At 36.9% G+C, this 128,196-nt stretch overlaps 1 protein-coding gene and 2 pseudogenes across 4 annotated transcripts; all 3 read right to left on the bottom strand.

Moving 5' to 3' along the window:
* Positions 1-7,246: 7,246 nt before the first annotated feature.
* Positions 7,247-11,571, bottom strand: LOC119512077 (annotated as a pseudogene).
* An 8,104-nt stretch (positions 11,572-19,675) lies between these two features.
* XPO1 (exportin 1) lies at positions 19,676-57,147 on the bottom strand. 4 transcript variants are annotated; one of them, XM_037806809.1, is made up of 25 exons: positions 56,999-57,147; positions 53,486-53,617; positions 48,635-48,736; positions 45,072-45,144; positions 35,627-35,688; positions 35,337-35,381; positions 34,028-34,209; positions 33,071-33,119; positions 32,868-32,987; positions 31,592-31,720; positions 30,558-30,716; positions 29,129-29,326; positions 28,578-28,716; positions 28,200-28,381; positions 27,964-28,120; positions 27,007-27,170; positions 26,616-26,750; positions 26,105-26,288; positions 25,669-25,775; positions 23,913-24,107; positions 22,933-23,101; positions 22,136-22,270; positions 21,894-22,053; positions 21,715-21,811; positions 19,676-20,724 (listed from the first exon to the last, which is right to left on the bottom strand). In XM_037806809.1, exons 2-25 carry the CDS (start codon positions 53,609-53,611, stop codon positions 20,578-20,580), a joined length of 3,216 nt encoding a protein of 1,071 aa, XP_037662737.1. In that variant the 5' UTR covers positions 53,612-53,617; positions 56,999-57,147; the 3' UTR covers positions 19,676-20,577. The 4 variants fall into 4 exon arrangements, with proteins under 4 accessions (XP_037662737.1, XP_037662738.1, XP_037662739.1 ...); XM_037806811.1 differs by lacking the exons at positions 53,486-53,617; positions 56,999-57,147 and adding an exon at positions 47,469-47,532 and having other exon boundaries at positions 19,681-20,724; positions 48,635-48,728; XM_037806812.1 differs by lacking the exons at positions 48,635-48,736; positions 53,486-53,617; positions 56,999-57,147 and adding exons at positions 47,469-47,532; positions 47,690-48,524 and having other exon boundaries at positions 19,681-20,724.
* Positions 57,148-70,598: 13,451 nt separating this feature from the next.
* On the bottom strand, positions 70,599-117,757 carry LOC119512076 (annotated as a pseudogene).
* Between the last annotated feature and the right edge of the window lie 10,439 nt (positions 117,758-128,196).

Below are 128,196 nucleotides of genomic sequence, written 5' to 3'. Positions count from 1 at the left end.
TGTAAGTGATCTGCATCCAGTCTTGAGATTTTAAATACCACCTCAAAACTACCAAATTCATCTCTCCAACCTAGCTTCTCCTCTGAACCAAATCGTTGACCTGAAATGTCCACTCATCTAGTGACTATCTAAAATTCAACAGGTCTAACATTGAACTTTTGATTATTTCTGCCAAACTTTCTCCATTCCAGGTGTCCCCCATTTCAGTAAATAGCAGATTCATTTAACCAGTTGCTGAGGCCAGTGATCTTGACTTCCTTCCACACTCCAAGTACAATGCAAATGCTGTTGGCTCTGCTTTCAAAATATATCCAGAATCTGACCACTTCTCACCACTTCCTAGTGCAAGCCACAATCATTTCACACCTGGATTATAAATTGGATAATGTCATTTCTCTGCTCAAAACATCCAGTGGCTTCTGTTCTCATTCAGAATAAAATGCATAGTCCTTGACCCTTCACTATCTCTCTGAGCTTAGTTCTCCACCACTTCCTCCTCACTCATTCCAACCCTAGCCCCACTAAACCCTTAATGTTCCTCTAACTCAGTGGCTTTCAGCCAGAGGCATTTTATCCCCAGGAGACATTTATCAATGTCTGAAGACATTTTTGATTGTCACAACTGGGAAGATCTGGGGAAGTGGGAAAGGAAGAGGTTGCTGCTGTGTTCTAGGGGTAGAGCCCAGGGATGCTGCTAAACATCTTATAATGCACAGGACAGCCCTACCCCCACCCTCCGCAAGGAATTTTCTGGCCCAATATGTCAGTAGTGCTGAGGTTGAGAAACCCTACTTGAACACAACAAGGATATTCATCTTGGGGCCTTTACACTCACTGTGCTTGAATGTCTTTTCTCCAGATAATCACATGGCTTGCTTCCAAACTTGCTGCGCAAATGTCGCCTTATCGGACAAGCCTTCCCTGGCCACCTTATGTAAAATATCACCCCTACAATCACTCTGATATACCTATGTTATGACTATGATATATTTGTTTATTGTCTGTCTTCCCCCACGCCAACTAGAAAATAAGCTCCACGAGAGCCAGACCTTTGTTTTATTCATTGCTGTATCCTGACACATAGTAAGCACTTACTAAATATTTGTTGAATTAATGAGTGCATTAAGATTGTATCATTTTATACTCCTGAGAGCAGCAGATTAGAGATCCCATATCCTTATATCTTGACTATACTGGATGTATCTTCTTTGTCATCGTCTTTTTTTAAACCAAGCTGATGGGTAAAAAATGGAGTTTTGCTTACACAAGTTGAACATAGTCTTATTCACCCTATCTGGCAAGAACTGTTTTCTAGTCCTGAGTGTGTCATCCAAATTATTGTCCTCACAGCTTCCTTTCAAATACTCTTGATCATCTGATGATGGAATAATATTTGGGATTACTGTGAAATAAAAAGTTTTATGCCAAATTTCTAACTGGGAAAAATGAACCTGAAATTATAAACCAAGCAATGAACTTTCAGTGTAAGTTATGTCATAACAAGTGGTTTAAAACTCAAAGTATCACACACGCACAAAAAAGTTACAGTGCTATTGCTAGAAATAACTACTTACCTTCTATTGGAAATCTTTGGGCTGTCTTAAAATTTCAATTTTTCTCACAATAATTATACCAGAATGCCAGAGCAGCAAGTTAGATTGTAAACTCCAGCACTGCAAGACAAAAATACAATCTAGAAATATCTTAAATTTGAAATATAAAATCTTGTGGAACCTAGCCAATACTATTCCTCTCCTAAGATCTTATGGTACCAATACACCATCAAAAGAACCCATGTCAAATTAATTTTTTAGTAGTGGTAAAAAGTGTTTCCTCATTTTAAATTGCAAGCTAATGACACAGTAATGTGTTACTTCCTTTGAGAAACCTGTATCTCCAGTAGAGTTCATTGTGGTTCCCATAATATTTAATTCATATATAGTACTGCATATTATATTATCTTAATATATCTGCCTTCCTCATTGGACTGAGAGTTTGTCAACTGCAGGAAGTGTGTCTTGTTTAACTTGTATCCCAGGCATGTGTCACATAGTAGACACATAATAGTATATTGGAAAAACAGTTTGCTAAATGAGCAAACTTATCAGCATATTGGTATTGATAAATTGTATTATTGTTCCCAGTTTTTCACTGACCTCCCTGTAAAGAATTATTCCTCCCTGCCCTTTTTCCCTGTCACTTGCACTGCATGGATCTGGAGGAATATAACCCCCTCCCTGTTGATGGCAACATTCGAATATGACTTGCTGTGGCTAATAGAATGTGAGCAGAAGTGACTATACCATGTCTGAGCAGGAGCCTTAGGAGCCATTGCATGGGTCTGCCATTGCTCTTTACATTCTGCCATGAGACTGATGGGCTAGTCCCTCAGCCTGTATTACAGAATGGCCAAGGCACATGGAGTAGGGCTGTACCTGATCTGACTTGTTATATGAGCAAGAGATATATTATAAACCATTGAGACTTGGGGTTGTTTATTATCACAGAAAAACTGCATGAAAGTTCCTCAAATGCACTGCTCTAATCTGATAAAATTTAAGAGCAATATATTTAATGGTACATTGCCCTTACTGGGGTACAGTCTAATCAAGCACCTTAATCACAATATAATATTTGCCAAGGCCAGACCAAATTGTATTCTTCACACTTCTTTAGCTGTCTAATAGATACAGTTAACAACAATACAGTTTCTTCTAATACTACATACTAATTAATCACTATACACAGTAGAACACAGAGAAACCAAATTCCTATATTTTCCAGGTTGTTTCTTTGTCCCCTTGTGTTTTACCCTTGGACTCTTATTAATCTCTTCTATCTTCTTCCATGTTCCTCTCCTCCACCTTCTTATGTTTCTGTTTCCTGCTTTTCTCCAGTCCCTATATTGAATGCTGAAAGTCTTGAAGTTGGGTCAAGGAAGACTCAGGCCGAAAAGAAGAACCCAATAAGAATGGCCCTCTAAATACTTTTAGAACCATCGAACATGAAGTATTTCTTGAAAACACTCTTACTGTATTTCATTCAGAATCATAGAAGGATCTTAAAAATGTTTGTCCCAGGAATCTCATCGGTTTGAAGTACTCCAGTGATCCAAGATCACCACCTACCCCTGCGTTACACAGTGCCAACAGGCTAATGCATTGTCTATGCGATATGGTAGCCAGATGACCATTTGGCTGGAATGTCCCAAAAGGGAGGTTGAGGTAGATGACCACTTAGGTGCTTTCCTTAAAGTCTGTGATTCAAAATTATGAAGAATTTTCCAATATAAATATGTTCTGAACTAATTGCTTTATTTTAGTATTTCCTACAAATTGCCTGCGTTTATATATCATAAAGCAGAGCTATCTTTTGGTAGCTTAAATTCGGAATAAGGCACAATATAAAATTAAAATGTGCTACCCTTTTCACTGAGGTGAAATTCAAATAATATAAAATTAGCCATTTGTAAGTGAACAATTGAATAGGATTTAGTGTTTTCACAACACTGTAGCCACCACTTCTATCTAGCTCCAAAATATTTTCATTACCATAAAAAGAAACCCCACACCAATAAAGCAGTTGCTCCCCTTCCCCTCTACCCTCAGCCCCTGACAACCACCAATCTGTTTCTGCCTCCATGGATTTACCTATTCTGAATATTTCATATAAATGGATTTTACAATATGTGATTGTTTGCTAAAGCTGCTGAAATGCAAAATACCGGAAAAGGACTGGCTTTTACAATTTGGGCTTATTAGTTCACAAACATTACAGTTCTAAGGCCATTAAAATGTCCAAATTAAGGCATCAAGAGGTCAATACCTTCTCTGAGGAAAGGCTGATGGTGTCCAGGATTCCTCTGTCACTTGGAAAGGTACATGGGTAGCTCTGCTGAACCTTCTTTCCCAGGTTTAGCTTCTGGTTTCAGTGGCTTTCTCCAAAATGTCTGTGGGCTTCTGTCTCAGCTCCTGTAGGTCCTTGCTTGCTTCTCCAGGGGGCAAACTCTGGATTACATATCTTAGGTTCTCTGCAAAATGTCTTTCTTGTCTTCTCTCTGGCTCTCTGCTTGTTTCTCCTGGGGCATTTCTAAGCATCTCTCTTAACTTCTCTCGGCTTTCTCTTTAAGCATCTGTGGGTTCTCACTTAGCTTCTCTGGGGCAAACTCTGGGCTCCATCTCTTAGCTTTGCTTCTCCAAACATCTTTCTATCTGCATCTCCAAGTGTCTGGATCCGTCAGTTCTGAGCTGTCCGTGTTGGCTCTCTTCAAAATGTCTCTCCCTGAGCTTTCTTAAGGACTTCAGTAAACTGATTTAAGACCCACCTTGAATGAGCGGGGTCACATCTCCATGGAAACAACCTAATCAAAAGGTCCCACCCATAATAGGTCTGCCCCCACAAGAGTGGATCAAAAGAACATAGTCTTTTTATGGGGTACATAACAGATTCAAACCAGCACAAGTGTTAAGAACTTTTTCTTTTCTGAGCCAATCATTATGTTTTGACAGAAGCATATGACTACTCAATATTAATCTGAGCTTAAGGCCAAAATACATTTTTAACATAAATGTTCACTTTTATTGGTGATTTGTATAGAATTGTCTGTGTAATTTTTCAAAGGAAGATAATGTCTAAGCACTCATTAGGAACTCCCCTCTAGTATACTCTATTTTTAACAGCAAACAAATTAATATTGGAACATATGGACAATACTGTAAGAATTCCATATAGCTCCACCATACACCATCTGTATAATTTGGAACAAGTTACTTAATTTGTTTCAGTGTCCTTATCTGTAATACGGGGATAATTACAGAATCCATCTCATAGAAGGGCCATGAGAATTAAATGAGATAATACATGTAAAATATTTAGCAGGCTATTTGGCACCTTGTAAGTGCTCAAAAAATATTTGCTGTTAGGCACATTAGAAAATAATGAATATGTGCACAAATATAAATCATGATTATACAGGAGATTTCACTGCATAACCATTCGATACATGGGCTTCTGCATTTAGGTCAATAGGGCACTGATATAATCCCATTTGTGTATGTAAGGAATGGTGCTTCAGAGATCATCTATTTTTCTTTTTATACTGCAATCCATCAATTTACATCAAGACCTAGAACCTGGGTAACCATTAATTTATTGTCGTAAAATAGGGCATGTTTTTAGACTGAAAGGGAGCAATACTGAAATATCCTCAGATAACAGGCATAAACTAGAACTTTCCTAGACAAACCAGAACATGTGGTTACCCTACCTTCTCCAAACATTTTACATACACATATAAATACATAATGGACATAATAATTGAAACAAAAGTTTCACGAAATATTTATCCTTACTATGGCAATGCAGCTGATAGCTTATATTTTATTTTTAAATTAGTCATTAAAAAGTACTAATTGATTTCACAACCCTCTAGTGGGTTGCAGACTAATATTTGAAAACACTGATAAGCCAACACCCTCATTTTACAGATAAACTGCCAATTTTCTAGTTTTTCAAAATTAAAAAAAAATTTTCAAACAGAAGAATACAGAGAACAACACAAATACCATTTTATCAACCACTCTGCTCTATTCAAACCTTTATTCCTGTTTTCTTTATTTTTCTCAAAGAAATAAAACCTGTCTACCTCCTTTTTCCATCTACCTTTCCACTCAAGAACTCATAATCTCTAAATATGGCATTTTTCCACACCCACACATCTTTACAATAATACATAAGATTGTATTAATTAAAAACATATGCATAATGGCATTTTCAAACTTTAAGTGGATAGTATACTTTACATATTTTTGTTTTTTCAGTCAACATGTTTTTAAAATTTATCCTTATTGATCAATGTAACAGCCCATTCATTTTGTTTGTTTGTTTTATTAGAGCAGTTGTAGGTTTACAGAGAAATCATGCAAAAAGCACAGAGTTCCCATATTCCACCCCCATTAGCCTATTCATTTTAACTCCTTCATGGAATCCCAATATGTGAATATACTACAATTTGTCCATTCTCCTATTGGACATTCAGTTTTTTCCCATTTAGTTTATTTCCAGTTTTTGCTATTAGGAACAAAAAGTAAACATGTGTACATGTCTCCTTGGATATGTGTGCAAAACAATCTCAGGAATATATTCCTAGAATTAGAATTGCTGCATTGATGGCATGTACTCTTCAACTTTTCTAAATATTACTAAATTGCTCTCCAAAGTAGATGTGCAAGTTTATACTCTCAGCACAGGCATGAGATTTCCTGTTTCTTCACATCTTCACCAAACTTGATGTTATCAGACCTTTTTAATCTTTGTATGAAATGCTATCTCATTGTTTTGAATTGCATTTCCAAGATTATTACTGAAATTGAGCAACAGCTCATTGTTAAAAAACCCTAATGCCATTAATTTTAGACAGAATTCTCCCTCTCCCTCTGACATCAAAGCACTATTGTAATAATGTATTTGTATTTGTTAGATACTTAAACCTCCCTCTCCTCCTCAACTGGACTCTGTTTCAGTTTGCTAAGCTGCCAGAATGCAATACACCAGAAATGGATTGGCTTTTATAAAGGGGAGTCATTAGGTTATAAATTTACAGCCATAAAAGTGTTCAAACTAAGGCATCAACAAAAGGATACCTTCACCAAAGAAAGGCCAGAATGGTGTCGGGAACACCTCTGTCAGCTGCGAAGGCACATGGCTAGGTTGCATCGCTTTCAGCTTCTGATTGCAGTGGCTTTCTCCTTAAGCATCTGTGGGTTCTCATTTAGCTTCTCTGGAGCAAACTCTGGGCTTCATCTCTTAGCTTACCATCTCCAAATGTCTTTCTGTCTGCATCTCCAAGCGTCTGGGTCTGTGTTGGCCCTGGGCTCGCTCTCTGAGTTCTCTTAAGGACTCTGGTAAACTAATTAAGACCCACATTAGGTCTGCTCCTACAAGAGTGGATTAAAAGAACATAGTCTTTTATGAAGTACATAACAGATTCAAACCAGCACAGACTGCATTATGCTTACCTAACGATGGTGGAAGGAACATATGGGATCAGAAGACCTGGATTTACGTTCTACCTGCTCAGTGACTCCTGAATTCTGTGACCATGGGCAAGTGAACACCACATCTGCCCAGATGCCTTCATAGGTAAAACAGGGATGACAGCATCTCACCAGGTTCTTTTTATTTTTATTATTTTTGTCAAGTTTCAGATATTAATCATTGTAAACCCCAACACAATATACCAACATGATTTCCTGCATTTAGAGGGGAAATATTTCCAGATTAGGTGGAAAATTGTGCAGATGGCTTATGGAAGACCTTCGTTTTAAGCAGCTTTAAAGGGAATCATTTCATTTAAAAGGCTGGGCCTTCTTTCTTCAGTTCGCTGTAATCCACAGTCACAGAGTAAAACTTCTTTTGCTCATTAGGACCCAGGTTGTTCCAGGGTTTGAGTTATTCTTTCTGTCCCAACTGACATCTGGATTGAACATTGCCAGTCCCAATAAATATGAAGAGGGAGATCAAGCTTGAGTGCTTCTTGACATGACTAAGGATTTGTTGGAGCACGTTTGCAGTAGAGGCTTTGGGTCCAGAAAGAACAAAGAATGAAGTTGCAAGACCCAAGTTATATAATAGTTGATGCACCAAGGCTGTGTGGGCATCCAAAGCCCATCAGTTTCTTGAGAGAATTAAGTGTTGTATCAAGTTATTGTTAGTCAGCTTTGTATCCCTAACAACTACCCACCTCAATCTCTTTACTTCTATATTCCATGAAAAAATAATGCTGTTCTGTGCTCTGGGGCATTTGCTCTTCCTGTTTTCTATGCCTTTTTTACCCTTCCTGCCTTCTTCACTAGGCTAACTCCTTGGTTCTTTAAGACTGTCAAAATTGTGTTCCCTGCCTTCCCCAATACCCCCAGTTAATTCTAGGTTAGGTGCCTGTGCTGGTTTGAATGTATTATGTCCCCCAGAAAAAGCTGTATTCTTTGATGCAATCTTGTGGGGCAGACATATTAGTGGGGATTAAGTTGGAAAGTTTGGATTAGGTTGTTTGCATGGAAATGCACCCCACCCAAATGTAGGTGATAACTCTGATTAGATAATTTCCATGGAGGTGTGGCCCCACCCATTCAGGGTGGGCCTTGATCAGTGGAGCCATATAAATGAGCTGACAAACAGAAGGAACTCAGTGCAGCTGTGAGTGATGTTTTGAAGAGGAGGTACAGCCAAGAGGGACACTTTGAAGAAAGCACAGGAGCTGCAGATGAGAGACAGTTTGAAGACAGCTGTTGAAAGCAGACTCTTGCTACAGAGAAGCTGAGAGAGGACAAATACCCCAAGTGCAACTAAGAGGAACATTTTTGAGGAACTGCAGCCTAGAGGGGAACATCCTGGGAGAAAGCCATTTTGAAACCAGAACTTTGGAGCAGATGCCAGTCACGTGCCTTCCCAGCTAACAGAGGTTTTCCGGACACCATTGGCCATCCTCCAGTGAAGGTACCTGATTGCTGATGTGTTACCTTGGACACTTTATGGCCTTAAGACTGTAACTGTGTAACCAAATAAACCCCCTTTATAAAAGCCAATCCATCTCTGGTGTTTTGCATTCTGGCAGCATTAGCAAACTAGAACACCCCACAAAATCTCTGAACAAACAGCAAAAACTGACAGAGCCATCTTCCTGAGAGCTCTGGGAAACAAAGGGTTGCAGTAACTGAGCAAGCACTAAATCAAAAAAAAGGCAACTTAAAAATGGTAGGAAAAGCTCATGGTGCTCTTGCTGGTCCCTCCTCCACCTGTACTTGGCACAGTGTGTAGCCAGGCTATGCTCTCAGTGTGTGTCCCTGGTCCCATTTCACATGGAGAAGAGTAAAACCTATGCTCATACTGGGGTGCATGTATGTATGTATCAATCTAGCTGGTGGCAGCCTGAAGGACTGAATCAGGACATGCATCTCTGGTCACCATCCCAGAACATGCCCTGCACACAGAAGGGGTTTGTGGACAGCTAAACCAGTGCAAAAAATAATCAAATCACAGCAGCCCTGGGCAAAGAATTACCTGCTGGGTCATATGGCCTAAGTGGTAGAGAAACTTGCATGGCAGCTTGGATCTTTTGCAGAGCCTCCTCTTGTTCTAGTCCCTACTCAAAACTAGCAGCTTTTTTGGGACCCAGTGAATGCTCCAGACTAGCACACCCAAACGAGAAATATGTTCCGCCAAAATCCAAAGATGCCAACTAGGTGTTCTGCCTCTTTTTGGTTGTAGGAGGGGCCTGATGCAATAGCTTACCCCTCACCTTAGGAGGAATATCTCAACATGCCCCCAAACCATTGGATGCCTAGAAATTTCACTGAGGTAGAAGATCCCTGAATTTTTGTTGAATTTATCTCCCATCCTCTGACACACAAATGCCTTACTAATAAGTCTAGAGTAGTTGCTAATTCTTCCTCACTGGGTCTAATCAGCATAATGTCCTCAATATAATGGATTAGTGGAAGGGAAGTTCCACAATCAAGTTCCCTGCAGACTAGATTATACATATGACTAGAGAGTTCATATACTCCCCAGGTAGGACTGTGAAGATGTATTGCTGGCTTTGCCAACTGAAAGCAAACTGTTTCTCATGATCTTCACTAACAAGTATTGAGAATAAAGCATTTGCCAAATCAGGTACCAGAGGATGTTTTCATTTGCTCAAGCAATTATAGAACATCTAGAACAGCAGCTACAATTGGAGCCATACCTAGTTAAATTTACAATAATCCAGTATCTATCCATTTTCTGTGAAATAAGAGAGTTGAATGGGGATGTGGTGGGAATTACCACCCCTGCATCCTTCAAGTCCTTGAGAGTGGCACTAATCTCTGCAGTTCTTCCAGGAATGGAGTATTACTTTTGGTTTACTATTTTGCTAGGTAGAGGCAGTTTTAGTGGTTTCCATTTGGCCTTTCCTACCATAATAGCCCTTACTCCATAGGTCAGGGAACCAGCATAGGGATTCTACCAGTTACAAAGTATGTTTATTCCAATTATGTATTACTGAACTAGAGAAATAATCAAAGAATGGGTTTAGTGACCTAGTGGGCCCACTGTGAGATATACCTAAACTAAAACCCCATTGATCCCATGACTTCCATAAGCCCCTAGTCTGACTGCTGGACCACAATGACATGTTGGGACTCCTGGAATTAATGTCTGTTCGGAGTCAGTAATCCCCAAAATATCTTATCATTTCATTTTCCCCAATACCCAGTCACTCTAATGAAAGGCAGAAGGTCTTTTTGGGGAAGGCTGGGAGAAAGATAAGCAATATAAACTTTGGCATTGTAGTAGGGTCCTTCCCCAAGGGGATCCAGCTTTCCCTTCATTCAAAGGATTTGGGTCTGTAAACTGTCTCAAGTCTAGAAATTGATTGGGGGTCCATGACTCTCTGTTTTTGTGACCCAAGTCAGACTTTTGTTCACTTAACCTAAAAGTCTTCTTCTTATACAGATCAAGTAAAGACTTAGTAGACCACATATATCTTACTTCTAGGTACCCCAGGATCAACTAGCCAACACCAAAGTTATCTATGAGTAAGACTATTCTGATTAATGCTTTGAATCTGCTATCCATGACAGCAGTCACACCCACTTTGTCCATAGCTATTAAGTGCCATCACTTGGCTTCTGCCAATCCAAGATTCAATCATCTCAATTGTTTACTGGCAGCAGTTCCAACAGCAATATCTGACCTACAGAGAAGAATGACCACAAAGCTGTTTATGGTAGATGGAAATGCTCTAAGAAATTTATTTCTCAAAGTCCAGTGAAAGGTGTGTCCTCTAGAAATTACAAGGGTGGGAGAATAAAGCTTACATGATAAATCTACTCTTATATTCCAGCCTCTCTAAGATTTTAAGTTCCTTCACCTACATTAAACCAGGGCAGTACTGGCAGGTTTCAGCCTCATTTAATGAAGCCCATCTTTTGGTCCATGTTTCAGCCAACGAATTGAACAATGGTTAGAGCCCTTTCTAACTCCTCAAACTAAAATATTGAATTCAGAATCTCCTTTTTGTGGACCTGATCCAAATATATGTTCTATCCACCATTATCCCACACCCTTAATATCCATTCCGACACATATTCTTCTGATTTCCATCTGTATAAATTGGGAAAAAAATGTACTTTTTTGGAGTGTAATATACCTTCTTGTGTCACACTTTGTACCTCAACTTTTAGGACCTGTTGGAAGCTCAGCCCAGTTATAGGTCTGGGAGAAAAGAGGGGTGATGGGAATGGGTTATGAGAGGAATGAGCAGTGTCTTGCAAGTCAACTGTCTAAAGGCATTCAATACAGTTTCATCTAGTGAAACAGGACTAATCTCTTCAGACAAGCGTAAGGTCTCAGAGAAGCAATTACAGGTTTATCTGTCAAAGCAGCATTAATTTCTTCAAACAGGGTTAGGATGGCTGATTCCTCGGGGCAGACAGGAGGTGGGATGACTAATTCCTCCAGGCATACATTTACAGCTTTATCTGGCAAAGGAGACTCAGCAGAATTTATTAGCCCATGTCTCCATTCTAACATTCAAGATCCCTTTCCTCCCCAATCAGTGCCACTTTAACAGAAGATACACTGCAAGGTTGGGAATTCAATTTGCACTGTAATGCAGCTACTCAGCTGATGAGATTCTGCATTTGGTTGCAGAAATCTCACGTCTGTCACTACAAGAAATAAGAGTGTCTTTCAGGGCACATTCAGAAACTTTCTTGTCTTTCATGCGGCACTTCAGATGGAATTTGAAGCACTGAGCTCATCCTTTTCTTTAACAAAGTAATCCAGCATATTTAGGAACTAGCCAACATCATTAGACTTTTTAATTTCATGAAACTCTGCTAAGATATCAAATACACTGTCACCGGAGCCTTGTCTATTGTAAGTATTTGAGAAGTATATAATAGTGATATTTTGCATATCTCTATTGCCAATTCATGCCATGGACTATCAGTGCCCTCTTGATCATTTGAAACAGAATCATCAGTGCATTTTAATATAATCAGGTTAGAAATCAAATTCCAAAAGCCATAGAACCAATGCAGAAATTTCATCTTTAAGATTCTGTAAGATTCCCCTTGATACCAAAAATCTGTAGTGTGTGTGTGTGGAGAGAGGGAGGGAGGGAGGGGGGGAGAGAGAGAGAGAGAGAGAGAAATTGAGATTTGTTGTATGAATTGGCTCATGCAACCTTGGAGATAGGCAAGTCTGAATTCTGCAAGGCAGTCCATAGTTTGAAATTCAATGAAGGTGAAGTTGAATTCCTTAGAAGAAACTGCAAGTTGGACACTCCAATGAAGGTAGAAGCTGGCTGGCTGAAGTAGAGATAGCAACTCTTAATTTCTGACTGTTGAAATCCTCAGTTCTTGCTTTAAGGTCTCCAGCCAATTAGATGTGGAGACTCCTTTCATTGCTGAAGCAATCGCCTTTGTTAATTGTAGATATAAACAGTTATAGATGCTATCAACTGACTAGTGACCTAAATCCATCTATGAAATACCCTCACAATAACAAGCAGATCAGTCCATGCTTGACTGAAGAACTGAACACCATAACCAAGACAAATTGACACATGAAATTAACCATCATAGAGGCAAATAACAAAAATAAAGAATGAAAGAAAGGACATTACTGCTTACCTTATAGAAACGAAAAGGATTATAAGAGGATATTATGAACTATAGTATACCAGCAAATTAGACAACCCATATGAGATGGACAAATTCATAAAAACACACAAATTACCTAAATGGACTTAAACAGAAATAGAAGACCTCAGCAGACTCATCAAAAACCTCCATGAAGAAAAGTCCAAGACCAGTTGGCTTCACTGGTGAGTTTTACCAAACATTCCAAGAATTAACACCAATTCTGCCCAAACTCTCCCAAAAAATCAAAGAGAAAGAACCACTTCCTATCTCATTCTATGAGGCCAGCATCACCCTATTACCAAAGCCAAATAAAGACATCACAAGGAAAGAAAATAACAGACCAATACCCCTTACGAATTTAGATGCAAAATCCTTAACAAAATACTAGTGAACAAACACAGAGCACACTGAAAGGATAATAACACAACAAACAAGTGAGATTTATCATGGGAATGCAAAATCAGTCAATGTAATATACCACATTAATAGAATGAAGAGGAAAAAAACACACATTACCTTCTTAATTGATGCAGAAAAGGCATTTGACAAAATTCAGCTCCCTTCTTGATAAAAACACTCAAAAAATTAAGAGAAGGAAACTTTCTCAACAGATATTTGTACATCAATATTCCTAACAGCATTATTCACACTTGCTCAAAATGGAAGCAACCCATGTAGTCATCAACAGATGAATGAGTAACAAAATATGGTATTGTTGCATTTAGCTAATGCTGCCATTATGCAAAATAACAGAAATGGATTGGCTTTTATAAAGGGGGTTTATTTGGTTACAAAGTTACAGTCTGAAGGTCACAAAAATGTCAAAATGAAGGCATCAACACAAATATACCTTCACCAAAGGAAGGGCAATAGCATCCAGAAAACCTGTTAGCTGGGAAGGCACGAGGCTGGCATCTTCTGATCCCAGATTGTGTTCCAGCTCCACTCTCAGCTCCTGTGCATTCTTCAAAGTGTCTCTCTTGGCTGCAGCTAGCATCTGGTCCTGTGTGGCTCTTTTTAAAGTACTCCAGAGATTTAATTAAGACCCATGCTGAATGGGCAGGGGCACACTTCCATGGAAATAATCTAATCAAAGTTATTACCCACAGTTAGGTGGGTCACATCTCCATAGAAACAACCTAATCCAAAGATTCCAACCTAATCAACAAAATACTTCTGCCCCCACAAGACTGCATCAAAGAACATGGCATTTTGGGGGACATAATATATCCAAACTGGCACGGTGATCTAAAAGAGCTGGTCAAAAGCATTGACCAGCAGTTAGACCACAGCCCCTAACACATGAAATTGGGAGGACTAGGTCCTCATAGTCCACCCTGGTATCAGCAAGCTGCTCCAGGAGCCCAGGCTGCAGCTCCCACTGTCCCCTGCCATGTGGTTAGGGTATGGAGTAGTAGCTGCTGCATGGATATTTACCAGGGATGCAAACTAGCTATTTCAGATGGTTCCTGTAAGTTCAATAGTTGTTTTGGTGTAAGGACTGATACTTGGTGTTTCTTACTCCCTTACTCCACCATCTTCCTGCGATCCTCTCCTGAAATGATTTTTATATTTTATATATACATATATATATATATATATATATAATTTTTTTAATTATCCTAAAATTAAAAACAATCACTTTAAATGCAAAGCATGAAGCTAAAGTAGATTCTCATCTGGAAAAATAGATGCATGAAACACATTCTCAGGACAATGGGGACATCTAAAGATGGACTAGATTTATTATCAAATTACTGCTAATTTTAACTTTTCCAGGATTTATCCCAGAGTCAGAGACGGAAATTCTATAATAGAGAAATTTTATAATAGTACTTAAATTACTAAAAAGTACTATTTACAGATGGCATATAGATAAATCATTTTTATGTATTTCTTTATAATCCAAAGACACTTTGACATTTAAAATTTTGGGCTTTTAATCATGGCACCAAAATAAGTTAAGTCTTAAGTGCTTGATATTTATATGCACCTGTTATCAACAAAGGCTTAGGTTTTCCCATCATTATAGAATGAAATCAGCTGTTAATTTTTTTGGATGAAAATCCATTATAGTACACCACCAAATTAGACCAAGTACTTCATCTCAATAATTTACACTGTGTTTTTCAATCGCAGTTGTTGCCTACAAACCACCAAATGTCTGCAACCTAGCAGACCAGTTCCACAAAAAAATTAGACTCACAATGGGGGAAGACTAAGCCCATGAAGAGTAAGGTCACATTTGAGTTACTTTTTTTCAACAAATCTAAGATGATATTGACTAAAAGATGTATCATTATTTTATGTACCAGTAAGAGTGAGTAAACACTGCAAACCGTGACACAATTATCTTTATGATAGTCATGCAAAATGTATGAATTTGTTAAAGATGACTCTTTCACAAATTTCTTCGATTTCTGTTCAGCCATATTTAGCAGTTTCTTCTGAATAAAATCGAATACCTTTGCATTTGGAAGACAATTCTTTTGCATATGGTTTGTGGCATCTTCCTTGCTAAGGCCCCATGAAAATTTTGGTTGCTGCTTTGCAAGAAAATACAGACTTGTGATTATCCTTCCAACAATGAATATTTGCTTCCTTAATTATCGAATTAATGTCCTACTATTTTTGTATGCCTTTTTAAATAAACAGTAACATTTTATTTTGATGCCAATTATCTTTTTTAGAATTTTTGGCATACTTTCTTTACTGCATGATACAGAAGAGGCAAGAGATTATGTTAAAGCAAATAAATAGAACTTATCAAATGGACTGTATGCAATTATAATGATTATCAAATGATTTTCATGTAGGAAAATATGGGGTCTGGAAAGAGAAAAGTCAAATTGGACATACTTCACAATTCCTACGAAATGGAAAAAATTTGAAATTGATTTTTTTATATCATTGTAAGCTATCTTTTTTTTTTAGACAATTTAAATAGCATCTCAGAATGGACATAAATAAATAACTATAACCAAGTTCACACACAGACAGGCAAGGACAAATGTCATGAGTATTGCCTAACTACCAGCAATTTTAAGATGCCAAGGGTTATTATAATAAATACCCCAATTTCAGAGATGTTAAAATGTGAAGAAAAAACCATCATAGTGATATATGGTAAATCAGGCATAGCTGCAAAGGTTTCTATCTAATACTCATTAATCTAAAATAACTCCCTGGATGTATTTTGTACATCTCCTAATTCCAGGTTATTAATAAAGCTGTCCTCCAGTGTTTTAGTTTCCCAGCTGCTAAATCGAATACCATAAAATGGGATGGTTTAACAGGAATTTATTGGCTCATAGTTGCAAAGGCTAGAGGGCTTGCTTCCTCCCATGGTTGGTTTCTTCGACTGGCCAGCAATCTTGGGGGTTCCTTGGCTTTTCCACCACATGGCAACACACATGGCAGTTTTCTTCAAGTTCTGTTGACTTCCAGCTTCTGGCTACTCTCCATGGCTTCTCCCTGATGTCCAGTCTCCTTTGCTTTAAGCACTTCAGCCATATTGGATTAAGGCCCACCCTCATTCAGTTTGGGCACATGTGAACTACCATCTTCAAAGGTCCTACTTACAAATGGGTTCACACACACAGGACAGGATTGTCACCTAAAAATATCTTTTAAGGCGGACATGACTCAACCCCTGACAATCTGCCCTCTGGATCCCAAAAAGACTGCTCTTCCTACATTCAAAATACATCAATTCCTTCACAATATCCCCAAACCCTTAATTCATTTTCAAATGCTAAGTACTAAGTCAGCAAAATCTGCTATGGGCTTGGTTCACCCTAGGGCAAAATTACTGTCTGATGGACCTGTGAAACTTAGAAAACAAGTTATCTGCTTCCAATACACCATGATGGTACAGGCATAGCAGACACTCCCAATCCAGAAGAAAGAAATTGGAAGGCAAACAGGGTTCATGGGTCCCAACAGGGCATACTCCATTAAATTTCAAGGAGTGAGAGTCAACTGTGGATCGATGTTTTATCCTCTGGGTCTAATGCAGCAGCAGCAGTAGCCTCAACCATTCCAAGCACTTCCACGAAGGCCATGGTCTCCCCAAATACTGGTGTGAAAGCCCCATCCTCTTGTATGGGAATCACTTTGTCAGGTTATCCTCAAATGCTAGGGCATAGGCCCCACCATTGGGGTGGCTGTACTCTACCCAAACAAGTCACAAGGCCCAACCCCTCCAAGTGCAGAGGAGGAACTGCCCTTTCCACACATGAATGGGCCTACTCTTCTCGCTTGAGATCTTTTCAGTTCAGACCTTTGCTTCCATGGCCCTGCCCTTGAAGTTATTTTTCCAATTTGTCCCTTTTCTGTCCTTTTCAGTCTAGGCTGTCAGTGGTTCTCCTCATACACATTTTGTAAAAACCTTATTGGCTTTGTTTGCAGTTCAAGCAGGTCCAAACACTCTCAGAAAAAGAGAGCTTTCTACAGTTCCTTTCTGGATAACTCGATTTCCAACCTTGATGACCACCGACTAGAATGGCTGATTGGATACACGTTCACTCTTCTTTAGCAAAGGGGTGTTCAGTTAAGCCCTCACATAGAACCCTGTCCTCTGGGTACTCAAATCCTGAAATCTCAGGGGTCCTTGATTGAGCCACTTCTGGTCCTCATCTCAGTGAATGCAACCTTGCTAAGAATCTTCAAAATCTACTGACTTCTGGTTTCTTTGTGCTTAAGAGTTCTCAGCTTATCCCCTTGCTCTCACATTTTACTATAAAATGCAAACAGCAGGCAGGATGCATCATCCACACTTAGTTTAGAAATCCCCTCAGCTAAATATCCAAGTTCATTTCTTACGAGTTCCACTTCAATACGCCATCAGAACACATTTTTGCAAAGTTCTCTGCCATTTTATAGCAAGGATTGCCTTTCTTCCAATTTCCAACTAACACATTCTTCATTTCCTTCTAAGGCCTCATTTGATGTCTTTCAAGTCCGTATTTCTAAGTCTCTTCAAAAACAATCTGGATTTCTTCCATTGAGCACCTCACAATTCTTCCAGCCTCTACTCTTTACCCAATTCCAAAGCTGTTTCACACTTTTAGGTATTTGTCATAGCAGCATCCAGCTTTCCATTGCCGAAAACTGTCATAGTTCCCCTGCTTCTAAAACAAGTTACCATATAATTGGATGGTTTAACAACAGGAAATTTACTGGCTCAGAGGAGAGAAAGGCTTGATTCCTCCAGTGATCACTATCTTGCTTGACTGGCAACCTTTGGGGTTATTTGTTTATTCCATTACATGGCAGCGCCTGCTCCTTTCTACGCTGGGTTCCAGAGTTCCAGCTTCTGAATGCTCCCCATGGCTTTTTTGTGTCCAATTTCCTTTGTGTATATGGATTTCAGCCATAGCAGATAAAGGTCCACCCTCATTCAGTTTAGGCACATCTTAAAAACACCATAGCTCCTATTAACACATTATGTCACACCCACAGGATAAGGAATTAGGACCTGAACATGCCTTTTGTGCTGAAATGATTCACTTGGATTCCATTTTTAAGATAAGACTAAGTTCAATATAACTTGCCCAGAATTCCCTACTCCCCGCCTTTTCCAAAAATAACTAATTAAATCACACTACGGCAAATAGCAAAGTCAGTGTACTTTGCTGCCATTTATCTGGAGGCTGACCCAAATGTGAGAACTTATACAGAAATTTCCACCCCAGATTTAATTTGATATCACTATTGTTTCCTCTAGTTTTAGTCAAATCTGTCTTTCCTCAGTAAACCACAAAATAATTTTCTTAAGAGGGATTAAATATGGAAGTTTACCTCTGATGAGACCCATAAAGAATATTCTCATGTTTGTTAATCTACTTATTTTTTCCTCAGGTACTAAATTTGTTTTGGAAATGATTCTTTTGGCTATATCATTAATTACCCTAAATAATAGAGGTGAAAACTTACTTTTCACAATTGAGTCCCAAGTTGCCAATCATCTCTAATTCACAGTGGACTACATCCTGGGTCCCAAGCCAAAGCCTGGTTTCATCCAAGATTCAAATATTTCAAGAGCCCTAAGCAGGGATAATAATACTATACATTGGAAATCATGACAGTTATTCTTGGCTAACAATTTGGACTTTATGGCTGATTCAGAATTCCTGGACCTAAACTCCTGGCTAAATTTATTATGGGAAAAATCCAAGGAAATCTCTTTAAATGATTGTGTTAGGCAGAGACCAATAATAAACTAACAAGCTCAAATCTGATCTGAAATTGTAAAAATATTAGTTGTTTGGCCAAGGCCTCTGAGAAGCAAAGACGATTTCCAATACTTCTCTTTGAAAACATTTAAATTGTCACCATTTGTTACTCTAGAAAAAAGTATTTTAGGTAGAATTACATTCTATAATAACAATGGCATTTTTGCTAAAGACATAAAGCCAGGAACACAAGCAATTCTACAAAGTTGTAGATTCCCATGCATTTGAGGCACCTCATCAGATGTTTAGCCGAGGTTTAAGAGGCGGCTAGTTTAATCCTCTATAAATATCATCTTGATTTCCCTTTCCCCACTCCCTCAGTTGTATTGCCTTTCATATTTTCCAGGACGGCCACACATTTCCCCCCTCCAATCTACTCCTAAAGGGTTCAGGAATTTCAGTGGTTACATTTTACAAAAATACAATCAATCAAGAATATTTGCTGGGGTTTCTTTTATCCCTGATCTCAATCTAAGGCTAAATCACAATCTTTTTAACACCTATCTTAGACACTAAGTGATCTCCAATTCCAAATCAAGGTAAAAGTGTCCACAAAAGGCATTTGTTTCTTGGGAGAAGGTATCTCAGAAGCATATTCATTTTACACAACTCCTGCCTTTTCTATTCCTCAATAAGCTTAGAAATCTTATTTGTAAATCAACAGATATCAAACTTGATTTCAAAATGTTAACTGATGGTTTAAACACAAATAACCACATTCATGTACGAATAACTGTGAGCCAATAAAGGGAAAATAAATGTAAACCAAGTTTATTTTGCTTAAGTAGTGTTCTTAAAGCACTACAGCTTGGTAAACAATGTAAATTAGTATAAGTCATCTCAAAAGCCAGAGTTTTGTTTTGTTTTGTTTGTTTTTTTTAATGAGTTGTTAAAAAGATGCAGCCTATTCTAACAGGATAAATATTTTTAACCATTTCACTTCGAGTTAATGAAGGCTCACAAATGAGCAACACTCCTCATTGAGGAAAACAAAAAGCTGTTGTCGACAAGCGACAGCACACACACACAAAAACAAAAAGAACTGTGTAAAAATAACTAACTGTGTTCCCATATTTTTTGAAGTTGCTTTACAATGGGATGATATGCACATGATCTTGCTGCAAACCTGCCATACAGACTTGTAATACATGTAATCTAGACAAACGATTCAGTCCAAGAGGTGCTAACCTCAGACGATGCAGCACTATAATCCTTTTAACAACGCAATTTGTTTTACTCATTACCTTTTCTTTTAGACTGATGTACAGGCTAGAAAGAAAATGTTCCCTAATTAAAAATTGGTACTGTTTACATGAAAAAATTGTATAATTTTGCAATACAATTTACAAGTATATGTTCAAATTCAATTTGTCTCTTCCCCCCATCCCAGCCACAAAATGGGCATGAAGTAAAGTTTTAAAAAATGCCTTAATTTTCAACTTCATGCAAACTAAAGATGACCCAAACAAAAGCTTAAACAATGGAAGGATAATTTCACAGAAAATTTCTTATACAAAAAACACATAAGAAAAAGGGCCACTAGGTGACATTTTAATTTACAAATTGGCATCATTTTGGTCGACAAATATCCATATGCTGTTTTCTTCTGCCACAAGAATTGTACAGAGAAAAAAACAGCATGACTTCTGATTTTAATCACACATTTCTTCTGGAATTTCATGTGGATTAAGGATGCCAGGGACAGACATTTGAAGTTTATGTTTCTCTTCCTGAGCCTGTCGAAGGGCTGTTTCTCGTTCTTCCAAAAACAAATCAGATGTATCTTCACCTGCAAACTCCTGTGAAAACAAATAGTTAAAACATCAACATAATCAACTTCAACTTGGGAAAACAACTTGTCTTTGAAAAAAAATAGGAAAGCAAGTCTCCATTACAAGGAAAATACATTTCAATCAATTGGTTGGGTTTTAAATGATAGTATATTGGTATAATACAATGTAGTTTAAGTAATCGCCAGAGTTGTTGGTGTAAAGAAAAAACAAGTCACAAAAGAGGCATAGGCTGAGTGTGGTCCCATATATAAAATATACTTCATAAATGAAGATACTTAATAAAGATCTAGTTAAATCACATACAGCTTTTTCATCATCTTCATAGATGGATTTTCATAATCTTTGCATTCTCTGAGTCTCTAATTCATTTTTATACTCTTAATGTTTTCATAGCAAAAAAACTGTTTTTTGGAAGAAAGAATATCAAAAGTTTAGATTCCCAAGATGTAACGTGATCAACTTTTACTCAATAGTGATAGTTAGTATCATTCACAAACTACTCATACATAGGTTTATAGTACTTGTGAATATCTTTAAAATAAGATGGTTTCTTTAAAACAAATCAAAGATTCTTCTTCCTAAAAATCTGACTAAAGGAAGTATTATACAACAGCCATAAAATAAATTTATGGCTCCCTCCAATGGATTCCTTTCTTAAGGAAAGTATCACTTTCTTAAACAAAACGGGCATAAAATCCCAAAGGAACTACCCATTTGTTTCTTTACCTTCATTACATTTTTTTAATAGACACTTGATGATTTAAAGTAAATTATATTAACAATAATGTTTCCAAAATCAACATTGCAAAGCTAACCTCGTCTTTGGCCCTGATTTAATTTTTCATTCTGTAATTATTCTCAGATTCCTTGGGTAGTGAGACTGTACATTATAAAAATCCCACTCATTTTGCGTTATAAATCAAGTGATTAATTCTATGGTGCAACAATTAAGTGATCACATTTAATGCTAATATTTCTGTAATTACAAATACATACCTTTATCTGTACTAAGAAATCTCTAAGATGTTCCTTGAAAGCAGGAATATCTTGATTTAGGCTGAAAAGCCCTGTCACAAAGAGTTTAACTTGAGCACTGCAAATCAAAATACAATGATTTAATAATCTTATTAAAAAAAAAAAAAACTGAAGAAAACATGATTAAAAAATATATTTACTCTTGTAGATGAGGGAACGCAGACTTAAGAAGATTAGCCACATATTCCTGAATAAACATTTGGTTGTTAACTGGATTTCCAGGATTTAATGGTGTACTGATTTTTCCTTCTTCTACCAAATTAAACATATATGCAAGAATTGATGCATGCATTGTTAAACCTGTTGATAAAGGAAAATTATTAACTACAAGATGAAATAACAACTGAAACACTTAACATTTTTATGGCTTTAAAATTCTAACCAGCAGTATGTGAGGTGTCTGTCACAACAGAGAAGATGTGCTGAAGAATGTCACAAAAATACGTTTGATAGAAACTCTGAGCTGCAGCTTCTTCTTGGGCAACATTTTGTAAGAGTGTAAAAAGTATCTGTAAGCCTAAAAAACATAGAACATCAGTATATAGTTATTATAGACTGTTAACATTCATATAGTATTTTAGCTCATAAACTAACAATTGCCTAAGGAATGTTAAATTAGTAAAATAAGAGTTCAACTAGAAACAATGCCCTACTTGCAGATCTATAATGTAATCAACAACCATTACCACCTTCCCACTATTTCTGAAGGTTTAGCAGTTTCCCTTCCAAAACAGGATAACACAACTAAGTAGATCTATTACATTAGCCAATTATTACTTAAAAACAAAACAAAAATCCCTCTGCCAGGTATGTTCTCTTTTATTCTTATCCGTGGTTAACCCTTACTGTTACAGAGGAAAAGCATTTGGAAAAAGAGAACACTTCTAATTACTAGTGAGGATGCAAAACCAATGTCTCCTAAGTGATATTATCCCTAGCTTAAATTTTGGCTGTATTCCCATAGCTCAATCCAGACAGTGGATGCAGTTGTTGATTTAAGTGCTCTGAGACTTATTCTGTATCTGTATATGCTATTTAGGCACTCAAAATTCTGAAAACAAGCAAAGTGATAGCTAGCAATCTACAACTATACATCTATCTATATCTGTGTTTGTAGATTCAGTTTTGGAGTGGCAAACCTATGAATAAAAGGACAACGTTTCCATGTATCCACATTACCTGTATCTGCAACGTTCCTCATAGTATGTTTGAAAGCCCAAATAATGGAATCCAAAACAAGTTTGAACTGTGCAGGTGGAATAGCCAAGAATGCTGGGAAACAATGAGAATTGACAGCCTGAAGTAGTAAGAAAAAGTTTGTTCTGTGTTCAGGATATTCTTCAAAGTCCTAGAAGGAAGTGGTGGGAACAAAATAGTTTCAATGCCAGAACACTGTCAGACGGCAGATAAATGTTTGGGATTGTAAAGGGAACTTTCATTGAAATGCAAACACAAAGCAAATTGAATTCACCTCTCACAGGAGATGAAACTACCAACTACTACACATATGAATCACCAAACTGAAGGTCAAGGTCACCTAATACTAAAGAATGTGATCTGGCATACATAAATTAAATGTGACAATAAGATCAAGACGTACTTTTTTCCATGACAAATTTAATCAAATCTTTTAGTCAAGAACTCATAAAACCTCACCCAGGAAGGGCTTCCAATTGTTTAGTACTATGAGACTATTATTTGTAGTGTGAAACTAATAAAGACTGGAAAAAAAATTAACCACAATATCAACCATTGTGTATCGTACATTTCACACCTGCATTTTTTCTTTTTCTTGTTTGATTTGCTCTTGGTTTCTTATGTGCATTCACAACCACAAAAAACATAGAGGTAACTATTTATTTATTTAAACACTAGAACCAAGTCTTAGAATGCTCAACAAGCAGCAAGTTTTCAATAAATGCTAGCTGCTCTCTGAATAAACGTTACAACCCTTCCTCCAAATAAATAGTTTTCGCTGTGAGGATTTTTATTAGTAAATTATTTAAAAACAAAATAAGAATGTCCCCTATCAAAAAGCTCAAATATTTAACTCCAGGGAATAAAGCAATGTTACATTTATAAATATCATCTATGCTTCAAGAAGATATAAAGATACACTGCAGAATTCCTATTATATAACTGAAACATAAACCACAGACCTTATTTATCATATTTAATGTGCATTCAAAAACAGCATCAAATATTTGAGGTATTTCAGCTGTTATATGTCCTCCTAACTTGTTGACAATAATAGCCATAGTACTAAGCACTTCTGGTTCTCTAGCAGCTGGAACATTTCTCTGATAATCAATGAGAACTGCATCCAACAGAGGAGGAACAAAATTTTCAGCTACCTGTTGGAGGAAAAGAAAAAAAAAAAAAATCAAGTTTTAAGCTAATTAACTTGTTTATTGTTATAAGCAACTAGGTCCCTGTTGCCTATATGATTTATGTTGTTCATCTGCAGAAACAGGAAAAATCCTGTACTTTGATTAGGTTTTCCTACATTAAAAATGCTTTTAATAAAACTGCACAGAAGAAACTAGAAATCATACAGCAGGTTGGAAAGGGCTATGAACTTCAAATCTAGTCTTACAAAAAGGAATAAAGTAAATGTTGGATGAATAATCTAAAAGCAAAGAAATGCCTTTCTAACCATGGATTATATGGATAATGGATAATATCAATAGGAATCCACAAATAGCAATTAGTAAAAATATTAGTAAGTAGAAATAATAACAATCATCTACTCCATAAAAGGGACTGTAGCTGTGCCAGAAAGACTATGAGTTTCCAAGATCTTAAAAATATTTAATAGACCTTAGAGTATTCAAATTTTCTCTTAAGACTTACAAAACATAGATAAATTATGTTTCATGTGACTTACAATTACTAGCATCACTAGTAGCCTACTAAACAAAAAAAACTTATGAAGATTTGAATGGTAAGTAAAAATTAGAACAGATTCTCATTTCTACTCTTAACACTACTCAACTGAAATCATTCTTTCCCTACATACTGGACCTCTCAGGTTATTTTGAATTTGCTGTGCTAACCTCCATGTAAATCTTAATTTGTAAAAACATGATAACCTTGGCATGATTCCCACTGATGTTCCTGAAACTTGCCCAAGCCACTGTAAATTAGTATCTCCACAATTTTTTCAATTCATCCCACTTGGTACTTTCAAATATAAGTACAGCCCTGAATACACAATATACAAGTTCAAAATCTTTCAATTTTGGGGACAGCTACCTTAAGAATTGTACTCTGAACAAGTTTCCTCAAATATATTTCCTTATCTAGGGAATACTGGAAATTCAAAATAATGAAAGTGAACAGCACATTTGTCAATCACTGTTCCAAACAACAATGGTAACAATATGTTATTTTTTTATAGCATAAAAAGCCTCAAGTTCGTAAGAATTCAGTAATACCAAACATCAATACCTAAAACCAATTCAAAAGTCAAGTCATAGGATGCTGGTTTTAATTTCTGAAAATTATTTCTAGAAATCACTGAAGACAAAAAAAAAAAAGCTAAACAGATTTTCAAACCTTCAATCTGTAAAGAGCAATCTCTTATTGAAGAGACAAGCTAATTACAGCTTTGTAAGGAGCCCTCGAAATCATGAGGAACACAAAAATTGCACCAAAAACTATACAAAAATAAAAATGACCTATTTTCTTAGCCATATCTCCCCGCACCTCCTATTAGGGATTAAAAAGCAATTTCTCTGGAAGATAGTATATGATAATTGGTATTTTCAAGTACTCTATGACCCCCATAAATTAAATGTTATAAAATAATCTCAGATGAAAGCAAAATATCTTTAAAATTAGCGACAGAGAAAGCATATTCCAGAGAATTCAACATCAACTTAAAAAACAAAAAGTCAGAAATTTTTTACTTACCATCTGTGGATCATTGGATCGACTAACCCAACCGGATATTAACTTTAAAGTTTCCCTTTTTACTGTTCGCATACTTCTTATTAGTGGTTGCTTTGTAACCATCTCACCTGAGAAACAGAATCAAGTGGAATCTAATTGGACATCTAAAATTCTATAGTGGTTGGTATGTGTGCTTTAGATGCTGCTAGTACCCTTTTATCATCAGAAACCTTAAAGCCAAGGGTATACAGATGAATTTATTTGGAAAACAAACTTTAAGGCTAATTTTAAAAGATAAAGGGGCAAGACTTTTTTTTTTTAAATGTTTAGGATCACCTGGGATAGGGGAAGAAGAGTCAATATGAATATTTGAGAAATACTGAATGCTTGAACTTAGGCAATGAGGGTTGAATGGATTTGCTATCCACATCTTTGATAAGAATTCAGAACAACTTACCATTAGCTTGAATAGCTGCCGAAATGTTTTCACTGAGGCACTTGTATACATTAAGCATATCTAAATAAATTCTTCCAAGTTGAATTACAAAGGGGTGTCCAACAGCTTTGCAAGCTCTCACATTTGTTTTCAATATGCTACCAAGTTGCTTGACTGTTTCAGGATCTTTAAGTATATCCACATTCTACAAAGAAGAAAACAAATTCCAGTTAAGAAAAGAGAATTGTCCATATAATTGCTAACACAAAAAACACTACCTCTCTTGCACAATGCTTCCATCATGTTTATAAACCTAAAGGGAAAACAAGTTTTTATTACTTATGCCTACCCTAACAGAATGAATTATTTTCAACGTACCATCTAAACAGAATATAAATACACTACATACAATTTTTTATATGTAAAAGCACTTTACCAGGTAGATATATTGAATACTGAATTCACTCCTTTAGTAAATAACCCCATTGTTGTCTTCAATCCCATTAGAACTTTAAAGATTAATAAAATTTACCTTGGTAGCCTGCTGGATTATGCTGTCCCACACTTGATTAGGAAGTAGCATGTACTTTTCTATCAAATGTTCTTGTACTGTTTGGTCTGTTTGTGCACCAATCATGTACCCCACAGCTTCATAAAAAGTATGAACCTATTTAAAAAGCAGATGTTTTACTCTTACTTTTCATCTTAGTAACAATTTAAAAAAGAAATCACAAACTAATTTACATGGGTTGAAAGTGATTTTTTATTTTAGGAGTAATTTATACTTGGTAGGACAACAACCCAAAAAATTCCTGGTTAAGTTTCTTTGGCTGAATCTAGTAGTGACATTATTTATATTCCCACCAAGAATTCTAATTAATTCACTGGTTACTTTCTAAGAGGAGGCTTAGTGTTTTACATACCTGCTGAGGCTGAAGATCACAAATTATAGTGTTAATGTTGTTCAAAATCTCATCAATAAAAGGCATTACTTCTCCAACCTGAACCTGAACGAAATGTCTGCGGCATTTTTGAGCTATTTTAATGAAAGTATCGCAAGCCATATCCTGGACTCCATCATGGGTCTCTAGCAAAACAAAAATATTCATCTATTTTGTTCAACAAAACCATTATCAAAATAAAATATATCAAAAACCTTAAAGAATACCCAGATCCCTATCTGGGACTCTATAAAAAGTTTCTTTCACTAAGTTTATTCTTGAGAGACTTAAATCTTTAAGTGTTCCTATGCCAGCTAAGTCCCAAAACCCAGAGGCAACAGCCTCTTCAAGAACATCTAGATGTGTCTTTTTTCATAAAGTTGACGCCTCTTTTTTACATGAACAACATAGGGTGGTCACCGCCTAGACATCCCCAAATATCGGGAAAGTGATTAAACTAGAGCAAAGGGTAGCAACAGACAAGATGGAATTTAACAAAGGATTAAGAATACTGAATCTTTATATAATTCTCAGTTGCTAGGGTACCAGAATAGCTAGAAGGAAAGAATTGAAATGGTAGAACTGTAACACATAGCATCCTTTGAAATTTGTTCTATAGTTACTTGTTAAATTGTAATATGAAAGCTATACCTTTTTGTATATGTTACTTTTCACAATAAGGAAATAACTGAAGCTATGGTACTGTAACTCATAACAACTTTGGAAATTTCCTATATATCTACTTGTTAAATCATACTTTGAAAGATATTGCTTTTTTGTATACATATTTCAGAATAAGGAAATAACAGAAATGGTGGAACTGTAACCTATAATAGAATTTTTGAAATTTGCTCTCTGTTTAATTGTACTTGGAAAAGTGATAGAAGTGATGTATGTTACATTCAACCATAAAAAAAAATATTAAGTATAGAAACTTACCATGCATGAATTCAAATAGCTTGTTAACTACAGTCTTCAAAAATTTCCAGTGAGCTCTCAAAAATCTTGGATATTGACCAACTATATACATGATATTTGATGCAATAATGGCTTTATTATCTTTGCCTCTTTTCTGTTCACATAATCCTAATAGATCCTGAAAGGCAGACAAGTATAGTTGATTTACAGTAACAAGATAAATTTAAAGGTTCTGGTTAGATATACACCAGGCATACCTTTATAACAGTAACAAGAAATCTTTTTTCATCCTCTTCATGCATTGCTCCACTAATGGAACCTATTGCCCAACACAATGTATTCAAATTTTTCCATGACCACTCTGTACCATTCACTTGATTGTGAAGCTTCTCAGTCATTATTCTTTCTGTATCTACATAATCCAGATGAGTAAGATAAACTACAAAGGAGGAAAAAAAAAGTCCTGTATGTTTCAGGTGCAAAACTTGATAAGGAAAAAAGGTTTTTGCCAAGACATTACAGCACATTAATAAAGACGGCTATTCAGAGAGTCAGAAATGAGGTATATCACTTTTCCTAAAACATTATTTACCATCCCAGAAAACTAACGGTTAATAGTATTATGTATTACTTACCTAATGTTTCTCTCATATTCTTATACAAATTTATGGAATCTGTATCCTTCATGAATTCTCTCACAACTTCTCCCTGATCATTTTCTACAACCAATACTTCCTCTGGTTTTGCCATACGACTAACCATCAATAAACGGACCTATTCAACAATAAACCGATCAAGGAACACGTTAGAACTCTGACACCAACCATTTCACATCTAGAAATGTGAACAAAACGTCAAAAATAAAATATTTTTAAAATGTATTTAAAAAGTAACTCTAACACAAATAGTTCTTCAACTTTATTTAACATGACTAAGAATCAGGTAGAAAGCTTATCAAAACAATTTCATAGGTCTGGCTGCTAGAACAAGGACCATACTTTCTGAACCACTGCTCTTAAAACCTTTCGTATTCTAGTTTTCAACCTTCATACTGAAGTTGTTGGAATCTTTTTAACTCACAAATTCTAACAAATTAGTAAAAAAAATAAAAGTATTTGCATTCAGCCTACAAAAAAGGACACAGCAAGCAACAGAAAGAGCACGCAACCATTCACTGTAACATTACCTTGGATAACACAGGCAAATAGAGCTGTCTCCTGGGAGGAACATCAAAATGTTGACTTCCAGACAGCAATGGAGAAGCAGATGTAGAGAATGGGCTCTCTCTATAGAGTTCAGCTGCCAAATGATTCCAGTACTCAAGACAAATTTTAAAGATTTCAGTTTCTTCCACTTCTGATACCAACAACATGTAGTGAAGGGCCTATATACACAATACCAAAACTATTATGAAAATCCTCAGACATTATTAGCCAATCTCAATCCCCCTTTCACTTGCCATTTTAATGTTTTATTATAATGTTTTATTTATTTATCCAATAGACTGTAAATTCTCTGGGAGTAAATTGTGCATTCCTTTAACCTGTCCTAGAACACCTAAAAACCTACTTCATAGCTGTTGACCAATACATGTTTTTAATCAAGTCTCTTACAAAGATATGGAGTTTAAAAGGCCTTTTGTCACAGTAGCCAAAGGATGAAATCTACCCCAAGTGTCCCGTCAGAGGAATAGATAAAAAAAAAATGTGGTATATCCATAAAATGGGATATTTTTCAACCATAAAAAGGAATGAAGTTCTAATACATGCTATAATGGGGATGAAAACATTCGACTAAGTGAACTAAGCCTGATACAAAAGGTCACATAGGGTAGGATTCCAATCATATGAAATATCCAGAATAGGTAAATCCAGAGACATAAAGCAAATTAGTGTTGCCAGGGAATAGGAGGAGGGCTGAATGAAAGGGTATGTGGTATAAAGGGTATAAGGTCAGCTTATGAGGTAATGAAAATGTTTTGGAACTAGACAGAATTGATAGTTGCACAACACTGCAACTACACTAAATGCCACTGAATTAGACACTTCAAAATGGGTAATTTTACATTATATAAATTATACCTAAATTAAAAAAAAAGGTCTTTGGACTTTTCATCTTGGAGATGACATGTATTGTATGTGAGGGGGAAAAATTGTGTGATTTTTGAGTCACATCCTATTTTAGACTGCTGAAAAATAATCTATCACTATAATCACACAATCGCACTATGTAAAACAGTGTTCCATTTAAGGAAGTGGTATACACGGGTTCTGAAACAAAACCGCCTCCAATGTGCCAGTTCCATTTTAGCAAAGATGCTTCATATCACAGCATAAAGAGTCAAGACAAATCTTTTAATGTAACATGGGTTGCTTTAGATTCCTATAAATGTCCCTTAGAAAATTTCAATATTGACTATGAATTATTGGCCCTGAAATTAGGTAAAACACAGAATCAGGGAATTCTTCTTGTAGCTATTATTCAGTATTAACAACATATATTTATAATGCACACAAGGTAAGAAGAAATTTCAAAAAAGAAGAAGAAACACTTTTTAGGAGTAGTTTTTATTACATAGAAAACAATTTAAGAAGTCAAACTTCCACAAAGTCTACCTCCATCAGTGTCTCCCTGAGATTTAATCTTTTTTCTATAAGTTGACCATGTTCCTTAAGAAAAGTGCAGAGAAACAAACTGAGATTTTGAATAAAGTTCTGTTCATCATCTTTTCCATTTGAGTATGCAAGACGAATATTGGTATTTAAAGGAAGCATCTGCAAGTTAAAAAAAAATAGACCATTAGCCTGCCATTTTATAAAAATAACAACAAAAGATATTATTAAGTCCTAAAAGTCCATTGTCCCTTTACTAATATTAAACCGTATACAGTACCTACAGCTTATTCTTCACTAAAACTCCTTGGTCTGCTACACACCTTACACCTTTTCTTGTATCTTTGTGACCTAATATTTTTTTTAACTTTCAAAAAAATAAGTCACAGATGGTAAGGTAACATTTTCTGCCTCTATTATATCCTTTGAACTTTTCCCTGTATCAGACTTCCCTAACCAAACTATGTCACTGATAGGAAGCAGTTTGGTATAATTTAGAGACAAGTCATTAAAACTCCAGGCCTCAATTTCTCAGTTTCCTCAAAGTAAATCAAAGCAGTCCCAAAGGTGTCTCTCTTCTAAGGAGCTTTTCACATCAATATGGTTTCGTCAAAAGGATTAGAACGAACGGCATGACCTTTGACAGTTTTTATTCAATGGCATGTGTCCACCAATGTGTTTGAAATAAATGGTACTGGTTTTAGAGAACAAAACTAGTATATTAGGGCTGGAAACAATTCCGTCATTTCACAGACAAAGTCAATAACAGAGTTAATCGTTAGGTACCAGGTGTCTCGTTGTTTTGTCAGGTTACAAAAAGACCAAGCTTTTAAATTCTGTAGAAATAACACTAGGTACTCTCAAGAAATTATTTCAGAAAGCTCATAAATTTCTAACTTACTGTTGAGTTTATGAAATAAAACATACAATTACATTATGGCTGATCTACCATAACTTGTGCTGATAGTTCAACTGTAACCCAACATTTTCTAAGGCACTAAATTGTTCAGTTAATTTTCAAGATATTGTTGTATTACCTGTTTTAGCTGCATCATTGTAAGTGTAAATAGCGTTACAAATTGTTCCTCATATTGGCTTACACTCACACCAGCAATCTCAGTGAGGCACTTCAGAGAGACATTTCGAAACATTGGAACATTCAGAAACTATTTAAAAAAAAAAAAAGGGCAGCATATAATTCAATGACCTAAAATACACTTTAAAATTAACTATTAAAAAAATAAGAATGGATTCAATAATTGGGAACACATGCATATGAGATAAGAGCAGATAAATGGCTACATATATTTTATTTTGTAGATATCTTTTGACGAACTCTCATTAGGCAGTAAATGCTTTCAGAGCAAATTATGCTTTCTTCCTCACACACTTAAAAAACATGAAATTGTTTAGTAACTTTCCAAAGACATATATTATATGATGTTTAGGGACATCATGTTTCTGTGTGGTCTAAAGAGGATCCAAAATTTATGATTGCTCAGAATTTTCAGTAATGGGCAATACAATTTGGATTAATAAGGGTTGGGAAAAATTGGCTCTTTCAGTTTTCTGTTCTTAAAAGATATAAAAATGGCGTAACCATTTGTGGATGACAATTTGGACATATCTATTGATATGACCTGATGACTGCATGTATAATTTTGGTAAAATTTTTACAAAGGAAGTATTTGGGTAAGAGCAGAAATATCCTATGTATAAGAATATTCCCTACAGTACTGTTGACTTAATTGTCTTAATAAAATGATGGCTCTAATATTCTAAATCCCTATTAAAATGTTATCAACATACGAAGTCCAACACAGGAGTTTACAGTACAGTCTACTTCTATAAAGTCCCAATTAACTACATAATTTATCCATTAAATCTGTCAAGAAAACATCTAGAAGGATTATACAACCTATTAGCAATAGTAGTTATCATGGAAGGAACAAATATAGGGCTTTATAAAGGAGATACATGCTGCTGCTTTAAAATTACCAGGGAATTTTGCGTGAACATCATTCACTCACCACACTATGACCTACATACGTAACCAAAATATGGCAATATTAACAATACAAGTGTTCACTAAATTTGTTAAATTACACAAACTAGGAAAATCAGAGGATTCTGAGACCCATTTCCTAGCTGTAACTATGGAAAAGTGCTTAACTCTTCTGAGCAGTTTCCTCATTTTAGAGACAATGATGGTTATGATTATGAATGAGGAAAGATTTTTCTGTAAGAGATTACCAAATGGAAAGAAAATGGGTCTATCCAGTTGCAAATATAACTGAAATATATTCACTTTACCTTATAAATTAATGTACTGATTAACTTGGTTTCAAAAATATATCCCAGTGGAATCCAGTTAAGAAATCTGAGCAATGTTTCCAAGGTTGCATGCACAAGTGGAGCATTTTGGGAATTTTCCTGCAACGAAAACATACCTGCAAGTATTTATCTTCCTATAATTAGTTGTTACTTTTTAAAATGAAATTTAAAAAATCACTTACCATCACAAACTGACACAGTTGAAATATTTGCGAAAACTCATTGCACATGCTATTAAAAAAAGTGATCACATTTAGAAGACAGAAATAAGTATCACAATTATTTATATACTAATAAAAATGATAAAATTTTTTAGCAAAGTTGTTTTTAAAGACATGAATTAACTCTATTTAAATAAAATTATATTATCAATTTCATCAAAAGCTACAAACTCATTAAAATTACATTTCTTATCACCAATAAACACTGCAACAGAGTCTATAATTTCCTTTCTAGGGGATTTGGTTTTTGTTATCCTTTTTTATTTCAGTAATTTCAATCAAGCTAGTGTTTTTAATCAACACACTTGAAACAAACTCTCCAAAATAAGGAAAATAGCATTAAAACCACATATCCCAAATCCTAAAATATGTTTATATACCAAACCAAAGGGGAAATTGTATTTTGTTCCTAATGACTATAGCGAATTCCTATTATGAAGTGGAAGAAATAATTAAGTGGAAAAAGTACCTAATAGCTAATCTTGGTGTTTATTCCAAAGACAAGTCTGGCCTGTTTCTAGTGATATCTACAGGGGAACTAATAAGCAAAGCTAGTAAGAATCCAACAGACAAAGTCGGTTCCTTTGAAACTATAATTCGTCACTGTATTATGAAACAGTTCCTGAAGGTTTCTGGGAACTCCTGAAATGTATTTCTTTGGCATGAGATCTACGAGATATATTTGCTATGATTATGGAAAAAAATATAGTATCTTTTCCCTAATCCCCCAAATAACTAGTCCCTTCCAGATTTACTATATTAGGCCAACTTTGAGACTACTTAATTTGTACTCCAAAACCACTACAAGAAATTTACTGATCACAGTTGCTAAAACATTTACAACTCACCCCCAAATTACCTGAAATTGTTTGAGAAATGTCTTAAAAACTCAAAGAAAAAAAAAATTAAGTTACTTGCCTGTCCTTTAAGTGTTTGGCTTTCACTTGGGTTATCTGTCCACTAGAGAAATCAAATACTTCTTCGCTTAAGAGTTTAAGAATCACCATATTATTCTGACAGAGACTTTCACTGGTCCTACTTGCTCCTACAATGTCACTGATAAAAGTCGGCCAGTGTTTGGGCCATTCTTGTTTCAGTATCTAAAATAAGATACAAACGTTAATTTCATTTGCTATGTCAAAGGCAAATAAAACAACCTTCAAACAAACTGAAATAACAGCAGGCACTAATATCATCCACTTTTCATTTTCTCCCCTTAATTATAAGTAATGGGCCACCCTTCTTATCATACACTGGGTAGAAAATACGGCATAGAAAATCCAAAACTCAAAACCCCTCTTAATTATTCTAACTAATTGTCCAATATAGCTCTAACGTGTATGCCTATTAATATTTGCCTGATAGGTAAGTACAAATTATCCTCAAAGACTCAAATATCTAACTCTTAAAAAAGCTAGAAATTTAGGGTACTTGATGGGGGGAAAAGAAGAGAGTATTTTCTGTATACGTATATTTTTTAAAAACAGTAAAGGCAAAGATGACAGATTTCCTTTGGCTGGAGTCTGGGCCATGAAATATAGCAGGATTTGGACATATAAATTAGGAAGAAAGGAGTCACTGTAATCGGGGGTAGAATCATCCTTGACAAAGGGCCTAATGGACAGAGAGATTTATATGCAATAGATTTACACTGTGGTCTATTTATTTTGTACACTAGAGATTTCCCAAACATTTATCTATAATAGGAACTGTTAATAAGAGTTGCTACCTCTTACATATACTTTTTCTTCCCCATTCAGATATATGCTTATAGAAGTTCTCAATTACAAAAGCCAGTTTAACTTGGTGAAAACACAGTTGTTTTGGAAATGTTCCCAAAACTTAAATATGAAAATCGGTTTTCACCTTAAATACCTATTAATATTCTCTGAAAAAATTTTCAGACACACTGCTATACAAAAATATATATATATAAAAATTCTAATATTGGAATATATAGCAAGTTTAAGGAACAGATCGACTTAGGACTGAGAAATACTGCAAGGAAAGGGCACAGGAATCCAATATAGAATCTCAGTGATGAGCTTACAGTAACTGATGTTTCCTACAACACTGCAAATTAATTATTTCAAATGCTAACAGTAGATCAACTTTTATAATTATTACTAGTTTAGTTACTCAATAACAAAGAAGTTAAGTTTTGACATTTTGTTTGAGTAATAAGCCTAAATGAAGTATTTAATATCTGGATCAAGATAAGACTTACCTGAACAAGAATCATATTTAATTTCCCGATATACACTTTCTCCTTCTAAGGAAAGAAAAATTAAGTTTAGAATAAACAAAGGCCTAATGTAGGTATGATAAAATAAAAATATAAGCATAGGCAGTCTCCAAAAGAGAAAAATTGCAGTTCTCTTGTAAAAGACTGTGTTTATTCTCATGTATGTGTTTTATTCTCGTGTATGTTTGTCTATATTGCTGTAAGATCCAGTCAAAGACTCAATATTTAATTAATATTACAATCTCCCAATAATCTCCAAAGAAACCTCTTACCTCTACGCAAGTTGGGTCAGATGACGTCTTGATAATGAGGCCAACAACGTATTTTTTTATTCCTATTAAAAAGAAAATTGCACATAAAGGATAAAAAAAATTGCTCAGCACCTTATAGCATACCAAATCTTCAGGTCCAATGAGAGGGGAGCAAAGTAAAGTCAGAGACTAGATGTCCCATCCCTCTTACCAGTGTCAACTCTTTTTTTTAAAATAACAATTTCAGAGTAATAGTCCTACTTCAAAATTTTTCACTTTATTAATTTTGAACAAAACACAGAACAATTACAAAAAAACTTTAGCGAACTATTACCCTCTAAGATATTCTTTAACTCTATACCAGTCAAGTACATCAACCAATTTATCAAATGCCTTATCTGAATACCTGTGATTTTTAAATCAAAAATGTGATTAAGGACAAATATGTGTCATTTATTTAAATAAACATATACATCAATTCTTATGTGCTAAAACATCAAAAGGCAGGAAAGCATTAAAATTTAGAAGTTTATGTAATATATTAAGTTATAAATCAAGGTCAGATATTATATCACATTAAGCTAATACCACGGATATAATTTTAACTTTGAGGGCATAGCTTTTGTTTCCAATATCCTTTACTTACTACTTTTTAATAGTACAACTTATTTCTTTAAGGACTTAAAGTTGTTGATTTTAATTTGCATCACTCAGAATTTGGTGAGCATCTAGTATAGATCTCATTAAACCTCTTGGAGTCAAATGTTTCAGAATTTTAAATTTTGAGCAATTCTTTTAAAAAAAGTAATGTGGTGCACCTACATTAACTCCCCTAATGGGTCTGGGAAAGCACTCCTAATTGAACAAGTTCATAATTCCCACTTAGTGGAATAAATATTTGGTGGAATAAAGTACTCTCATACTGTTCGATTTAGGCTTTGCCAACAAACAAGTTATGAAGACTTTACAGTTTTCATAGGTTTCTGACTGGAAATTGAGGGTTTGTGGCACTGTGTGCTTCAAGGCTTATCTAACAAACCTAGAATTCTGGACTCAAGTTTTCAATGAGAAGCAACTTGCAGAGATTTACCCATTAAGAAATATTAAGAAACACAGCCAACTTGAAGACAACACAATGCTTACATGATTGTAAAACTACCTTAATACAGTAATCTTCATTAGTTGATGTGTTAAAATTCAATCTTTTAAACTATGGTTCTCCTTTCATTCATATTTGAAAATAGTTTGAGAAAAAATACATTATCGGCATAGTTTCAAATGATCTCCCCAAGGTATTTATCAATTACAAAGGGTAAAATAGTAATTTTGTTAAGAGAAAACCAACAGTTACCACCATAATCAACAGATCAAGGATAATAATAAATGAGCATTAAAACATTCTGACATCCGGAGGAGAGGAGGCTCAAAGGGACACAGATGGGACACAAGAGGAAAAAAAAAAAAAAAAAAAAAAAGGAAATAATGTAAGCTTTATATCAATGTTGAATTTCTTGAACTTCTTAGCTGCATTTAATGAGATTGCATAAAATAATGTTCTTGTCCATGGGAAAGGTATATGTGAATTATATTGTTTGTTCAAAGGTATGTGCAGCTTGCTCTCATATGTTCAGAGGACAGAGCAATAGATGATGGGTGTTAGGGAGGGAGGGAGGGAAAGAGACAGTGGTGTGACAGGATCTTAAAGGTGATGGATCGGGGTATCAGGGGAGGGGGGTCGGGGTATGACGGAGTTCTATGTATGGGGTTTGTACTGTTTTTGGAACTGTTCTTGTAAGATTGAACTTATTTCAAAATAAAATTTATTTTACATATATATAAAAAAACATTCTGACATCATATACCTCTTGATATCATGGACTGAAGTTACAAGATCCTTTGTGTGGTATACTTGGGAAAAAAAAAAAAAAAAACAGTGGAATCTCAATCTAATCACAAGAAAACAAGACAGACCAAAACTGAAACACAAAATAACCGAACAGAACTCATAAAAAAATGTTAAGGACAATAGAAGACAGGAGTTAAGAACCATCAGATTAGAGAATAAGGACAACCAAATGTGATATAAGGATGATTCTGAAACAGAAAAAGGACATTAGGGAAAAAACTTGTGAGATTTGAGTAAAGTCTGCAGTTCAGTTAATAGTACTGAACCAATGTTAATTTACTGGTTTTGATAATCATACTATGCTTCGTTAAGCAGTTAAAATTAGGAGAAACTGTTCGAAAGGTATATGTGAACTCTGTATTCTTTTTTGAAACTTTTCTGTAAGTAAAAAATTATTTCAAAATAACAGGAAGATTTTTTGTACAGATACAAATTCAGATCCAGTTTTAATAAGGAGATTCTTAAAACAATTAAGGAAATCAAATTTATTTAAGAATGAGCACTGAGTTAAACCAATTACTTATGGAAATCACACTTCACTTTTACAACAATACTTTACTAAAAATTACTTTTCATGTGTCCTTAATGTCCATCAGAATTAATCAAAATTAATTCTGGTAGTATTAACCCTTTTGTTTTTTTTAATAGGTAAATTACTATCATTTAGAGGGGAAAAAAGAATGATTCTAAAAAGAAAACAGGATCAAACAGATCCCTTAACTTGTCTGTTACTAATTTAATCAATTTAAGTATTTTCACCTTTTCAAATACTTCCGAAATTTAAAAGTAAGATCAGGCAAAAGATGAAAACAGGAAGAAAAATGAATAGGTGGTCAAAAATTAGAATGGTCCTGCAGGCAAAAAAAAAACAAACAAAAAAAAACCACTTCAATTTAATCTTACACTACAATGATCAGTACTTGTAGCTCAGTACTAATACCCTTTTTCAAAACGCTGTATAAGTATTTATAAACTAAAGCACTTTTTTGACCAAGTACCACTCCACATAATAGTGTCCGACTAGAACTTTCTACATCTTAGTATATGGCTTATCTGATGAAGTAGCTTAATTCCTTCCCCAAATCCCTTCCTCATATTCTGCCCAAAATTAAAAAAGATAAAGCAGCTCAGTTAAGAACTGCTATACAGATCGTAAATTGCAGCTTTTTAGTGTCATTTATTCTTTCATTACTGGAATCTAAAATTTCTTTCTGCCAAATGAATTTGTATCTGTTAGTTGAAAAACTGACACTTATGTAAAATAATTAATTTTATTAAAACAAGTTACTGCCTTTGGAGACTTCATTTTGAGAAAAAAAAATTAATTTGAAATTATCTGTTTCCAATAATTTAACAAGCGTGATGAGACTAAAGTATATGGAAAGCTGGGTTATTTCTTCTAGTTGCTTTCAAGGATCTTCCTTGTGAAGAAGGAAAACCTGACATAAAAATCAGGAACATTTCAGCAAAGAAGTCTCATTAAAGTTTATGTCTTTGAAAAATGCAATTATTTTCTCATGGTTACTGCATTCTTATTATCATAGCCCCCAAACTAAATTCTTTTCAATTGGAACAAAAATTTGCTTTAGATTTAACTACTTTACTGAAGTGCTATTTTTAAAAGAAGACCAGCAGTATATAACCTATTCAAAGGTACACTAGTGGAAAAATGCCTAACTAGTCACTGGGAGGCAGCTTATGACATGTAGATTTTTCTAGTTCAAGAGGTGATGCATGAGTAATTAAACTGATTTTCTAGATGTCCTTGAAAGTCCCATTCCAAATGAAAAAAAATAGTAGTTATCAGTCATTATAAATTTCCAATGGATAATATCAACTTTGGTTAGCTAAAACAATGAGATTCAAATAAATCCCATGTTGACATAGAAGTTACAAATCATCTTGCAAGATGTCTATGCAGCAATATAATAATCTTTTCCCCCAGGAATGCCCTGAAAATACTGGATACTTAATGATAAGATCGCACAACCAATAAATGTACCACGTGTCTCACTCCAAAGAAAAATACTGATAAAACCTTACGGGTAAATGACAAAACCACAATGAGATACCATCTCACACCCATTAGAATGGCTACTATTTTAAAAATGGAAACTAGCAAGTACTGGAGAGAGAATGTAGAGAAACACAAATATTTGTACATTGTGGCTGGGAATGTAAAATGGTACACCCACTGTGGAAAACAGTTTGACAGTTCCTCAGAAAGTTAAATATGACCCAGCAATCCCACTTCTAGGTATAATACCCAAAACAACTGAAAGCAGACTTAACAGAAATTTGTACACCAATGTTCACAGCAGCATTATTCACAAATAGCAAAAGGCAGAAGCAACCCAAATGTCTGTGAGCAGATGAAAGGATAAACAAATTGTGGTATATATCTAAAATGGGATATTATTAGACCATAAGGTCCAAGGATGCCTGCTGTAACACTGATGAACCTTAAAGACATCAGGTTGAGTAAAACAGCCAGACACAAAGGAATAAACATCCTATGATCTCATTTATATGACTTAAGCAAAATACAAATACAGGTTACCAGAGCTGGAGGGGAGAGAGCAGTTAATGTTTAATTGCTATGGAATTTCTGTTTAGGGTAACGGAAAAGTTTTGTCAATGGATGATAGAGACAGAAACACAATGGTACAAATATAATTAGCACCAGTGAACTGTATTATTTGAAAAGAGAAAAAAAGGGAAACTCTAGGTTGTATAGACGTTATCTCACACCCACATACACTCACAGAATTATACAACACAAAGACTGAAGGCTAATTTAAACAACTGGCTAAAGTTAAAAGCATAATTATAAGAATGTTGTAACAGGCACACTAACACAAAATGTTAATAGAGAAAACTGAGTGTGAGAGGGAGGTACATGAGAACTCCACATCTTCTAGGTTTCTGCGTAAAACTACAACTGCTCTAATAAAAAAAATAATAAACATTTTGGGCAGATGATCAGCTTTTGTCTATCAACTTCCTAAATTAAGATGCAGAACCTGCACAGCTCTGAAATTTTAATGGCCCAATTAGTTAAGTAATGTTATCTTCAAAAGGCCCAATTTTGACTTTGTCACCTTGAACTATTCCCTTCATAAATTCTCCATTCCTCTAGTAAAGTCAGCAAGTTTGTAACTATTCATGAAATGAAATAATCTATAAGCCATATGCTTAACAGTGATTAAAACACAGTCCTTTGGTTTAAATTAAAAAAAAAAAAAATAGGGATATCTTTATATAGATAGATTCACCAATTTTTTTGAGGGAGAGGACAGAGGAGGCTTTTATTTTTTCCCTTCTTTATGGTTTGAATTTTCTAAGTATACAGATTACTATAAAAATGGGAAGGGGGTTCAGTGGCAACTGACAGAGTCAAGAAAAAGAATCAGTGCCCTAGGTAGTTCTTGTAACACCTCAGAGAATAGTGTCTACTACCTATGCAGAAATTCTTCCACTTCACTTATTTTAATCTAAGAAAATATTATTTTCAAAACCCATCCTCAGTGGGAATATAAAATGGTATAGGTGTTGCAGAAAAATACACCCTATAGATTGAAATAGGCACTCATGAAGATACCTGTATACCCATGTTCAGAGAAGTATTATCCACAGTAGCGAAAAGGTGGGAGGAACCCGAATGTCCATCAACAGAGGAATAAACTAAGCATGGTATACACATATACACACAATGGAATATCATTCAGCCAAAAAACGAATGAAGTCTTAATACATGCTACAACATGGATGAACCTTAAAAACATGTTGAGTAACATAAGGCAGGCACAAAAGAAAAATATTACACAATTCAATTTATATGAAATATCTACAATGGGCAGATTTAGAGGCAGAAAGTAGAATACAGGTTACTAGGAGCTGGAGGGAAGGGGAAATGGGGACTTATTACTTAATAGTTTCTATTTGAGATGATAGAAAAGATTGGATAATGGATGATAGTGATGGTAGCACAATATTGTAAATGCAATTAATGCCACTGAACAGTACATTTAAAATGGTTAAACGGCAAATTTTATTATATATTTCTTACCAAAATAAATAAAAAACACAAAACTTAACCTCAAAAACATTAAATATTTTAATTATATATATCTTAAGGCAAAATTATCGAGAAAGTCATAAGGCCCTCAATTAGAGGAATAAAGTAAACTGGGGAACATTACATCAAAATTAATAATAATTTATTAATTGAATAATTATACATTGAACACCTGTATACCAAGCAGTAAGAATAAAGACATTCTCTGATTATTACATCATGGAGCTTATAGTTCAGGAAAGGGGGGGAAGAAGAATCAGAAAAACAGTGACAGCTAGGTGTGATAAATATGATGGGGAGGCAAAAACAAAAAGCAAAAAGTGAATAAGGCACATTTTCCTGTTCTAAAAGCAAAATGAGACAAGTCAGAACACAGTAAAGTTTTATTAATACAAGGCTAAATTTATTTAAATCTTTTATTATGAGGTTGTATCTCCCTTGCTCTTTTGGTATTCAAAGTTTTTTTTTAATTAAATGTTTTCAAAAATGTCTTTATTTGGATAATTCTATCTATGTACAACTTTCGCTCTTTGGAATTTCATTTATCTGTGATCCACTGGTAACAAGTATACTAAGGGAACAATATTTGCAAGAAACAACGCAGTCTAGAGCAGTATGAGAAGATTTTCCTGACAAAATGCTTTAAGACAGAAGGTAAACAATCAAAAATGCCAATACTCTAAAAGAACATGTAAACATTAATACATGCTTATGGACTAGAACCTGAAAACAGATGAAAGAAATGCTAGATGGGAAAAAATGCAGGAAACTTATTTTGGCATGCTGTTTGTAAAGCCAAACCTATCCTTACTTTAAAATACATCAAGTATTGCAATCTGTGTGAATCAAACTTGTCAAAATGTTCCAGCCTGGCCATCTTTTCTGTCTTTTAGCACATGCAGCACTCATTACACATAACCTCATTCAATGATCATACAATGTTCCTTTTTTACATCCATGTTTTATCTTCCCAACTATAACACTCTGAGATAGGAGTATATTTATATATCCCTAACACCTAACATTGCTTTGTATAAAGTAGATATGCAACATTATGTCCCAGGTAAATATATACGTTAAGGAGGCTGGAAAAAGTAGCTAGGCAAGCAGAGAAGAAAACTTTAAAAGACAACTATAGAAAAAGAGAATATAATCTTGCAGTTATATTAACGTACTTCTAATACCAAAGTAACTTAAAGATGAAGGAAAATTAAAGTTCAGGTATGTTAGTATATTTTGTGAGATACAAAATCTTAACATTGGAGACATTTTTAAAACATTGCATTGATTTTCTTACATTCCAATGTTTTATAAATGAGACCAAGTACCTTAAACCAAAACATGAATCATTAAATCCAAGTTGGTAGTTGCATATCTAAATTCATGGAGTTCACTAACATACTCTGGGAGCCATTTTCCATGCTTTTCTAAAATAATGAGCCTTTGAAAGACCCTAAAGTTACACCATACTCTTTCCTCTATCTGTGTAATGACTCCACTAATAATGCCAACGATATGTGGGTGGTATCAGAGTAACTTCAGATACTTTTAGAAAATTTACACCACAACTGAATCGTATCACTAGTGTGGGAGGAAATATACAGGGAGTAGAGAAAGATGATTTGGATAGATTTTCTAAAATATAACACTTGTAGAATAATGAAGAAGTACCACAGCAACACAAAATAGAAACACATGAATAAAACAAGTTTCCTTAGGCCAGCACGAATAATCACCACCCTCCAGTTTTTGCAAACAAGATTCTTATAAGTAAACAGATTTGATACTTACGCATAAATATATGGGTGACGGTAACTTTAGGATTTAAAAAAAAACAAAAACATACCACTCTCGTTCATATAGAAAGCAAAAAAAAAAAAAAAAAAAAATGTCATATCCTCAGGGAGGCCTCTGGCCTCAAATAATTTTTTTCAGAGACAAATATAATCATATATATTGACAAGCTAGTACAAATCCTTACGTGATAAGCAGAAATCCAAGTGTTTAAAAACAAAAGAGGGACTTGAGATTATACTACAATAAAAATGGTACAGAGGTAAAAAATTAATCACTTTGTTGTGATGGTACACCATAGTCAAAGTTAAATCTGGGGCTGAAACCACACGTATAAAACAGCAGTGGTAAATAACAACGAATGACTGGACCAAAAGTATAAAGAACCTGTGTGGACCACATAGTCAAACTGTCCTTATTAATTTCACAGATCACAGAACAAGATCTAGAATGGTTTCAACCAATAATAAAACATTTAAAGAAACAGGAACCTTTTTTGGGGTACCATTTCCTCCTGTCCAATTTTTCTTAATTTATGGCATATGGTGTGTTAAGGATACTGCGTTTAAAAACTGTCATTCTTTCTGTGCGAGCAAAATGTCAGGATTTAAGTCAGGCTGAGTAAATCTAGGTCACTACCCCACCATAAAGATGGCACGGGAAAAGCAGAAGAATAACAACTTAAGGGATTAATAATCAAAGATGGGGGACACATATTAATAGAAGAAAACGCCACCAGAGGTAGCTCATCTCTATTATAGGGTCCAGACTTCTATTTATTCTTTTCAGAGATAAGACAGTGATGTTACATAGAAATGAAGGCAGTATGTAACAGATGGAAGTAAATGCAAAGAATTCCTAGACTAACCTCACCCCAGGCTTTTTAAACTATGACTACCATTCCCAAGATGGTAAAAAAAGGGAAAAGTTAGATACTAATACCAGGTATTACCACCACTCCTTCATTTTCTGATCTCTGTTCTTACTGTAGAAGTCAACCTCTCATAAGGTATCCCCAGAACTGCAAAACTTAAAGCCTTAATGATTTTTCATCATTAGTTTTCCTTTGGCATATTATATTTACACATTATTCCACAGTTGAAATAGTTATTATGTCTCAATTACTGCTTTGTGAACTGAAAACAATGTAGAACAGCAGGAGTATATTTATATACCCGTAACACCTAGCATTGCTTTGTATAAAGCAGATATGCAACATTATGTCCCAGGTAAATATATACGTTAAGGAGGCTGGAAAAAGTAGCTAGGCAAGCAGAGAAGAAAACTTTAAAAGACAACTATAGAAAAAGAGAATATAATCTTGCGGTTATATTAAAGTATTTCTAATACCAAAGTAATTTAAAGATGAAGGAAAATTTAATCATCCAGATTCTTTTGCTATAATGAATCTATAATTTGTAACAATGACGACCAAAATAAGCAAATTTTACTATGGGTTCATGTGTTTTGTACTGTAAAAGCAATGGACTAGCCTAGTATCCCTGGTCTCCCTCTTCCTCCAAAATATAAATAAAACCTGGCTTGCTACATGATGAAAGCAGTAATCTCAATTAGTGCAAAATAAACTATTAAAAGATTCAATATATTTTCCCTAAAAATTCTCAACTATAAAAGTGCCAGGAATAATACAAATTCTGAATTTATAATTCTTTAAAACATTTTCCTACCTTCACATTGGTTCCTTGGAAGAATCTTCCACCTTGTTTTAATCACATTTTCCAAAATCTGTAGTCCATAGTACTGAAAATTGGAGAACAGAAACATGTGAATATATTGTTATAGGACTGGTAATTTTCAGGATTCACAAATGGACAGACATTCACACATATACATCTAAAATTTCAAAAACATATGCTACCAAGTTTAATTACATATATTAAACAAGGATCTATTCACCCATATACTGAGTTTTCATGCATTTTTCCTCATTTTATTGTTTACTACTCTAAAAAAAGTCCTGCTGTTTGTACATGCTCACACCAGGAGAAAAACCAAATAAAAAGCCCTTTAAGCAGCCAAATAGGCTTATCTGTAGAAGAAAAAATGGCAGCCAGATATGAATTCACAACATAAATGACTGCTCATAGGCTCACGTACTTTAACACAACCAGGCTCCTAAGAATTTAGCAGCTTGGATACTATTAAGCTTCCTACCATCCTCTAGGAGTTGGAAACTATTGGCCAAGTATTAAAGTATTGTCACAAATACTTTCTATAGAATGTGTTTACAAGCATCACTGGTGTGTTACTTAAGGAGCAGCAAGACAACCCATGGGTTTACTTTAAATTTTAATACCCCCCCTCATAGTGCTATTTCTACTAATTTAAAGATAAACTTTTGTGCACAGTCAAAATGATACACAAATGTATACTGCAATCTGTATTTACCTTTCAGGTATTCCTTCCTTAACATAAAAAGCTGTCACTAAAAATACAAGTGCTTAAAAAAAAAAAAAAAAAAAAAAAAAAAGATACCACTTCACACAAAGCCATTTTGTCCCTCCTGCTGATTACTCACTCTAAATAGTCAACAATGTTTATAAGAATTTATCATACTCCAGAATTACTACCCAAAATCATTACCATGACCAATTAGTGTGGATAGGCAGGAGGAAGAAAAGGGACAAAAACGTTGTGGCACTTTTCAACTGGTAGAATTAGGGAAGAATTAGCTACAATACTTGAAAGGTAAACTCTTTCATATTCATAGATATATAACCTCAGATTGCAAGTTTTGGCTGAGAATAAGAGTTCATCTTTAAAACGGTTAGTCATTACACAATAAAATAGGAGCATTAGTATTTCAACCAAAGGGATCATGTGAATGCTCATTTTATCTAAAGCACAATATAGACTGTCCCAAACTACATTGTGCTCAAACAGTGAATGTTTTTGCTGTTTTCTTTTAACGTTTCATATTTTTCAGGAAATTTTTGCCATTTCAACTCAAATCCTACATTTGCAGAGCATTCCTTAAAAAGACTTCCAAAATAAAAACAAGGCAAAAGTAGAATTCTGAAATTACAAATTTGACGCCATTAAAAATTTTCATAATCAGCAGTAAATAGCAAAGCTTTCTATCCTGCTCATTTTTAAGAATGTGCTCCTCTATAGGTCTAGGTCCTTCAAATAAATGTAAATGAAAACACTACCCTAAAATTTTTCTTGAACTTAATTTTATAGGCAAAAAAATCAGATTGTCATAATTTATTAAGTCAAAGCAATGTACTTCTTACTACATAGAATGTATCCTCTTGTTAATTCTCAACAGATTTACCTTAAAAAACTAAACCAAAAACCACCACACAAAACATACCAGTAAGAGATAAAAATAACCATAAAAGAAAGCTTCACCTTTTAAAATCAAACATTTTCAAAGTTCACATTTTAAGAACTGAAGGCCACCCCCCACCTATTGTTATATTCATCTATTTCTTTTTTTTTACTGTCTGATACTTTGTTACCTAAATTACCTATTTACTAACCTCTAGTCCTTTCTCCATCTGTAAACAGGTAGGTTAAGCTTGCTGAAGATACAATTCATATTTCATCTTTCTGCCAAGCAGACTAAGTCAGGGAACCCAATAAGAGCTTTTCACAAGTTAGGGCAAAGGAATATAAACGTATCACCATCCTAAATATCTTAAAATTCAATTTCTTATAGACATTAAGACTCTACATATGAAACTGAGATAAAGAGAATTCACATTCCTTTGAAAAGGTATTTTGGTTCAAAAATACGAAGTGACAGCCAAATCTGAAAGCCAATGATCAGACTACTGTGGTAATATCCATAAATAATCCAAACATTCTATTAAATAGTTACATTTCTGCTTCACATTTCAAGACTTGAGAAATCCACTGCTGAGTTATGAAGATGAGGGACAGATAACAGCAAAGACTAAATGAAAAAAAAATGCATGAAATGATCCCTATGGCAGAAATTTCTACTGAGCCCTTAGAAATACTTTTTATGCATTGAATCCCCCTTTCCCCGCCCACCACCCATGAAACAAAAACAATTGATGAACAGAATTCAGTTAAAGGGAATCAAAAGGGTAGACCTTGTGGAGGCCTGCCGTCAAAGCCTAGCTGTGTCAGTTGCACAGGAAGACACCCCTTTTCTTCCTATTACAAGCAATCAACATAATGGAACATTATGATTAATATCAGGTAGTGTTAACATCTTTAAAGAAAAAAAATGATTGCATAAAAGCCAAATGTCATAGTGCATAAATTTAGCACCAAATCATTTGTAATTTATGTAAATCGAAGAATTCTTTACCTGTTGCTTTCTTTCTGTTCCTCTAATCATCTCATTTTTCACAAGACAAATTTGAGTTTTTAAAAATACTGTTGATAAATCAACTTAAACATTAGTAATGTCTGTCAGTATAAAAAGCAAAATTTACCAGGCAAGCAAACAGGCAAACACTGTTATGTTACTTAAGGTTAGCACTTTGAGGAAGTTCTGGACTGTATTTTTGCCCTAAAATTTATAAGATGTCAAAACTAATTAATATTTTTAAACTGTTAATTAACATAGTCTGATTTCTGAAACAGACGTGGACATGGCTATTTTCTGTTTTAACACAATGGCTATCAAATGAAAACCTTGTGTGTATTAAACAGAGTGCCATGCATGGTATTTTATTACTTTAAGACAGTTTAAAGAGAAGCGTGAATCATCAAGCCTAAAACAGTCAAAACACATTGTGATCAACCCTTCTGTTCCAACTTAAGAAAAAAAGGACCCAAATCATAACATTTTCAATTGAAAATAAAAACTGAGTGCCGTCCCATTAAAAGCATTGGTACCATGGAGTAGGGTTTTAAAGCTGTCCACACAACTTGGTGTTGGAGGTGCCTAGCCTGTATTATATTGATTACTTGCCCCAAGTAATTCCTCTGATGGTATGTTTCATCTCTGAGTAACATTCAGAATTTATGCTATTTAGACCTGTATACATATTCTAAAAAGAAGAAAAAACAAGCAACAACAAAAAAAGCTACCTTGCATACTAGTCCCAATTATAAAACTTCATTCATAATTCTTAGGACTATTTGCAAGAATTAATTATGTGTCTTAAGACTAAATTTTGAAATAAGTTAACAATATAAAATTATTTGAGATAACAAATGCTAATACTAAAAACGAGATACCTTCCTCAAAGTTTATGACTGGAAGAAAAGGAGAAATAAATGGATTTTAAAACCACCACTTGCTTACTTTCGTGTTCATATTCTGTGAAAATTCCAAAATTGTGTCGACTCGTGTCCATGCATCAGGATGCTCCTTTAAATGTGTCAGTACTTCTTGAGCCATTCTTTGCTAAAATATTACACAAGAATAATTTTAAGCTCACTTGTTCTTTTGAATAATTCATTAAAATGAAAACTATTGAGCACATTACAAATTCTATTAGGATGGTGAGTCTATCAACTTTCAGGAAAAATAAATAATCCTTATAGAAATATAAATGTCTAAGCATTACCCCTAAATTCCAATTTAAAGAATGGGAATATTTTATTCCTTAGAAACAGAAGGTGTTTTTTTTTTTGGTATTCTCAAAACTGAACTTAATTCAAACAATGCTAACAAAGACCTAGTAAGTAAATGAGCTCTCAGTATTTACAATCAACCAAAAGCAACATACAAAAATTGATATCTACTCAAATAAAAATGTTCAAAAATTGATTGTGGTGATGAATGCACACTATATGATGATACTGTGAACAACTGTTTTACACTTTGGGGGACTATATGTATGGTGTATGAATATATTTCAATAAAATTACATCAACAAATTTTAAATATCTGTAGATATGAAACCTTAAGACCCACAGACCTTTTAAAGGCCTCTTAAATTTATTGAATTTCCATTCTCTGAAATTTTACTAACTTCAATACTAATTCTTAACCTATTTGGGAAAATTATTTTTTGCTTTCGTATTTTAAAAATGCAGGTCCAGAAATTAATATTAAAACTATGTACCCATCACCCAGAATTAACAAATGTTAACATTTTGTTGCACTTGTGTCCATTTTTTTTTTTAACATGAAGGAATTAAAACTTATGGAAGTTGTCTTACTTCTTTTTCCCAGTACCATATCCTCCTTTGTCCTTTCTTCAGAGGCAATCACTTTCATGAATTTTGGTATATCTTTTTCTGTCCATAATTTTAATGGCATTTGTAAGAATTTCATAAACTATAGCTGTATATGTTTTATATAAATAGTATACTATAGAAAAAATTCTGCAATTATTTTTTCATTTGAGTTTTAGAAATACTGACATGTCAACATATACTAGTTTCTTCATTTAAACACTAGTTTTTCAAATGATATGAACACCATATTTTACCAGACTCTTAATTCACACAGATGTTTTTAAGAAGCAACAACTTACTCTTCTTCACTTGAAGACTGTTTTTTAGCTCAACTGCATCCTTCTTCCTACTTATCTTTTACTTACTTCTATCATAAGTTATAAGTTTGATAGTTTTCAAATTTATCAATTTGTCAGCTACCCTTTTCTTAGACTCTAAATTTCTATGATAAAGAGTCTAATGCTATTGATTATAAGAAAGAAATCATCAAAACTCGTAGGAGAGCATCCTTATTTCAACCATCTCTGACACCAACACTTCAAGCATTACCGTGGCCCTTAAATTCCAAGTTAAAAATACATATCATATGCCTATTTTGGCTCTTATGTTAATAATGATCTTTTCCTCAGGTCACCTTCATGAATATCCTAGTAATTAAACCAACAATACATACTTCATATTGTTCAAAAGGAAAACTTTGAGAAACATACACTCAGTAAGTTATGTAGTGGTTCTCTACCAACAGGACTACCATGAACTTGAAAGAAAAATCACCATTGGCTAGGTTCCACTCTAAGGGTCTGTGGTTAAAAGTTAGGAACTACAATATAAATTCTTTAAATACAATTACATACATTTTGGATTTGATGTCATTAAGGGATTGCTACCTTTAAGGGGGCATAATTGGTCACTTTAAGAAATGACAAAAGGCAGAATAGTGATACCTGAGTTATCTAGGGCCATGCATATTTTTTCAGGAGTCTTTTGATCCTCTCCCTGAGAATATTAATTACATATTCTCTACATCTAACTAGAGATATGATCTTGCGCAATAATTAGTAACAAATACCAAGAGGGTAAGACACATCAAAGATCCAAGCTTTTTGTCAAGTCTTTTAAAGTGATGTGCATTCTAAACATAAGTGAATACTTTCCACTAAATACTTCCTACACTATCACCACTCATGTCAATCTACATAAATCATGTTCTTTCCTGTTACTGGTAATTTGACTCTCTGAAGCTACTTCTAGTGTTTGCACTCTTTATTTCATCCTAATCTCAGCATCCTTACATAATATTCTTTTATTAACTGAAACCCCAGGAGGGGTTAAAAAAGAAAGAAAACCAGACACAAAAGGAAACTAAAGAGGGAGAAAAATCTGGCATCTCCCTGTGCTACTAACTGAATGGTGAAAGCATTTTAGTTGCTAAGCAATAGATTAAAGAGTTCAAGATACTTAATACATTATTGGAGAAAACATTCAACTCTTCCTCACAGCTTTATTTTTTCTGGCTGTCTACCTGACTAAAAATAGAAAATGCATATAACAGAAAGTAGTCCTAGTGTTATAGTGCTAAAAATATCCTGCTATACTACACATCTAGGCAAAAATTCTGTCTACAGATTAAGAGCCACTCTTCTAATAATTTCTTACCCCATGAACTTATATGGTCCTGATTTTTTAAGAAGTAATCAGCATAAGCCTTAGTTACCTTTGTCAGCACGTGGTATTTCATGAGATTAGCAAAACAAGAAGTATAATAAACCATACTATGTTTTGAAACAAAGAATTTACATCATATATCCTGAATCTTCATTATATATCCAAAAGTACCCTTTCAACAGTCCCCTCTAACAGACCTTACAAACCTCATCACTAATCCTCCAAATTCTTCTAAGGTAACACTTGATAGATGGGACTCAAAAGTAATGTGTAGAGAATAACGGAATCAAATTAAGATACCAGAACATCCCTACAGATAATGGCCCACTATCCAGCTTATTTTTTAATTTTTGGTTTTCATACTTATTTTTTATTACAAAGTATTCCAAAAATACAAAAAGGTATAGAGAATAAGATTGCAAGTACCTATGTATCCATAACCCAGTTAGATGTAAAACTTTACAACAAAAGCCCCTTGTGTAACTCTCCCCAATTGCATTCCCCTTCTTGAACTCCCAATATCCACAGTTGGAGATTTCTACCTGTCATGTCCATGTGTGTCCTCCCAATTTTACTACAATGTATGTACCCTTAAAATTTTGCAGTGTATTGCTTGGCATGTTTTAAAACTTTATATAAGTGGTATTATTCATACCATTTAGTACAAAAAAAATGAATGATTAAGTCTTAATACTGTGAAACTTTATTAAAAGCAGAAGGCACTACATTTTCTTCAAGATAAGAATTATCACTACTTCTCAGTTACAAGCCTAGACCACTGGTCTGTGAACTTTTAGATATTGTGAACTAAGTTCAAGTTAAAGAATGACAATTAAATAGTAGTAGCTGGATGATGCAAATAAATTAAATGTCCATCTTCCTAATGGCTACAGATCCGTACTTCTGATAATATAGTCAAAGTTAAGCCCCACCTTACTTTCATACTTTCTTTCAAAAGAATGCTTTTTATGCATCTCTGTGAGGACAAAAACGAAGCTTAAAGCCCCATGTTGAATGTACAACATGAGGAAAAAACTACATTATATGTGTAATAAATACTAATGGAAGAACTTTTACAGGAATACTTTGGGAGACAAGCATACACATAGTGACAAAGTCTCTGATCTAACAACCTTTACAGAATCACTGCAAACTAAATTTTCCCACTCTCACCACTTCTGTTGCCAATTTTCCCTTTTTAATTTTCTCTCTCTTTTTTTAATTACAGAAGTTAAAGTTTCCAGAACAATCATGCATAAGATACAGGATTACCTTATATGTATCTTAATGTTCTCTTTATTATAGTGAAAACCAACGTTGTTGGATTTCATGAGAATAGAAATATATACACATATTTTACATCAAGTTTTTTGGCCTAACTATGTAAGATTTCTACCATATCTACCTTTGAGGTCTGTAAAAAGTACTATAGCACCCAGGGTTTTTTAATTATGCAAATATAAAACAGTATCTTGAAAATATAGTTTTAAACTAACTGAAACTTATCTAACCAGAAATCTAATGTACCACCAGATATGTCACCTTCTAAGATTTTTGACCCAACATCAGCAACTTGCTCATTCAAAAACTCTTCTACATTTTTAGCTCCACAGGGTGAAATTTCCAGGTCTGCCTAGTTTCTTACAAGTACAATTAAAAGTTTACAAACATTCTCGTTTTGTCTACCTTTTTACTGGGTGTTTAAAAACAACAAAAACACCTTTAAACTGATCAAACATGCCTTTGTTTAAGACCAGACTACATTAATGACACTTTTACAAGTGCTAAAATTCAAATAATGCAAGATGTTCATATTGCTGGATTTTTTTAACCAGTTTTTATCTGTGAAGTACTTTTGCAACTTAATGTTTCAAAAATAGATAAATCACATATAAAACTACATACAATCTTTCATATCTATAACGCATTTAACACAACTGAGCTCTTTTATTAAATGGGGTAAAAGTTTTTGAAGGACAGAATGGGAGAGTGGAAAGGATGCTGGAATTCTCTGCAGGATTTTTATTATTTTTGCAACTGTCCTTTAGGTTTGAAATTATTTCAAAATAAAAGTTTAAAAAAAAGACAGAGTAACAATATCCCAAAACATCCCATCCCACTCTTACCATGATAAAACTTAATGCAATTTCTTTCTCTAGACCAATCCTCATCACAGTTAATACACAATTCCAAGATTAATAAAAACTATGGAATGAGTTTTTAAAAGGTGATAATTAAAAATTCCTAAATCCAACAACTTTGTTACCCTGTAATTATGTTATAAAGTTTTGGTCAATTACTTTACCTGGGCTCCTTCTCCATGGTATAAGCAATTCACCACATTATCTAAAAGGTTGATATCCAGTTTTTGGCTGAAATCAAGCAGCTGACGAGCTGCATGGTCTGCTAACATTGTCATAATTGCTGGCATAGATTACTGAAAAGAAAGAAAAGAAAATTGAAGCTGCCTATATGAAGTTTTAAAATCGATCAAAAACTTTCTACTCAAAAGTTATTTTGCTTCAACTATGTTCTTACAAATATTTTAATAACTACTTTAGAGAATTTATCAAATTATTATAAAACAACTGAGACAGTAAAAGCAAATAAAAGCTGAAATTACTTAACTACTCCATAACTGCAGAAATTATTAGGGTCCATTTAATTTTTTATGTGTTATTTTTAGCTACAGAAAATTTTACGTTTTTACTAGCATTTTACATAAACAGCTACCCTATTTTAAAATCAAATCCATTTTTAGACTCTTATGGCCCTAAATATGGATAAAGTTCAAGTAGATGCTTTTTTTCTTCCCAAAGTAGAGTCCCTCTGGATAGTTCAGTAAAGTTCATTTCCCCTCATTTCATATTACCTTAATTTTTAAAGATATGCTTAAAAGCCAGGAAGATATTAAAAAATTAAATGCAGATATTATAACACTTCTTTTGTAGACAGCAATGATGGGCAGGAACTACATGCCTAACAAATTCTGGTATCAATTCCCTTACTTAACCTCTATAAAACTTAAGCTTCTACAAGCAATAAAATCATCCATACTTCTAACTTTCAACCCTTAGTGAAGTTGGGGATCAAAATTACATTACAAACATACCAATTCCTTCAATACATTGTCTAGGAACAAAACTAATGGCAATATGCCAAACGAGATTTTAAGAATTTCACAGGTATTTTTTGGCCAAGATAAAAACTTGCCAACTATTTTCCAAACAAAAACAAATTTTATCATAACAGGAGCTACTTAACTTCAAATAAATATACTGACTAAAACCTACTGGTTTATATGCAATTTTATCCTTTTAAGAGGATTCTATTCTAAAATGCTGGCAGATCCCCACATTTTTGCTGCCTGGCATTATAAAAAAGTCTTCCCTCCATTTTCCTTCTTTAGAGCTAATGCCACTCAAGTCTATCTGGCTAATCAGCAGTTCTTCACCTTTTTTGGGTCAAGATGCCTTAGAATCAAATAAAACTACAGCTCTCACCCAATAAAAAACTGACAATTTTGTGAACAATTACAAAACATTTAGGACACCCTGAAAGCCATCCATGAAACCTCAGGTTTAGGAACTCTGGTTTAGTGTTATTGAGAACAAAGGTCAGATGGTCATCTCCACTTCTCCCCCTCTTAAAAACCTTCCATTAGTAGGATATGAGCGTTTTATAGGAGTACATCTTGGATAAATTAGCTTGATAGGAAAAAGGTATTATTTCTTGGCTATTTCACAGTAGTTTTTAAATGAAAGCAATTTCAGTTTTAACTCAAAAAATTTTAAAAGGTAATTTCAATTACAACAAATTAGAAATCTAAAAGATTAGCCATTTAAACTAGATATAATATAAAAGCCAAGAAAGTAAGAATTCAATGATTTTTATTCCTCTGAAGTCTTCTGGTCCATTACTGGCAACTAAAACTGATGGGACTTCACTATTTTCCATAGCAGGTATTAAGAAAGCATATTTTAAATAATGGTATCTGTGATATATACCACAACAAATACGTTAGATCTAAACAACTAATACAAAAAAGTAAATATATTCCACGAATCAATGTGTAAGTTTCCCAACTTCAAGTGCCATAAAAACTTAAAAAGATCAGAATCTTAAAAATGTGAGCCTGAAAAGCCTATCAAAAATTAAGTTTTCGATTTTTTTTGGTTAAAAATGCAACGAACTTTCCCCCTATTTAGCTCTCTACCTTCATTTTTAAAAAGCCAAAACAGAAAAGCTTCAATAAAGTGACTCTTGAAAAGTTTCACTTTCACGTACATTGTCCTTAGAGAGTTCTCCAAACTACACTCTTAAAAATCAAGTTCAGCATAGAAGCGTTTAAATACCGTAGCTATGCCATTCTCAGAACTAGCGGTTATCTTCAAAATAACCTACCTATTCTTGAACTGTACGTGAGTAGAGAAATGGCGGCTCTGTGGTCAATGCCAAGCACATTTAGTCCCCCAAATCAAACCGCTTCCAAAACATTCTTTCCACTAACAGCAGTGTCCCACACGCTCAAGATATACAACCAAGCAGTTTAAGTAAACAGCTATAGCAGGAGGGGAGAAACCACAAACGCTTTCTTTTCTCCTTGGGCCCTCAATCCTAAAATCCACTCACTGAATACAAGGGATTATCCAGCAAAATTGTGACTCTACAAGTGACTACCAAAATACGTTCACTGCCACTTCAGACTGAATGGGCAGGCAGCTACACATTGTCAGCCCCCATTCAAAAACCAGAAAATCATAACCATTGCTTAATGATTATGATTACTTCACACTAGGTCAAAAAACAAGTCACTACAAGGCAACAGACTGCTACTTAGGTGTGTAGGCAATCGCCTGCTTCATTCAGTAGAAACACACCTCACTAAGGCCCGCCCTCCCCTTGCTTCTCACTCGAACCGATTTGCAGCACTTCTAACTATAGCAGACAGGAGCACGCACTCACCCCGCCCATACTCGGAGGCGGCATTTAGACCAGGAGCCTTAAGTTCACCGCCCCATTCTCTATGCAGCATGGCCTCTGAGAGATCAGAGGTCCGAGCTGGGCAAATAGTTCATGCTTCCTCTACCACACCACACCTCCCACCAACCCCAAACTCAGAAACATCGGGATGAAAGAAAATCGGGGCATCATCCACTGTACAATGCCAGCAGTAAACGATTCTATCTGTACACCCTCAGGCCCTCGTGTTGGAAAAGTACAACACGAAACCCATTTACAGAGTCCTGAAAAACTAATCTTTCCTACTTCTTATCCTAGTCCCATAAAAGCCAAAAAGCTCTTTGAGTTTCTTCGCAGGAGGAACAGGGACTCGGCAGCCCCTCCCTCGAGGGCCCGATCCCAAGCTCTCCACCGAGGGGGCCACGTGATGCAGGCGGACGTTTCAATGCTGCTGCACTAAATATTTCTGGAAACTTCCACTCTTGATAATTTAGAGACGTTCCTGAAATCACCCCAACTTCTCCCCAGCCCAGCCTAAGGGGCTGGGGAAGACCTTTCACTCCCGCGCAGGGCCTCGCTTCACTACCACGCTCCTCGCCTTCTTCCTCGGCCCCTGGTATACGCGAATGACCCAGCAAGCGCTCCCCTCCCGTGGCCGCCTCCCCGCCTGCATCCCCCAGCGGCAGAAGAGGCTCCATTCAATCGCAGGCTCCGCTCTAGGCCCCGCGCGCCCCCAGCCCGCCACCGCCGCTGCCTCCCGAGCTCGCCTGCCGCGGCCGCCGCCCGCCCCACGCCAGCCTCCTCCCGCCCGGCCGCCGCCGCCCGCTCCTCGGCCCCGAAGACACAGTCGACTTACCCAGAGATTGAACCAACTGCTTCTTCCTTCCTTGTCGGGGAATTAGGGCGAGGGAAGGTGGGGAGGGGGAGAGGGGAGGAAATCAAGGTGGGCTTCTCAGTTTTCCCACCTTAAAAAAGAAAATTTTTAAAAAAGAGAGAAAAATGGCAAAAAAAAAAAAAAAAGCTGAACAATATTTACTATTTCAGGGGCACCTCCCCCCAACAAACACACCCACCTGCCCCCCCCCAAAAAAGAAAAGGGATTAATCTGTGGAATAAATGCTCCCGCCCGGCCGGGGAGTGAGGGAAGGGGGAGGGGAACAGGGTCAAGTCCCAAAGATTCAGCCCCAAGGGGACCCTCCAGCCACAGGCGGCAGCAGGAGCGGCAGGAGTAGGGGGTGTACAGTCCACACGGTCAGGGGGACGCTCTGCTGCCAGTTGCAGTCCGATTCCCCCCGCCACCAAAATACGGCTCCCTCTCTCACGCGGCTCCGGCGCTGGGCCCCCCACCCAGGCTCGCCTGAACTTTCCCCCCTTCTGCTCCTCAGCGACTGGTGGTTCCCCCTCCCCCTCTGGGTGGTTGCACGGACTGCAGCAGCAAAGACTGGAACAGGCACCGCCGCCGGGGCTGTAGCTACTGTTGCTCTTGCTGATGCTGTAGCTCCCGCTGCTCCTGCCGCGGCCGCTGCAGCCGCTTCTCCCCCTCCTCCTAGTGCCTCAAACTCGGAACCGGTTGAAACCGGTTCAGACTGGGAGATTCCATCTCGGTTGAGTTTTCAGCCCATGGCGCCGCGGAGCGTTTGGAACCTGGGCCTCCGCCCCCAGCCCGCCTGCCCATTGGCCGGTTCCAGCCACAGCCGCGCCATCATTCTAGCTCTTATTGGCCCGATCGCCCGTCAGTCCCACCTCAAGGCTCCATACGAGTCCGCCGCTTCGGCCCCCGCCTCTTTCCAGCAGCGATTTGCCCGCAGAGTGGGGGAGGGGAATTGGGGCCGGTCGAAAGGGAGAGAGAAGGGGGTGGAGGAGAGGAGGTGGGGCGAAGAGCTGAGCCCAGCCTAGGAGGGAGCGAAGAGAAGCTGCGTGGAGGATTGGTTCGAGCGCGCTGTCAATCAAATGCAGCCCGCCCTCGACTTCCCTTCCCCCTTCCGCCGCTCTCCCTCCCAGTTCTTACCCCGCAGGCTCAGTCTTTCTGGTCGGCTGATTGGCTGGGCGCGTTTGGTGACGGCGAGGGTGGGGCGCAGCTAGAGAGCTAGTGGCAGCGCGAGTTTGATCGCGGCGCGGGGCTGCGTTCGATCGTCTTCTCCCGGACTTGCGCCGACCCGCCCCCTCCGGCTCCCGCCAACCTGCGGGGGGCCGGGTCCCGCCCGGACCTACCCGCCCCTCGCTTGGGGCTGCGTTCCGAAAAAGGAGGGCACGCCCAATTTGTTCTTTTTTTTTTGATCAGGAGGGGTGGTAAGAATTGAAATTTTTTTATAAAACTCGGAAGCCGACTGTAGGCCCCGGACCACTTTAACCCACTTAAAGAGTGGATTTGGACCAGAGAGTTGAGGGTGAGAATAACTCTGAAAGAGGTTTGGGTAAAGTGGGGTTTGTACTCCCCGCGCTTCGTAATCTTATAGTCCTGGAAAAGATAACCTGACTAGTTCTTGGGCACGAGTCTTTTACATTTTAAGCGCTGTGTCTCCCCATGCTGGAATTTGTTTTCTCCAACAACCAACCCTGCTTGGTTAGAAGTAGATTGTAAAAACTAAAATGTTGTACCCCGGCAATTGGTTTAACGGCGCATATTTTTGCTTGGTAAGCTTGCATACCAACTGCCTCCCACTTGGTGTGCTTGATTTGCCCCCGCTCTCTGGTTTTTCTCTTCAGCTTAGCTGCCCTTCACCACTTCATCATCATCAGATGGTATTTTCTATGAAAGTCACACGCACGTGGCCTTTCACATGGTTGCCTCTTGTTTGTCCTTAAGTGCCCTCCAAATCAGCTTTGCTAATTGTTCTTTGCTTAAGATACCACAGCCCACCAAAACTTTCACTGAGCCCACTTTGCCACCAAGAGTTTGACAAATAGTTTATTAAATCGACACAATTTTCTTCAGCAAATACAATAAACAATGAACAATGGCTAATACGGTAACCACTTAAGAATAACACCCCTCCCCCCTCCACTAAAGAAAAACCCAATAATAAACCAATTCCTGGATTTACCAAAATGATATCCGGTGACTTTCAGACCTAGGATATTTATTCATTGCCTAACGGAATCATATCAAACCATTATACATATAATTCATAGGATATGTAATATATTGTATAATATATGGTGTATGTGATATATGCTGATCATTTGGAATACTTACCAGAAAACCTGTCCTGCTTTTAAAATGTCTTTCCGCCTCATTTTAAGCTCTAGAACTAGGCCACAGGTCCTGATTTTTTTGGATTGGAAGCATAGTAGGAATAAAAACAACTGGGAGTAAGATCTAGCTTTGCTAGGAATGTGACCTTGGCAAATCGCTTCACTTCTTGGGGCCTCAGTTTCCTTCTCACCCATTTAATGAGGCTGACATCCTCCATGCCTCTCTCACAAGATTGGTGTTAAGGATCAAATGAAGTAATGTTAGTGAAGGAGCAGTGTAAATCATAAAACACTTTGTGGATTGTAAAGTTCAAATAGCTCAGTTTACCCTTCTTTGGCTCTTTTAATCCCATCTTTCAATTACACCTCCAAGAGGTCATATCTGTCTGATCATAGTGAATCATACGTAAATATTTGGTCCATCCTTTTGCCTGGGGTCAGCTGAAGAGTTTGTTGCAGAAAATGATGCATTCAAAATAAACTTGTTGTCTAGTTAACAACTACAAAAAAAAGTGACTGGGGCAGATAATTGTGTTTGATCATATTTTCAGGATCAAAGTCAGAACATAAAGTCTGACATATTATTTCTTAGTACTTTTTCATTACTTTCGTTTGTTGGAATCAAACAGATTTTGAACCTTAGAGTGGGATATGGATAGAGAAATGTAAGTAAACCTTATTGAATGCCTGTCTGGTATCTAGCAGGGTTTTAGGCCTTTTTGTGCAATATTTCACTGCTTCTCACAGCACTCTTGTGAGAGTTATTATTTTGCATCTGTCTATCTATCATCTATCTATCTTTAACATATACACATGCATGCATACATACACACACTACCCCAAAGTGGTTGAGTCAGTATTAGAACCATATTTGTGGTCTTTCTACTACTCAACATTGTCTCATAAAACAATAACATAGTCAGAAATAAGAGAGAGGTCCATAAGCATAGTAAAAATTGAAATTCCTCCTTCGTATACTTTCCCCATACCTTCTAACTGCTCAGAGGTAATCATCATTAACAGAATAGAGTGCATACTTTTGAGATTTTTTCCACGCATTTATAAATTCATTTGCTTTGTATTTTGTTCAACATGTACAACATCGTACTACACATTGTTCAGTGACTTGCTTTTTACTTAACAGGTCAGAATGTGTAAATCCACCTCATCCTTGTTAACAGCCCCATAGTCTTGGTACCATAATTGATTCAACCATTCCCCTATTAAGGACTACTAGGCTATTCCTGGTTTTCCCTCTTACAAATAATGCTGCAGCAAATATTCTGGTACATTTATCTTTGGGCACAAATGTGAATATATCTCTAGGTTAAAATCCTAAAAGTGGAATTATTGTGTCAAAGGGCATATATATTTGTTATTGTGGTAAGTATGATTACCCTAAAAAGGTGTTATCAATTTACATATCAAACAAGATATATGAAACAAGATATATGAACATAAATGCCATAGGTATTTGCTATTTCCTAAATTGATGTTGAAATCATATCTGTAAGAAAGTTCTTTATGGTCACACCAGAGTCTGATGATTCAAATGGGCAATCTTTGCATATAAATTTGAACTTTGGGCTCTGAAGACAATATCTACTGACTAGGCATTCCTCAAGGAATATGCAAATACTAAGACTAAGTGCCCATATAACGTAGTAAAAAAAATAATAATAAGGAAAAGATATGCAATAAATCTATTACTTTAATAATGGAATTGGTCTTTTCACTGTTTTTGAGAAAATTAATACCACTTTTGCTATCAGGGATACAGCAGTAGCCTTCCGACATGCATTTCTTCCAACCAGCCATAAAAAACAGGCACTTGAACTAAACATACCATGAGTCTGACTAACTGCATATTCAGGTATTGAGCTCAAATTCATAATTCACTGGGCTTTTTCTTCCAAAGAATCTTACTTTGTAAGACCTGAGAGGATGCATTGGGCAAAATGTTTCTCTGTAATATCTTATAAGGAGATTGTTTTTCTTTCCTATTTGCTTTAAAAAATATTTCACAAAATTATACGTAATATCACATTCTTAGATTTCAAAGACATTACCCATTTAACTTGGTCAACAGTATAATTGTATATGATGCTGAAGTATGATGCAGGGAGGGAAGGGATACCCTTTTCAAGAAACAATTGACCTATGTTCAGAGACAGATTGTGGTGATGAACGCATAACTATGTTATCATACTGTGGACAGTGGATTGTATATCATGGATGATTGTATGGTGTGTGAATGTATTTCAATAAAACTGAATTTAATAAAAAAAAAAAAAAAAAAAAGAAACAATTGACCTGGGAAGTCCTAATACAGGTTGCAACCCTATTCTTATTGATAGTGTTGAGAATGTTTACGGAAAATTATGAATATTTTGTTGGCAGAGTTAAAGGCCCTGCGTTACCAAGACCTCAGCAAACTATCTACATGGCATCTAAGAACTTAAAGTCAATCAGGAGCAGAATCAGGAATTGTCTGAAAGTGAGTTGCTGCCTTCTTGAGAATATAGTGAAAAAGCATTTGCTAAAGGCTGCTAAATCTAGGAGTTACAGTCTGATGTTCTGAGAAATTCATACTGTTCTATTAGGTGACCCTCAACAATAGGTCACAAATTCTGTTACTCATGGAGAAATGAGAGACCATTCTCAGACAGGAAAGGGGAAGCCACAGAGTTGCTTTTCCAGAAATATTTCTAAGCTAAAAATAATATGAGTTGGGGAAATATGTCTACATATATAAGAAGTAAAATAAAGTTGGAAAGGTATAGTTGATAACTGTGGTGATATGTCATCTCTTTCACCCACAAAATTACTCCATTATGTATTAGGCAATGAGAAACAGAAAAGGAAGTAAAATCAAGGAAATGAAAAGAGGTGATACTAATTTATTCATTCAACAAATATATTGAGAGCCTACTCTTTGCTAGTCACTTCCAGATGCTCAGGATTCGACGGAGAACAAATCCTATGGAAATCTCTGCTTTCAATGAGTGTCTAGTCTAATGGAAGACACACAAATTAAATAACATAAATAAGTCAGAGAAGTAATGTGTTGTATTGTGTTAAGTGCTATGTTAAAACTGAAGCAAGGTAGGGAAAAATGGAGTGTGTGGGGGGTTACAATTTTAGATAGGATGATTGGGGAAGGTATCACCTAGAAAGTGGCATTCAAGTAAAGACCTGAAGGGGATGACGGAGGAATTCCTTACAAATATTTGGGAGAAGAGCTTTCTCGACAGGTGGAAAAACAAGTTCAAAGGCCCTGAGGCAGGAGCATGTTTGGCATGTTATTTACAATGGTGTGCTGGAGGCAGCTTGTACTAACTCTTGGGAGCCAATTGTTAAATTTTGCAAGCTGGCTGTTAAACACAGTCATTAAAAAATTAAATTACATAAACTGACTATGTGATAAATTACATTAAAAACGAAAGTAATAAATATTCAAAACTTATCACTTTCTCATTACATTATTGCATTTTACTATTATCTATCCTCTTGAAGTTATTTATGTCTATTGTATTGGCCTAGTGGAAATACTATATAATGGTGTGCTACTGCACATCTCTTCACAACTCTGCAATGTGTCATCACTTTGGTAGCTTGAACTCAGCCATGGTGGGAGTACGTACACCATAGAAGTCAGCTAAAAATCAGGCATTCTTTTTTGAAAGCTGGTAGTTAAACATTTACCAGTGCACCACTATGTCTTAAGGACCACCAAGGAGGCCAGAGTTGTGTGATCTGGAAGTTGACTGATCAAGAGGAAGACAGGTCAGAGCAAAAAAGGGGGAGGGTGGGAGGCAGGTGATGTAGGGCTTTACTATAGGCCACTCTGAATGCCGTGCCTTTTCCTCTGAGTGATATCTGGAGCCATCCTGACTTCTAATTTTAACAGGATTATTGTGGCTGCTGTGATGAGAATAGCCTAGGGGAGCAAAGGGTAGAAATAGGAAGAACTGTTAGGAAACCCTGAAATAATCCAGGAACTGATTGTGGCTTGGACCAGGATGGGAGCCATGAAAATGTTCCAAGTCTGAATATATTCTGAAAGTAGAATAACAAGAATCTAAAGGATTGGATTGGGATATGTGAGAAAGAATTCAAGAATGGATTTCTGCCTCAGTGTGGAGATGGGGAAGTGTGGAGATGGGAAAGTCTGCAGGAGAAACACGTTGGTAGGACAGGGTAGAATGAGGATCTCAATTCCCCATCAAACCATAAATTCCTTAAAGGCAGTGGCCTTGTGCCAAGTTCTTAGTTATACTTCATAAATATTTGTTGAATTCATGAATTAATCTTTTTAGCTTTTGCAATGAAATGAAGTCCTGGAAATTAATGTTGATGAAAAGATGCTAGTAGATATTATATTCTGAACAAAAATGCTATTATATGCCACTGCAAATTAGGCTCATTACACTTCCTTTAATTCTCACCATTTAATGGGTCTATCAGATTTTTTGCCCTCTGTTGGTACTGCCTGCCTGGTGCACTAGTTTTCTGATCACAAGAAAAGATTCAGTATAATCATCATTAGTAGACAACTTAAGGAGCAAAAAGGAGTGGTAATATATTATTAAATGTTGATAATCTGTTATCAAAATCATGTTTTATCACCGTCCATTTCTCCATCCGTAAGGAAGGGCATTCATATTAAGGAGAATAACCACCGTGCCTTCCAGTGCTTTGGCAAAACTTCAGATGCCAGGCCTTTTGGCCAAACGTCTACAATTTCATATTGTTGGAGCATTTATTGTCTCCCTGGGAGTTGCATCTCTCTATAAGTTTGCTGTGGCTGAACCAAGAAAGAAGGCATATGCATATTTCTGCAGAAACTATGATTCCATGAAAGATTTTGAGGAGATGAGGAAGGCTGGTATCTTTCAGAGTGCAAAGTGATTTTGGAGTGCAAAGAATTTCTTTGGATTGAGTTCCTTGGATGTTTGTCACTAACCTATCTGTGCTCCTGAATTATGAAACTTGAATATGTGGGCTACAGCATAATTTCCCTTGATGAATAAATAATTAACAAATACTGTTGACAGTAAACAACAACAACAAAAAAAATCATGTTTTAAAGGCTTAGTCTCAAATAGTAAATCAAATAATAAACTGATTATATATGCTAACAACAACAATTTAAAAATGTTCATCAGGTGCTCTGACTCTAGAAGAAATGAAAAAACCTACCAAAGTTAGTGGATCTATTTCAGTGATTCTCAATAAGGGGTAATTTTGCACCCCAAGGCGCATTTAGCAGTCAAACATTATCTCATAAAACAGTAATATTGTTCATTTGATTGTTAAGTCAGAATCAAACAGAGGACATTGCATGCCCAGACAGATCAGAAGGTAAAGGTGATAATAAAAACAAATATAATGGCTAATGTGGAGACATTTTTGCCTGCACAACTGATGTGGGGGGTGCTACTGGCCTCTAGTGGGTAGAGCCAGGGATGCTGCTAAACATACTGCAATCCACAGGACAGCCCCCCACAACAAAGAATTATTTGACTCAAAATGTTGATAGTACCTTAACATCTATGGCCAAAAGATTTTGATAAGGGTGCTAAGTCTAATCAATGGGGGAAAGAAGTGTCTCTTCAACAGATGGTACTGGGAAAACTGGACAGCCATGTGCAAAAGAATGAAGATGGAACCTAACCTCACATAATATACAAAAATTAATTCAAAATGGATCAAAGACTTAAATATAAGAAATAAAGATACAAAACTCCTAGAAGAAAACATAGGGAAGCATATTCAGGATGTTGTGTTTAAGCATTTGTTTCTTAGACTTTACACCAAAAGTACAAGCAACAAAAGAAAAAAATATATAAATGGGACTACACCAAAATTAAAACCTTTTGTGCAACAGAAGGACTTTATAAAAAAAGTAAAAGGACAACCTACAGAAAGGGAGAAAATACTTGGAAACTATATATCTGATATATTTGGGAAGAGTTTAATATCCAGAATTTGTAAAGAAATCCTATAACTAAAAAACAAAGGCAAACAACCTCGTAGAAAAAACGGTCAAAAGACTTGAATAGACATTTCTCCAAACAAGATATACAGATGACCAAAAACACATGAAAAGATGCTCAAAAATCATTAGCCACCAGGAAAATACAACTCAAAATAACAATGAGATACCACTTTACCCACTAGAATAGCTACTGTTTAAAAAAATAATAAGTTTTGGAGAGGATGTGGAGAAATTCATTCATTTTGGTGGGAATGTAAAATGGTGCAGCTGCTGTGGAAAACAGTTTGGTAATTCCTCAGAAAATTAAGGATAGTTACCATATGACCTAGCAATCCCACTTCTATGTAAATATCCCAAAGAATTGAATGCAGGGACTCACACAGATATTTGCACACTAATGTTCATAGTGGCATTATTCACAATTGCCAAAAGATGGAAGCAACCCAAGTGTCCATCAACAGATGAATGGACAAACAAAATGTAGTATATAAATATACAATGGAGTGTTATTTAGCTGTAAATAGGAATGACATTCCAATGCATGCTACAACTGGATGAACCTTAAAGATATCATTTTGATTAAAATAAGCCAGACACAAAAGGTCACATATTGTATGGTCTCATTTATATGAACTAATTAGAATATGCAAAATCACTAAGTCAGAAATTAGAATAAAAGTTACCGGAGGCCTGGTGGGGATGGGGAATGGGGACTTAATTCTCCCCATTAGTACAGACATGGTGCTTTCCAATTGGTATGGATTTTCTATTTGAGTTGATGGAAAAGTTTTTATAATGGATGGTGGTGATGGTGGCACAACATTGAAAATATAATTACCACCACTGAACTGTATAATTGAAAGTGGATAAAATGGGAAATTTTAGGTTGTAGATATATTACCAGAATAAATTTTTTTAAACAATCCATAGAACTGTACAACACAAAGAGTGAACCCTAATGTAAACCACAGACTATAGTTAATACTAGAATTATTATGATATTATTTCATCACTTGTAATAAAGGTACTGCACTGATGCAAAATTTTAATAATGGGGAAAATTGTGTGTGTGATTGGGGAGTATATGGGAACTGTGAATATCTGCATGATTTTTCTGTAATCCTACAACTGCTCTGATAAAAAATTTTTAATTAAAAAATGTTAATAGTGCTGAGGTCGAGAAATCCTGATCTATTTGTAAAATGTTGAAGTATTCCTTACCCTTACAAGGAAAAAAAAGCTAAATATCAATAGATCAATGCTTCTCAAACTTCACTGTGTACACAAGTCACCTGGGTATCTTGTTGAAAGGCAAGCATCAATCCAGTAGGTCTGGAGGAGGGCCTGAAATTCTGCATTTGTAACAAACTTGCAGGTGATGCTGATGCTGCTGGTCCATGGAAGATACTTTGAGTCTTAAGACACTGGGATTTTGCCACTGTGGTGTCTATGGGAATAGAGATGACTTAAGAAGTTGTACTGAGAAGGTCCAATAAATAATGCTAAAGGCATGAAATGTGCAAGTTTGTACTGGGCTCATAAGAAATGGGTTATTTTTGGGAACTCTGTATTTTGTAATTCTTTCCTCCTGGGAGAAGTTTTGAAATTTATTTCTAGAGTAGAAGAAATTCCTTTCTAAAAAGATCAAATTAGTGTCATAAATATATTAGTAGAAAATTCTCCACATCTCACCCTGTTTTCAGGTGACATTATGTTTAAAACATTTCAAGCTGATTTTTACATACTTATTTGAGAAGATCATAATCAAACTGAAAACTAGAACTATAAAACACCTAGAAGAAAACATAGGGGGACATCTTTAGGACCTTGTATTAGGCAATGGTTTCTTAGACTTTACACCAAACGCATAACCAACAAAAGAAAAAAAGATAAATTGGAATTCATAGAAATGAAAAACTGTTCTGCATCAAAGGATATTATCAAGAAAGTGAAAAGACAACCTACAGAATGGAAGAAAATATTTGAAAACTACATATCTGATTAGGGTTCAATATCCAGACTATATAAAGAACACCTGCCACTCAACATGAAAAAGACAAAAAACCCAATTTAAAAATGGGCAAAGGACTTGAATAGAAATTTCTCCAAAGAAGATATATAACGGCCAATAAGCACATGAAAAGATGGGCAATATTATTAGCCATCAAGGAAAGCAAATCAAAGCCACAATGAGATACCACTTCCTACCCACTAGGATGACTATTATTTTAAAAACAAAAAATAAGTGTTGGCAAGGATGGGGAGAAATAGGAACACTTATACATTTTTGGTGGGGATGTAAAATGGTGTGGCACTTTGGAAAACAGTCTGGCAGTTTCTCAGAAAGTCAAACTAGAATTTTCATATGACCCAGCAATCCTACTTCTAGGTATATACCCCAAAGAATTGAATGCAGACTCAAACAGATATTTGCGTACTGATGTTCACAGCAGCATTATTCACAATAGCCCAAGTGTGGAAGCAATCCAAGTATCCATCAATGGAAGAATGGATACACAAAATGTGGTATATACATACAATGGAATATTATTCAGACATAAAAAGAAATGAAGTTCTGATGCATGCTACAACATGGATGAACCTGACAGATGTCATGTTGAGCGAAAAAAGCCAGACACAAAGGGGCAGATATTGTACAATCTCACTGAAATGAAATAATTGGAATATGCAAATCTATAGAGTCAGACATTACAATACAGGTCAAGGGTAGGCATGGGAATGGGAAGTTAATGCTTAAGCTGATAGGAGTTTCTGTTTGGGGTGATGGAAAAGTTTTGGTAATGGATGTCCGTGATAGTAGCACAACATTGTGCATGTAATTAACACCACTGAAGTGTATAATTGAAAGTGGTTAAAATGGGAAATTTTAGGGTGATATATGTTACCACAATAAAAATAAAAAATATAAATAAAAACACATAGGACTGTACAACATGAAGAAAGAACCCTAATGTAAACTATGGATTATAGATAATAAAATTCTAATAATATTGGTTCATCAATGATAACAAATGTACCACACCAATGCAAAATATTGATAAAAGGGAAAACTTTGTGTGTGTTGGGGGGGTGGTATGTGGGAACTCTATACTTTCTGCACAATCTACAACTACTCTAAGAAATAATTTTTTTAAAAATGAAAAAAATGATCAAACTGGGCAGATAGATTATAACCCCAGTGAGATCATGAGGTGAAGGTAATAATAAAAATAACCACAAGTATAATATTGGCTAATATTTATTAAGCACTTACTATGTGCCAGGAACTTTTCTAAACACATTATATTTTTTACAACAACCCCATGAGGTAGGAATTATTATTATTGCCATTTTAAGATGAGGGCATGAAAGCAGGAGGTTAAGGTAGCTGATAATAAAGTGAAAGAATACAAAAAATTAATTAATCAATCAAGTGGGTAGACATTTTGTAAATTCCAGAATATTGAGGGGAAGAAAAGAAATAGAAATACTATACCCTGGAAGGGGTGGAGCATATAGATGTAATGGGATTTTTTAAAAAAAACGCTTTATTCTAGTCTGGCTAGCGTGGTTAAACTAGAAACTACCAAGTTCTCCTAAATGTTTTTCAGAGCTATGGTCAAAATTCCAAAGAAAAAGATTTAGCATAAAACCTAGCACTTAGCTATTTATTTATTTAAAACCTATTTAATCTGTTTTTTATAAAAGCAGATTTATTTTGATAACAGCCACCACATTTTGCTCATGCATTTTGAAAATAGCCACTATTCATGGAATATTTTCTTAGGAATGCCAGTACAACTCTTTATTTCTAATATACTTAGAATCTGAAGATTTTTCACATGAATAATATTTAAACCTCTTCTCACAAGAAAGGTAAAGTAAGATATATTACATAAATATATAAGACTTTACAGTCATAATTCCAGTAATTCTGATCCTCTGTAGATGAGTCTTTATGACATTTATCTAAGAAAAAAGTACAAAATATATATGCATTAGATCATAATATCCTTCTTTACCAGTTCCTTTTATAATAATTGTTCAATTCCATAGGAGTGTAAAAAAATTTTTTTCAGTTTGTACATATATACATTCCATTCCTCCTTTCCCTCTTTCTTCGAGTTTGTCAAAGAGGCTTCTTTAACAGTTTTTTTTTTTTTTGGACAAAACTTTATTGTACTTCGAATAACAAGCATGTAACAAAATTTAGAGCATGACAAAAAGACAAAATTTCTCAAATTCTGTTCCTTAAAAAAGTATTAACTATGGTACACAATGACTGTTCATAAAATGTTTAAAGTCTGCTTAAAAATACCAAGACATAGCAGGATTTGTGGAGTTGCCTTTCAACTACAGCGTTTATTCCCATTAGCTTTGCTACAATGAAAATTAACATATATGAACATACACATATACTAAGTGAAATGGAAAATAAAGGCAAACAACAAACACTCTAATTAATCAGCAAGTATGAAGCATAGTCATTTTAGTAACTTCTGAACTTGCATTTTCTTTGAACATACTGGCTAGGAATAGTGAAACTTTTTTTGTAAAATGTTTTCAATTTAATGTTGATTATTTTGACTGTTTCCAATGTAATCAATACTTTTTCTTAGCATTATTGTTAATCTGATTTTCAAATCTGCAAATAAAATAAGAAAAAGCATTAATGTTATTCAGAGGTGATAGTCAAAACATTTAACAAGTAACCCTCTGATCCTAACCAACAAGGGTAGACACTGAGATAAGTGACCAGTATGGTAATACCATCCATCCCAGCTGAATATCAGCCCTGCTCTTATTTCCAATAACCAAATGCATGTTTTGGCTACTGTAGAAGCATAAGCTATGAGATATGAAACATGAAATTCACATAGAGATGATAGTGAACTAAAATACTCTACTGCATGGAGGCTGAATGTGAAACATTTCACAGTGGGAAGAATTGACTAACAGGCAATGGTTTTTGTTTTTTGTTTTTTTTTAATTTTATTCAACTTTTATTAAAACAATGGATGTATAAGAAACCATTGAGATGTAGTTAATGCTACAGATTTAAAGGCTACAAATTATTGAAGAGCCTTTAAAACCAGTATATGTGACCTTTTATATATTTTCCCTCAAGAAAAAAAATAAAATAAAAACACCGAGGTACTTCAGTTCCTTTTCAAAGGATTACTGCATGTTATCTTCCTGAGATGCAAAAAACCACAAATGTAAAGCAACATGCCTACGTTGCTGAATGAGGCAACAGACACTAATAGTTTGGTCCTTTCCTAAACGGATCTCTTTCAACAATTACTCTAAAACATAGCGATGGGTCACAGATGCCAGGGGGTCCTGGTTGCCCCTGGATTCCAGGTTTTCCATGTGCTCCCTCTTTGCTAGGGACACCTGGGTCTCCTGTAGGACCTTCTTTGCTCATTCCAGGAGGGCCCTCTGGACCTGGGGGCCCAGGAGGACCTTGTTGTCCAGGGTACCCAAACCCTTGGCTTCCCTCTGCCCTGCTTCTTCCTGGTAGGCCTTTTAATCCCTTGGCACCTGGGCGTCCAGGGGCACCCATTAATCCAGGAACACCATCTCTTCCCAGCAAACCAGGAAATCCTCGGGAACCCTCTGGCCCTATGGGACCCAGTGGCCCAGGAATACCTGGAGAACTATGTTGGGACTGCCAATGATCACAGTTTTGAATTCTCCCACTCCGAAGTAAGACTGGTAGCTAGGCTCTTAATACATCAGTGCAAACTTGTCGAATAAACTGTTCTGAAAATTCTCTCCCAGGCTTCCCATCCAATCCTGGAGGTTCTTGGGGACCTGTTTCCCCAGGTTGCCCCTGGGGACCCATGGGCCCCGTCAGGTCATCCAGCCGAGATTCTCCTTTTGGTCCAACGGCACCTCTGACACCAGGTTCTCCCTTTTTGCCTTTCTCTCCTTTTGCACCATGCTTGCCTTGGATTCCCTGTTGCCCTGGAATCCCTTGTCTTCCATGTTCTTTTTGACCCTTATTCATGAAGATCTACTGCTAGCAATCCTGGACTCGTCCATCACATGGCAAGGCACGTAGTAGTGTCTCTGCTTTCTGCCTTCTCTTCTGGATTTTGTTGCTTTCAGCTTCTTGCTTTCCTGTCTTTCTCTCCTCTTTACCAGTTTTTAATCTTGGACACTTACTGTTTTTTTCTGGCTACATAAAGTAATCATGTGCAAATCAGTTAATAGCAGTCGTTGTTTATAAGAAAATTGCCTGATAAATTAACCATTTATCAATTCTTTGCCAGGTGCTTTATATATATAGATAGTCATAAACAAGTCAGAAATGAGGCCAAAGTAAATGCAAATTCCTAAATGTTTAAATTTCTAAATGCTTAACAAAATGCTTGCTTCTGCAGCACATATACTAAAATTGGAAGGATAGAAGAGAAGATGGCCTCTGTGCAAGAGTGTGCACAAATTTTTTTTTCATTGAAAAAATCCCTAAGAAGGTGGTTCAAAGTCTAAAAAGATTTTTAAAAAATCAATGCTTAATAAATGAAAAGGTGAGATTTAAAAAATCCTTATATACACCGAAATTTTATTGTGCCATAATACCATGAATGCAGGAAACGTGGCAAAACAAATTCTAACTAAAATGATTTTTTCCTGATTATATAGATAACTATTTCATGACACTTTTACTTGCCTGAAAGTGCCAATCTATTGGATATACTCTGTAAAAAGTCTTTTAATATTTTAAGATATTTTAAGTATATATATATATATATATATATATATACTTTACCTATTCTGAGATCAATGAAGACTGAAGTATTTTGAAAATATTTCTTAAGTTGCCTACCTGAACCAATTATACCAAAGGACATAATAAAAGTACTTTGCCTAATAATTTAACTATAGGTTTGTGTAGAATCTAAATATAATTTCTGTTCTCATCACTAATGTACTATGTAGACTTTTCTTTCCAGATTGTGTTTACATTATGACAAGCAACACTTCTTTCACTTTGCTGGTTAACAATAAAATTACCCAAGAAGGGTTTTACAGTGAACTTCGGAAGAGAAGGAGAGCACAGAGTGAGCAAATAAAATGGGCAGGGGTAGGCTGAGGCTGAAGAAGAGCGGCAACACCAAAACAACTGGAAGACTGCAGTGGCTAGAGGGGTGGTGGGGATGTGCAGTCACAGTCTGGGAAGCACCAGCTTAGTGGAAGCCATATGCTATCCAGGAGGCAGAGTTAAAACAGCCTACAGACACGCCAGACGGAGGAAACAGAAAACAGTGCTGGGTCGGCCTTCGGTTCCGATGAGGTCTGAGACAGTGACATCACACACTTAATTATCCACGTGGTATTTGCACTCTTGCAGACAGAAGAATCATCTTTGCCGCAGACTAATGGGCTCAACCCAGGGAGGCTAGGATGAAGGAAGGGGGTCCTGTGAATGGGACTGGTATAAACAGTTCCAGCTTGTTCCTACTTCACCGGATTACAAACCTCTCTATTACATGCAAAGGTTTCAGTTTTCTTATCGGAAGGAGTGGGCCAGGAGACCAAGAAATCCACGCCATACACAGATTAGTCCAGGGGTTTAGAGAGACCCCCAGACCCTACCTCTAGTCTGGCATTTTCAAAATCCAGGGTGGGCCACAAGGGCCTCAGTTTTCTGAGGAGGTCTGGCTTCCATTACCATGACTAGAAACGACTGAAGGCAAGTAGACAGAGTACTTCACTCTGTCATGTCATAACAATTTGTCCAGTCTTGTCTTATATAATAGTGTCAGCTCTGAAACTTGGGAGAGATGTAAAAATATAAAATCTAGTTCTTGATGTAAGTGAACCTGTGATAGGCCATCTTTGGGAATTTTAAACATCTCCTGATCATCTTTCCATCAGGAGAGTTCATTTATTCCTAGTACCTCATTGAGATTGTGAGATTGTAGAATGCAGCCTTTTTGGGCTCCTCGCCTCTTGTTATTCATTTCAAGTGTGCAGCCTGGCAACCTAGACCCTCCTGCAGAATCCCGAAGACAGATGTGAGTGCCCTTCCACAGATGGCCTAGGAAGAGAAGAGCAGGGCTTCCCTCCCTCTCCTTCCAGGCCTTTCCCTTACTCACAACCCCAGCTCTCCCTGGAGAGGACCCAAAGGACTGTAGGCAGGCCCTGAGGCCATGTGGCAGCTCCTAGAGGCACTGTCTTCTGGTCTTTACCTTTAGGGGGGCAACACTGGGGTAGTATGACTCTCCCTCCCAGTTTTTCTCATAAATGAATGGGGTGGGTTGGGGAGACTGGTTTCCACCGTTTAAACTTAAGTGGGATGAAAGATCTGAGAGCATATTTCTTACAAGGTGTTGATGAGGGTTGCAGGAAAGGGTGGCAAAGGGAGGAAAAGAGGGACACTAAAGTGACAGAAAGAGAACTAGTAAGGGGGGATAAATAAAATGGGATTTCAAAGACAAACTCGGCCTGGATCCAAGAGAGGAAAGTAGAATGCAAATCTGAGAAGGTAATCAGCATAATGTCATAATGGGGTTCTTGGTAGGAAAGCATGAGAAAATTTGCTTTTATTGGCTCCAGTGAACATGAAATCCCCCAGGCCTTATGCACAACATAACTGGATTGGTTGCAATGTATACTGTGGAAATAACTGGCATACAGCAAAACACACAAGGGTTACTCTGATGACAAGAGGGACTTCATTTATGAATTCCATGTCTATATTACCAATTCTGCACCTACAGGAGATATATGACCCTGGAGTAACTCTGCAGTGTTGAGAGGTTTGAGCTGCATAAAAAAAGTGAGTTTCACAGAAACGAACAATACTTTTGTAAATGCTGCCACATTTATTTATTTTTTTTAGTTGGAAAGTGAAAAACACTTGAAATCAGGAGACCTGGATTCGCTTCCCAGTTCTGCTCTTAATAGACAAAACGAGCTCTTCGCCATCTGTGAAGGGGTCAAACTATGGGAAGTTTTCTTTTCTTTCTTTCTTTTTTTTTTTTAATCTTCATTTTACTGAGATATATTCACATACCACGTGGTCATACAAAACAAATCGTACATTCGATTGTTCACAGTACCATTACAGTTGTACATTCATCACCTAAATCAATCCCTGACACCTTCATTACCACACACACAAAAATAACAAGAATAATAATTAAAGTGAAAAAGAGCTATTAAAGTAAAAAAGAACACTGGGTACCTTTGTCTGTTTGTTTGTTTGTTTCCTTCCCCTATTTTTCTACTCATCCATCCATAAACTAGACAAAGGGGAGTGTGGTACTTATGGCTTTCTATGGGAAGGTTTCTAAGGTCCCTTCCGGTTCAAAGACAATCCTTAACTTCTGTGTGTCCCTTTCTTTTTAAAGATGTAAGTCGATAAACAGAAGCATAGAGATGGTTTTGCATTAGGAATTTTGTGAACACGTGTACCTTAAGGAAGCATTCTCTATACTAACTCAGCATTCATTCATTTAACAAATATTTTGAGTCCACCATGTGTTAAGTACTGTGTTGGAGCTCAGGATACAATGATGAGAAAAAACATTTACTTCCCTAAACAGAAAAAGATCAAATCATAACAATGTTTTCTTCAGATATGATTTTATCCTATAATTCTATCTAAGGTAGTTTCTAAGTAATCACACATGGTTTCATGAGTTTCAACATGTTATTCTTAACAAGTGAAGGGTCATTTAGCTGCATTGTTGGCTATTTTTTTAATATACAAGGGAATTATTTTCATCGAAAGATCATGAGAAGTCTCTGAAGACATCTGAGTCACTTGGTTAAACATATTTATCGATATCACCTACTCCATGCCAGGCACTGCTGTAGGGGCTGAGGCTCTGGTGGGAACAAGTCAGGCAGAACTTCTACCCTCAAAGAACTCATATTCTTGGGTTCACTAAAATATGAGAAATTTAAACCAATGCACATTTATCCAATTTAAATTTATTTAGCATGCAAGTCAATTGCTCCAGCTTCATAAGGTGGCCCTGAAATTTTTCAGGTGATTTTTTTCCTTTTAATTCAAGGCTGTTCACTTATTTAAAACAATTTGTGACAAGTTGCCACTTTTTCTAGCAATGCTGCTATAGTGTTCATTTTTAAAAACAAATGTGACCAAATAGCTAGAAGTAAATACCTGAGACTACCAAACTCCAACCCAGTAGCCCTGACTCTTGAAGACGATTGTACAACAATGTAGATTGCAAGGGATGACAGTGTGATTGTGAAACCCTTGTGGATCTCACTCCCTTTATCCAGTGTATGGATGGATGAGTAGATAAATGGGGACAAAAACTAAATGAAAAATAGGGTGGGATGGGGGGATGATTTGGGTGTTTCTTTTTTATTTTTAGTTTTTATTCTTATTCTGATTCGTTCTGGTATAAGGAAAATGTTCAAAAATAGATTGGGGTGATGAATGCACAACTATATTATGGTACTGTGAACAGTTGATTGTACACCATGGATGATTATATGGCATGGGAATATATCGCAATAAAACTGAATTAAAAAAAAAAACGGTACTATGGAGATATATCAGGAAGCTAATTTTAAAATATAGTGTTGTTTTTCTCAGTTTGGTAAAGTTTTTGATGCATTTCAGCTTTTTAAAATCTGTAAGTTATTGTGATTTATTTTCTCATTCGAAATAAATATTACATTATGTAGTTTAAAACAACAGCAACAAATGTGACCATGCCACTCTTCCCTCTCCTTTCCAGCTCCCTATCCCTTGCTCCCACTTAAAAAAAAAATTATTCAGTGGCTACCTTACTAGGAAAACAACAACAAACCCTAGTACAGCAGACAAGGCCTGTGGTGAGTGGGCCCTGCCTCCCCAGTCCTGCTCATACTTTGGAGCTTGCACACTGTCCTCTTAGGCCAAACCGTTTATAAGAATAACATGCTCTTGGCTCTTGACCTTTATGTATGCTGCTCCTTCCACCCACACCATCCTTTACCCCCTTCCTCTCTCCAGAGCCTTCCTTGATTCCCTGGACTTGGAGCTTGGCCCTCATCCATGATGCCCTACAGCTCCTGTGCCTAGGTGCACCGCGGGACTTGCCCACTGAGGTGAAATGACCTGCTTACACATTCATGTTCTAACTATGATGACAATTTCCAGAATGGTGTACAGGACTGGATATGTAGACATCCTTAATAGCAGATGTTTGAATGAATTAATGAACACACATGTTCAGGTGACATTCCAAGCAGGGGAAACAGCATGGTGGAAGACAAGCATTAGAATCAGGGATTCTGAAAAGAATTCAAAATGGCTGGAAGACATAGTTGCAGGTGAATGACAAGAGCTAGGACAAAAGAAAGAGGCAAGGACAGATCCAGCCACTTAGGCAAACTATGTTTGTTCAGGCCACTGCAATAAAGTGAATATAGCAATAAAGCGAATCACACAAATTTACTGGTTTATGAGTGCATATAAAAGTTATGTTTACATTATACTGTAAGTCTATTAAGTGTGTAATAACATTGTGTCTTAGAAAAATAATGTCATACCTTAATTAACAATATTTTATTGCTAAAAAGTGCTAATGATCATCTGAACCTTCAGCAAGTTGTAATCTTTTGGCTGGTGGAGGGTCTTGCCTCGATGTTGATGGCTGCTGACTGATCGGGGTGGTGGTTGCTGAAAGTTGGGGTGGCTGTGGCAATTTCTAAAAATAAGACAACAGTGAAGTTTGCCACATCAATTTACTCTTCTTTTCATAAAAGATTTCTCTGTAGCTATTTGGTAGCATTTTACCCACAGTAGAATGTCTTTCAAAACTGGAGTCATTCTTCTCAAACCTTGCCATGGTTTTATCAGCTAAGTTTATGGAATATTCTAAACCCTTTGTTGTCATTTCCACAATGTTCATAGCATCTTCAGCAGGAGTAGATTCCATTTCAAGAAACCACTTTTTTGTTCATACATAAGAAGCAATTCCTTACCCATAAGAAGCAACTCCTCATCCATTCAACTTTTATCGTGAGATTGCTGCACTTTAGTCACATCTTCGGGCTCCACTTCTAATTCTAGTTCTCTTGCTGTTTCCACCACATCTGTAGTTACTTCCTCCACTGAAACCCTCAAAATCATCCATGAGGGTTGGAATCAACTTCTTCCAAACTCCTGTTAATGTTCACATTTTGACCTCCTTCCACAAATCACAAATGCTCTTAATGGCATCTAGAATGTTGACTCCTTTCCAGCAGGTTTTCAATTTACTTTGCCCAGATCCATCAGAGGAATCAGTATATATGGCAGCTATAGCCATGCAAAATGTATTTCTTAAATAACAAGACTTGAAAGTAATGGATTTTGTATTAGCAGGCATGAAAACAACATTAATCTTACTGCACATTTCCATCAGAGCTCTTGGGTGACCAGGTGCATTGTGAACAAGCAGTAATATTTTGAAAGGAATCTTTCTTTCTGAGCAGTAGCTCTCAACAGTGGACTTAAAATATTCAGTAAACCATGTTGTAAACAGCTGTACTGTCATCCAGGCTTTGTTGTTCCATTTATAGAGTACAGGCAGAGGAGATTTAATGGCCCTAGGATTTCCAGGAGAGTGAATGAGCATCAGCTTCCACTTAAAGTCACCAGCTGCACTGGCCCCTAATAAGAGAGTCAGCCTGTCCTTTGAAGCTTTGAAGCCAAGCATTGACTTCTATCTAGCTATGAAAGTCCTAGATGGCATCCTCTTCCAATAGAAGGCTGTTTCTTCTATGCTGAAAACCTGATTTTAGCTAGGTCTTCTAAATAACTCACAGCATCTATGTCAGCACATGCTGCTTTACCTTGACTTTTATGTTATGGAAATGGCTTCTTTCCTTAAACCTCATTAGCCAACCTCTAGTAGCTTCATACTTTTCTTCTGCAGCCTTCTTACCTCTCTCAGTCTTCAGAGAACTGAAGACAGGACTTTGCTCTGGATTACGCTTTGGCTTAAGGGAATGTTGTGGCTGGTTTGGTCTTCTATTCAGACCACTAAAACTTTCTCCATACCAGCAATAAGGCTGTTTGGCTTTCTTATCATTTGTGTATTCACTGAAGTAGCACATTTAATTTCTTTCAAGAACTTTTCCTTTGCATTCAGAACATGGCTAACTGTTTGGCATCAGAGGCCTAGCTTTCGACCTGTTTCAGCTTCTGACATGCCTTCCTTACTAAGCTTATTCCTAGCTTTTGATTTAAAATGAGAGTTGTGACTCTTCCTTTCATTTGAACACTTAGAGGTTATTGTTGGGTTATTAATTGCCTAATTTCAATACTGTTGTGTCTCAGGGAATGGGGAGGCCTGAAGAGAAGAAGAGGGATGGGAAGACTGGCACATGGAGCACTCAGAACACACACATTTACTGATTAAGTTGACTGTCCTATATGGGCGCAGTTTGTGGTGCCCCAAAACAATTATAATAGTAATGTCAATGATCACTGATGACAGATCACCATAACAGATAAAATAACAATGAAAAATTTGAAATATTGAGAGAATTACCAACATGTGACACAGAGACACAAAGTGAGCACATGCTGTTGGAAAAATGGCGCTGACAGACTTGATCAACCCAGGGTTGCCACAAACCTTCAATTTGTAAAAAATTCAGTATCTGCAAAGCGCCATAAAGTAAAGCGCAATTAAAAGGTATGCCTATATTGTCCTGAGGACAATTAGGGTGAGCCATTCAAGGGTTTTAGGAAAGGGAGTAATTAGATTAGCATTTTAGAAAGAAGATTGGGAAGAACAGGTTCGAAGCAGGCAAGACTGGGACTAGAAGATATGTTAAAGTAAGAATTGCAGAAAACTAAGTGAAAGAGCTGGTAGTGGCCTGAACTAACTTCATGGCGGTGAGGCAGGAAGGAAACAGAAATATTAAGAGGGTAGAATTGTCTGAACTTGGTACTTCATGGGCCGTATGTCTTCCTCCCCAACCAAATGATAAACTTCTGAAAAGCAGGACTTCTGTGGCATATGTCTTTGTATTCCATTACATTGCTTTTGGTGCCTACCTTTAGATGAGTGTTCAGTAAATTTTGTTTAACTAATAGATGAATGAATGAATGAAACTTCACAGCGAGACACAAGGTAATGCTGATAAATCTTCCCTCTTAAAAACAAAATGAACAAACAACAATAAAAAGCCACACGAGGAGGCGGGGCAAGATGGCGGACTGGTGAGCTGTATGTTTTAGTTACTCCTCCAGGAAAGTAGGTAGAAAGCCAAGAACTGCGTGGACTGGACACCACAGAGCAATCTGACTTTGGGCATACTTCATACAACACTCATGAAAACGTGGAACTGTTGAGATCAGCGAAATCTGTAAGTTTTTGCGGCCAGGGGACCCGCGCCCCTCCCTGCCAGGCTCAGTCCCGTGGGAGGGGGGGCTGTCAGCTCCGGGAAGGAGAAGGGAGAACTGCAGTGGCAGCCCTTATCGGAAACTCATTCTACTGATCCAAACTCCAACCATAGATACACTGTGACCAGACACCAGAGAATCTGAGAGCAGCCAGCCCAGCAGAGAGGAGACAGGCATAGAAAAAAACAGCATGAAAAACTCCAAAATAAAAGCGGAGGATTTTTGGAGTTCTGGTGAACATAGAAAGGGGAAGGGCAGAGCTCAGGCCCTGAGGCTCATATGCAAATCCCGAAGAAAAGCTGATCTCTCTGCCCTGTGGACCTTTCCTTAATGGCCCTGGTTGCTTTGTCTCTTAGCATTTCAATAACCCATTAGATCTCTGAGGAGGGCCCTTTTTTTTTTTTTTTTTTTTAATCCTTTTTTCTTTTTCTAAAACAGTTACTCTAAGAAGCCCAATACAGAAAGCTTCAAAGACTTGCAATTTGGGCAGGTCAAGACAAGAGCAGAACTAAGCCAGCTCTGAGACAAAAGGCAATAATCCAGTGGCTGAGAAATTTCACTAAACACCACAACTTCCCAAGAAAAGGGGAGTGTCCGCTCACAGCCATTATCCTGGTGGACAGGAAACACTCCTGCCCATCGCCAACCCCATAGCCCAGAGCTGCCCCAGACAACCCAGTGTGACGGAAGTGCTTCAAATAACAGGCACACACCACAAAACTGGGCGTGGACATTAGCCTTCCCTGCAACCTCAGCTGATTGTCCCAGAGCTGGGAAGGTGGAGCAGTGTGAATTAACAAAGCCCCATTCAGCCATCATTTGAGCAGACTGGGAGCCTCCCTACACAGCCCAGCAGCCCAGAACTGCCCTGGGGGGACGGCACTCACCTGTGACATAGCACAGTCATCCCTCAACAGAGGACCCGGGGTGCACAGCCTGGAAGAGGGGCCCACTTGCAAGTCTCAGGAGCCATACGCCAATACCAAGGACTTGTGGGTCAGTGGCAGAGACAAACTGTGGCAGGACTGAACTGAAGGATTAGACTATTGCAGCAGCTTTCAAACTCTAGGATCACCAGGGAGATTTGATTGTTAGAGCCACCGCCCCTCCCGGACTGCCCAGAAACACGCCCCATATACAGGGCAGGCAACACCAACTACACACGCAAGCTTGGTACACCAATTGGACCCCACAAGACTCACTCCCCCACTCACCAAAAAGGCTAAGCAGGGGAGAACTGGCTTGTGGAGAACAGGTGGCTCATGGATACCACCTGCTGGTTAGTTAGAGAAAGTGTACTCCACGAAGCTGTAGATCTGATAAATTAGAAATAAGGACTTCAATTGGTCTACAAATCCTAAAAGAACCCTATCAAGTTCAGCAAATGCCACGAGGCCAAAAACAACAGAAAATTATAAAGCATATGAAAAAACCAGACGATATGGATAACCCAAGCCCAAGCACCCAAATCAAAAGATCAGAAGAGACACAGCACCTAGAGCAGCTACTCAAAGAACTAAAGATGAACAATGAGACCATAGTACAGGATACAAAGGAAATCAAGAAGACCTTAGAAGAACATAAAGAAGACATTGCAAGACTAATTAAAAAAATGGATGATCTTATGGAAATTAAAGAAACTGTTGACCAAATTAAAAAGATTCTGGACACTCATAGTACAAGACTAGAGGAAGTTGAACAACGAATCAGTGACCTGGAAGATGACAGAATGGAAAATGAAAGCATAAAAGAAAGAATGGGGAAAAAAATTGAAAAAATCGAAATGGACCTCAGGGATATGATAGATAATACGAAACGTCCAAATATAAGACTCATTGGTGTCCCAGAAGGGGAAGAAAAGGGTAAAGGTCTAGGAAGAGTATTCAAAGAAATTGTTGGGGAAAACTTCCCAAATCTTCTAAACAACATAAATACACAAATCATAAATGCTCAGCGAACTCCAAATAGAATAAATCCAAATAAACCCACTCCGAGACATATACTGATCACACTGTCAAACACAGAAGAGAAGGAGCAAGTTCTGAAAGCAGCAAGAGAAAAGCAATTCACCACATACAAAGGAAACAGCATAAGACTAAGTAGTGACTACTCAGCAGCCACCATGGAGGCGAGAAGGCAGTGGCACGATATATTTAAAATTCTGAGTGAGAAAAATTTCCAGCCAAGAATACTTTATCCAGCAAAGCTCTCCTTCAAATTTGAGGGAGAGCTTAAATTTTTCACAGGCAAACATGCTGAGAGAATTTGCTAACAAGAGACCTGCCCTACTGGAGATACTAAAGGGAGCCCTATAGACAGAGAAACAAAGAAAGGACAGAGAGACTTGGAGAAAGGTTCAGTACTGAAGAGATTCGGTATGGGTACAATAAAGGATATTAATAGAGAGAGGGGAAAAATATGACAAACATAAACCAAAGGATAAGATGGCTGATTCAAGAAATGCCTTCATGGTTATAACGTTGAATGTAAATGGATTAAACTCCCCAATTAAAAGATATAGATTCGCAGAATGGATCAAAAAAAATGAACCATCAATATGTTGCATACAAGAGACTCATCTTAGACACAGGGACACAAAGAAACTGAAAGTGAAAGGATGGAAAAAAATATTTCATGCAAGCTACAGCCAAAAGAAAGCAGGTGTAGCAATATTAATCTCAGATAAAATAGACTTCAAATGCAGGGATGTTTTGAGAGACAAAGAAGGCCACTACGTACCAATAAAAGGGGCAATTCAGCAAGAAGAAATAACAATCGTAAATGTCTATGCACCCAATCAAGGTGCCACAAAATACATGAGAGAAACACTGGCAAAACTAAAGGAAGCAATGGATGTTTCCACAATAATTGTGGGAGACTTCAACACATCACTCTCTCCTATAGATAGATCAACCAGACAGAAGACCAATAAGGAAATTGAAAACCTAAACAATCTGATAAATGAATTAGATTTAACAGACATATACAGGACATTATGTTCAGCTTCACTAGCTATTAGAGAGATGCAAATTAAGACCACAATGAGATACCATCTAACACCGGTTAGAATGGCTGCCATTAAACAAACAGGAAACTACAAATGCTGGAGGGGATGTGGAGAAATTGGAGCTCTTATTCATTGTTGGTGGGACTGTATAATGGTTCAGCCACTCTGGAAATCAGTCTGGCAGTTCCTTAGAAAACTAGATGTAGAGTTACCATTCGATCCAGCGATTGCACTTCTCGGTATATACCCGGAAGATCGGAAAGCAGTGACACGAACAGATATCTGCACGCCAATGTTCATAGCAGCTTTATTCACAATTGCCAAGAGATGGAAACAACCCAAATGTCCTTCAACAGATGAATGGATAAATAAAATGTGGTATATACACATGATGGATACTACGCGGCAGTAAGAAGGAACGATCTCGTGAAACATATGACAACATGGATGAACCTTGAAGACATAATGCTGAGCGAAATAAGCCAGGCACAAAAAGAGAAATATTATATGCTACCACTAATGTGAACTTTGAAAAATGTAAAACAAATGGCTTATAATGTAGAATGTAGGGGAACTAGCAACAGAGAGCAATTAAGGAAGGGGGAACAATAATCCAAGAAGAACAGATAAGCTATTTAACGTTCTGGGGATGCCCAGGAATGACTATGGTCTGTTAATTTCTGATGGATATAGTAGGAGCAAGTTCACAGAAATGTTGCTATATTAGGTAACTTTCTTGGGGTAAAGTAGGAACATGTTGGAAGTTAAGCAGTTATCTTAGGTTAGTTGTCTTTTTCTTACTCCCTTGTTATGGTCTCTTTGAAATGTTCTTTTATTGTATGTTTGTTTTCTTTTTAACTTTTTTTTCATACAGTTGATTTAAAAAAGAAGGGAAAGTTAAAAAAAAAAAAAAGAAAAACAAGGGAAAAAAAAGATGTAGTGCCCCCTTGAGGAGCCTGTGGAGAATGCAGGGGTATTCGTCTACCCCACCTCCATGGTTGCTAACATGACCACAGACATAGGGGACTGGTGGTTTGATGGGTTGAGCCCTGTACCATAGGTTTTACCCTTGGGAAGACAGTTGCTGCAAAGGAGAGGCTAGGCCTCCCTATAATTGTGCCTAAGAGCCTCCTCCCGAATGCCTCTTTGTTGCTCAGATGTGGCCCTCTCTCTCTGGCTAAGCCAACTTGAAAGGTGAAATCACTGCCCTCCCCCCGACGTGGGATCAGACACCCAGGGGAGTGAATCTCCCTGGCAACGTAGAATATGACTCCCGGGGAGGAATGTAGACCTGTCATCGTGGGACGGAGAACATCTTCTTGACCAAAAGGGGGATGTGAAAGGAAATGAAATAAGCTTCAGTGGCAGAGAGATTCCAAAAGGAGCCGAGAGGTCACTCTGGTGGGCACTCTTATGCACACTTTAGACAACCCTTTTTAGGTTCTAAAGGATTGGGGTAGCTGGTGGTGGATACCTGAAACTATCAAACTACAACCCAGAACCCATGAATCTCGAAGACAGTTGTATAAAAATGTAGCTTATGAGGGGTGACAAGGGGATTGGGAAAGCCATAAGGACCACACTCCACTTTGTCTAGTTTATGGATGGATGAGTGGAAAAATAGGGGAAGGAAACAAACAGACAAAGGTACCCAGTGTTCTTTTTTACTTCAATTGCTCTTTTTCACTCTAATTATTATTCTTGTTATTTTTGTGTGTGTGCTAATGAAGGTGTCAGGGATTGATTTAGGTGATGAATGTACAACTATGTAATGGTACTGTGAACAATCGAAAGTACGATTTGTTTTGTATGACTGCATGGTATGTGAATATATCTCAATAAAATGAAGATAAAAAAAAAAAAAAAAAGCCACACGACTTGGATTTGTAAAAGACCTAGAGTAATATTTATTAAGGTAGTTGCCCTAGGCCTGAAAGAGGACAGAAAAGGTTAGCTGGGAAGGGGGGTTTCTGTTGCCAAAAAAAGAGAATCAACTTATAAATTTTCTTATTACTTCTTGGAAGAAAAGAGGCTCTTATTTTAAAGCAAATGCTTAAAAGAATCTAATTTAACACAATTTTTGCTAAGAGAAAAGTGTGCAGCCAGTCACTTAGAAATGCATCACTCAAGATGCTTGTCCAAAGCCATGTAAAAGTATATAGTATATTATTATATGCTACATCTGTTTTGAGAAATCTTGTCACTTACATATGTCAGAAATGTCAGAAACAGTGTCTGTGCTTTCCATACCAAAAAAATCCTGCTTATTTTTCAGATTCCCTCTGGAAATCTTCTTGTAACTCACAAAATATTGAACTCCATAAAAAAGATGTGTCAGGTATGATGGAAGAGGTCATTATAGTTAATCAATAACCCCTTAGTGGAAACTAGCAATAATCTTAACAATTTGCATAATAAACACATTTAGCCTAAGTAACAGATGCTTTGGTTTTTCTTCAATGTTTATTTATTTCCATAATCAAAGAAGTGATGAGAAAAGTTTAAATTTCAAAGTTCAATATACTGTCAAAAACATTTTCAAACAAGGTCATAATGAATCATACACACAAATGAAAAACCAAGTCACAAGGGTTAATTCATCTCTTTCCATTTGGATAACTTTTGGTGGTAAACTGGGAAGAGAGCATAAATTCTTTTTTAAAATATGAAAACAATCTATCACACCATATCAAATGAAAAAATGCATTACGAAACTTGATTGTCACAGGCATGAACCTAACAGAATTAATTTTCTGAAAAGGGAAAATATCACAGGTATTTTATTTTACCCACAAAATTAGAGCTAAAAATGCATCAGTCCAATTACACTTACTTGAAAATATTGAAAAGCACAAAAGGACCAAAGATGGGGAAAGTCTGAACTATGATGTTCACATTTTTAATTTAATGGAAGGATAAATCTTTCACCATATAAGTCTCAAAATTATTAATTTTGTGGTCTTAAATTCTTGTCTGATTCTGATTCTAGCGTTTTTAAAGGACTTTTAGTTGGTTGTTTTTTAACCAAATATAAAATTAAAATGATAAAATTTTTAACAATTTAATTCTTTAGTAAAGAGAACTTGAGACTAATCAACTCAATTTTGTTGCTTTTGATAATTTAAAAATATGATGTCAAATGCACTTGAAGTTAGTGGGCTTGCAGAGCATCCATTACTTAGGCTAAATATGTTTATTATGCTAATTGCAGAGGTTTGTTTTCTTTTTTTACCTTAACTCACAGTAAGAAAAACATTTTACACTATGACTTCATTCACATGTACAATGTCTATATATAAATGATGGACACAGGACAGTAGTTCTATGAAACATTACTTACCTGTACTGTGATGTACTCGGATATTTTCAGTTCTATTCTATTTTAATTTGTAAACGACCCACTAAAGTGATGGGCTATGGCCAGCTGCTTGAAAAGCTTAGCTTTGATCACCCCTGGTTTAAGAAACAGTGTAGTGTTTGGGTCATGGAAAAGTTTTGGTAATGGATGGTGGTGATGGTACCACAACACCGTGAATATAATCAATATCACTGAATTGTATACTTGAAATTGGTTACAATGGGAAATGTTACATTGTAAATTAGTTACCACTATAATTTTTTTTTTTAAAGAAAGAAACAGCATAGTGATTGAGGACTCTAGAGGCAGAGATCTTATTTCAATCCCAGCTCTGCTACGTCTTAGCTCTGTGACCTTGTATAAGTTATCCAGCAATTTGTGTCCAAGTCTCATCTGTAAAATGAGGATAAGAACAGGACCTACTTCATTGGATCATTGTGAGGATTGATGGTTAATACATGTAATACTTGTAAAGCCTGTATCAAAGTGCCTGCCACTTGGTAAGTACCCATAACACACACACACACATACACACACACACACACACACACACAATTATATATTGACCAGGTGTTGTCTGAATGTCTATGTACAGTCCATGGTACCAAACACTATCAGACATTCCAAAGACACACTGCTCTCACGACTCTTAATCTTTTATTTGACTGATAAATGGTAACCATGGCAAATTGGTTTTCAGAGATTAGTGAAATGTTAATGTAGTCACACCATCAAAAATAAGGTGTTTTCCTTAGTTTAAAAACAAGAAATCCATGTTCTTTATAATTACCAAGAACTTACCTCTCGGCATCAAAGAATAATTTTGTTGCAGAGTACACTTATCAACCTCTTCCAGTCATACTCTGAAAGGACATTCCAGCATATGAGATTCCTTTTCAGAGGGTGTTTACTGGCTCTCTTTCTGGTGAGGAAATGTGTTTTAATAAGACATTTAAAATTGTGACTGTTGTCTTTAGAAGTTTTATACATTCAGATTTACACAGCTTGAAGCACCACATTTTGATATCTAAGCACTAATTATATTATAAAACAATGGCTTTTCCCCCTTTTTAAGAATGTCACAGGATGGAAAAAAAATGTATTTTTCAGAGATTCAGAATTTTATTACATAGTAATAATGTCAAATTCTTTACAAGATGAAGAACAGAAATAAAAGTAATTCCCAAAGTTTTAAATTATGTATTCATATTGTTATTTTCCTTTTGTAAGACAAAAAGAATCTGTTTTTATATCATTTTAATCCCATTAACCTTGACCAAGTATACTTGATAGCTATTGTTGGAATAGAAACTAAACTGTTACCCAAATTGATTTCTAGATGCTTAATGCAGCCAGAGTTCCTGTAAAAATCACAGTAATTTAAGATAAAAAACTGACTCTCCTCTGATATTCCTCAGTTCCCATAACTGCTTTTGCTCCTGTCAGAGCTACACACGCTTATTTTTATTGTAAAGTTGAGGCTTCTTCTAAGAAGAGTGACTGTGGTTGCATCAACGATTTATGTTGAGACAGTTGAGGAAGCATGGAATGAAGACTGGGTGCTCCATATATCCACGGAGGGAACAGTCTCCCCAGAGTTTCAAGATTTGATTATCCTCTACAGCAACATTATATCAACAGGTAATAGGACCTATCTGTAGGAGTAACCATTCTCAAAATGGTTAATAATCTGTGGCTGAGGAGATACATGAATTCCTAGATCTAAAGTCTTAATAAAATAAAAAGAATATGCAAAACAAGTAAATTTATATAATAGTCTATTTGAAGATCATTGGTGTATGAATTATTATTTGGAGTTCATCTATTCATTCACTTAACACTTCGTCTCCATCATTATCCTCAACTATTACAAAAGCCTCCAACTTACCTCCGTAGAGCAGCCAGAAATATTTCTTTCTCCTGCCTTAAACTCTGCAATGGAAACCCATTGTACTTAGTATCAAGCCCATCAGTGTTACCAAGTTTTATCATGTCTGATTCACTCACTGAGGGCCCCCTTACTCCCCCAAAGGGTGTCAGCCTGCAGGTCCAGGGAAGCTGACTCCTTCCCCTACCGACCTTTTGCTCCCCAAAGGCTTAAAGCCCTTTCCTTTGGCAAGGCTGTTCCCTTAGCCTGCAACACTTTCTCCATAATCTTGGGTAAAGTAATTCTATCTATGTTCAGTAGTCAACCTAAAATTCAGTTCTTAAGGAAGGTTTCCCCAGGTTAGAGCCTCCCTGCAGGCTCTTCCTTCTTCTCACTCATCCCACTACAATTAAGCATCTGTTAAAAGTCTGTCTCCTCCGCTAGACTGTCAACAAGGGCCACATGTCACTTCAATGCTCAGAAGCAAGCAGAGGACCTGGCCAAATAGTAGGTGTTCAATAAATATTTGTTGAATGAATGAACACACATTTATTACGTATCTACTACATACTTGGCCATGAGCTAGACAACGTGCTGGACAGATGAGTAAGACAGGGACCCTGCCTTCATGGGGATCGGCCTTGCAAATCAACGTCTACCACAGACTACGACAAGCCCTTTGTTTGACTAGAAGTAGGCACCAGGTGTCTTGGGAGGAGGCAGGAGCAGAAATCATGAAAACAAGTGCTTCCACTTAACCACGTGCCATGCTCTGAACGAAAACCTGTAAAACATTATCTTCCTCATTCAATCCTCATGACAACCCATGTGATTGGTATTGTTTTCTTTCCTGGGGTGGTTAAGGAATTTGCTCAGCTAGTGTTTAAATCCAGTTTATCCAGGTTCTTCTGGCTCCAAAGCAGAAAGCTACATATATACACAACAGCTGACACGGTGAGGCGTCTGTGGCTATGTGTCCAGCCATTGCATCATGCCTTGTTAATAATTCCAAAGGGACCCACAATAGTCAATTTAAAAGTTGATTTACATGTTAAAAGTTGTTGAGTATGTAATGCATTGACATGCTTTTTCCCATTTATGTTCTTAAATAGACAATGCACTCCCACAGCTCAAAACAAGCAAACAAAAAAAGCAGGTTTAGTGAAAAATTTTCTATTCTTGTCTCCCATTGGCTCAGATCCAGATTATCAGTGGTAATTCATGTATAATATCTTATTCATCATTCTAGAATTTCTTTATGAACATACAAATAAAATATATATTCTTATTTTTCCCTATTTTTTTTTCACAAAAGGGAGCATGACATATATATTGTTCTGCACCTTCCTTTTTTCAGTTATATTTCAAACATATTTCTGAATTAGCACATCATTCTCTCTTAGTGGTATACTATTCCATTTCATATACTACAATTTATTTAACCAGTTCCCTACTGATAGCCATTTGGATTATTTCCAATTTTTTGCTATTACAAACAATGCTGCAGTGAATAACTTTGTACATAGGTCAGTTAGCACGTGTGCAAGTATATCCTCTGCAGGACAAATTCCTGGGAGTGATATTGCTGGGTCAAAGGATATATGCAATTGTAGTTTTTATAGATATTGCCAAATCGCTCTCTATAAGGGATTAAATCAATTTACATTCCCACTAGCAGTGGATGAGAGCACCTGTTTTCCCACAGCCTCTCAACACAGTGTTAACAAAATTCTGGTTATTTGCCAAGCTCATGGGTAAAAAATGGCAACACAGCATTTTTCTCACTATAAGTGAAGCTGAACATTTTTTCCCTTATGTTTAACAGTTTGTACTTCCTTCTTTCTGAACTATCTATTCATATCCTTTGTCCATTTTTCTTTTGTTGGTGTTTTTCTTCAGGTTTGGTAGGAACTTTTTATAATGTAAGCTCTTCAGCCTGTGATGTGAGTTTTAGCCACTTTCCTATACAATTTGTCTCAGTTTCCCACCTGATAAAACAAACACCATACAATAGGTTGGCTGAACAGCAGGAATTTAGTGACTCATGATTTTAAGGTTAGAAGTCCAAAATTGAAGTGTCAGCCACACAATGCTTTGTCCTTGAAGACTCTGGCAATCTGGGGCTGGCTGCCAGCAATCCTTGGGTCTTGGCTTTTCTGTCACATGGGAAAGCACATGGTGCATCTTCCTTCTCTTCTCGGTTCCGCTGACTTCTATTCCTTTGTGTTCTCTTCCTCTCTCTGGCTTTCTCCCTGTGGCCTTCGGTACAAAAGCCTCCAGTAATAGGATTCAGATCCCTCTAGATTCAGTTGGCCACATCTTAGTTAAAAATAACATCCTTGAAAGGTCCTGTTTACAAGGGATTCACACCAGCAGGAATGGATTAAGATTAAGAACATGTTTTTCTGGGGTACATAATTCAACCTTCCTCAATATTAGTTTAGAAGCTCTCTAATAACAAGTTATAAATTAGATATGATGTACGCATATTCAAAAGGAGGCAACATATCATGCTTTGAACATGATAATTTAGCTAGACAACTTTAAAAATCAATTAAAATCGATTCAAATTAATAAAGTAATTGAATGACTCCAGATTTTAAAAATAGAAAATAGTGCTAGATCCAATAAGAAGATAAATTATAGGAAAATAAATACATATCAAGACTATTTCTATATACTAGCAATAGAAAAATATGATGCAAAAGAGATGTCATTCATGATAACTACAAAATATAAAGTATTAGAAATAATTTTCTCAAGAAAAGAGTATGACCTACATGAGAAATTAAATATTTGAAAGAAGTCACCTATCAAATTACGTTATATGTTTAATGCCATGAAAACAAAACCATTATAATTTTAAATTAGAAAAAATATTAAGTTCATATGTAAAATTAAAAATCATGGATACACACACATATGCCTATATTTTAATTATAAAAAGAGGTGTCATGGGGGTGGATTTCTCTCTACCAGATGTTAATGTATATTAAAATAGTGTGGGGGTGATGGAAAAGTTTGGTAATGAATGGTGGTGATGGTACCACAACCTTGTGAATGTAAATAACACCACTGAATTTTGTACTTGAAAGTGGTTAAAATGGGGAATGTTATATATATGATACCACAATAAAAATTAAAAATAAAAAAACAGTGAGGTATAAGTCAAGATTAAACAGCTTTGTTTTGCCTTATATACTTCTGTATTTTTTGAAATCCTTTACAATGAGTGGATATTCCTTTTATACTTTGAAGAACAAAATAAATACTTTGAATTTTAAAACATTTGTGACTATCCATAAATTATTTTCTCACTTTATCTTGTTGAAATAACATGATCTATTCTTTCTTCTCATTTATATTTCAGGTACTAGTCAACCTGAGTAAAAATGGACAAGATAAATCCTGAGAATTAGGATGATTTAGAGTAGTGTGGATAAGGAGTCCCAGGCATGTGGAAGTCATTAAAAACAGCAGGTCATTCAACCAATAGAAGAAGTGAATAAAGGTTGGATGAAAGCGTGATGTCAAGAAAGGAAAAGTGGGCTGAGCTAGGTTATAGTAAATTAAAGTCTTTTTATTGGCAACTTTATGTTTTACTTTTTATTTCTACACATATTCCTCACACTCCCTTGTCACCCCTCCCTTCCCACAGGAATATGCAGTAAGCCTTTTACAAAGCTGAAAGAACTCTAGCCCCTATCAGTAGCATACCAAGTTTTGTTAAGAACCTAAGGTAAAGGTTTCAACATTAGTTAAAATCTGAAATGAAGACATACTCAATACATTTATTCAGTTGTGGTATCGAATTTTCAATAAATGAGGAAATATTTAGAAAAATCAAATTCACATATTATCCCAAGTTGCTAAAAACAATATCTGACTGTTAAAACTTTCAGTAACTCACTAAAGTACGCGAGAAAAGAGCAGTTGAAAAAGAAGAATGTCTTATGCCATCACATCAAAGAGACAGAAAGCTCCAGCAACCGAATACCATTAAGTTCTGAGCTAAGTCCCTAGGAATAAAATTTCACAATGACAGATACATCTCTTTCATTTTTACATATATTGGAAGGCTTATGGGCTGATTTCACTCTTGATTTCTTAACTGTGGAGTATTGCAAGGCTGTTTTTTATTTTTAAGCAAACTTTTTGTGGAAAAAAATTAAAAGACGATCAGAATAATAAATTGTTTGTCAGATTTATGCCTACTTTGAACATTGTTACTCTTGATACAAAAAGGGAGTGGCAGGTAAGGGTAACATATAGTCCTGTAGGTGGAGTCGCAGCAAGGGGTTGAGCCTAGCTCTGCCATTGGTCAGTCTGTGTCCTTTCAGTGGTCATGTGGCTCCTTTTTGAGCTCCAGATTCCTTAACCTATAAATTAAGGCTCTCAAGCACAGGATCCTTTGGGGCGACAACAGAGCCCATGGAAGTGAAAGTAATTTAAAAATTATAAAGTGCTTTACAACTGCCTTCTATCATGTCCAAGTCCTTCTTGTCGATATTGTTGTCAAGCTATGTGACTGGAAAAGTTGCTCTGACCATTCTCTCCTGCCACTGCCCCACCCCAGATTCTGCTCCCTCTACCCTGAGCCACATACTGCTCCCTGAACATTCAATGCTCTCTCTTTCCTTGCATTTGGACATGGTAAATAACATCTCTATCTTAAAACACTTAACTTACTAGCCTTCTAGAACATCATTGATACCTGATTTACCTCCTGCTCCAGTTTGCTTTTCTGGAGCTTCCTGTTTTTCTGGATGTCTAAATATTGTTTCTCAGCTCAGTTCCCTGACTCCTTTTCTTCTATCCCATTGGTGACCTCTTCAAAGTTTCATGCTGAGACTACATGTTCTCTCCATGCATAGCTCTTTGATTTCATCTCCTGGGGTATTGCTCTCCTACTTACTAACTCAGTCACTCACTCTGTTCTAGCCCTATTGCCCACTTCAGGGCCTTTGCACTTACTGCTCCTTCTTCCAAGGCTTCCTGCCTTCTTTACTCAGGTCTCTTTTCAAATATCATCTCCTCATAGACTCTAGGCTCCTTTCCTTGACTATCTTATCTAAAATGGCACGTAGCATCCCAGACCCTCTCATCCTTTAGCCAGTTTCATTTATACATTTATTTGTTCACTTAGTTATTACTGACTGGCACTTTGTAAACACTGTAAATGTGGAAATGAATGAATAAATGAATGCTGCTTCTTCTGATGGGAATGCTGTTCATCTACCAAATTCCTGCTTATCCTTAAGGGGCAGCTCAAGTCTCACCTTTCTGAGGAGCCTTTCCAGATTGACCAAGCTGGCTCCACCTCTATGCATCTGTAATACTCTGAATTTATGTTATACCCATCAGATTATCTTAATTGGTTGTTTCCTTGTCTGCTCCCCTACCTCCCACTCACTACTGTGTATTTTGTTGTTCTAATTCACAGACATAGCAAATATCCTACTGGGATCAGAATTCAAGGGCATAGCAAATATCTTCTTAGGAACAGAACAGAATTCTGCTCAATAAATATTTTGGTTAATGAATGAATGACTGAATAAATGATAAATGATCAAATTTAGAACATCAATTAATATTTCTGATAAGCACTAATTATCTTGGTAGGAATTCATAGTTTTTACTGCAAACTTATTTCTAAATGATGGAGACATCTGAGTTAGATATCCACCTAAGTGGGAAATAGAGGGTTGATACAAGAATGCAAATAATTTCATGTTTATTCATTAGTTCATTCAATTCACTTACTCATTCAAAGAATATTTACTAAGCTTTCTATATGCCAGGTACTATGTTCTAGGCACAAGGCATATATTTGTAAATAAGACAAACCCCCTGCCATCATGGGGCTTTGTTACGATTGCCATAATAGAGCCATGTGTCTTAATATTTTGTTTTGTGCAGAATATACTGCTAGATTCCATTTAATTTTTCAATTAACACTGACATACCTAGAACTCAAGGTAAATATATCATAATTTAAATGTTTTTCCTGATTTTTAATATAGAAAATATTATATACATACATATATATATAATATAGAGAGAGAATAAATATGGTAAAATAATAGCAATTGGTGACTGTAGGTAAAGGATATATAGGTGTTCAACTTTTCTATAGGCTTGAAAATTTTTCAAATAAAAAGTTAGAAAAGTGTAAGTGTATTTTTTATTTTAAAATTAATTTTTAAATTTCTTAGATATGGTTAGATTATTTTTCAAAAAGTCTGTAGTAGCATACACATACAGACACACACAACATAAATGTGAGAGTGCACACGTCTACAGTTCTCTCTTCAGTATAGGATATTTTTCATTGTTATTTTCTTGACTACTATTTTCATATATCTTTTAGCCATTTGGATTTCTCTTCTTTGAATAGCTTACTCTTTCTTGGTTTGTTTGTCTTTTTCTTATCAATTTGTAAGAACATTAACCTTTCCCTTGTCATGCATGTGGCAAATATTTTCACCAGTCTTAATTTTGATTATGATTTTTGTGCCTTTTTTACAAAGTAGCTGTTTTTTCCTTGCATGTAGTTAGATATGTCTTCCTTTTCCTTTTTGGCTTCTGACCTTCTAAGTTGCATAGGCCTCTCTGAACATCAGTTTATATATACATTTTCTTAAATTTTCTTCTGATTATATATTTTAATTTTTTATATTTAAATCTTTATATTTTAGCATTTGGAATAGAGGAGAAAGAGATCTAGACTTATTTTCTAACAAATGTTAAATAAGGAGACAGGGCAGACAGAGAGCTTACTTTAGCCTTTATGACATGGAAAATTAATTGTACTTGCTTCTTTCCCACAGCTGTGGAGACCTGTCTTTGGGATTTCCCAAGTGCTAGCTCTTTCGGTTGGTCTTTATGCATCAGCGAAACTGAATCCAGAATCACCTGCATTTCTGACTCCATTTAAAATGTATTATGAACATAATACATGTCCACTGTGGAAGATATGGAAAATATAGAAATGTGCTCTTGAGACAATATCCTGACTTTGACAGTAAATATGTGACCCAGCATCTTATCTAGAACAAAGCTACAATTGTGTGTATTTGGTATAAACTTTTTTTTCAATCTCAAAACTGGCATAGTGGTAATGCTAATGCTCTGAGGAGTCCTGGGGTACAATGGAAACACCCCAGGAGTTGCTGTGGGGAGTGTCAAGTAGGCAGAAGGGGCTGGTGAAGCAGCTCCAGGTTACCGACCCTGGATTCAACCAAGTAGATCTGCACAAAGTTTCATTTTCTAAAAAGTTTGAAAACCACAACCTACAAATAAAATCAATGTTCAAATGCAGAATTACAAAATTGCAATCTATTTAATTTTGTTTCAAGCTGATACTATTTCTTTTTTTTTTTTTTTTTGACAGTTTTATTCACACACTATACAATCCATCCAAAGTGTACAAACATGGCTTTCAGTATAATCACGGAGTTGTGCATTCACCACCACAATTGATTTGAGATCATTCTCATTGCTCTGGGAAAAAAAAAATCCCGTACACCTTAAAACCCCAATTATTGATACTTAGCTTTTGTACAGTACCTTTGTTACACCTGATGAAAGAATATTACAATGTTACTGTTAACTATTCCTTAGTTTGCATTAATTATATTTTTCCCACATACGACCCTATTAACACCTTGCAATAGTAACATACATTTGTTCTAATAAGAACTTTCTTATATTTGTTTAATAATAATAACCACAGTCATCATCCACAACAGGTTTCGCTATGTTACACAGCTTTACAGTCCCATGTTTTATCCTCTAACTTTCCTTCAAGTGACATACACAACCCTAGACTTCCCCTTTTGACCATACTCACACTCAGCACTTTAATTATACTTACACTATTGTGCTACCATCACCTCTATCCATTTCCAAACATTTCCAATCCACCTTATTAAAAATTCTGTACACCTTAAGCATCATCTCTCCATTCTCTACCCTCTTTCTATCTCCTGGTAACCTATATTGCAGATTTTAACTCCCAGAGTTTGCTCATTATAATTAGTTCATATTAGTGACACCATACGATATTTGTCCTTTTGTGTGATACTATTTCTTTTTTTTTTTAATCTTCATTTTATTGAGATATATTCATATACCACGCAGTCATACAAAACAAATCGTACTTTCGATTGTTCACAGTACCATTACATAGTTGTACATTCATCACCCAAATCAATCCCTGACACCTTCATTAGCACACACACAAGAATAACAAGAATAATAATTAGAGTGAAAAAGAGCAATTGAAGTAAAAAAGAACACTGGGTACCTTTGTCTGTTTGTTTCCTTCCCCTATTTTTCTACTCATCCATCCATAAACTAGACAAAGTGGAGTGTGGTCCTTATGGCTTTCCCAATCCCCTTGTCACCCCTCATAAGCTACATTTTTATACAACTGTCTTCGAGATTCATGGGTTCTGGGTTGTAGTTTGATAGTTTCAGGTATCCACCACCAGCTACCCCAATTCATTAGAACCTAAAAAGGGTTGTCTAAATTGTGCGTAAGAGTGCCCACCAGAGTGACCTCTCGGCTCCTTTTGGAATCTCTCTGCCACTGAAGCTTATTTCATTTCCTTTCACATCCCCCTTTTGGTCAAGAAGATGTTCTCCGTCCCACGATGCCAGGTCTACTTTCCTCCCCGGGAGTCATATTCCATGTTGCCAGGGAGATTCACTCCCCTGGGTGTCTGATCCCACGTAGGGGGGAGGGCAGTGATTTCACCTTTCAAGTTGGCTTAGCTAGAGAGACAGGGCCATATCTGAGCAACAAAGAGGCATTCGGGAGGAGGCTCTTAGGCACAATCATAGGGAGGCCTAGCCTCTCCTTTGCAGCAACCGTCTTCCCAAGGGTAAAACCTGTAGTAGAGGGCTCAACCCATCAAACCACCAGTCCCCTATGTCTGTGGTCATGTTAGCAACCATGGAGGTGGGGTAGGCGAATACCCCTGCATTCTCCACAGGCTCCTCAAGGGGGCACTGCATCTTTTTTTTTTCCTTGTTTTTTGTTTTTTGTTTTTTTTTAACTTTCCCTTCTTTTTTAAATCAACTGTATGAAAAAAAAGTTAAAAAGAAAACAAACATACAATAAAATGATACTATTTCTTAAACTCAGAATGATAACAATAATTCAGACACCCTGCTCTCTGCCCAAACTTTCTCACCCTGCCCTTTCCTCGACTGACCCTTGTACCTGCGTTCTTTGATCCCTTCTCCTCTCTGTCTTTGGTTTGGGTTATTTCTGCCTTAATTTCTCCCTTCTCCAGCCTGTATTTCTTAATCCATAACTTGTTCCTTTGCCCCTATCTGTAAAGGGGACCTCAAGGCTGCTAGGAAGAATGTTTTCCATTATCCACAACAACCATTTCAACCCCCCGCAAACTCCTGACCCTCCCACCTCACCCTCCAAGAATGACCTCACCACCTATTTCAGAGAAAACCAAAGACTTTAAAAGGAACTCCCCCAACTTCCTGCCTCCAAAATAACATCCTTCCTTCCCTCCTATTAAAGAAATTTTCTCCACCTATGCTGGAGATCACACACCCTACCCCATTCTCTGGTCTTTGTGCTGTTGATCTTCCTCTCTCTCGGTCTTGAATCTCTGTGGCTCGCCAGTCTCTACACACTGTCATTTATAACATAACAACTCGACTGGCTCAGCACGAAGTCTCCTGTCTCTTCCTGGGCAACTCCATGAAAGTTTACATGCCCAGGAGCCAAGTATTCTTCACGTGACCCGTCGTCTCCTTTTGGTGAGCAGATTTAGTTTTCCAAGTGAGCAATGACAAATAGCTAGAAGAAATTGCTGCACCTTTAGTTTTTTTGAAACTTTTTATCATCATGGAGTTGACGCTTTGGGCCATATTTGTGGAACGGAAGTAAGAGAAGGTTCTTTTGAGAGTTCTTCAACTGGTGTTATTGGTTAAATAGAGAAAGGTAGGAAGGTGGGGAGGAAAAAGTTGTGACAACTTAGCCAAGTTACTGAAAATACTACTGGCAGGAATTAACAATTTCCAGAGACCCAAGGATCCAAAAAACCTATCAAATGACTGGTCTCAGAATTGAACTTAGGTTATCTACATCTCGTAGACAGAGACGAGATGACACATAATCCACAATAAGAGACTCCATGTTTGTAATGTTTTTGAGAAGGCATTCAAACTAGAAGTCATATTAAAAAAAAATCACAGGATGCCCATTAATTTTTCTCTATTCCCATCCCAATTCCTTTGTCTATAATTTAAAAGATAAATGAAAATATTTGAGGCTCTTTTGGCCTTTAAGTTTCTTAGATTTCACTCCCTAAATTGCTATTATCAGCAAACCATTCATATTTATTTGTTCAGGCGCTTCCATTTAAGTGCACTTAGGATTTGTCTTTGTAACTATTCTTTGACACCTTTGTATGAAGTAATGTCAGAAAGCAAGATACCATGTTGATAATGAAATAGTTTCCTGCCAAAAGGTCTTTGCTAAGTTAAGATTTAATCTTATGCCTTTAGCTTCTAAAGAAAGGTGATTATAAGAAATGTCCTTTCAAAGAAATAGTTCTATATCTTTGGCAAAGTCAAATCAAAGACATCCACTTATTCATTCCTTTAACAAATATTTATTGAATCCTAACTACATGCCAGGCTGGGGATACAAACATGAATGAAGCCCAGTCCCTGCTTTGAAGGAGAGCTCAACCTGGTGGAGACATAGACACACAAATAAATCATAATGTAGTGTTAAGCTGTCTGTAATTAGAAGCATGAATAAAGTGTTATGGGAACAAAAGGGGAGGGAATGAGTAACTTTGCTTCAGAATGAAGGAGGGCTTCCTGGAGGAGGTAATAAGACAGTTGGGTTTCGAAAGTTGAGAAGGAGCTCACTTAACCCAGAGAGAACCAAAAGACATTTTGGACTTTGGAGCCTGAATAAAAATAAAGATGGGCAGTATAAAGTAGCCTGGTGAATTCAGAAAACAGCTGTTTTATCTAGGATAGAAAATGAATGTTAGGAAGTATACAGAGATGAGGACAGAAATGTAGGTTAAGGGCAGATTTTACAGAGCTTTGAAGTATAGTGGGTAAATCTGTAGGCTCTGGGGTCAGATAGACCTGTGTAACTTTTTTACCATTTACTAGCTATGAGATTTTGGCTAACTTAACATCCTAAGCCTCATTTCCCCATCTGTAAAAGAGGAATACATTCATTCAACAATACTTATTGAGCCAATAAATGGGTCAAGAAGATAATAATAAAAAGGACTGTTGTCAGGACATGTTAATAAATGAAAAGCATTTAAAAATTTAGTTTTTTTATTGTGGTAACATATATACCATAAAATTTGCCATTTTAACTATTTTTAAGTATACAATTCAGTAACATCGATTACATTTACAATGTTGTGCCATCACCACCATCCACAGCCATCCTAGTGGGTATGAAGTGACGTTAAACATTTTGAATGGTGCCTGAGGCATAGCAAGTGTTCAATAAATGTTATTCAATAACAATAATAATATTATTATTATTATTACAGTAGGACTTGTTTTACATGAACTCAACAGTGAATTCAGGTATACCTGATTGGCAATGAAAATAAATAAATAAATAAAGGCAGAGAGAGAATTAAAATTTTTAGAAAGTATTTCTATGATTAATTTTGTTTATTTTTTGTTACTAGAGTGTTTATTTGCTTTATTTATAAAAAATGTGTCATAGGTATGTTTGTAGAAGAAATGCATATTAAATAATGGAGTTAGCTGTTACTCCCTAAATAGAGTTGGGGAACTCGGCAGTGGCGGTGCAGGGGAAGGGAGCAGACGCTGACCCAGCTTGGGTCTCCATGCAGCAACCTCCACCAGCTCCCATGATATCAGGTGCCTTCCCTGCCTCTCCTTGGCCAACGCCAATTTTCTATTTTGGGGGACCGGGGTGGGGTGGGGAGTGGAATAACCTCCTTGGGGTGCCCACAAGAGAGATTTAAAATTTTTAAAAATGATTTCTATGATTAATTTTGCTTACTTATTGTTATTAGACAGTTTATTTGCCTTATTTATAAAAAATGTGTGATAGGTATGTTCAAATAAGAAATACTATTAAATAATGGGGTTTGCTGTTACACAGGATTTTCAATTTACAGGAAGGATCTTGGAACCTATTAGTCATGTAAAACAAGGCCCAACTGTACATACATTATAATGTTAAAATTTCTTATTCTCCTCCTTCTCTTCTTATTTTTCTTTTCCTTCTATGAGGAAGGTGTACTCTTTCTCCTGAAAACAATGGGGAGCCATTAAGATTTCTAGAGAAGGAACAACATTGGAATTCATTTTAGAAAGATTATTGGCTGCAGAAGGGGATACAAAGGATGGAGAGAGAGAGACTAGAAATGGGAAGAATATTAGAAGGTGATTCTGATAGCAAGAGATATTGAGGGCTGAATCTATGTGAGTATGATAGAGTTGGAGATGAGGGCAGAGATCTGAACGATATCTAAATGAGAGAACTTGGTGATTGATATTGTAGTGGAGGTAGAGATGAGGAGTCAAGTACAACTCTCACATTTCTGGTTTGGGTGACAGGATTAATGGGGCCATGAACAGAAATGGATAATAAATAAACTGAGAAGACAGTAAAAAATGAGGACAAAGTCTCCAGCTTGAGACAATAGGAAAGGGACAAATAGAAATGAGGACAAAATCTCCAGCTTGGGACAAAGAGAAAAACAATAAGTTTGTGTATGAGAATAGTAACTTTAATATTGTACATGTTGCCTTTGACATTGATAAGATAGAGAAGTTTAAAAAACAAACACACACACCTACAAGTCTGGAATTCAACAGAAAGGGAGGCATAGAGATTTGTGAGTCATTGTGGTGTACATAGTAGTTGAATTCCTGGAGTGAACTGCATTTTGCTAAGAAAGCCTTGAGGAATACTAAAATATCCAGGGTGGGCTGAGAAACAGAGGCTAGGCGAGGAGCCGTAAAATGGTAAAGGAAGGATGTGAGCTGGGAGAGGGCAGTTATGGAAGTAAAAGGAGGAGGGTTTCAAGAAGGGCGAAAGCAATCAACTCTTCAGGTCTACAGCAAGGGCAGGTTCCCTGGTGGTTTAGCTCAGCCTTTGGGGGCAAAATGCCTGGGCTCAAACCCTGGTTCTGCTTGTCACAAGCTACGTGACCTTGGGTGAGTTGTGGCTCCCTTCTAAGCCTCAACTCCTCATGTGTAAAACAGACACAGTAATAATCATTTCACTTTATAGGGTGGTTATGAGGAGTCCATGAGCTGATGTATGGAAAGGCTTAGAACAGGTAGGGAGTGCTCAGTATTATTACTGAGGTGGCAGATTTTCAAGAAAGGAAAGCAGTTATAAACAGTTTGTGCAGTATGATCCCATTTTAGTAAAAGGAAATAAATATATTTGAGGACATATATGTTCACAGATGAGAGTTCAGAAGGCTACACCAAGATGTTTATAGTAGTTTTCGCTGGAGTATAATTGTATTTTTTAAAGTTGTGGAATTTTGTGGGGTTTTTTGGGGGTGAGGTGGGGTGGGATTTGTTTATAATTTTTCTATAATGAATATATATTGCTTTTATAATTAACAGGCATTTATATTTTTTAGAAAGAATAAAATCCACATAGCCCCAAAGGAATAACAATGATGATGCTAATTAAGGGAGGTAGTGTGATATATTTTCTTTAGCATAATCACTACAGCTCTACAAATCCTTGAAAATTTTAATGGCAATTCAAAAAGTACTTCACAGAACTTGTAGGCCCCTGAGGGTGATCCTGTCTCCAATTTGAAGGGTCTCTCTTCTGGGAATGTATTTCTAGGAATTAGGAGCAGGAATTTGGCCAGGAGCTGGGGGTTCCCGACATTTCTGTTGCCTGTAATATAGGAAGTAAGAAAAGGGGAACAGTTTAGAGAGGTTGGTAATAACTTCGAGTTCAGAAAATCTGAATTTGAAGTGATGGGATTGCATCTGAGTGGAGATATATTTTGGCTGCTAAAATTACATTAAACAATACAAATGTCCAGATCCTTTGACCTTATAATTCCATTGAGAATTTACCATATGCAAATTATCCAAAAGAGAAGAAAACTTGGAAGCCAGAATAATAAAAAAAGGAAACAATCTAACTGTCCAATAATATGAAAACAGCTAAGTAAAATATTTACTTGATATATGATAGACTATTTCATACCTATTAAAATATGAGCATAAAGACTAAGAAGCATGGATGATTTAAGAGGAAAAAGCAAGATACAAAAGTATATACACATCATGTTTGTATTTATTTTTAAATATATATATATATGAAAAAAGAATAGAAGGAAAAGCCCCAACATGCATTTGAAAAAAGTATGAAAGAAAATATTCCCAAATAATGCCAGAAGTTAAGGTGATAGAATTTTTACTTTTTTTCTTCCATATTTTTTGCAATACAGCTGTACATATATTTCTTAAAGTTGTATTATGAATTACATGTAATATATTTATATATGTAAGAGTATAGTTTAAAGAAGAAAGATAAAAGAAAAACCTGTGTACCCAGCACCCAACATTAAAAAATAGATTATTGTCAGTACATCTGAAACTCCCTATGTGCCCAACCTCAATCACACCCTCCTCCTTGCTTGGATATAATCATTATACTGAATTTTTATTGCTCTCTTATTTTCTTTCATAGTTTTACGTTTTCATTAAGTTTTTTGTATTGCCTGTATTATTTTCTGACATGACTTTTTCTCCCAACGTTTGTCAGGTTATCCATGATGATGAATGTAGCTGTAGAACATTCACTTTCACTACTATTGTAATATTCCACCATATGAATATATCCATTCTACTATTAATGAGCATTTAAGCTGTTCTCCCTTATGAACCGTGATGCCAATAAGCTTCCTTGTACCTGTCTACTAGTGCACAGTGCAAGAGTTTCTCTAGGATGTGAAGCTACAGGTAGAAATTCTGAGTAGTTGGATACGGGCATCTTCAATTTTAACAAGTAATGCCTAATTCCTTTCCAAAGTAATTGTACCAACTTAAATCCCACCAGCAGTAGTATATAACCTTGCCAATATGTGCTATTATATGATTTTTTTTCCTTGTTGCCAATCTGATGGTTATAAAATAGTGTCTTACTGTGGTTTTGATTTCCAGTTCTATTATTAATAGTTACTATTAAAAATGAGGTTGTGCATCATTTCGTATGTTTATTGGCCACTCAAGATTTCTCTTCTAGGAAATGGCTCTTTATGCCTTTTGCCTTACATTGCTATATATCTTTTGGTTAAGCTTTTTCTAAGTACTATGCACAGGACTAGGAGTTTTCACAGAGGTTATCCATTAATCCTTACAACCTACTGCCTTGAATCCTTTTTTGGAGCAAGGGATTTATGTATATTAACAAATCTTTCCTGCTGCATAAGGTACCTATCTATAGATACAAACAAGAAAAAAGAAACATTATGTAAGTTTCCTAACTTGTTAGCAAAGTGTTATGCATCAAGACCCAACACATTTATTTTGGGAATGACCTTAATTCTAGCTTTGTTTCACAAATATTATCTGAAACAGCATTATTTTTATCAGTTAAAAAGTTGGTTATTTTTCATTAAAAAATAGCATATATTTGAAAAAGAGAATTACAAAAGACAGCGAGGGGCTAGTGGTCTAGCTCCTTGCAACTAGTGTAGACCATAGACCAGAAGCATCAGCCTCAAGGAGATTGTTAGAAATGCAAAATCTTGAGCCTCACCTAGATCTACTGATAGGCATCTGCATTTTAAGAGATACCCCAGGTGGCTCTGGTAGGCGCTTTTTAAACTTTGAGAAGGACCGGGTAGCCGAATGGTGGTAGACCCTATGTGTGAGATCTATTTACCCCTTGGATGGAAAGATCTTTGCTTTTTCGGCACATATAGAGTAAAACTATGCCTGCTATTACTAAATATAAGTGCTTGAATTTATGCGGGGCCCACTTAGGTGAAATGGAACTGAGAATAAGCAAATAACCTTGATCCATGAGGTAGGATTCTAGTTTTGGTGCCCAGGGGAGAAAAACAAACAAAAAAACCAGAACAAACAGTTTAGCCTGAAATATATTTATTTTTTCCAGTATGATCCATAAAATTGATCCAATTTTTCTCATCATTTTGAGTGTATGGTTCAGTCTGACAGTCTTACATTAACTAGATGGGTTCAACTAATACATTTTCCAGCCATAGGAATATAGAAATCATTTGTATCAACACTCATTTTACAGATGAGACGCATGAAGCATCACACAATTAAGCGAGAGATCACAGGGCGCTTAGTGGCAGGATGAGAGTCCCAGTCTCAGGCTTTTCCCACTCAGAGGCCCAGATTAGGAATTTCACAGCTTTTTAGATACCTCTTCTGGTCCAAACTCGATAAAATGCAGCTCTTTTCATGATTAGGGGAATAAATTAATATTTTGGGAAAACAGCTTGATAATCCAACAAAGACAGCTACAGCAATTTTCTACTGAATGGTTTCTATCACACCCACCTATTTCAATCCCTGTAGTAATTAAGTTGTTTTTAATTAAGTGTGACTTTCTAACTCCAGTGCAGTGTTTGGACCTAAAGAAACATCTGACACTCAGGCTTTTCCACTCTTCTCACCATATCCTATCCTAGAACTCCAAGTACAGACTTAAAAACTTAACACTAGTGACTTTCTAATCCCTAAATTGCACTGATTTAGGAAGACCCCGCACTTGCTGGGGCGGTCCCGCCTCCAGAAGGGCAGAGGTGGACTGAGCCTATTGTTCTAGGCTTCCTTTCTTTGTTCACTCCCAGCTTCTGCCAGTCACCCTAAGCAGTTCTTCTGCTCTCAGAGATCTAAAAAAGGTTTGGGGTTTTCCCTGCTGCTGGGCTACCTTATGACAAATATTGTGCTCCCCTATTTTAAAACTTCCCTTTTCCCATAAAGAGCATTTCTGCAGACACTGGGAAATTTTACAACTAATAATAAACACAAGGATTCAAGCAGCTCAAAGGGGTTTACAGGTATTTTAAAAACCATAAAAGAAGGATACAAAGGAGAGAGAAGGGATTGGGTGGAGGGAAGTCAAGGGCACTTTTACTTTATCTGAATTGTTAGAAGTTTTTGCAAAGAAAACATATCCATGTAGTACTTAAATAATTAAAAGTAAGTAGGTGTATCTTGGGTATAATGGCTTGCAGAGGTGAACCACACTCTTCATTGAGCAGCATTTCATTGAGTGGATGTACCTTAAATTATTTAACCTGTTCACTTTTGATGAACATTTAGGTTGTTTCCAGTTTTTGTTTTCAAATATTACAATTAACACCTTTTAATAACCATATCTGAGTATGGGATTGTAAATATATATTTGGAATAAATTGCTACTAGAGGAATCTCAATATCAGAAGGCATGCACATTTAAAAATGTTACAGATATGGCCAAACTGCTTTTCAAAAAAGAAAAAAGCAGCATCCTTCAACTATAATTGATCATTGATTCTTTGTTTCTGAGCACCTTTGTGTAAGAAAGGAATAAGTTTCGTTTTCACATAGAGACAGCATGGAATAAGGGAAATGGAGGCAAAACCAGTTTAAAGAAGCCCCAGACAAAGAGAAGAGAGAATCTGCCTGATGTAAAGAGACATGAGGTAGTATCAGAGGCGGGAACTCACAGCAAAAAAATAAAAATTTGGCGGGGGGACTGGCTAATCAGTTCAAAATCTTAATAATGAGCTAGTTGGCTCTCTGGGATTGGCTGTACAAATTAAAATCTCAAAAGATGAATTAGTTAGTGTTCTCGGATAGGCTGTAACCTCTGTAGTACCCAGTCAATGGGGAAACAGGGGAGGGACTTGCGAATTAGGAGTAGGAGATTTAAACATCGCCATTCTCTTCCTCGGGCGCGCCAGCCTTCCTTCCATGTGTTTGGCTGGACGCCCTATCTTGCAAGATAGTAAATAAATTCTTTTCTCCTCCAGAACCGAGAGAGCGTTTATTCCCTTACAGGTACCACTTTATTTCCGACAACTTGGGGGCTCGTCCGGGATCCAAAGCTTCGGAGGGGGACCCCCGAGGTGGACAAAGGGAAGGCGCGCCCCGCTGATTGAGCGGTCTCGGACTCCGCCATTGGGGGCCCATCTCCGGCAGCTAAAGGGCCCGAGACCAGATGCTTGAATCTGCCGGTTGTGGATGAGAAAAGGGGGAAATGAAAAGGCCTGCCTCTGGTTAACCAGGCAACTCCGTGCACGGACCAAGGTAAGGAAAGAAATATTATATAACCTTGGTGGTTAAAGCATTCTGAGAGTCTAGGGCTGATCCTGAGGGAAAGATGCCCAAACAAGACTCAGAATGGGGACATTCTGATGAGCCTAGAGCTGATCCTAAGGGAAAGATGCTCAGGCAAGACTCAGAATGGGGAATAGAGGCAGTCAGCCGGCTGGGAATAAAGGGAAGGGGGTACCTTTAGGGTCCCTGGGGAACATTCCTCTAAATAATCCATTGGGAAACATGTTAAAACATTGGGCTAAAAGTAATTGGACCAAGGGAAAGGGTAAAAGAAAACGATCAAATATTATTGTTATGTTTAGACAAAAAAAAAAAAAAAAAAAAAAAAGGCATTTTGCTGCCAAATATATTCTGGCCAAAATATAAGGCAGATAAGAGTTGGCTTTGTGCTGACCTCGTGTGTCATGTTAATAAAAATAAACCTTTTTCCAAGGCAGAATTGAACTGTGCCATGTGGTGGCTGCAGGAAAAAAAAAAAAGAAACTAAAACCTGGGATAAGCATTCCCCCACCTTATGGTTTCCCCTCCCCCACTGGGGCGGGAACCATTAAAGCCTGGGGTTTTAGTGGAAGCAGTCTATGCCCCCAGGCAATTGGAGAGTCAGTTAATGCTGACTGCTCCAGTAATTACAACCCACCAAAAGTTAAGAAAAAAAAAAAAAAATGGAGAGATTTCCAAAAGTTTCTGTTTCTAAAGGCTCTTAAAGAAAGAAAGGTAAGAATCATTAATAAAAAGCCTAGCAAGGCTAGCTGAATAACAATTAACTTAATTCTTAAACTCTGGTTTATGTAAATATCCCTTTCTTGGGAGAAGAAAGGGAAATGGGAAAGAGGGCCGCTATGAGAGAAAGAGAGAGACTGCATCCACCTAAAATAAAATTGGCTGTACCCATATCCCCAAAGAACAATGAAAGTTGAGGTCTGAAGTCAAGTGGTCTCAGGCTGGGAGAGTGGAGTGGCCCACATGCATGAAAAGGGTGAGTTTGCCCTGGGGGTTGAGGGTGGGCCTTCCGCCTCAATGCTCTAGAAAAGTTTTGCCGCCTCAGGACCCAGAGGGTGGAGCACATTCCCAGGGGAATGCGAAAAGCCTGGCCGCCACCCCACTGTTCAGAGAAGGTAGAGCCTTTACCCCGAAGAGGCAGAGTCTGGGTGGCACCCCGATGTTTAAGAAGGGTGGGGCCAAAAAGGTAATCTCCCCAACATCACCCCAGACTTTGAAAAGAAAAGGGCTGCCACAAAAGCCTCTAAAAAGGGTTGGACTCCCACTCCCTCAAGCCCCAAGAATACAATGTCATTCTGTTAATAACTCAGACTTTAAAAGGTCAGTTATATAAAGGAATTTTAGCCTAATATTCAGAGAAGATCCAAAAATCGATGAACGGCTGAATAAGCCATTAGAGGAAATATTCAGAGAGTCAACAAGCCAGGGAGGAAACAGACAAAAGTGAGATAGAAAAGTAATTGGAGCAGTTTAAAAAAAAAAAAAAAAGGAGGAAGGGAATTTGTAGCATGGGGTTTGTGTGATTCTCTATTCATATACTTATGTGGGGCTAAACAGGTATTAATAAATACATTTACATATTTTAGTGTGCTGTGTAATTAAGTCTAAGGCATGTGGAAGCTACATTTAAAGTCCCTTAATGTGTGTATCAGGGTATACAGGAAGTTATATGCACATTTTTTAGGACTGTATTTGGATGCATTCTGAGAGTTAAAACTTCATGAATCTAATGGGAGTTTAAGTTGTATGTTTACACAGGAATGTGGGATAGTTGTATTTGTATGTAATAAAAGCATGTAATATAATTACGTAGGAGTCTTTCAAACTGTGAAAGTTTGTCAGTGTGTAATTTAAAACTTGGCAAAAATTTCCTGTGTACTCATCTATAGTAAACTGAAGCTATTTCTTTGTGTCTTTATAGCATATACTAGTTTGTGTGTACTCTAAAGCTGGGCAATTGTGTGCAGTTTCACAATAGTGTGAAAAATGAAAAAAAAAAAGTGAGAAAAACTGTGTAAAAGTTTTCTATGTATGTGTAACAGTAGTGTATTGGCTATACATGCTTGTAAATGGGAATGTATGTCTGTTTCATATGGTTATGAGTGTGTATATGAGTTATATGTGTCTGTGTTCCAGATATATGAGACTGTGTATTCTTGTAAAAAGCAGAATAATTTTTCTGATATATTTTGGGCAAAAGCAAAAGGTCCATACTCAAAGTGCAAGTAAATGTTCCTATAAAAGGGTTTAAGGTTCACTAAAGCTGAATTAAACAAACTTAGAACAGTGAATGGTTCATATCTCTTCCCAGGTCTCCATTTGGTAATGCCAGGTTGCTATCTTAACATTGAGTCTAATAGGAATAAAGACACCACATATATTGTCAAATACTACACACCAAGGCTTGTCCTCCTCTCCCTGGAGAGTGGGTTTTTACTCATCTAACAGCAAAACTTGTGTGTATGTTCAGGGTATGCATATATGTGAATCACGTATATTCAAGCATCACTAAACTAGGTGTACTAAAAACTGAATTTTAAGTTAGCATTTAAGAGTGGTAAGCCTTTTTATGTTCATTAATCTTAGGTTATTGTAAATTATAGTTGTCCTTTAGTCTAATTGTTCCAGCCCGAAATGTTGGTAAGTTCTTGCTGCTCTTCATGCACATGACTTCAGGAGTGTCTGTACCTAAAGCAGGTATTAGCAGTTTTACACTAGGGGAGTCATTAGAGGGGTGCAAGCCATGTGTAATTTAGTACTTAGGCAATTATAAGGTGTAGGCCTTTGGTTTTTTGGTTTGCCTTTCCCCAGGAGGACTGGAGAGCTCCCCTCCCTAGACACAAAGGATCTTTTTCTTAAGAATTATATACTGGCCTTGTCTTCTACTTTATCATCTCTCAGGCACCGTGGACTGTTGGCTCAGACCCCGCCTCTTGAATTTGCTGCCCATCGACATCAGCCTGGCAGCTGGGTTCTGATCCAGTCGTGGAAAGAATCCAAACTTCAACCGATCTGGGAAGGACCCTATCAAGTCTTGCTGACAACTAAGACGGCAGTCCGAACGGCAGAAAGAGGCTGGACTCATTACACACGAGTGAAGGGACCGGTGCTTGAACCAGACGATAAGTATCCAGCAACTCAACCTGAATCCTGGAAAGTGACTCCTACCTCAGATCCCCTAAGGATCACCTTAAATAGGCAACAGTTGAAAGAACATACTAGGAGGGAGGAAGGGCTGGATTAAACCCTATGTTTGCATTGTGCTCTGTGTATAGCTTAATGATGAAATTGCTTATACTGATCATAATGTTCTATATTCAAGGAGTAACAGGTTCTGCTAAGCTGGTTATAAGTGTAGTCAAAGGCTTAAAGTCTCAAACTGTACAATTTGATGTCTGTCAAGTAATGAGCTGTAAAAATCTAAAACATCAGCAACAACTGAGGAAGGAATATAAGCATTTATGTAAGCAGACTGTTCAAGTAGAAAGCAAGATTGTTGGGGAGCAAACATTTGAGAGTATAACTTATGAGACACCTAACCCCTGTTATTCTTGGAACACTGCTTGGTGGACCACACAGTATGAGGGATGGGTCTTAACCCAGGTTGAAGGAAAAACCATTAAGGAAAACTTGGCTGGAATTTAACTCTCCAGTACAAATTGACCCCAAGGTCATTAGAATACTTAAGGCCAAAGACTTAAAGCAAACCACAGAAATAGAGACAGGTTATGGAAATACAAATGCCTGGGTAGAATGGGGCAAACATACCATCCAGAGTCTAAACAGAAGTAACTGTTTGCTTGTACAACCAAACAACCCACTGTTCAGATTATGCCCTTCCCCTTGGGGATGAAAAAGCATGAAAGGGAGTTTAAATGTATAACACTCCTCTTTCAAAATGCTGCTACTGGTGAAAGTTGTAGTACGTTGTCCTCCCTTTTCCCTCCAGTCCAGGAGGGAAGTGTCAAAGCCATACCAGCATCTCACCTTGGTCCGGGAAACCACTCTGCCTGTCTCTCCAGATGGGAAGAAGGGCTCCAGAATCTTGGTACCATGGCTTTGTGTACACAGGTGTGGAATGTGAGCAAGGATAGTACTGGCAACTTCTCCAGCCTAACTATACCCCGAGCAGACCTCTGGTGGTACTGTGGGAAGGGCATCCTCTGGGCAACACTACCTGAAAGGTGGGGAGGAACCTGTGCTCTGGTTCAATTGGCTATCTCATTTACCCTGGCATTTGAAAGTAATAAAGTACCAACCCAAGGCAAAGGAGAAAAGAAAAATGTACAAAGTGTACCTAGTTCCTTCAATAAAAAATGTTTGTAAATAGTATAGGGGTTCCCCAGAAAGTTCCTAAAGAGTTTAAAGCTAAAAATCAATTAGCTGCAGAATTTAAATCATCCTTATTCTGGTGGGTCACCATCAATAAAAATGTCAATCATCAGCTAAAATTTATCAACTATACCAGGAATGTCATTAAAAAATAGCAGAACAGTTAGATGCCACTAGCCGAATGGCATGGGAAAACAGAATGGCCCTAGACATGATGCTAGCTGAAAAAGGAGGCATCTGTGCTATAGTTGGGGGAAATTGTCGCACATTCATCCCCAATAATACCGCACCTAATGGAACTATCACCAAAGCCCTACAAGGCTTAACAGCCTTATTTCAAAAACTAGAAAAGAATTCTAGCATTAACAACCCACTCATAGAATGGTTGGAAAATTGGTTCGAGAAATGGAAAGGAATTGCAACATCTATTTTAATTTTCCTTATCATTCCAGCCAAAATGTTTATAACAGATGGGTGCTACATAATCCCGTGTGCTCAAAGGCTAGTTCAAAAACCCATCAAAACCACTAGAATCAAAAATAAAAAAAAAGATCCCTATGATAAAAAAATGTGAAAAAGCCCTTAGCAAATTTGAGAATCTAAAATGTGAAAACTAAAAGTGTTTAAAAAGAAAGAGGAGGGAATCTGTAAGAAAGGAATAAGTTTCGTTTTCACATAGAGACAGCATGGAATAAGGGAAATGGAGGCAAAACCAGTTTAAACAAGCCCCAGACAAAGAGAAGAGAGAATCTGCCTGATGTAAAGAGACATGAGGTAGTATCAGAGGCGGGAACTCACAGCAAAAAAATAAAAATTTGGCGGGGGGATTGGCTAATCAGTTCAAAATCTTAATAATGAGCTAGTTGGCTCTCTGGGATTGGCTGTACAAATTAAAATCTCAAAAGATGAATTAGTTAGTGTTCTCGGATAGGCTGTAACCTCTGTAGTACCCAGTCAATGGGGAAACAGGGGAGGGACTTGCGAATTAGGAGTAGGAGATTTAAACATCGCCATTCTCTTCCTCGGGCGTGCCAGCCTTCCTTCCATGTGTTTGGCTGGACGCCCTATCTTGCAAGATAGTAAATAAATTCTTTTCTCCTCCAGAACCGAGAGAGCGTTTATTCCCTTACAGGTACCACTTTATTTCCGACACTTTGTGAGGTAGATGAATAAAACATTCCAGTAGCTTTAAAGATTAACGACAAACTAAGGATCGCTTGTAATTATATATTTCACTAGAATAGCCATTTTCAAAGTTCGATTTAGGTGTCACCTGGGATCCATAATGAATCAATCAACAAATATTTATTAAGTGGCCAATTATGAACACTGCTCCTAAAATTGTTTATAATTTGTATTAAGTAAAAAGGAGCTGCTGTAACAACTGTATAAGGATCTACTTTTGATGAAAAAAGCAAGGTGCAGAATTGTTTTTATAGAATGGTACATCCTATGTAACAATGAGATAAATTTGCATATTTATACATAAAGAAATTGTGGAAGCAGACTCCAGAGAAATGGATGAGGTAGGGTGGGAAAGAAACTTTTCTCTGTACACATTTTTATATTGTTTATGTGTCTTATACATTTCTGAAAGAAAAAAATATATAAAAGCTTTAAAAATAAAATAAATGTACAAAACACATATAAATAAAGATTGGTTATCTTCAGCAGAAGCAGACCATCCTAACCTTATTTTATAAATACCTCACTAATAGATTAGGCTATGTCCCCAAGTATCTTTAAATTAACTTAAAGTTTAAATTAACTAATATAAGACAAAATGCGCTGTTAGAAACATCTACAGGTAAATGGCTTGTAAAACTTCTGGAAAAAAGACCATGAGAGAGTCAGAACTATTTGTAAAGACTATACTCTGCTCCTAATGAAAGAAGTTATCTAAATAGAAATATTCCCTGGATGGAAAAAAATAAAATGGTAAGCTATATTTACATGATGGGATTGTTTGTTAATTCATTAATTTTCCTCACCATACTATTTGTTGGTCTTCATGAAACCCCACTCCACCCTGCTGCTTTGTGTCTAGGTCTTTTGTAATTCCTTTCCTAGGAATTTTTACAAAAGGGAAAACCAAAAGCAGCTTAAAGTCGAGTGCTCTTCCGGTCTTTTGTAAAAGTGTAAGCACAGTGAAGAGGGGGAGGGGAGAAGAAGAAGGCGGCACCTGCCTGTGAGTAACTTGGGGAGGGGGGATGCTGAACACGGAGTCTCCTAGATGGGGAAAGGTCCTGGAGTTATCAGCAATGCTCTTACTTCTTTGGGACCCCAGGGAGGAGTAAAGACCTTAGAGCAGAAAGGGGCATGTAGGATGAGTGGACCCCAACATGTTCCGCTTGGGTGCAAGTGTCCGTACCCCATGGAACACAGTGCCATTGCACATTTAGTGACCACATGGCTTGCAACCAAGATTTTTGTAGCACTACAGGTGAGAAATTTGAGTTCTTCCCCTGGCACCCCAGGTATAACACAAAGTGCCTTCAACAGTGTTTGCTAATCAATTTCCTATCACCTTAGTCTGATGGGGGCCAAAATTTGAAGGTAAAATTAATACTTCCTTATTTTGCATATGCACTAAAATTCATGCTCAATATGTTAGTTTAAATGAGAATATCTTTTTGGATATTTGATTGTGATAGACACAATTATAGTCTCCCCAAGATGTCCATGGTCTAATTCCTGGAATCTGTAAATATGTTATGACTTTAGATGGAGAAAGAGACTTTGCAGATGTGATTAAATAAAGGACCTTGAGGTGGAGAGATAATTCTGGATTATTTATAATGGCAAGGATTTTTAAAAGTGAGAGAGGGAGGAGGAAGAGGAGGTCAGAGTCATGTGATGCTTGAAGGATTCAACCCACCATTGCTGTATTTGAAGATGGAAGAAGAGGGCCGTCAACCAAGGAATGTGGGTGCTTCTAGAAACTGGAAGAGGCAAAAAACAAAACAAAACAAAAAACGGATTCTCTCCTAGAACCTTCAGAAAGGAACACAGCCCCTAGAGCCTGAGCGTAGCGTCATTCCTGGAGGTTATAAGATGGCACTTGAGGAATGGGAACTCACACAATTGAATTTCTGAGCCTGCTAGTAGTACATTGACCCACTTTGTGACATTAGCTTGGGATGACTAAATTAAATGAACACACATTAACGGCTATTAACAATACTAGCCCGGTCAGTAGTAAGGGCCAGAGAAAGGTACAAAGAATAAATGCTATTCAGAGAAGCTTGGAGGAGTGAGAGATCCAAAGCTCTCTTCTGATAGGGAAGACCTGAGGTGTTTATAGAGAAACTGGGGCTTGAATTAGGGTTTATATGAGTCAAATACCAGAAGCAAATTTAGTTACAGCAGAAGAACTTAGTGAAAGATAACACTGGAGAGGCAGACTGGAAACGACGTCTGTAGGAGTCCTCTGGGCTGTTGGATTGGGTAACTGGGAGCCACTGAAGGTTTTGGTGAGGATCGTGATGAAAACAGTTTTGAGAGAGATTCATAGGTATCTGTGGGGTTATGCTTCTATGAACTAGGCTAACGTTTAACTATAGTCTGGATTCAAACATAAAATGCAGAGACAACAGGGATTATCTGGTGGGAACAAACCAGATCATGGCAAGATGCTCCTTTTACTTTGTGTTGAATACTGTTTCAGTCACATTGCAGTATGGGGAGCAGAAGAGCAAATAGTACTCTATGAAAAGAAAAATCTTACAGCATGAGCCAACTTTAATAGGCGCTCAAATTCTGAGGCCTGAGGATTTATTATTCCAGTGCTTCAGAGGCTGAGGTCCCTCTGGATTCTCAGAAGTAAGAAAATATTTATTTTGAAATAAAGCAAATTTATAGAAAAATCTACTTAGTACTAGTCTCTAAACTATTTATGACTTCAAATTTTCTGCCAATCTTGACTGTGGTCTGTATATAGATTTAGCACAGTTATAATTAGAATGCCAATTATTTGGTGCTCTATCTTTTGAATTTAGTTCATTTCATTTGCACTTTTCTACATATTGACGTAATATATACACTTTAAATTTTATGTAGCTATATAGCTTACCAGGTAGCTAAGGTGCCATAGTTTGCTTAGTTATATCCCGTTGTAGGCCATTTTATTTGTTACTTAGTTGGCTAGTTGGTTCATTCATTCATTCATTCATTTATGGTAAAACTACCCATGTATTCATTCTCAGCATATGGACATAAAGTCATAGCTCCTGCTTGGAAGGAACATACAGTCTAGGAGAGACAGCTATGGACAGCAAGTATAAAACTGTATTCCCTAAGGTGCGATATGAACCCCATTGTTCCAGAAACATCTACCAGGCCTCAGTACATTCCCGAGAAGCTACACATTCCCCACCTCACTAACAGTGGCAGCAAGCCCAGGACAAGTTCCTTTTTCCTGGGTATGATTCCCATGGGGTTATGGGAGACAGGGCAACAGGGGACCACCTTAAATAAAACCCCCTCAGCTGTGGAAGTGGTGAGCAAGACAGGAGGCCAGATCACGCCAGGTTCAAACATGGCTGTCAAGGGAAACAGGAGGGTCTGGTTTTATTGTCCCACAGTTTTCCTTGGGAGGAAACGTGGGTGTGGTAGGCACAACAGGTATCTCCTGGCTGAGTGGTTGACAGTTAGAGGGGGTTAAGGAATTAAGATTCTTTTGTCATGTTATTTTAGGATGAAAGACATCTGAGAATCTTCATATGTAATTTGCCAGATAAAATTCAGGATACTCAGTTACATTTGATTCTCAGATAAACAATGAATGCTTTTTAAAGTACAAGTATATCCCAAATATTGTAATTGAGATAAGGTTGCTAAATCTAGGGACCCTATTCATATGCCAAGAGGAAAGAGTAGGGATGAGAGGGGATCAGAATCCTCTGAGAAGTTAACTTTGAATGGCAGGGTCCCTTTGAGAGAATAAATGAAGTTAGGGAAGGTGCAGGAAGCTGAAGGGATTCTTCTTTTCTCTGAAATCAGAGGAGGAGAGAAGTAGGAAGCAGGGATTTTGAGGAGAGAGCTAGAGCTTGCCACAGTAGTTGAAAGCAAGAGGATGTGACCAGGGCCGCCGTTTTGGTTTCCTGGTTGCTAAAACAGATCTGTGCAACAGGCTGGCTTAAACAACAGGAATTTATTGGCTCATGGTATTGAGGCTAGGCATCATCAAGGCAATGCTTTCTCCCATTAGACTGTGGCATTCTGGAGCTGGTTGCTGGCTCTGCTGGTTTGGAACTGTTACATACCCAAGAAAATACCATGTTCTTTTAATCCATTCTTGTGGGTGCAGACCTATGGTGGGTAGGACCTTTGATTAGGTTGTTTCAATTGAGATGTGACCCACCCAATTCAAGGTGGGTCTTAATCCTTTACTGGAATCCTCTATGAAAGGATAAAAGGCAGGAGAGCATAGAGAGAAATGCCCAGAGACATTTGGAGACAGCCATTGAAACCAGAACCAGGAGAGAAGGAACATCAGATGTCACCACGTAGCTTCCCATGTGCCAGAGGAACCCTGGATGCCAGCAGCCTTTCCCCAGAGAAGGCATATTCCTCTTCCTGCCTTAATTTGGACATTTTCATGGACTTAGAACTGTAAATTTGTAACCTAATAAACACTGAAAAAGCCAATCCATTCCAGAATATTGCATTCTGGCAGCTTCAGCAAGCCAGAATTGGTGATCTTTGGTCCCTGGCTTTTCTGTCACATGGCAATGCACATCGTGGCTTCTCCTGGCTTCTTGGTTCTGTTGACTTCCAGCTTCTGGCTGCTCCCATGTGTCTTTCTTCTCTGAGGCCTTCTCAATAAGCTTCCAGTAATAGGATTAGGGCCCATCCTGATTCAGTTGGGCCATACCTTAACTGAAGTAACCTCATCAAAAGTCCTACTTACAGGAAGTGAGATACGGTAGGCTAGTATAGGTTAGAATGAAATAGTGACACATCACAAAGTAATTTGGGCAGAGAAAAAAAAATATATTTACAGTCCCCCAAGGAGCTGGGGGAAGGTGCAGAAGTGTTGCATTTTCTCACCTGGACTGGTGTTGATGTTGTCACAAACATTGGGACTGGCGGTTTGATGTGCTGAGCCCTCTATCGTGGGACTTGCCCTTATGAAGCTCGTTACTGCAAAGGAGAGGCTAAACTTGCATATAATTGTGCCTAAGAGTCTCCGCCTGAGTACCTCTTTATTGCTCAGATGTGGCCCTCTCTCTCTCTAACTGAGCCACCTCGGCAGGTGAACTCATTCTCCACCCCCTACATGGGACCCGAGTCCCAGGGGTGTAAATCTCCCTGGCAACGCAGGATATGACTCCCAGGGATGAATCTGGACCTGGCATCATGGGACTGGGAATATCTTCTTGACCAAAAGGGGGATGCAAAATGAGACGAAATAGTTTCAGTGGCTGAGAGACTTCAAATGGAGTCGAGAGGTCACTCTAGTGGACATTCTTATGTGCTATATAGATAACACCGCTTAGGTTTTAATGTACTGGAATAGCTAGAAGTAAATATCTGAAACTATCAAACTCCAACCCAGTAGTCTGTACTCCTGAAGATGATTGTATAATAATGTAGATTACAAGGGGTGACAGTGTGATTTTGAAAACCATGTGGATCACACTCCCTTTATCTAGTGTATGGATGGATGAGTAGAAAAATGGGGACAAAAGCTAAATGAAAAACAGGGTGGGATGGGGGGGTGGTTTGGGTGTTCTTTCTTACTTTTTTTATTCTTATTCTGATTCTTTCTGATGTAAGGAAAATGTTCAGAAATAGATTGTGGTGATGAATGCATAACTATATGATCATACTGTGAACAGCCGATTGTATACTATGGATGATTGTATGGTATGTGAATATATTTCAATAAAACTGAAGTTAATTTAAAAAAAAAAGTCCTGTTTACATCCACAAGAATGGATTAAGTTTAAGAATATGTTTTTCTGGAGTACATAGCTCCAAGTTGCCACAGCTGCCTGTATGCTGCAGTCCAGCTGACTGTTGGCTTTGGAACCATGCTCCTTGGGTCTGTGCCTCTTTACTAACTTTTGGGCAACTTACTTATCCTCTCTGTTCTTCAGTTTCCTCATCTCTAAGATGGGCTCACTAACAGGATCCTTCATCGGTAGTGCGGATTAGGTGAGGTGATAAATGCAAAGCACTTACAGTGGTACCTAATGCACAGTACGTGTTTGCCATTATTAAATCCTAGTGGCACAAATCTCCATGGCTGGCCTTTTCTCAAGCCATTTTCTAAAGGAGAGAAGATAGATGGTTGAATTGTTCTATTTGTGTTTCTTGTTAGAAAATTAAAATTTGAGTTTTAGAAATAGCCAAATTTTGTCAATACAAAATTGAGATAATTTTTCTGATTACAAAAGTAATACATGTTTATTCTAGAAATGTTTTGAAAATATAGACCAGCACTGTCTTAGTCTGCCAGGCTGCAGTGACAAATACCACACAATGAGTTGGCTTAAACAACAGGAATTTATTGGCTCATGGTTTCGGAGGCTGAAAGGCTTGCTTCCTCCCAGGGTCAGTATTGTTCTGGCTGGCCAGCAATCCTTGGGTTCCTTGCCTTTTCTGTCACATGGCAATGTCCTCTCCTTTCTTTTCCAGATCCCTGCTGACTTCTTGCTTCTCCCTGTGGCCTTCCCTGACTATGTCTGAATTTCTTCTGCTTATAAAGGACTCCAGTAATCTGGATTAAAGCTCATCCTCATTCAGTTGGACCACACCTTAACTAAAAATAACAACTTCAAAAGGTCCTATTTACATTCACACCACAGGAATGCAGATTAAGAATATGTCTAAATTGGGTTACATAATTCAATCTACCTCAAGCACATATCTTAATGGCTATATTATATTGATGTACTAGATTTTTTGTTTTTTTTTAATCAGTCCCCTTTGTAGGATAAGTCATTTCTTCTTCAGGAAGTTTTAAGCCACAAATTTATTATGAAGCACTTTCTTGGTGATCCACATTTACTAAAACCCTACTTTTTTTTTTTTTATTATTTTAAAACCAATATTTTGGAAAACAGGATAAAATAATCTCACTGCCCTAACATGATTAATTTAGTTTATCCTTTGTCAGTGTAACTCTGTGTGTGTGTACTTGTGTGTTTAGGTTAGTTCTAGGTGCTGAGGTGGTTGTACTGTGTTACCAGGATACCTCTTGGAGAATCTGAGGTCATCTTGGCCTTATGCATTAATGTTTAACAGCCCTGTGACTGATGATAGCAAAATTAATTCAATCCACAGAGGCCTTTAGCTGTTGATAGAACAGCAAGGCTGTGTCTACAGGCCAGAAAGCAAGAGTTTAGGGGAGGAAGAAATTGAAAGCAGCTGTGGCCTTTAGAATCTGGAAGTGGGGATGAGCGCTACCATAGGTTTTCTTTCATCTTTGTTCTCAAATGTCTCTTGATTGGCTGCCATTGGGTCTGGGGTCCCTTATCTTTAAAGATCAAGTCTAAAAGCTCTCATTAAATAGAGAATGACTGACAGAGAAAAATACTTTTTGGTTAGACAATACTGTAGTTTGGAAACTTTGGTCTTCCTTAGATATGGTGTCAGCCCATGTGGCAGATAATTATTCTATATGCATCCATGTTCTGCTGAATCACTAAATCAGTCTGTCTTTCCCAAGTGACCTCAGGCTGCTGTTCCTCTCTTCTTCACTTTGGTATCTGTTAACAGAAGGAGGGTATCTTGACAGCATTCTCTGTGCCACAGATAGGTGGGTTTGTAATCTGATCTCTTTTAGATATAAAAAACATCAACTCTGGCATGCAGGCAAAGTTGCTGGACCCCTCAACTGAAATCAGCTCCATGGTATCTTGGTGAAGATGGTTCAGAAAAGAGACATCTCTAACTGTCAGAAATAAATCATTACGAAAAAGCAATCAGCCAACCTGTAAAATAATGGCAAAGACTTCCCTCTGTTGAGGTCCTGTTTTTACCAGGCCCTTTTCATGTATTTCACTTTATTTAAATCTTACAGCAACCCTGTGAAGAGGAGATTATAATGACTGTCAGAGAAACTGATGGACTCAGTCACAGTTTATTATCCTACCCCTGACAGCCTCCTCCCTGACTCAACTCCTCCCCTCTCTGAACTCCACTTCTTTACTCCCCAGTCACTTCCCTCCAGCCACACCAGCTCCTTGCTGTTCCTCACCAAGCTCGCTTCCCGCCCAGGGCCTTTGCACTTGCTGTTCCCTATCCCCAGAAACCTGTAGGACTTACTCCCTCACATCTTTAAGGTCTCAACTCATTTATCACCTCAGTATGACCTTGTAAGACCACCTTATTTAAAATTGTTCTCCCTGCCCTCCCTCACTCCCCAACCCCCTTGTCTTCTTTGTTTTTCTCCATAGCACTTTTCACTATTTAAGATGACATGTATTTTAATTTTTCATTTGGTCCCTCCCTAATAGAACGTACATTCCATGAGAGTAAGGACTTGCGTCTGTTTGTCTCACTACTCTATCCCGAGTACCTAGATCAGTGCCTGGCACAGACTAGGCCCAACAAATATTTGCTGAATGAATGAATGGAAGGCCACCCAGCCTTCCAGAAGTGGAGATTCAAAAGTCAGGTCTCCATTCTGCCTCTGAAAGAAAGAAGTTGTTCTTTCAAAAGCTAACATAGAAAAGTATTAATGGGAGAGAATGTGCAAACTCAGTGAATATTCCCTCCATGATATTTGATAGGTCTGATCCTTACTAAAATATCATGAATCAATTAAAAATCTGCATTTTAAGAAATATTTAGAGGGCTCAAAGGAGCCAGAATGATTGAACAGGTGCTAAACTGGTATTTGATGGAAAGTAAAGAGTTGGGGCTGTTCAGTTGGTAAAATGAAAACTAAGGGGTTGCAAATGAGGCCCCTAAACAGTTGGTCAATTCTACCACAGATGCAACATGATGAAATGGGCTTTTGTCAGAAAAAGAAAGACCTTACCTCTAAAAATGTCCAAATTTTAAGAGTGTAAAGCCTACATTATGGAATAGTATAAAAATAAGTAGTTAACACTGGCTATCTGTTGACTCATTCAGTCATTCACTTAAATATTCTTAGAGCATTTTACTGCATATCATCTAGGTTCCAGAATGCCATCTTTGGGTATACAGCAGTGAATATGTAAGACACACACAGTCCCTGTCCTCATGAGCTTAGCAAATGCTTGAGATTCTGTCTTGGGACCTATCTGGAGCTAGAAGACTTCTGGAGATCTCTACTTGTTCTTGATCCTCCGACTATATAAGACAGAATTTTAAATTTTACTTGCTTTTCTACAAAAGTTCAAAATTCCAAAGATAAAAAAGTCTCCCTCCCCTGTCTCCAATTCTCCGTCCTAGAGGCAACCAATTTTACTAGTTTCTTGTGTTTCTTTTTTCAGAGATAGTCTGTCAATATACAAGCAAATATATACATTCTTTAGCCCTTCCCTCTTACTTCCCTTTTTTACTTTACAATATATCATGGCAATCTTTCCCTATCAGTATGAACATCTTCCTGCTCCTTTTAAAAAGCTGCACAGAGTATTCCATTGTATAGTGGACTATAATTTATTTTACTAGTCTCTCTCTGATAGACATTTGCAACTAATCTTTTGGTGATACAAACGATATGCAAAAAAATATCCTTGAAAACACATCATTTCACATATATGTGTATATTGGATAAATTCCTAAAAGTTACATTGTGGGTCAAAGAGTATGCAAATATGTCATTTTGACAAAGGTTGCCAAATTATGCTCCATGGCAATTGCGCCTATTTTTATTTTCATCAGCAATGTATGAGAGAGGGTGACATTCAGATAGTAGGGAAGGGCCAAGTGCCTTGTGACTAACTGGGAGATGGTGGAGCAGAGAGGAAGGGGCCCTGGTTCAGGAATTCAATACTAGATCTGATTCTTGCCAGTATGCGCTCTCAGGAAGTTACTTAATTCCCTTGGTTTTAGTTTCCTCATATCTAAAATCTAATCTCAGAGAGTTGTACGGATTCAAAGGGTCTGGAATAGGAGCCAGGCATAGAATAGAACCTTACTAAATGGTAGCAATTAGCTATTATTATTGTGAGCTGGATCCTTCACCACTCACTCTTCACCAAGTGCAAGTTATTTAACATCTGAGTCCCAATTTTCTCATTTGTGAAGTGAAGGGATTTTAATAGGAGACCAGTTACCCAAATTGTGTGCTATTAACTAATTGGAATATTATTTAGCTATTAAAGTGATCAAGACATTTGGAGAGGTATTGTAAAATAGGTGTTAAACATATAGATTCCAAGGCTAGATTTTCTGGGTTGATTCCCAGTATTGTACTTAACTGCTGTGTGATCCTGGCTAGATCCTTGACATCCCTGTGTTTTAGTTTACTCATGCAGAAAATAGGGATAGTAATACCTATTTCACCGAGTATTAAATGAGTTCATAAACATAAAGCATTTAGAATAGTGCCTTGCACATACAAAGCTCCCAAACAAGGGCTAGCAATTTAGATAGACATGGAAACCTTAAGCTACAAGGTACCTTGAGGCTCTACAGGGCTCTGACTGTATAGTAAACTCTGAAACACAGATCCTGTTGAGAAACTGAAGAATGCTACGAACGCTACCCAAAAAAATACCTACATGTGCATGATTATACATACAATTTTAGAGGGCCATGGGCATTAAACTAAGAATTCTCAATCTGGTTTAACTTCCTCAGTCCATGAACTAAAAGGAACCCCTTGCATGAACATGATGACTTAGGTGAGAGCAAGTTCAGTGGTGGAGGCTGAAGCTGAATTGCTGTGGGTGCAAGAAAGAATAGCTGGAAAGGAAGAGGAGATAGCGGAGTTTTTTGGGGGGGAATATTGGCTTTGGTCTCTAACCATAAACCTTAATGAATGACATTTTATATTCACAATTCCAGTCTTAGAGGTAAAGCTTTTTATTTATTTATTTATTTGTTTATTTATTTATATTTTAAATTCAGTTTTATTGAGATATATTCACATACCATACAATCAAAGCTTTTGACTGCTTTCTTTGTTTGCCCCTTCCCCCAAATACCTTAAGAAATACCAAGGATTGCAGAGGGGTCACTTGTAATCAAGTATGTACATGGTTTAATTTCTTGTCTAATTTCCACTAGAACTGAAGTACTTCTGTGACCCTTTTTAAAGGAAAAGAATAAACATCTTACAAGTTTGTAATGTTTTTAGAAACATCTTGAGTTGTAAACATGGATATTTGAAGTTTTCATTATATTTGGACTTTTAATGAGTTCCCAATTAAAAAACAAAAAAAATCCTCAACAGGATCTCCATGTGGAGAAGGACTGAGGCCCTGGCCAACAGCATGAGTTGACAGCCAGTATCGAGTTCTGAATTTGAAGTGGACCCTCCAGTCCCCAAGTTGGTCCAGTCCAGCTAATGCCATGTGGAGTAGAGATAGCCTTCCCTGCTGTCCCTTGTACAAACTGCAGATTTGTGAGCAAAATAAATGATTATTGTTTTAAGTCACAGATTTTTTTTTTTTAATCATCATTTTATTGAGATATATTCACATACCACGCAGTCATATAAAACAAATCGTACTTTCGATTGTTTACAGTACCATTACATAGTTGTACATTCATCACCTAAATCAATCCCTGACACCTTCATTAGCACACACACAAAAATAACAAGAATAATAATTAGAGTGAAAAAGAGCAATTGAAGTAAAAAAGAACACTGGGTACCTTTGTCTGTTTGTTTCCTTCCCCTACTTTTCTACACATCCATCCATAACTAGACAAAGTGGAGTTTGGTCCTTTTGGCTTTCCCAATCCCATTGTCACCCCTCATAAGCTACATTTTTATACAACTGTCTTCGAGATTCATGGGTTCTGGGTTGTAGTTTGATAGTTTCAGGTATCCACCACCAGCCACCCCAATTCTTTAGAACCTAAAAAGGGTTGTCTAAAGTGTGCGTAAGAGTGCCCACCAGAGTGATCTCTCGGCTCGTTTTGGAATCTCTCTGACACTGAAGCTTATTTCATTTCCTTTCACATCCCCCTTTTGGTCAAGAAGATGTTCTCCGTCCCACGATGCCGGGTCTACATTCCTCCCCGGGAGTCATATTCTACGTTGCCAGGGAGATTCACTCCCCTGGGTGTCTGATCCCACGTAAGGGGGAGGGCAGTGATGTCACCTTTCAAGTTGGCTTAGCCAGAGAGAGAGGGCCACATCTGAGCAACAAAGAGGCATTCAGGAGGAGACTCTTAGGCACAAATATAGGGAGGCCTAGCCTCTCCTTTGCAGCAACCGTCTTCCCAAGGGTAAAACTTATGGTAGAGGGCTCAACCCATCAAACCACCAGTCCCCTATGTCTGTGGTCATGTTAGCAACCATGGAGGTGGGGTAGGCGAATACCCCTGCATTCTCCACAGGCTCCTCAAGGGGGCACTACATCTTTTTTTTTTTTCCTTGTTTTTTCTTTTCTTTTTTTTTTTTTTTAACTTTCCCTTCTTTTTTTAAATCAACTGTATGAAAAAAAAGTTAAAAAGAAAACAAACATACAATAAAAGAACATTTCAAAGAGACCATAACAAGGGAGTAAGAAAAAGACAACTAACCTAAGATAACTGCTTAACTTCCAACATGTTCCTACTTTACCCCAAGAAAGTTACATAATATAGCAACATTTCTGTGAACTTGTTCCTACTATATCCATCAGAAATTAACAGACCATAGTCATTTCTGGGCATCCCCAGAACATTAAATAGCTTATCTGTTCTTCTTGGATTATTGTTCCCCCTTCCTTAATTGCTCTCTACTGCTAGTTCCCCTACATTCTACATTATAAACCATTTGTTTTACATTTTTCAAAGTTCACATTAGTGGTAGCATATAATATTTCTCTTTTTGTGCCTGGCTTATTTCGCTCAGCATTATGTCTTCAAGGTTCATCCATGTTGTCATATGTTTCACCAGATCGTTCCTTCTTACTGCCGCGTAGTATTCCATCGTGTGTATATACCACATTTTATTTATCCACTCATCTGTTGAAGGACAATTGGGTTGTTTCCATCTCTTGGCAATTGTGAATAATGCTGCTATGAACATTGGCGTGCAGATATCTGTTCGTGTCACTGCTTTCCGATCTTCCGGGTATATACCGAGAAGTGCAATCGCTGGATCGAATGGTAGCTCTATATCTAGTTTTCTAAGGAACTCCCAGACTGACTTCCAGAGTGGCTGAACCATTATACAGTCCCACCAACAATGAATAAGAGTTCCAATTTCTCCACATCCCCTCCAGCATTTGTAGTTTCCTGTTTGTTTAATGGCAGCCATTCTAACCGGTGTTAGATGGTATCTCATTGTGGTCTTAATTTGCATCTCTCTAATAGCTAGTGAAGCTGAACATTTTTTCATGTGTTTCTTGGCCATTTGTATTTCCTCTTCAGAGAACTGTCTTTTCATATCTTTTGCCCATTTTATAATTGGGCTGTCTGTACTATTGTCATTGAGTTGTAGGATTTCTTTGTATATGCAAGATATCAGTCTTTTGTCAGATACATGGTTTCCAAAAATTTTTTCCCATTGAGTTGGCTGCCTCTTTACCTTTTTGAGAAATTCCTTTGAGGTGCAGAAACTTCTAAGCTTGAGGAGTTCCCATTTATCAATTTTCTCTTTTGTTGCTTGTGCTTTTGGTGTAAAGTCTAGGAAGTGGCCGCCTAATACAAGGTCTTGAAGATGTTTTCCTACATTATCTTCTAGGAGTTTTATGGTACTTTCTTTTATATTGAGATCTTTGGTCCATTTTGAGTTAATTTTTGTGTAGGGGGTGAGGTAGGGGTCCTCTTTCATTCTTTTGGATATGGATATCCAACTCTCCCAGCCCCATTTGTTGAAAAGACCATTATGGCTCAGTTCAGTGACTTTGGGGGCCTTATCAAAGATCAGTCGGCCATAGATCTGAGGGTCTATCTCTGAATTCTCAATTCGATTCCATTGATCTATATGTCTATCTTTGTGCCAGTACCATGCTGTTTTGGCAACTGTGGCTTTATAATAAGCTTCAAAGTCAGGGAGTGTAAGTCCTCCCACTTCGTTTTTCTTTTTTAGGGGTGTCTTTAGCAATTCGAGGCATCTTCCCTTTCCAAATAAATTTGATAACTAGCTTTTCCAAGTCTGCAAAGTAGGTTGTTGGAATTTTGATTGGGATTGCATTGAATCTCTAGATGAGTTTGGGTAGAATTGACATCTTAATGACATTTAGTCTTCCTATCCATGAACATGGAATATTTTTCCATCTTTTAAGGTCCCCTTCTATTTCTTTTAGTAGAGTTATGTAGTTTTCTTTGTATAGGTCTTTTACATCTTTGGTTAAGTTGATTCCTAGGTACTTGATTTTTTTAGTTGCTATTGAAAATGGTATCTTTTTCTTGAGTGTCTCTTCAGTTTGTTCATTTCTAGCATATAGAAACATGACTGACTTATGTGCATTGATCTTGTATCCCTCTACTTTGCTAAATTTGTTTATTAGCTCTAGTAGCTGTATCGTTGATTTCTCAGGGTTTTCTAGATATAAGATCATATCATCTGCAAACAATGACAGTTTTACTTCTTCTTTTCCAATTTGGATGCCTTTTATTTCTTTGTCTTGCCGGATTGCCCTGGCTAGCACTTCCAGCACAATGTTGAATAACAGTGGTGACAGCGGGCATCCTTGTCTTGTTCCTGATCTTAGAGGGAAGGCTTTCAGTCTCTCACCATTGAGTACTATGCTGGCTGTGGGTTTTTCATATATGCTCTTTATCATGTTGAGGAAGTTTCCTTCAATTCCTACCTTTTGAAGTGTTTTTATCAAAAAGGGATGTTGGATTTTGTCAAATGCTTTTTCAGCATCTATTGAGATGATCAATTGATTTTTCCCTTTCGAGTTTTTAATGTGTTGTAATACATTGATTGTTTTTCTTATGTTGAACCATCCTTGCATGCCTGGAATGAACCCCACTTGGTCATGGTGTATGATTTTTTTAATGTGTCTTTGGATTCGATTTGCAAGTATTTTGTTGAGGATTTTTGCATCTATATTCATTAGGGAGATTGGCCGGTAGTTTTCCTTTTTTGTAGCATCTTTGCCTGGTTTTGGTATTAGATTGATGTTAGCTTCATAAAATGAGTTAGGTAGTGTTCCATTTTTTTTAATGTTTTGAAAGAGTTTGAGTAAGATTGGTGTCAGTTCTTTCTGGAAAGTTTGGTAGAATTCCCCTGTGAAGCCATCTGGCCCTGGGCATTTATTTGTGGGAAGATTTTTGATGACTGATTGGATCTCTTTGCTTGTGATGGGTTGGTTGAGGTCTTCTATTTCTTCTCTGGTCAGTCTAGGTTGTTCATATGTTTCCAGGAAATTGTCCATTTCTTCTACATTATCCAGTTTGTTGCCATACAGTTGTTCATAATATCCTCTTATAATTTTTTTAATTTCTTCAGGATCTGCAGTTATGTCACCTTTTTCATTCATTATTTTGTTTATATGGGTCTTCTCTCTTTTTGATTTTGTCAGTCTAGCTAGGGGCTTGTCAATCTTGTTGATCTTCTCAAAGAACCAACTTTTGGTGATATTTATCCTCTCTATTGTTTTTTTGTTCTCTATGTCATTTATTTCTGCTTTAATCCTTATTATTTCTTTTCTTCTACTTGGTTTAGGATTGGTTTGCTGTTCATTTTCTAGCTTCTTCAGTTGATCCATTAGTTCTCTGATTTTGCTCTTTCTTCCTTTTTAATATATGCGTTTAGTGCTATAAATTTCCCCCTTAGCACTGCTTTTGCTGCATCCCATAGGTTTTGGTATGTTGTGTTCTCATTTTCATTCGTCTCTATATATTTAGCAATTTCTCTTGCTATTTCTTCTTTAACCCACTGATTGTTTAGGAGTGTGTTGTTTAACCTCCAGGTATTTGTGAATTTTCTAAGTCTCTGATGGTTATTGACTTCTAATTGTATTCCATTGTGGTCAGAGAATGTGCTTTGAATAATTTCAATCTTTTTAAATTTATTGAGGCTTGTTTTATGTCCCAGCATATGATCTATTCTGGAGAAAGTTCCATGAGCACTAGAAAAGTATGTGTATCCTGGTGATTTGGGATGTAATGTCCTGTATATGTCTGTTAAATCTAATTCATTTATCAGATTGTTTAGGTTTTCAATTTCCTTATTGGTCTTCTGTCTGGTTGATCTATCTATAGGAGAGAGTGATGTGTTGAAGTCTCCCACAATTATTGTGGAAACATCAATTGCTTCCTTTAGTTTTGCCAGTGTTTCTCTCATGTATTTTGTGGCACCTTGATTGGGTGCATAGACATTTACGATTCTTATTTCTTCTTGCTGAATTGCCCCTTTTATTAGTATGTAGTGGCCTTCTTTGTCTCTCAAAACATCCCTGCATTTGAAGTCTATTTTATCTGAGATTAATATTGCTACACCTGCTTTCTTTTGGCTGTAGCTTGCATGAAATATTTTTTTCCATCCTTTCACTTTCAGTTTCTTTGTGTCCCTGTGTCTAAG

Source organism: Choloepus didactylus, chromosome 17, assembly GCF_015220235.1.
Source record: "Choloepus didactylus isolate mChoDid1 chromosome 17, mChoDid1.pri, whole genome shotgun sequence".
Lineage (NCBI taxonomy): Eukaryota > Metazoa > Chordata > Mammalia > Pilosa > Megalonychidae > Choloepus > Choloepus didactylus.
The sequence above is the reverse complement of the archived record's forward strand: the minus strand, read 5'-3'. Positions and strand labels throughout refer to the sequence as shown.

Excerpts from the sequence above, each read along its gene's own strand:
- XPO1 (XM_037806809.1), bottom strand. The coding sequence starts at position 53,611 with ATGCCAGCAATTATGACAATGTTAGCAGACCATGCAGCTCGTCAGCTG. Across the intron at positions 33,120-34,027 it reads GCCAAACACTTAAAGGACAG|CATGTGCAATGAGTTTTCGC; the intron begins GCAAGTAACTTA and ends TTTTTTTAATAG. Across the intron at positions 26,751-27,006 it reads GTGATCTTCAGCCTCAGCAG|GTTCATACTTTTTATGAAGC; the intron begins GTATGTAAAACA and ends CTTTTTAAATAG.